The 125275-nt window shown below is 35.3% G+C and overlaps 1 protein-coding gene, 1 non-coding gene and 1 pseudogene across 5 annotated transcripts; 2 read left to right on the top strand and 1 right to left on the bottom strand.

The window, feature by feature from the left end:
- Positions 1 to 12414: 12414 nt before the first annotated feature.
- LOC111758338 (U6 spliceosomal RNA) lies at positions 12415 to 12521 on the bottom strand. Its single transcript, XR_002792528.1, has one exon. It is a non-coding gene; the product is annotated as a U6 spliceosomal RNA (small nuclear RNA).
- A 14447-nt stretch (positions 12522 to 26968) lies between these two features.
- Suco (SUN domain containing ossification factor) lies at positions 26969 to 104625 on the top strand. Of its 4 annotated transcripts, none has more exons than XM_063240047.1 (24): positions 26969 to 27261; positions 52198 to 52312; positions 53945 to 54055; positions 57430 to 57584; positions 58965 to 59102; positions 59323 to 59473; positions 62910 to 63033; positions 63604 to 63728; positions 64238 to 64305; positions 69521 to 69628; positions 71425 to 71530; positions 73207 to 73227; positions 73411 to 73466; positions 73949 to 74040; positions 74815 to 74880; positions 78912 to 78980; positions 79924 to 80014; positions 83834 to 84985; positions 86217 to 86304; positions 88962 to 89066; positions 90580 to 90734; positions 91366 to 91457; positions 101624 to 101676; positions 102625 to 104625. In XM_063240047.1, the coding sequence occupies exons 1-24, from the start codon at positions 27200 to 27202 to the stop codon at positions 103066 to 103068; spliced, it is 3747 nt and encodes a 1248-aa protein (XP_063096117.1). In that variant the 5' UTR covers positions 26969 to 27199; the 3' UTR covers positions 103069 to 104625. The 4 variants fall into 4 exon arrangements, with proteins under 4 accessions (XP_063096117.1, XP_063096119.1, XP_013013294.2 ...); XM_013157840.2 differs by having other exon boundaries at positions 26970 to 27261; positions 101621 to 101676; XM_063240049.1 differs by lacking the exons at positions 101624 to 101676; positions 102625 to 104625 and adding an exon at positions 91721 to 91757.
- A 175-nt stretch (positions 104626 to 104800) lies between these two features.
- Positions 104801 to 123751, top strand: LOC134473985 (elongation factor 1-beta-like; annotated as a pseudogene).
- The last annotated feature ends 1524 nt before the right edge of the window (positions 123752 to 125275 follow it).

Raw genomic sequence — 125275 nt, 5'->3', positions numbered from 1 at the left:
CACTGGAGTGTCAAGTAGACCTCTTACTATGTTAACGTCAAGAAAATCTGAAAGCTACTGAAGTAGACCATGTGCTTCTTCAAAACAGTGATAGCATTTATTTCCAAGGCTGTGTCCCTGGCCCCTATTTGGAGAATCTCAATAGATGTTTTTTGGTGGTGTATGCTGAATAAGGAGACAAAGTCATTCACATTGGAGGGAAAGCCAAGGTCACCCCTCAATACCAAGGTTAGACTTAGAGGAATGGAGAAGAAGGGAAAGAAGAAGCGCATTCAAGGGTGTACCACATGCAGAATCAAAGGCCGGGGCACTCAAGGTATGCTAGGCTAGATGGCTAGATTAGCTGAACATCTATCCACATAAATCAGTGAGGACTGTGGCTGGAAATTAACATCAAATGGCCAATACTATTTTCCAAGTATAATGTTTAATAGTGATAATGATGCCCTGCATTTACCCTGTACCTACACAGGCAACTTTCAAAGATCTCAAAGCATGTTAAAATACTACATTTTTAATCTCAGGTATTCTATGAAACAGGTACAAGGAAGCAATAGTGTGCTCTTTACACAGGAGATGTGGCTAATCCTACATCCCCTTAATAAGCCAGGGAGGCATTGTCTGAAGTGCAATTGCTCTGTGTAGGCTGCCTCTGCCAGAGCCAGTTCTCCTTGTGAAGGTGTAGGGAGGGTCCCAGTTCTCCTTCTGTGTAATCATGAGGGTTTATCTCTAAGTAACTCACAGTGACTGCATTTAAAGCTACTTCACCACCTCATCCCTGGGTAAAATGGACTGAATAGATATAGATATAGATATAGATATAGATATAGATATAGATATAGATATAAATATAGATACAGATATAGATTCAGATACAGATACAGATATATAACTTTTAATGTCATATTTTTGTCTTTAACACCTAAAATGAAATCTTTGTTTTAAAAACTAACAGAGCCAAATAATACATGGATCTTAAAATGAATATTTAATTTAATGTAGGTTCATTCTATTAATCTATTCAAGTCTTCTGACTTTAAATACCCCTAATTTCTTTCTATGTTGTTTCTACCTCATCCTCAGTACAAATATGATATGATACATAATCCCACATCTAGTAAAGCCAAAACTAAACAGCCCTAACACAAACCTCTTCAACTTCAGTACGTGACTTTGCTTCTTCGTAAACCACGTACCCCTTAGAGACCACTGTACTTTCACTACCAGTAGTCACGGTTTTTTCTGGTATACCCAGAATTGAGTTGAACAGCAGCCCAAACTTTGACCCCTTTAGATGCCTACAGAACTTACCAAGAATTTCCTGTTCATAGTACACTTCTTCATATTCTGCAAGGCCAAATCACTATCCTCCCATTCATTTGATGAAGACCTCCATGGTGTCTTATTTATGGTGAGTCAACAAGCTGTGTGATGGGATGATTGGCCATGCCTTGCACTTTTCTTCTTAGCTGTCTCTGAGCCAAACTGGTCATGCTTAACACTCAGAGGACATCATGATGCATCAGAAAGATCATGTACTCTAGACCCCTGGGTTTCCAGCTGATAATGGAAAGTACGCACTCCATTATCATATTTGCCAAATTTACTGTAACTGAAGTTGCGAGCTGGACACAGCCACAAGTTTAAAACTCCTTTCACACTGTCACTAGGTTAAAGCCATTACTGAACAAAAGAGACACGTTAAATAAGAATAGATCCTACAGTAATGATTCCTTTACTTTCCTTTCAGCTCCCCCAAGACCTAAAGACCTCCTTCTACCTGACAAGAGTATTTTCTGGAGTAGAGGGCAGATCACATTTGTTCAATACAATTCCTGAAGATCAGAGTACATTTCAGAGCCCTGCTCCTCTCTTAGGGCATCTATAGTGGATGAGATGAGAGGAAATATATTTCAAGATCCAGACATACTGAACTACTTGCAGGTTCCTCAAGTGCTTGTTTTTATTTTAATTAACCCTGGGTTTTTGTACAAACAATGATTCTGTCTTTCTCGAATGCCCTTTCCTTTGCTGACTCCCTGCTACTTATCCATCCAGGTGTGGCTTGATAACAATTTCCTTCCTGTTATGTCTTCTTCCTTATCTTATATGCTGCATTGCATATGCTAATTTACCGGCTGTCTTCAGGATGATGATGATAGTGATAACCAATGTCATCTGTATAATGCCTGCCATGTTCTAGGTGATGTTCCTGAAACATTAATTCTTATACCACCCTTGTGAAGTAGGATTACTACTATTATTGTTTCACAGATGTGGGAAATGAGGTTTAGCAGGCACTTGTACATGATTAGAAAGTTAAAAAAGAAGTAAATCAAGAGTAGAACACAAATTGGACTGTAAGTTTGTGATTCTTACCACCCCATGGAGTTTCCCACTAGGCTGTATATAGGTCAAAGGCAGGGACTCCACCTTCCATCACCATGTTCCCAGTGTCTAGCACAGTACCCGGATTATAGTAGCTGTTAGTAAGTGCCCAACAATGAGTTTGACAAGTGAATAAATGAATGGCAATGAGTTTATATAACTCAGTCTCAATAATCTCAATATGTATTTTTTGGCCAAACCTGAATATACATTTGGGAGGATTAATTAAGCCTAAAGTAAACAGACAAGTCAAGGGCAACTGCAAGAGAATATTCTATGACTTGGGTGCGAATATATTTGGCAGGCTCAGACTGGGCTACATTACTGGGCAAGATTTCTTATAAAACATGTTCAAGGATTCATAGAAAAATGAATATAGACAAATCGTATTAACTCCCAGGAACTCCCATAGAGGATTTAACAGTGTTTACTAGTCCAGCTAGGCTTGTTTGGACAAATAACTTGGCCTTGTTTTCACAATAAACAAGTGATCCTTGTGAATTAATCTTGACTGCCTGGCTGAAATGGCTTGAAAAGAAGGTCTGGACTCAGGACAAATGGGAAGAAGTTTCTCCGTTGAGGTAGGAGGAAAGATCAGGTGACTTTTGATGAAAATGATAACCTGAGGAGTGCCATACGCTTGTAGTGGTAGAATATGGACAGGACTCTGCACCTCAGTACTCTTTGCCGCTAAGCACTGTTTCTCATCCAAAGGAACCACAATCTCCTCTAAGTTCCTGTCGAGCAATAAGACATTATTGCCAACTGTTCCTCAGAGAAATCTTTCTTATTAAAAAGAAATATTTCTGTGTTGATTTTCATGGAATTTGAATTTCCCACCTTGGTCAATGCCCCAGCCTCAAATTTTAATCATGTTTTCATCCCTGTGAAAAAAATACCTGACACCTGCAAAGGTTTATTCTTAAAATTTTTATTTGTATTAATACCTGATTGCGGCATATAATGATTACATTCATCATGAAAATTTGGTACATGTACATCACTTTAATAATCTTTTTTTCATCCTGTTCCCTTCCTCTCCCTTAATCTCTTGGTCTCTTTCAAAAGATCTATCTCTGTGTTTTCCATTATTTATCTTTCACATTTTGGCTCCTGTTTTAGTCCGTAGTCACAGACTCCAAGACAAGGTGTTGTGACAGAGAGACATAGCAGAAGAAAAGCTGCTCACATTGTCACAGCCAAAAAAGGGAGGAGCCAGGAAGAGATATGTAAAGTCCCAGGTCATGCCCACAGTGACCTACCTCTTCCAACTAGGCCTCCTAATACAGCATCAACTATAGTGCCCCTTTAATCCAACCACCTCCCAAAGGTTCTTATAGTCTCATGAAGCTTTAGGTGGACACCTAAATACAAACCATCACACATCCTTTTTTTTTTCCTTTTATTTGCCCTTTCTTTTTTTTGAAAGTAGTAAAATACAACAGAACAAGACAGAATAAAGCCAACTGAGACCATGTAGTGAAACTGGAACAGAACTTCCTAGCAGGTTACCAGAATAACAGTTATAGGTATCACAGTATATTTCATTATCTTTACAATAGTTGTTCTTTCAATCATGTATATCAAAATAAAATGAAATACAGAACATTATAGAACTTATCAAAACAGAATATTGAATAGAACAGTACCATTAATCAGAATAAAGCAAAACAATAATAAAAATATTTGCCTTCAAAGAGATGGTAGAAGGAAGTCCCCCTTATTTGCTATGGTCAACCTCCCAAGAGAAGCTAAGATTTCTGGTTCCCATTTGCTAACTGGGGACAGGGGAAAGGGTAAGGGAAGTGGGATGTTTGACTGTAGGCCGTGCACTAGTAGGTTCACTATTGCTTAGCAGAGAGGCAGGCTGGTTGCTTGGTTTCCCAGCTTCCTAAGTTCCAGCATGGTGTGCATCTCAGGAGACACTGGTGGTTCTCTCCCTGGAGGGGCCGTAGTCTGCCACACCTCAGCCACTTACCAGGGAGGTGAGCTGCTTGGTTTCCTAGGGTCCTAAGTTCCAACATGGCGCAGCTCTCAGGAGACACTGGTGGTTCTCCCCCTGAAAGAGCCGCAGTCTGCCACACCTCAGCCACTTACCATGTGCTTCCACACATGCTTTTTACTACTGACTTTTACAGAGAATGAGCCTTAACGACTCATAAAAATGCTATCTTGCTCTCAAAACAAGTGAATGACATACCAAATACAAATGACTAATTCTTCTCACACAGAAAATGCACCATAATCTAAGAGCATACCAAACGCTGAAGTTGTTGCCTTCTTTTCCATTTTTCCTTACCAATAGGCTACTTCTCACAATTACCTGTGGCTTCAGATAAATTACATATTTTGCACTCAGAGCTTTTCCTAAGTTTATTTGTGGCATGATCTTCATGAAAGATTAAACTTCTACTGGTGTTCTATACATCTTTTTTTTTTTTTTTTTTTTTTTGTCTTTTTCGTTTTTATCGGTACCGGGGATCGAACTCATGACTGCCTGCTTGCAAGGCAGGCGCTTATGCCGCTGAGCTAAATCCCCAGCCCCATCTACTGGTGTTCTAAACTAATACTCCCAAGTTTCCCACTGAATTTCTTTTGGATTTTTTGTATTAAGTTGTAATTATATTATATTTTGGCTCCAGGATTACAGGCAATGTTAAAACCTTAAGGTTGAAGTTGCTTAGATTTTTGACTATTGGTACTGTGGAGAGTGGATCTCTGTAGCTGATTAAAATCCATTTATTTGACATTTATTAAATAGGTATTATGTGCTTGGAAGGGCACTAGGGAGCTAACACATTTCTTTACCCTCAAAGTAAGGGAGGGTTACAATTTCCTGGAGATGTCTACTGGATTATTATAAAGTGGGAACTCTAGGTTGGAAAATATCCAATCACCAAGGTTGCCTACATGGATGTTCAAACTGATGCTGTGAGGTATGGACACAAATACTTTTATCTTAATTAACCAAATTCACCTAAAATTTTAGAAGAATTACAGAGCAATTACTGAGATATAGAATGAATACATGAGATAAGCACTTCCATTTAGTAGAAAAATTGCTTTCTGAGTGATAACAGTTGGTGGTTTAGACTACTAGTTATTTCTGTATTGAAAATAGGTAACATACACAGAAGTACCTTTACATTTGTAAAATTAAAATATTACTGCTGTTATAGTTGCAAATGGACTTGTACAGTGGTACCCTAAAAATCTATGCCAGTGATAATCTCAAGTGATTAGGTGTAATCCCAGACATCTAATTACAAATCATTTTTCATCCACTGTCAGAATAATTTTATGGAATTCTCTTGACTTTTAGAAGCTTTAGATCTATTGGTTTATTAAATGGGATTTATTTCATCTATTTCACTGGGAATTATAAATTAAGTAATAGAAGTGACAGCATAGACACTGTCTTTTTCTCTTACTCCAACATTGCTAGTCCATTTCCGGAATCCCAGTGTGCAGAGTGCATGTTCAGAGGGAGAGGGCAAGCAGCAGCAGGAAAGAAGGCGCGTTTCTTTGTTCTGGTAAGTTGCTGTGAAGAAAGAGGAATAGGAAATAGCTCATGTGGTTTTATTGGCTCATGATACTCATGAGTCTGAGCTCAATGGATCACAAGCTTTTGTAACAACAGAAGTGGGTTTTTAAAACAATGTTTTCCTTAATCTCTATAGCATATTTTCCTGGTTCTGTTTAGAATATTAAACATTTACTAAATGTCTACTTCATGAAAGACATTGGACTTCAAAGATGAAAAGGACATAGTTCCTGCTCTCAAAAATGATAATGGAAAGGAGATGACTGGTCCTTTACTATTTTTTTCACAAGATAAATTGTGGGGGAGAGGAGATCATATTGGAGAGAGGAGATCATATTAGTTAATTGTATGACAATCAGTATCAACCCAAAACATATAAGACACGCTTAAACAAAGGCTGGATACTTATTCTGATCATCTGAAAAGATGCATCTGGCACCATTTCCTACAGAGTGAAACAAGCGACAACCCAGAAGTAATTAAGAACCTTGTCTGCTTTGGCGATATGTTGGATTTCATCTCTAGAGTTTTTCAATTGTGAAGATTTCAAAGCATTTTAGAGAGAAAATAATCAAGGTTTCAATAAGATACAGAGAAAAATAAAATTATGGAGATAACTCTGGAAAACAACAGAAATGTATACACAAATAAGGGGAATTTGTATTGGAAGAGAAATAGCAGATCATGGCATAAACTCAAAAAATAAGCTGTGTATTCACTGTGCAGCAATTATGTCACTAATTAACATAGTACAAATAACCTAAATAAAACACTGTAAAAACTAACACTTCATGCATATCAAATTTTGACCAGTGCACTATCAAATTTGAATCTTCTTTTAGTGTCTAATTTGGCTCAAGCCTAAGTCTGACAATGTTGAATATTAAATGGATGAAGACTTATCTTTGTCATTCTTTTACATCATTTATCCCTTTGTTTTACATCATTGTTGGCCAGCAAACAAAAGCTGGTTCTCTTGGTGAGAACTTTGTGGTCCAAACTTCATGCTGCCTAATTCACCATCCATGCTTGGATTCTGATTCAGTTCTATGGGTTGCTGTCCACTGAGGAAGAGAACCAGTGAATCAGCTGCACTGGGTCCCTCACTCACCCCACTAAGAAGAAAAGAGCACTGGTTAAGTAAGACACAGAAAAAGGCGCAGAAATCTCGGCAGCCAAAAGAAGAGTGCAAGTCAAAAAAGAAGATAATGAACTAGAAGACCAAATGCTGAGCTCTCAGGGAACTGAGAAGAGTTGGATTTAGCGGTTAGAGTTGGTAAACCGGGGAGGACAAAATGAGAAAAGACAGAATTCAGTATATGAAAGGAAAAAAAGCAGCTAGACAAGAAATGAAGATGGGATTACAATTATAATGATGACAGCTAATGTTTATTGACGAGGTTAATTGTGTGTCTAGCATTCCACTAAATATTTGGCGTATGTAATCTCCTTACAGGGACCTCAGTGAGTAGATATTGTCATTTTACAGATAAAGAAATTGCAATACATACTGGACAGCACTTTACATGTTTATTTACTACATTACAGCACAGAAACTGAAAAAGTTCAGATTTAAACTCAGATCCTCTCAACTCTTGATCTCTGGGTCATTGTTTTTCGCCCTTTTAAGAGGTTTGTTTGAGTGAGAGGAAACAAACCGTTTCATCTTTATTTCATGAGCAAAAGGAAGTTAGAGGGACCTTTCTATTCTTATTTTTTTCTGCTAAGACAAGGAATTTAAAAGCATAAATGTGAGCAGATGGGAAACAGCAGTGGAGATAGGGGTTGAAAATGAGTTCTAATTGATGGGAACTCCCAATTGGTAAGATAAAATTTTCCAGGGAACAGAAGGGGTTTTCATTAAAAATACAGCTGGGTAAACCAACCTGAAATATAAGAGAAGGAAAAAACTCAGCTTGATGATTAGGAAATAACTGTTTGAAATAGCGTTAGAACTTAGATTTCACAGAGGAAGTCACTTGTTAGCTAATATTCAGTTACTCCTCTCATGTGTTACACACCTTACCACTAGACAGTACTGCTTGTCATTTCTAATTATCCTCAAAACAGATTAAATAATGAAAAACAATTTTTTATGTTCTATTAGGTAAAATATTTATGCTACTCACTTCATACGAGGACATTTGTCATTCTGGGATATTTGGTTATATAAATCGCAGCTCCTAATTTCAGGATCAGAAAGTCAGGATAAACGTGGACAAAAGTAAACTGTTTTCTTACATAGCCATTCCCCAGGAAGGATAAGAGGTAGACAGTCTTGGGAAAACTGGTGACAGCCAGAAAAAAAATACAAATTTATTTTACACAAGTAGTCACTTCAGATTCAGAATGTGAGGCGTAGAGGCATTTGAAAACTGACCCACAGATCTGTGAGTCGGAACTGATAATAGACATGGATACTTTCACCAACTTTAGTGCTAAATTGTTCCAGCTATTTTGTCAAAATTTCATTTGATTTTAGTTGTAATCATTGTTGCTTCATTCCTTGCAAACCAATAGAAGAATATGATTAGGAGTTTGTACTTTTAAGGATAACCTCAGGAGAACTCAGAGTAATTCTGGGTATGTCTTCAAGATCCAGGCTCCTTCTTATTCACACAAAGTAGTAGAGAAATGCTCATAAAAAATTTGCCTTGGGCCAACAAGACTCTGCTTGCTACTTCCTCTGGATTATTCACGGGTCTCAGTGCGAACCCCACCTACAGTTATAACATGCGGAGGCACAGCAAACTTCAGTTCCACCTCGCTGGCTGAGTACTGAGTACTACAAGCCTTAGTACTATCATTTTCTCTTTCATGGTTGATTTAAATTGAGGACTTGCTTCCTCTCTACCTCTGAGGAAGAATAAAGACATTTAGATATTTTGAGATACAGACATCCTATGTTTCACTTACATCTCTCATCTTTGATTTTTTTAAAAGGTAATGGAGTAATTCATACAGTTCAAACATTTTTCTCCACATTAATGGGATTTGAAAAAGTAACTACTGGGTGCTTAGAAGGAAAGCAGGATGTAAAAATTGTCACTAGAGTGAGGAGTCTTGGAAATATGCATATGTGGGAGAAGGAAATCTGAATTTTAAGAACAATATAATATCTAATTTATTATATGCAGATCTTAGCCTGGAATACAGAAAAGAACTGTTATTAAGAAAGACTGATAAAAGGGAATTTATTATTAATCTCCAAGTAAATAGGTACTACACACCAAACTAGTTCCTCAACTAGTAGAGCCATTTTTAAATAGTCCTAATGGATAGGTGAATCTATTTGTTCATTTATTTGTTTGTTTATTTATAATACGTTTGTTTATTTATTGGCTTGGACTGGGAATTGAACCCAGGGCTTTTGCAATTAGCTACATCCCTGGTTCATTTTTTTATTTTTTATCTTGAGATAGGGTCTTGTTAAATTACTAAATTTCCCAGATTGAGCTCCACTAAGGATCTTCTCCTTGGCTGCTCAGAGTGCTGGGATTACAGATGTTGTGCTTCCACATCTACCTCCTATTAGGTATTTTTCAAGTATTTTGTGTTCTCTTCCGCCTCGTGATTCAGATTCAGATTCAACTCATATACACTGCTTTGTGCTGAGCCCTCTGCTAGATGCTGCTATGCCTTCATTTATCTCTCACTTCAACTCCAGAGTATCTCACCATTCTTGTTTTACAGCCTTAGAGAACTCAAGGGCCTTACCCAAGGTCCCATGCAAGGTGAGAAGGAAGCTAGAGCTCTGGAATTCTAGTCCAGATGCTTTTTGATGCCCTGGTCCATGTTCCTTCCCGTGACTCTGCAGTCTTCTTTTTCTCAGTCAATGAGCAGCATCAATATTTAGAAGTAAATGGCAACAGGGTTGGAGGTAGGAAAGAAAATTCTTTCTTTGTCAATTTCAACGTTGTGAACAAAAAATTAAATACTTCACAAAGGAGTAATAGAGAACAGAACAGCCCACAATTCACAAGGCATGGTAAAAGCCATCTGTTCTTTCCCATGCTCTTGTGTTTGCACACGTGTGTTTGATCTTTGTTGTATAAGACAGCTTACTGCATTGCAGAAAGTATGAAATGTGAAGCATATCAAGTTTGAATCGCAGAGTGTAATGGGTATGGTCTGCTTGCTGCCCCTGAAATTTACTTTACTTATCGAAATCTCTATGTAGCACGTGTTTGAAGCCAGCTATGTTTTGAAGGAAATACTGTCATTCTAATATATCAGAAGGCCACAGAGCCATCTGGGAGCTAAAGATAAGGGTTCCTTCCCCAAAGCCTATTCTAATCAATATGCTATTTGCTAATCTCACATGAAAAGACCTTTTGGCAAATACAGAGGTTTTTTAAGGAAAACATAGGGAGGAAACCTACTGTTATTTTTAACCTAGGGCAAAAATAGAAATATCAAGTGAATTATTAAAAAGCAAAAATCAATTATCCCTGAGCACACTGCCCTAATAATGAAACTAATTTCACTTTTGTATATTCCTTTTCTGGGGACATCACTGTCTTTGGAATGTATCGTTTACATTTCTCCTGGTAAAGAAATTTATGAGAGTTGGAGCATCTGATCTTCCTCTTTATTTTGCAAGACTGTGACCTTCAGCAACATGGTGGCGTGGTGTTTGTCCTTGTATGATTTCTCTGATGATATTTGGAGTGTTCAGACATACTGAGTCTTCTCAGTATGTCTGAAGTACGTTAAGGAAGAACGTTTCTGTCTAGCCTTGGCTTTCCCCAGTCATTTCTAGCGCGAAAGGAAGAACCCAGAGTCTACTTCCTGATTGCTCATTTTCAGTTTCTTAAGCAATTGCAACAGGAAGAAATCCAACTAAGCTTTATTTTCTGAGTTACTTTTATCAGTACGTTACTTGTGCCACATTTCAACTTCTACCTTTTACACTTGAAATAAATTCCTCTTTTCTTTTAAAAAAGAGCAAAAGGTTACACCAAAAGTTGTACATCCACTGTTGCCAATAAAGGTAATGAAAATGGAAGATACACCATATATACAGAGATGGAGACAGAGATACACCACACCTTCTACCATAGGTCAACATTTCAAATATTGTTTTTCTTAGAACATGCAAGAAGAAAGAAATGGCTTCCTGAGGACTCATGATAAACATAAACTGGAGGACCACCACATTCCTTATTCACTCTTTTTCTGATTCCTGGCTCCCAATGTGACTTCTGTTTTTGTTTCCCTTCATTCTTTGCTCATATTCTCTTTCCTTCCTTCTCTCCCTATACCTTGTTATCTGGGTAGCTTTCTAATGTTGTGAGAAAACTTAGAGTAAAGAAATAATGTCTATGCATTCTGATCATCTCAGAGGAAAGATAGTTTCCTGGTTCTCTGATGACTAATTTTTTCTTCAAGAGTGAACTGTTTATCTGCCAAACAAATTAGCTCTTTTCTAACACAGTAATTAACTGTCAGGCTGCAGGAGGTGAGAAGTTCATAAGGTGATTTTTCAACATTAAAATGAGATTGGCTGCTTGCTGGAGCACAGGAAGTACCATCCCAGAGCAAGAAAAAGAGCAGTACTAGTGGGGGGGCTGGGGGGAGAGAGCATGCGGAGAGCTTCCCAGCACTTTCAAGGCCTCTGTAAACCTGCCACAAGCTGTTTTTCCAGACTTGTCTCATATAACTCTTTCAAATATGTGCAACCTTTTCTCAAGGCAAATTGATTTTCTTTCTTTTCTCATAGCAAATGAAGCTTTGCCTCCATGTCTTGCTTTGTGTGTCTTTCCTCTGCCCTAAACCCAACACACACACACACACACACACACACACACACACACACACAAACACACACACACACATTCCTTCTGCCCGAGACGATGTAGTCACCTGTTAAAGTCAAGTCCTTAGCTCATCCCTTCTTTTACCTTCCTTCACCAGCTCATCTTGCTTCATTCCTCCTTTTGTACTCTGAATACTTGTAGAATTTTCCCTGTGTCAGACCAGGTTGCTTTCCATAATAAAAACATGCTGGTCCTGAAACCAAGTATGATGTTCTTAGTGGCTTTGAAAAAAAATATAACATACATTCTGAAAGTGATCCTCAACTTTCCTAAAAAAACTAATAATCACCTCTGTGATCCCACAACATCTCTATGCCTGCTCTAGCCCTCAACACATGACATTCATTTCTGTATTTGCACCTCCAGGACTGCCAGGGCAAGAAACATGTATGTCTTTTCCTAATATCTAGTAGTTTCCAGAATATCCTTAAGAATTCTGTACATTTTTTGCTGCTGCTGTTGTTAAAGAACTGATCATTTTAGCCTGAAAAAAAAATCATATGTATGTGTGTCTTGTTAAAGAAGCTGAAGAAAGGCAGTGAACATGGCTGAGTAGCTTGTAAGTGATAGAGGTTTTTTGGGGGGGAGATGCTAGGAATCAAACTCATGACCTCTTACTTGCCAGGCAAGCACTGCACCTCTGAAGTGTATCCCTGGCCTCTGAAAAATATGGAACACGTCACAAATTTGCACATCATCCTTGTGCAGGAACCATGCTAATCTTCTCTGTATTATTCCAATTTTAGTACATGTGCTGTGAAAGTGAGCATATAACCTGTAGTTTAGAGAGGAAAGTACTTTGAAATAGACATTGAAAGTATTATAAGTTAAACCTTCCTTTACATCCCTCTTTCCTTTTCTCCTTCACAATTTTCCTTTCTTTTAACAAATATTTGGTATCCACTACATATGTATTTGACACTATCAGCCCTAATGACCCATAGCCTTTTGGGGCCCAAGCTATTTTACATGACAAAAAAAGCTTCTTCCTTCAATGACACCAACTATTTGTTTCAAGTTCCTTGCCTACTAGAGAAAGAAATGCTTCATTATTTACTGAAATGGTTTAGCTTATAGCTTGACATCAGAGGTTTATTTTATTTTCTGGCCAAGACTGAAAAGCTCTACTAAGGCAGTCCATGCTCAAAATATTTACATTTTAGGTTACATATTTTTGAAGACAGATATGAAGCCCTCACTTGAAGGTGGAACAATAAAAATGAAGGAGCGTGGATAAAAGAGCAGAGCACATAAAAGGCAGGGGATTGGTAAAAAGAGCTTCTCTAATACCTTCCATTTATCTGTGCAAAGTCAGAGATCTTGAGGAAAGTAATTGTATCTTGGTAGTTTAAAAATAGGATGATTTCCAAGCAATAACAATAAAAAGACTGTGCCAGTGTAATCATCATTAGCTTTCTGCTTTGTCAATAATTCAGTTTGATTTATTTCAACTTAATAAATACGGATACTACACATATTGTATGTCTGTTTTAGGTTTGTGAGAAGAATAGGTAAAATAAAAGATGGTACTTTGGCCTCAAGTGACTTTATTTGTTGTGGGAAAGGAGTCACAGCAGAGTAGCTAGATACTACTGTTGTTACAGTGAATACAGTGATAACATCTGATATACATTCATGACATCTACATTAGATAAATAGATATTATCATTGTTGTAATATATTGATTTTAATTCCAAGAATGATGTACATGATATATTTTATCATTCTAGAATGGGCATGAGCACCATCAATTAAAGTGGTGATAGAACTTCAACATTAAATGAAATTAGAATTTTTTTTAAAGTTTATCAATTTTTTTTGGAGCCACATAATGGAAACGCTTTATTTTCTCTTGTAAAAATAATAGCTTCAAGACCTAGAAAAGAATGTATCAGAAGGGTTTCCAAACCTATCTAAGAATAAAAGCCACTAATAAATTCAGAGTTCAGAGCTTTTCTTTTGGAGATGTTGATTCTGTGACAGATTTAGCAAACTATATTGTGGGAGTTTCTATTTTTAGTAAAACTTGGGAAAGCACTATTTAAGAGAAATCGTAGTTGATCAAAAAAGAGTAAAAATACAACAATCTCACGCAAGTAAAAGGAAAAAACATAGAGGCACAAATTGAATGTATGCTGGTAACATTGCAAATAAATGCAATAAAAATGTAAATTAATTCAAAGTATTTTGTCCATTATGAATATATTTTCAGCAAATATGATATTCTGAGAAGTAGACATACTAATAATTATGCATATGCATGCATCATATTAAATTTTCAGCTTATAAGTGAACCCTGGAAAAAGATAAAATTAAAAACACTCAATGCTTGAAGTTTACCAAAACTTTATTTAAAGGTAATCTAGGATTCAAAATTTAAATTCTGCTTAGAGTTATCAAAAGTCTCCTTCTTTCCCATCTGTATTCTTCAGTAAAGCCCAAATTTCTCTTAAAAGTCAGATTTTAATGTTCCATGTCACAAATATAATGAGAGCCAAATTGCTTACTTGTAGGATTTTTTTTTTTAGTTTTAAATGAAGAAATGCACATAAAAGTTCTACCTTTGTGGTAAACAAGATGCTTCCTGCTGGGCATAGTGTTGCATACCTGTAATCTCAGCACTGCAGGCTGAGACAGGTGGATTATCATGAGTCTGGACTACATGGTGAGATCCTGTCTCAAAAATAAAAAAAGTTGTTCTAAGTATGTTGATATGTTATTCATAAATTGTAGGGAGCCACGCAACAGTCCCATTGCTGCCTCCCTGCCTCTCTCTCTCTCTCTCCTATGGGCACTGCGTCTGCCTACATTAACCATAATCCTCTCCTGCTTACGTCACACACCCAGACGTGATGATGACCCTGTTGTATTCATTCCCATAGCTTCTTCCTGTCCCACCAGCCCGTCCTTTCCCTATAAAAGATGTAATCACTTCCGGAATAAACGAGGGCTTGATTGGACTCTCTCAACTTGCCTCAGTCTCTCTCTGTCTCCCCCATATTTTTATTTTAATCCCCGTTCCTCTTCCAGGTACACCCCACAGATTGATCTGCAGGCCGGATCAATAAATCACTGTTGTCATTACTCACTTCATTTACATAGTTAGTCTTGATTGAAATGCTCCTTTTGCACCAGGGATAAAGCCAAGTGTTGTGGAGGATATGGAGATGAAATAACACACATTTCCCATTCTTCTGGTGAAGGTCACAGTTACAAAGGTGTTAAAATATGGTAACACATATTATGGAAGCTGACAAGTGGTGGGATTGTAAAGCAGGGCTCTGCCAGAGGGACTTTATGGAGAAAGTGGCTTTTGATCTCATCTGTGAGACCTTTGTACAAAAATGCTCTATTCCCAATAGCTATTGCTTTCCCCAGGACCATTACTATTAATCTTCATTAATTATTTGATTATGTGAGATGATTAGTGTTTAATGATTTCCTATGGAGCATACTTTCCCAAAGAGTTCAGTTAAATTGCCTGAGTCATGTAAGTGTAACCAAATGAAAGTTGTGTAGTGTGAGGAACCTGCAAAGGTCCTCTATACCAGATGCCCCTGACTATCATTTAAATACAGGCCTTTAAATGTTTACGTACTGACATACTTTAATATGGTATTACATCCCCCTGCAATAGATAGAGAAGTCATTCCTTGATCAAAACAATGATCTTCACAACTCAGGCCTCAAGCCAGGGTAATGATGGAACAACTGACACATAGATAAGTTTTCCTCAATCATCCAGGTACATGCTTAACTTTATGAAACCACTAGATGTTTCTAAAATTGGCATAAATGACAGAGGGAAGGACAAAATTTAAACCAAGGGGGAAAATTATCTTACACATTAAATAGATGGTTATGAAAGTAGGTACTGCAGGCAGAGTTTTAATGAATCTTTTGCATTCTAAAATAGAAAATAATCCTTAAGAAAGTGTTCATTTGCTGCACATCTCTACTGTTTCAAAAAGCAATACATTATTCTTTGACATTCTCTTCAGATTTTGAAGGCTAATGATTCAATAGAAGACTTGTAAAATCAATACATCACGGCAGATAATTCCTATCACTTCATGTATTCAGTATAAAGGTACAGAATGAAACAGGATAAAAACATTAAAAATATGAGCTTACTTTGCCACCAAACACAGTACCTTGATAATTAATATTCTAATTTTTCATACTGAAAGTTATATGAATAAGAGTCAAATACTTGTAACGAGGATATGAAAAATAATATTCCCTAGCATTCTTTTTCTAGTTCTCTCTGTGAAAGAAAAGGACTACTTTAACCCCTTGTAGCCAAATATTTTGATATTTACCTCTAAGTCTTAAATGCCACTTGTTTTTATTTCATACAATATTCCTCTCCATAATGGAATCTGAGCACATTGTGCTTTTTCATCTCTTCTGTCAAATAAACCCTATTAGAAACCTATAATCCTTTATTCTCCTATCTGCTTGATGTAGTTATGTCATGATGTTGACCAATTTTTAGCTAGGGAGGGATGACATGCCTGGAAGGGTGTATTCTTCTCTCCTCTCTCTCTGATTCTTGTCTTTCACCGGATGATCAGCTTTGTCTGCCATGCCTTTCCAAAATGCCATTTCTGCCTTGGAGCTAGCCAATCATGGACTAACTCTGAGGTAAACATTTCCTCCTTGTACGTGGTGGGTATTGGTTCCAGCAGCGGGAAAATTGACTAAAACAAATGCTGTCTTTCTGAAGAAGTCTCTCCCAGTGCCTTCTGAATGCTCGCATCTGCAGTGCCTGCCTGCTATAAACCTTGTACTCAGCTGCCAGGCAAAATTCTTCCTTCACTACCACACTGGGGATTCTCTTCACCACTTTTCTCTGTGTTGGACTTCATTTTTTTCTGCATCATGTGTCTTCCTCTTTTTATTTTCCTTCGTTTCACTAAGGATAAAATTGTCTTTCACGAGAACTGGCATACAGCAGGTTAAGTTTTCTGAGGTCTCTCATGAAAATGTCTTTATTCCCCCTGATACTTGATGGATGCTTGGTCAAGAATCAAGTTCGTAGCTGAAAATAATCCTTCCTGTTTGGCAGACAGTGCCCCACTACAGCTTCCTGTGCAGAGATCAACAAGTTGGAAACCATTTGATTCCTTATCTTTGGGTACAGTCACTTTTTTTCCCTCCTAACTCTAAAATTTCTATGATCTCTTTGGTTCCAGTATTCACAGATTCCTTGATGAGTTGCCTTTCTGTCAGTCCTTTTTTATCCATGTTAGTGGGCATTTAGACTAAGACACGCTCAATTTGGAAATACATATCCTCCAACTCCACTAAGTCTTGAAACATTTATCTTCACATTCTGCTCTCTTTTCTCTCTAGGGTAGACCTCTTTTATCTTTTTTGTCTACTTTCTGAAAGATTTCTTCTTTATATTCTAAATATTTTACTGAGTTTATTTCTCCTTCTATAGCTTCACAAGGGCACTTTTAAAAATTCTTTGCCATTGTAATTGTGTTTTACAGGTTTCTTTTTTATAGTATTCTGCTTCAAATTTATGGTAGCATCTGTTAGATTTTTGAGGTTTTTTTTTAAGTTTTCTTTTTGCTGTGTAATCTTCATCTCATACTGGTTTTTTTGTTGTTTTGTTTTGTTTGTTTTGTTTTGGTTTGTTTCCTCTTTCATTTTGTCTCTTTCATGTTAGAACATTTTCTTATGATAATCACAAGTTACCTGCTCCTTTTTACGAATAGATACCAAAATGTTGATTAAATATTCAGAGTACATGGATGAGACTTGATTATAACCTTTTCCATATGGTCAATTGTTAGCAACATATTTTAATATTTCTTCTCTCTTGCAATGACCAGGTTTCCCAGAGAAGACTCTTCCAATCTCCTACCTAGACAAGAGGCTAGATGCCAATACAGGACGCTGGCTGGGTTCTAAACATCAAATATGTGTTCATTCATTTCCTCCCTCTACCTTGCTATTAAAATTGTCAAACACACAGAAAATTAGAAAGAGTAATTCAGTGGCTACCAGTATATGCTTCACTATATTTGTCCTTTTTCTTTTTTTCTCTGAAACTTTGATTATCTCTCTGAAAATAAGATAATACTAAATATTTTAGCATTCTTCTCATCAAATTAAGGACATTTCCTACATAACCATAAGTCATATTATCATATCTAAGAAACAATAATTTTTATCATTTAATATTGTCATTCAAGTTTCCTCAATTGTCACAAAAATGATATTTTCGGGATGGTATTTCTGCCTTAAACTAATATGCTTACTGTTCCTAAGTCCAGGCCTTGCCTTTACTTTCTCTTGACAATAAATTCATAAACCTTTGCTGGAGTAAAGACTTAGTCAGGTAGACTGGGGGAAGATACCTATTTCTTAATCTGCAATCCTCTTCCACCACTACTAGTACCATATATACTCTGACTGCAAGCTGTATTTGGTGCTGCTAGCTGCCGAATGAGACTTTTGGGGATTCCATGTGGTCAGTATTTGCCATTTCCCATTGCTAAATTAGGGCTAGTTTTTTCACGTCTGCTATATTGATGACCATGTTATTTACTGTGCAAACAGAACCCATTTGAGAGTAAAAGTTAACACTATTATTATGATAGAATCATTAACAGGGATAAACCAGGCTTGCCAGACCAACATAAGGTCATTTTAGGGGGTCATTTCTTACCTGATTTCAGCTTTGCAGCTTTGTTCTTCTGCTTACTTCACCTTGAAGAATTTTGTGTTAAGAAACAAAATCCTTTCCTATTGTTTTATGAGTTATGTATATGGAACAGCATGTGTTCAATGACTGTATTATCTTCACCTAAATTTATCTTTCACATTGATCACTTTGTACTTGGACATTTTGTTATTTTAATATTGAGTCCTGTGAACAGAAGATGGCATTTCTAAGATTCCCCATGACCTAAAGTGAAGACTTATGTATAAATGTTTGATAAATATATTTATTTGATTAAAGCTTACCATCTGTTTATTTTAAACATAGAATATCAAATAACTGTCAGCCAACTCAAAATCAGAAGCCATGTGATACAGATTGTTAAAGTAGTTTTGAATTAGATTCTGGAGCTAACTTTTTATATGCCTAATATAATTTTTCTTTAGATCTCATTGAATAACGTATTCTTTCAGAGTTCACCTCAGATATACCTTCATCTTTAAATCTTCCTTGACAATATTCTCAAAAGCTTCTTTCCTTTTTCTCTAAAATCTTGTGATAGCGACTAATTGTACATTTTGGCATTTATTTCATATTGTATCTCATTTCTCCTAGCATGTGTCTTTCTTATTATTTTGAGTACAACCCACATTGAGTGCAAGGGTTACATTGCAACCCATTTACAAGGACCTATATAACAAATCACACCTCTCCACACACAATAACCGAAATAAGAGTGCCATAAAAATACATCTCTTTACTGAAACACTCTCTAACTTTCACATTTGTTATATTTTACTTTTTAAAAATTGCTGTTGTACTCTCTCAGATCAAGAGATGGGCAGAGAGGGCAGGGAGGGAAGGGAAAGGGGATGAAAAAAGGAATTATGATGCTTTTGTATATATATGTACTAACTCCTCACAAGGAGTGTAAACATTACATACTACAAATATGTACTAATAAATAAATTTAAAAACTAATCTTTTGGTCCTCTAATAAATCATGACCCACAGTTCAAAAATGATCACTCTCTTGAAGAACTTCTTTATCTGAGATCTATGTATATAATTTACTGTCTCATGATTTGAATGAAAAATAATTATTATTTCACCTAATCTCTTACTGATGTTTAGAATTTCATTTTATTATGAATGTAGGCAAGAAACTGTGCTAGTACTAGAAATATCATATCTGTAGCTGTATCACTAATGGAACTGTCTCAGTAAGTATATTGTAGATATCCTGAAATACATTTTATACTCATCACTGCTTTGGAATATTAAGTTTACTAGACTTGCTGTTAGATTCTGTGATTTATTTTTCAAAAGCACGATGACTATATCACAAATGTACTTTGTAATATTTTTTGTGGTTGTTTTTTGAGACAAAGTCTCACTATATAGTTTAGGCTGGCCTTGAAGGACTATATAGCTTAGGCTGGGCTTGAACTCACAGCGGTCCTTTCTGCCTCAGCCTCTTGAGCGTTAGGGTTATAGCCATTGATCACCATGCCCGGCAACTTGTACTATTTTGATAACTATATTTTTATATACTTGGCTTCCTCTATAATCTATTTATTTTTGTTTTATTAACTTTATAAACATTCTGAGAAGGAGTCCTTGGCTTCACTACACTACCAACAGCATGCAGTTCAGGAGAAGGTTAAGACTGCTGGCTAGGATGCTGCAATATTCCCTGAGATACATTATTGTCTCAGTAACTTACTTACGAAAAAAGGTTCAGTAAATATTTGTTGGACACTTTATTTGTCCAGGTTACACAGGAGTAACTGGAACTCAGAAAAATCTAGTCAGTCACAAATCAAACAGTGTTAGGCTAAAAATTTAACTTGACAGTGTTTACGTAGAGCCAGAAGCTACTGGCTAGAAGCAACTCACTAGTGAAATGAGTAAAACCACCCTATGCCAATAGTTTGCTATTATTAGGAATTTAAATTACAGAGCAGATTACAAATCAGTATGAGCAAACATATGTCTTGGAACCCTGCAATGAAAATGTTTGTTATACATATAAAACACACCACCTCTCATAACGAATTCATACATTATCTGGCAAGACAAATATAAACAAATGAATATTAAGTAAAAACAATACCATGAGAACCCAGGTATTTCAGGATATGGCAAATGATGTGTCCTGGTGAAAGGAAAATATGGTGGACCAAGCCTGAACCATAAAGGGGGTACGTTATGGAAGGCTTTCAGTATCAGACCAGGGAAGCAGGAGTTAATCTAAAAAACTACTGAAGACTCATAGAAAATTTTTGCATCACAGCAAGGACATGATGAAAGTGATACTTTAGGAAATAGCACAGTATACAGGGGGTTGTGAGGGACCAACCAGCGAGAACTCCTAATACGCTATCTTCCATTGCTAGTTCTCCCTCCCTACTTGGAATCTTGTATTTGTGAATTCTTGCTAGGTACTTCCACCAAAAATTTAAACTCATTACTATGCTTTCAAAATCAACTAATCTTGCCTGCAAACATGGTACCGTGATTGGAATGTGTTCCAGAAAGTTCTTGCACTAGAAACTTAATCCACAGTGCAATAGTGCTAAAGTGTGGGATCTTTAAGAGGTGACCGCTATAGAGGCTCTTCCCACATGAATAGTTCGGTGTCATTGTGATAAACGTGACCCTCTCTCCCTCCCTCCTTCCCTCCCTCTCTTCTTTTCCTCCCTCTCCCTCATTTCCCTGTTAGACCTTCTACCACATGATGACACAGCAAGAAGAGACATTCCTCCATGCACCCCTTTGATCTTGGACTTCCCACAACTATAAAAAAAAACCTATTTAATTTATAAAAATATCTAGTCTTAGGTATTCTACAATAGCAATGCAGAATGAACTAAGACACTTGAGACTCCCAATCTTCCTAGGCATGTAATGACACGTATCGCCTGGAAGCTGGATTATTTTGGTTTCTCCATCTTCATCATCTACATGTAATCATGTCTTTTCTCTGGTGGCTTCTACTACAAGGTTACTAAAGTTGGATAGCATCAAAATGTTCATATGCTAACCCTGTGAAGGAAAGTGAAATTTGGGATCATAAAATAAAGGTAGTGGAGATTTTATATTTTATGATTTGCAATATGAAGAGAATTATATAAAGCCAGCACAGGACTTTGTGATTCTTCCATTCATCAGGGACTGTATTCTCAGGCTGCTTCAGAAAAGCAGTATCCTGTCTTACCTTCCTCTATGTTCCGCCTTACCTCTCAAAGTGGTCACATGCTCAGTGCTCTGATACTGTAGACTGGTAAAGTAATTTAGACTCCTTTCAGAAAGGGTGTGTCTAAATAAGAGATTTATGCTATTCTATACAAATATCTACATATACATGTGTTAAAAAGAAGAAAACGAAATAGGGACAAAATGTAAGAAAAGAGCTGTTGTAGAAAAAGTTTTAATTATTAATTGCCATATTCACTTTTTTTTTTTGTCTATTAGCTTCTTCTCAATTTCCTGGCATTTCTTTCACAGATTTCCAGGGAATTTTTGTTCTAATTGATTGTTACTTTGGAAGTATCTAATTTCATTTGGCAATAGCAGTTCCTCTCTAAGCTTTTTCTTAGACATACTATCTCAGCACTTTGTAATACTGAAATGAGTTTTTTTTTTTTTTCTGGTCTTTTTGAGACAAGGTTTCACTATGCAGTTCAGGATGTTCTTGAATTCACGTTGTAGTCCTTGCTTGCCTCAAACTCATAGCAATCCTCCTGCCTCAGCCTGCAAGTGCTCAAATCACAGGGGTACAGGCATCCACTACCATGCCCAGCGAGCAAATATTTTTCAACAGAATCAAAATATATCAAGGCTTGCTCATCAAATACCAACATCTTAAGTAGACAAATGAGTCTTCTTTTGGGCTTCTGAAATTTGATTTTTATATTTAAAAAAGGACAAAGGAGATGGTCAGGTGTTGAAATTGCTTATCCCTTTTCTCCATCTGCAAAAATAGTTTTTGATCTTTATTAGTTAGTATTTGAGTTGAAGTTTCCGTGTATTTAAACTTTTAGGAATGGGAGAACTCAGACTTGTGCAATGTAGTCCTTTGTGAGTTCCCTTATAATCTACTGATCTGCAGAGAACATGAGTTACCGTGTATGCAGTAAGTGTATTAGATTTCATTGAATTAGGGGGATTCTGTTGTTGAGAGTCTCTTAACCTTGGCACTTTTGACTGACTTTTTGTCATTGTTGTGGACAACTGGCTTATGTACCATAGAATGTAGAACAGCATCATTGGCCTCTGACCACCAGATGCCAAAGGTACTTCCCAAGTGTGACAACCTAAAATGTGTCCAGTTACTACCAATTAAGAGTTCAGAAGGAAAAACTGTCTCAGGTTGTGAACCATTGTAGAATAGCTAAGAGGTGGCAGATAGGGATTATGTAGACTATGTCTTAAAAGTATACGTTTTGAATTTCTATACTGTTTCTTGCCATTCTTTGGCATATGTTATACTTTTAAGTGTGGTGGCATTAATGTTTACTAAATTTATTATATAATTCTAATTTATATTTCTTTGAGTTATGGCACAATTTCCCCCTTATTTTTCCATATACTATGTAGAAAAATATCTATCAGTTTTTCAAGTCACCCCCATTAGAACTTTTATTATTCTCCTTATGTGAAGTCTTAGAACAAAACAGCAACATAAATAGAAAGTCAGGTGAATAAGTTTATAAGGAAGATAAGTTTTATCTTATGCCAGTACAGTTTCAAGTGACAATCTAAGTGGCATAGCTAACAGCATAAGAGGCAGACCTCGAAGAGAAATGCAATTACAATGTACTAGAATCCTCTACAAAACTCAAGAGCACTGAAGAATTAAGTTAATGTGGAACCATGGATATGAAGCTAGCAAAAAAAGACAGGGATATTTATGGAGTTAAATAATGAAAGCTCTTAATTGCATAATATATAAGTAAATGCTAACCCTACCACAGGGTTGTTAATAAAACCCCAAACAGAAAAAAGGAAGAAAAACTAAAGGGAGACATTTAAAAAAAAAAAAACGTACTTATTAGTTGTATATTCCAAGAGATCATTGAAGGGACTTGGTGGGAAAGAAAGGTGTGGGCCATTCACAGTGAGTCAAAGATTTGATTCTACTAGAAGAAAATGTAGGAGAACCACTTCAGGGCATTGGTATGGGTAACGGTCTCTTAGGATCTGGTCAGAAATGTGGTTAACTGGGAGCATGACCTGGAAAGGTATATCTGCCTTCCTGACTGTTCATTCTCTCTATGCTTCCTGCCATGATGTGAGCAGTTTTTTTTTCCACCAGGTCCCTCTGCCATGGCATTCTGCCTTGGAGCAAGTCAATTATGGATTAAAACTGTGAACCAAAATAAACCTCTTCTCCTTTAAGTTGTGGATGCCAGGTATTATATCTCAGTGATGAGAAAGTGTCCAAGACAGTTTTGATCCTACAAACAGGCAACATAAGCAAAAACAGACAAGTAGTATATCAAACTGAAAAGCATCTGTATAAAAAAGATAACAATCAAGGGCTAAGAGAAAATCTACAGAAGGGAGAAAATATTTGCAAATAATAAATCTGGCAAAGGATTAATTTCTAGAACACACAGAGAATTCAGCCAACTCTAAAAACTAGTAATTTAAAGACAGAGAAAAGACTTGGGCAGCCATTTCTCAAACGAGGATATATAAATATTCCCCAAGAATATAAAAAAATGCTCAGTGTTACTTATCATTAAGGAAATGCATATCAAAACCACAGTGATATATAACTTCTCTCTAATTAGACAGTCAAAAAGAAAAAAATAACAAATGCTGGTGAGGATGCAGAGAAAGGGGAACTGGTACATTGTTGGTGGAAATAAAAATTAGTAAAGTTACTATAGAAAACAACAAGGAACTTCCTCAAAAGACTAAAAATAGAAGTGTGATATGATCTAGAAAATTCACTACTGAATACATATCCAATGAAATTGAAATCAGTATGTCAAAGAGATACCTAACTTGCATGTTTATGGTAGAAGTATTCACAGTAGCCAAGATACGGAATCAGCCTACGCATCCACTGAAGGATGAATAAAGAAAATGAACATAAATACAATAGAGTGTCATTTGACCAGAAAAAGGAATGAAATTCTGTCATTTTTACTAACATGAATGGAAGTGGAAGGGACATAAGTCAGGCACAGATAGATTCCACCTGTTCTCACTTCTATACAAACATTAAAAGAATAATGTCAAAGAAGTAGAGAATAGAATAGTGGTTATCAAATCCCAGGAAAGGTGTTGGAAGGGTCTGGTTAATAGGTGCGTTGTAGGGATGCTCAGTAGGATGTTCTGAAATGTCATACTGTATCATACAAATACATACAATTACTATGTATCAATTAAGATATAAAAATATATTTAAAAAAGAAGTGGATAGACACTCAGGTTTGGAGTGAGAGGGATAAGAGACAGAAGACACTTGTTAACCTTCCAGACTTGAACTACACATAAACCCTAATGCATCATTTTTGGCTGTGATTTCTAAAAGCTGAATGAGGCACAACCATGCCCTATTCTTCACAGTATAGTTGCTGGATTAAGAAGAAACATGTGTCCAATATTATAGAAAGCGTCAATCCTCATCTTTCAACTCCTAAGGCAAAAATTTTCCTTCTGCAATGGGGAATAGAGATGAAAAGGTTTTACTGTGATTTACTTAGTGAGGATCAACAGGAAATGGCAACTGTTATCTAATTATTGACCAAAAATAAAGTAGTGAACTCCTCGCAAACCTAAATTACAAGAAGTAAAACAAACAAAAACTTAAATTACAATTCTTTGTAGAATTTCCCTAACATCCAGTTGACTTACATCCAAGAATTATAGAGAGGGTCAAATTATTCAGTTCCCTGGGAAAATAACAACTAATCCAATCTAGAGTGTTCATAAGGAAATCTCATGGCTCAAAATCATGCATTCGTTGGGGCTTTTACTCATTGCTATCACCGCACGAACCATATGCAACACTTCTTTAAACATTTTTCATGTTAAACGTTAACGCTGCATCTCAAGTCACAGGTAACTACAACTTCTGCCCCTTTTCTTTCAACCTTTGCCCTCTCCATTCTCAGCTGATTTATACTCTTCTCCCTAATTTCTCGGGAAATATCATGAGAGAGGCAATTACTAGTCTCCTGATAGGGAAAACATCATCGTGTTACAATTGTATATTCTCATCTAAAATACTCCTCTGAAACGTCTAACTTCTCTCTTAGTGTCAGTGTCTGCAACGAATATTATGAGAGATAAATGAAGAAACATAACTAAGGCCAACCGTCCTCTCCCACGAACAGGTGGAGCCTTTTCTTCTACAGTGGCTACCTTGCAAGAACAGAAGTTCTTGGGAAGACAACGGTCAAAGACCTCGGAGTTTCAAGCAGAAAGTCCCTCTACCAGCTTCTGAAGACTTTTCAGGGGATTTGGCCCCAAAAAACCTGAAGTGGCCACGCTGCACGTTGCTAAGGATTAGGAGCTCTCACGATTTTGCCCAGACCACAGCAGTAGGTAGATGGGGTAGGTAGATGCATGAGACCCGCCTCCCTGCTTTCCTGGAACCCTATGACTTGGAGCGTCTGTTGGCGCCTAGCTCCCCTAGAAGGAACCGCAGCTTCCCTTCTAGCTCCACTGCAGTGACCCCAAAGATGGAAGCCAAAGAGAATAAAAACCAATGAAGTGCAAGTTTTTTGAGGAATTCGTAGGGGCTCGAAATTCCCCCAGAGGTAGAGCTAAAGCGAAGACTCTTGGTTCCAACCAATCCTGAGAGGGGACTTCTTGACACGCCCTCCCTAACTTACCAATCAGCATTCAGCTCTCAGGACTGGCCCTACTAACTCCGGGAAATAGCCTTTTAAATTTCATTAGGACTGCTCTCTTCTGTTCTACCTACTCCGCCGTTATTCGAGGTCAAATTCACGAACTGTGTTCAAAAAGAAAAACTGAGTGTGACAGTTCCAAAGTTGGTCAGTCTTTCAATAAGAACCAAAAGTACAGAGTTCTGCATCAAACTGTGAGACAGGAACAGTAGCGTTCTAGAAGGTAAACTACAACTCCCAATGACCCTTGCGCGGACCCGGCACGCGCAGAGCGAGAGGGTAGGCCATCCGAGGGCGGAAAGCCATTTTGAACTGGGGCCAGTGAGTGGGCAGGACCAGAGTGGGCGGGGCTGTCCGCGCAAGCTCGGAAGCTTTGTGTGAGCCCTGGCTCCGGGCCGCGGGGCCCAAAACGTCGAAGGGGGCGTGGCTCGCGCGGAGGCTGGTGGGGGTGCGCGCGCTGTGGGACGTGGGTGACGCGGCTCCTTCCAGCTCAGCGGTGTGTGAGGTGTCGCGGCCCGGTCAGCGATTGGCTGACACTAGGAGAGAACGCGGCTGCCGTTGGTCGCCGGCAGCTCGGAGCGAGGGCCGGGGAGGGCTGAGAGGACATGGGGCGGCAGCGGCGGCGGCAGCTGGAGGAGGCGGGTGCGGGCGGGCCGGCGGCGGCGGCGGCGGCGGCGGCGGCGATCCCCGGAGTCTCCGTGTGAAGCTCCCGCGAGCCCGTCGGAGAGCGCGTGCGGTACGCAAGCTGCTGCAGAGCCGTTCCCCGAGCGCCACAGCCCGGCGGACGCTCGGTCCCATCCTCGCGCTCCCGTTCCGGCTCCTCCATCTTGGCGTCGGCAGTGTCGGCTGCCGGGAGGATGTGCCGCCTTCTGGCAGGGGCAAGAAGGAGGAGAAGATGAAGAAGTACCGGCGGGCCTTGGCCCTGGTCTCCTGCCTGTCTCTATGCTCTCTGGTCTGGTGAGTGGCCGCGAGGGCGCGGGAGTTTCCGTGCGGAGGTGCAGCGGGGCCCTAGGAAGCCGCTCGGGTCACACCCCCGAGTCTCCGGGCTTTCAGGTGGCGGGGACTGCAGGATTTCCCCGCGCGGTCCCCTCGGCAGTGCTGTGCGGTTCTCAGTTTGCAGTCTTAAGTGGGAGGAAGGCTGTCCAGGGGACCCCTCAAGTGCCTTTGGACACAGTTCCTCCCGCTCGGAGAGGGAGCCGTTTGGGGTGGCCGGGCTGGGGGTGGCGGTAGCCAAGTGCCCAGGTTCGCTCCCAGAGTGTGGGGAGGGTGTGGAGCACGTCAGGTGTGAGGTGCACCGGCCCTGCGGGGCTGAAACGTAAGTCGTCACGGGGTAAGATCAATGTATAAGCAGTTGTTTTCTTGGACATTTCTTGCACAATGTTTGGCCACAAGTACACTTGGGACTGTTAGTTTGGAACTTTGGAAACATTTTTTCAGTTGGCCTGTTGGAGAGGATGTCATAGATATAGTCGGTACAGTACTACATTTTTATTAGTGACACCGGATAAAAGGAACGTAAATACTGTCTTTTGCGAGCGTGAAGGGTGCTTTGTTTGCGAAGCTGCATGAGCGAAGTTTCTGTTAACCCGAAACATACTTGGGACTTTTTGAGGAGGAGAGAGCACTTTAGTCTAGGAATTCCTGTATATGTAATTAGAGAGTCCTACTGTCTTTTTCTGAAGGAATTCTCCCAGGGAATTTCTTCCAAGTGTGTGACATTTGCTGATTGAAAAGATCTTTATTCAGTCAAAGAAATCCTGTTTCTTACATTAAAATCCGAACTAGATAACTCTGTTTCTGCAGTGCACCAACGATATTTTCGTTTTTATGGGTGCGTGCCTAATGGGGTACAAAGGCACTGAAGTTGTGGAGTTGTTGCCCATAGACAATAATATATTAAAAAGGGAAAAGCACTTTTATTTGCCTGAGGAATTTTGATTGGAAGGATGATAAAACTTTGAGAAAACAAAATGTGATCACTTGTCTTAATTTTGTATCCCTTAAATAAAACCAATGTCGTTTTCCTGTTTTTCTAATTGTTAATATTATGTTGAATATCAGGAAATGCCTATAGGAGATGAGTCCCCTCACACCATTTTTAGCTTTAAATTTGTAGGTCAGAAACTGAAATCTTATATTCATTTCCATCTTTCTGGTTGTACATTAAGTATTTTCTCTCTCTCTGTTCTTGCCCATCTTTAGACTGCGTTATTCTTTAGCACTTTCTGAAAAGATAGATAAAACTTTATAATTTTTATTCACATCTAAAATGTACCAGCTTCTGATTTTTTAAAAAAATTAGATAGTGGAAATGAAATCAAGCATTAAAGATGTTTCCTAAAATTATTTGTAAATTTAAATTGACTACATTTATTATTTTGGGAGAATCTGTCTAACTTCAGTATGTTTTCTCAGCTTTATTCATTAACAGTTATAAGATTATGGGCGTACCTGTTAGGTAAAAATATCACCCAGGTACTGAAATAATATTCATAAAGTTCTTAAGTTTTTGACTCCTGAAGTGAAAAACATTTATCAAGAGTTTAATAAGTTGAAAAGTTGAAGAATCTTTAGCATAAGAGGGTTAGTACATTTTCAGATTTGTTTGGACTGCCACACTTCTTAAAACAAAGGTGTTTAAAAGGTGTTATAATAGGGTACTATTAGCAAAGGGTGATGATGAATGAAGTTGGGGAAAGTTTAAATTACAATTCTGTACTGGTATAACTTGAAGTCTAACTTTTGTTATAGTCTAGTCTGGTCTGTAATTTCCCAACATCCCTATCCCCCTTATCAGAAACTGGTAGCATTGTAAGCCACTGTAGGGTTAGGCGTAAGATTTACAAAAGACTTATCCTTTTACTAGTCTTTTTTGTTGTTGTTACTCGGAAATTGTCCCAAATTTTGTGATCCATTTTTATCTTGTAGATTGAGTGCTGCATATATTCACACTATGATATTCTAGCTTCCAAAATTTCTCCCATTATCTAGTATTACTGAATTTTGTTATCATTTTATTTATACTGTTGGAATTTTACATACTTTATGTCTACCCTTTGCTTTTATCTTTTTGACCTAGAGTACTAACCTTGGGTTATCTTCACAGACTATCATCATATCCATCTCATTATTAATTTTGGTTACTATTTTTTCTTTCTTATCATTTGTGATTTTTAATTTAGTAGTACAGAGTATATTATTTGTAATACTTATCTCTAAGTCAAGCTTGTGGTGTTTCACTTACATATTGTAGTATCTTTTACCTTAATATTGTAAGATAGGTATTATTAACTTCATTTTGCACTTTACAAATAAGTAGAGAGGTTAAGTAACTTGACTAAAGTTAAACATCTATTTGGTTTTACAGTTTAGATTTGAACTTAAGTAGCCTGTTTCATAATATACGTTCCTGTCTACCATGATCTTTTGACTGTAACATCAGAAACCCTGCGTTATACATAAGATACTTGCTAGATAGGTGTCCCTGGACGTGTTACAAAACTTTTTTAAACTTTAGTTCTTATATTCTGCAAATGGTAAATCTGATACATTCCTACCAAAGAATAATTAAAAGAGAATGAGATAACCTATATGACAGATCTTGGTAAACAGATTTATTCTTTGTAAAAAGATTTTTTCAATTTTTTTTATGCTTACTGTGTAACAGATGTTTGAGTATTGAAAACCTAAAGCTAAGTTGAACAAGTCCTGTTTTAGTGCTGAAAGTTCCATATTCCAGGAATACTCTGTGTTAGTTTTTCTATTACTGCTGTAACAAAATACCAGAAGTTTAGTAGCTTAAAACACAGGTTTATTTTCTCATAGTTTTTTCATGTCAGAATTTCAGAATCAGTCTCACCAAGCTAAAGTGAAGATGTCAGCAAGGTACACAGTAGTTCATTCTGAGGCTCTGGGAGAGAATTCATTACTTTGACTTTTTTCAGCTTTGGAGGACTGCCTGCATTCTGTGTCACTTTCTGCACATTAACCCCTTGATTCAGTTTTTACATTTAATAATTGATTTCTGCCTTTCCCTCCCTCTTATAAGGACTATTGTGGTTATATTGGGTTTACCTAGACCATCTAGGGTAAATTTTTTCCTCCAGACTCTTTATTTAATAACATCTGCAGAATTTCTTTTGCCATCTCAAGTAGTATATTCAGGAACCAGAATGCAGTGTCCTTTGTAGTGTTACTCAGTTTACATGAACTATCAGTCCTGGGCAACCCGAAAATGTTGATCATGCCCCTAAATAGGAAAATGATTTAATCAGTTGGTATTCTCAGTGTTTCCATTGTTATGGCTTGTGTCTAGATGTGCCCCCCCAAAGCCTCATGTAGTCATATGTGGGACCTTTTCAGAAGTGGCTAAATCTAGAGTGTGTGATTGATTCATGGTGCAATGCTAAGATTAAGGGTATTGGGATCAAGGATGGGTGTTTACTAAATCAATACACTGATTAGTTTGTCATCACCCTAATCTGGGTAGCCTGGGTAAGATAAAAGGGCAGAAAGACACTGTTAAGGTTCCCCTTGTTGTTTTGTTACCTTTTGCCCACCTTTGTGAGGCCCCTTTGCCCTGCCACCCTGCCTTGGAACCAGTTATGGACTGACACCTCTACACTGTAGAAGCCAAATAAACCTTTTCCCTTTTAACTTGAGGTATTAGGTATTTTGTCTCAGCAGTGAGAGAAAAGTAACTAAAACACTTATAATTAGGAAATCACAAATGTTCTTATATTAATCTCAATAACAATTTATTTTTAGGTTAAGCAAATCTTTTCTTCTACCCCATCTTTGAAAAGCTCATGTTTAGACTAATGAATGGAAAGAAACTCACATTTAAAGAATTCTCACACATTGGATGTGTATAATAGATGCACTAACAACGCTTTAGAAATACTAATGCAAGAATTTGTATTCTAGCTATGATTCTATTACAAATTGTATGCCCTTGGACAAGTTATTTCTGTGAGCCTTGACTCTCAATCATAGTTTTCAGGATGGATAATTTAAAATAGGAGAATTTTGTTTTGAACGGAGGAATATTCCTGTTACTAGGTTCTATGAAGTGTGAAATAGATGTGTGGAAGTTAAAGTTAGGTTTCAAAGGATTTGCTTATGCAGAAGAACTCTGATTTTAACCTGGCAGAGAATGTGCAAGTGAAGTACAATAGGTAGCTTAATGTAGGAGATCAAGAGAGTGAGGTGCATTGGTTCTTTGGATCACTATGGAGGATAAAAATAGATTGGAAGGAGCAGATTTTGGAGGTAAAGGTGGTGGTAACATGAGGAAAGATTTAACAAGTCTGAATCAAGGTGTTAATCTTAAAAGTATGTCATCCCAATTTTCAATGACCGAAGAGGTTTATTTCTTAACTTATGATTCTATTTTTGTACACTTTATTTTGCTTTCTCTGAATGATTGTTTCTTGTTTTTTTTCTTAATATGTGTAAGCTGAAAAACTAGAAGTATATTTTTTGAGATGATAAATATAAAAATGTAAAACTCCTGTCATGGAGAATTTTTTGCTATTTTTCTGCTCTGTCTCACTTTTTAAAGATTAAACCTCTTTCCTGAATAAAATGATACAATAAAAATGATAGTAAAATGTACTCTTTCCAGTATATCTCTTGCCTTTTTTGAAAATAGCCTGTCTTTCTTTTTCTTTCTTGTTCTTTTTTTCTTTGGTTTTTGTTGTTGTAGTTGATGGTGGTGGTGAACTTCATGTGAAAGATCTTAGGAAAAGTTTAGTATTGTTACATTCTAAAGAAAGCATGTTATATTTATAAGAGGCTTTGGATTGTTATATTGGATCCCTTCAGATAAGTTAGATTAATGCGGGTCACCTTAATAGGAAAAAGATCTATAAAAGAAATGTGACATTTTTATGTAAAATTTGAGGACTTGGATAAAGGAAATGTGACAAATGATTTTTTATACTGTCCTTTAAATTATTTTTAAAAGAGCTGGATGTACTTTATATTTCCCCTGTTAGATTATTAATCATTTAAAGATTATGTATGATGGAATGAGAACAGGTTATGGAGTTGGCAGATAACAGAAAAAAGATATCAGCACATAACTTATATTTGATACTGTTCATTTCGTGTTTCAGTTGTTGATGACTTACTGTTTCACTTTTCTCAATCTAGAGAAAGAAGTTGGTATTCATAACCAATATTCTCATGCTTACAATGAAAAGATAAAGAAACTTATAAAAATGTATTTTAGTCTCTTCAACTGTTCAGTAGAATCATTTCTGCGTATGTTGTACTCTTGTTTGATAATTTCTATGTAACTAGAAAGAAACAAAGTACTTGAAAGTTAATTATGCACATATTTTATATTGTTCTTTAGTGCCAGTTGTATGTTACCTGTTATATTTCTCAAGATTATATTTTAAAGTAATTTCCAGAAGTAAAATTATACATGTCACAGGGAATAGGAAATTGCTTTTGCATATTCGCAGTATAAGAATGTTCATCCTTGGTATATACTTGCTTTATAAGTGCAGAAGCATTTTCCTGAAAGAAGTATTTTTTTTTTTCCCCTGTGGTATTGGGCATTGAATTGGAGCCTTAGTATTGAGTGATCAACTCCTGGCACTTTTTCACCTTTTGTTTTGAGGTAAAGTCTTGCTAAATTGCCTAGGGTGAACTTGAATTTGGAATTTTCTTGCCTCAGCTTCCCAGAGTGCTGGGAGTACAGGCCTGAACCTCCACACCTGCTGGTTTTCATTTCTTTTAGGCTGCCTGACCTAGTTCTTTCTTCCCTCTCTCCCTTGTTTTCCTCCCTTCACTCCTTCCCTTTCTGGCTTCTTCCCTATGGATTTTGTTTTATAATGAATTGTGAGTTAAAATGATTTTATATAAAAGTGACACCTAACTTTGTTAAAAAATGTTCATAGGTACCTTGTAGTTCCTAGCTAATTTGGTTCTGTTATATAGTATTTAATCTACTGGGAGAAAATACAGAAAGTGTTTATAATGTTTCATCATTTATAGTAAGTACTACAGTGTAAATTCTTATTCATTCACTCTAGGTACTTTGGTAGTTTGTTGAGAAGGAGTTTAGAAATAAGGATTCATTAAATATATTATTTGGTGCCCAACAACCAAGGAATGGATAAAAAAGATGTAATCTTTTTATACAGTGGAGTACTACTCAGCCATAAAGAAGGGTACACTAAGGACTTTTATAGGGAAATGGATGCAACTCAGCTCATGAGTGAAATAAGTCAGACTCACATGTGTAAACATTGTATTGTGCCCCTAGTGTGAGAATTTGAAAAAGTAATATGATATTATAAATGTGTATTAATTTTGAAAATAATGTTAGCCTGCCAAGGTTTTTCTTCGTTTTCAAAATCGTTTTTAATGGTTTCAAGTCTTTTGGCTCTTCCTATCAATTTTAGAAAAGCCTTCCAATTAAAAACAAAGGAATTTTCTTTAGAATGAGATCATTAGATTGGTTTTTGGAAAATTGTTACCTGCCCTACTTGTCATCACTACTCTTATGTGTGGTGACTGCTCTGAAGGCAGGTAAGGCAAGGATAGGCTGACTGGAGCTGGCATTTTTGATCTCTAGTTTTTGAGGCTGATTATTTTTCCCCTAGGTCTTGTTTTCTGGGGAGCACAGAAGAAATACACAGTCTTCCTGGTTGTGATCACCTAGGCCTGTAATCCTGCACCCTGGGAGGCTAAGGCAGAAGCATCCCAACTTCAAGCCCAGCTTGGACAGCTTAGCACTGTAGAGAGACTGTGTCTCAGAACAGAGAAAGGCTGGGAATACAGCTCAAAAGGACTGAGGATGTAGCTTAGTGTAAAGGCTTTAGGTTCAGTCTCCAGTGCAACAAGACAAACCACAATACAGTACCACAACAGTAAAAACACATTCCTAGGATTTTTACCTTGGAAATTCTATCTCAGTTTGTAGGCTTTGTTTTTGGTTTCTAAGTTTTTTTGATGCATTTTTTAACATTACTGGATTTGATGACCCCAGACATTTTCCATATAACTAAAATTCTAAGAGATCTGATTGGGATGCTAGTGAATAATACAAAAAACTGAATTTTATACTAGCTGTTTAAAGGAGAAATTAGGACTGAATTTGCTTAGGAAAGTTCGACTTGGATGTTTGGGAAATTATAGGCATGATTCATAGATTGTTTCCATGGAAGCAGCTTTTTCACGTGCTGAAATAAGATAAAATGTTACTGCTTGTATAAATAATGGCTAGTTCTCTGTAATGCTTGTATGTCTGCCTACAGTGAGTAAATAGCACTTAATAGTCAAAGGGAAAGAAACTTGAATGGTAAAGATACTGCACTAGATATGAATGGAAGTGGTAGTCACCAGAGGAGAAAGTAGATGTACTTTGCGAACTATGAAGAATTTTGCACACTAAGCCAAAAGGGTAGATGATAAAGATTTTGTTAAGAGAAGTGTTTGGAGAATATTTTAACATCATTATGCTAGATACACTTCAGAGGAGATAGATTTGTAGGGATGAATGCCAAAAAGGAGTTGGAGGAGATGAGATTTGTTATAACAAGGATCCAGCAGTAGGAATGAAGAAGAGGGTTTGTGGAGCAGATGTTTTGATGATAGATTGACAAGTTGGCAATGTAGTGCAGTAAATATAGCATTGTTATAGTTTATACCTAAATGTCCTCCCAAAGCCACAGTTGCTCATAAGTGGGGCTTTTGGTATGTTACGGAATCTTGGGGTTTGATACTCAGTATATTAGTCCATTCATGTTTATAGTTAAAAGGGATGTTTAGAGGAGGAGCCTTATTGTAGGAAGCAGGTCAGTTGGAAGCGGGGTCCAGAAAGGTTTAACTCCCTTCCCCACTTCCCTTTTCACTCTCTGCTGCTCCTCCTCTATGCTGTGATCCATACCCTTGTGAAATGCCATTACACCTTGGAACCAGCCAACTACGGACTGAAACCTGTACAAACTGTGATCCAAAATAAACCTTTCCTCCTTTAAGTTGTGAATGTTGGGTCTCAGTGATAAGGAAGTGACTAAGACAGCTAGAATTCAGAAGACCTGGGTTTTGGGTTTCTTATAACCAACTCTTGTCCAGTGCCTCCTTTCTGTCATCCATCTCATTGTCAAGAAGATTCATCTAGTTTGTCTGTGCTGTATCCTGTGCGGGATCTTGATGGATAAAAGACAAAGCTGCTTTCTTGGAACATACTGTAGTTGAGAGGATAAATCCCAGCACCTAAAATTATGAATTTGTAAAATAAATTCAAAGTGAGAAAAAGTATATATGTGTTTCCAGCTTACACAGCTATAAGACTTAAGGTTCAAAAAGAAATAAAAGAGCAGGCAAAGGAAGTCAAAGGATTGGAGGCAAGGAGCCAGTGTGTATATATGTACTTAAAAATGCAGACTTGAGTACAGATTTGACCCAGAATTGTCTTTATAAAGGGCATTATTTTTGGAACAGAAGTGTGGCTTTTGTTGTTGTTGTTGTTGTTTTGGGTTTTTTTTTGGGGGGGGGGTACCAAGGATCAAACTCACAACCTTGTGCTTGCCAAGCAGGCACTTATATCCACTGGGCTAAATCCCCAGCCCCAAAGAATATGTAACTTTTGAAACAGAGCATTAAGCTTCTATAGATAATTAGAATAAAGATGCCAAGCAAAGGAAAGAAGAAGCTGGAAACAAAGATGGAAAGAGGTTTAAAGAGCTTATTTAAATAGGAATATAAAATGTTTTGGATGAGACTGAAGAGCTTGAAAAGTAAGAGAAAAAAAAAAGACCTTGTTTTCAAAAGAGGGAAGTGATTTGAAAACTTTAGGGAGTGTAAATAAACATTTGGAGAGCTGGTACGCCTGAATCCTCACATACTTGTTTGGCAGTCAGGAGAGAGAAAAAAATATTTTAAAAAGTCAGTGGCCAGCATAGCCTCATATTTTATGCTTTGACCCATTTCCCCCTGTTCCTCCATGTGCTGAACCACCGATAAACACCACAACCCTTTTTGTAGACCAATTTAGAGATCAGTCTTGTAGAATGGTTCCATGTGGTATAACTCTGGACTGCCGAGGTTTTCTAACAGAATAAAAACTGAAAGGTAAAGGGGCGCAGTGTGCTCTCTTACTGCTAATAGACAGATCAAATAGAAGTGAAGCAACTTTAAAAGAGCCCCAAACAAATGCTAGATTAAGAACATCTTCATTTAATAAAACGGGACTGCAAGAAAAAAGGGTTCCTTAAGCAAAACCACTGGAGGCCTAGTCATCTTTTGAACTTGTTTTATTACTAATGTTGGACCAAAATGGCTTTCATGATTTTCACCTGTTTCTCACGCATCCCTCAGTACTTCATAGTTACTGTAATTTTTATTTCAATTTTTTTGTTAGTAATCTGAAAAAAACTATCAATTTTCACTTATACTATAACACATACTTTCCTAATTGAATAGCTGGCTCTTAGTCTAATCTTAGGTTTAAGAAACAACTTTTCATTGCCCAATTCAGTTCTTAAGGTCTTCTTAATCACTGGACTTTTGCATTTTTAACCTGTCATCAAAAGCAATTCCAGTTTGTAGTCAAAAGCAATAAGTCACTGTGCTGAGAGCAGAGCAGTAAGTTTGTCCTGAAATTGCTTAGTCTTGTGTGAAAAACAGCAGTTAATTTCAGTGCAGAGTCTGTGTTAAGTGCTCACATAGAGATAGCTAGAGGATTATGAAGATTTTTAGAGCGGGCCCCCAAGCTACCAGTGTGTTTAAATCAGGAAGGTCTCTTCATCCCTAGCCAGTTTTAGCCCACAGAGCAAAGAAAAAATGGTGAAGATTTGGTCAGGTTTTAGATAGTAGGTAGGGGGAATAGAGGCAGAACATTACTGGAAGAAGGAACAGCCAGGGACAGAGACTTGGAAGTATGGAAAAACAAGGTCTGTGTTCAGGGAACAACTACAGGTAGTTTTGCATCAGGAAGTGGCAGGAATACAAAGCTGAACACATAAATAATAGCAAATTTTAGAGATTTTTAAATGTGTAGGATGACTTTAGGCATGAAATAATGGAGACTATAAAAGGTATTAAGCAGAGAGATGTTAGTGTTAGACTTTTGGTGTGAAGGACTGATTTGTAGGTCAAAATTAGGGAGATTTGTTGCAGGTAAGCAAAAGGGTTGAGTGAAAGGTAGTCATACTGGTGTTTAAGAAATGCGTTAAAGAAATTTGAAGTAAAATAATAAGAGCAAAGGATAAAGGTTTTTGGTAGTCATGAGCTAAAAACTATGAGAATAGAGAAAAATTTTTCTGTGGATTATAATGGCAAGACTCAGAACAGCACCTCAGGGACATCAGAATTTAAATAGTAAGCAGAAAAAGCGTATCAAAAGAGACTTGGAGGGAAGAGAGATAAACAGCAAAAGTGTTTGGATAAGCCAAAACTGTAGGAAAGTCAAAAAAAGTAAGTTTTGTCATACTGTACCAGTTTGTGTTACAATGAGGATAGCTACTGGATTTCAGCAAATCAAGCCCTAAATAAAAGGTAAAGAAGTTGAAATTACAAGAATATACATACTGTTTCAGAACCAGTATGTTTGGTTAAGTGTAAGTATATAAAATGGGTAGTATCCTAGACTGAGCATAGCACATGCCTTAATATTATTTCATCATACTAACTTCATTTTATTGTGCATTGAGACACGGTGGTTTTGTAAGTTGTCCAATATTGTATTACTAGTTCAAGATCATATACCTAATAAATGGGACTGAGATAAAAATTCGAGTCTTTGGCTCTGAAGTCTATGCCCTGAGCCACTGCACTGCCGTCCTGTGATCACTTTCACTACTATAATAAAGTACTACTTTATGGTAGTTCCTGTATTTTTGTTTTACAGTATAACTGGCCTTGACTAGCATTACCAGTTAGTGAACATATCAGTATTAGTTTCTCAGCTGTCTTTTCACTTATCTGTTGACAAGAAGTTGCTAAATAGGAAATATAACAATATGAAAAGATCATAGACTTTGGAGGGAAATCAAAGTGGACAGTTACAAATAGAGTGATTTTGGGCAAGTTCTTTAATTTCAAGCTTGTCCTGTTTGTAAAAGTAATTTGCGCTGCATTTTGTCTGGGTTTCTTTGTTACTGTGTTTTGCACTATTACTTTTTTTCCTTTTTATCTTCAACCTCACTCTTCACCTCTCATTTAGACATTCAGTCTAGTTGATAGTTGGTGCATGTTTCTGAGTCAAACTGTCATGTGTTTATTTATATACATATTTTTGTTCAAAACAGTATTGGTTTATGTTTTAAATTTTAGGGAAATTTATGGAGGTTCTAAGATACCTGGTACTGAAACCCTATAATTCCTTGCTTTGTATTTTACCTATAGTTTTTACAGCTTAAAAATACAGCAGCAAAACTAGCATGACATTTCTTATTCCTTCACAATTTCATGGTTAGGTTTGTTAATACTGTAGATCTTAGCAACCTCAGCATGCATTTTTTTCTATCTTTACTGAGAACTTTTTTCACTTTTAAAATAGCTTTTCTTTGGCATAGCGGAATTGTCAGCATTACTACTGCTCTTGCATTATGGGGCTATTTTTAAGTAAAATAAGTTATTTGAATATTGACACTCAGATTCTGCTCTGTGGATATAACTCAGATGACTGACAGCTGAGTAGAGTATATGGCATGGATGTGCTACACAAAGGAATGTTCATGTCCATTCAGGACAGAGAAGACACCACATGTGATTTCATCATACTACTCTGAATGATGTGCAGTTTAAAATTTATGAATTGTTTTTTCTGGGATTGTCCATTTAATATTTTCAGATGGTTGACCTTGGGTACTGTGGAAAAGAAAACTGTGTGTAAATGGAGACTGGTGTAAGCTATCAATATCATTTTACTTTAGTTAGTAAATAGTTACATAATTATCAAAGTGAGTTCCAAGCAGTTAATGAAGTTTCAGATGCCTTGAGGAAGGCTTGACACTCATTCATTTATTCCACAGGCATTGACGGAGCGTTTTGTGTGTAGGCTGCCTTTAAAAAAGAACTTCATGCTGGTTGCAGGGGAGAAAGTATTCTGATGCCAATGTGCAGTTGGGAGTCTTCTGTTCCAGTTGCCTGTCTTTTGATAGCCTCATACTGTGAAGGCAAACCTCTCAGAGCTTTCACTGATAACAGCCGGCTGCAGCATGAATTCACTAGGCTTGCCACCACCACCCTAGTAGAATAGTCTAGAGTGATTTTTGGTTTTTAATTATCTAGCATGGTGAATTGCAGGTGGTTGTTGTTGTTCCTTAGTTATTCTTGGTGCATTTTTCTTTTGTACAATTAGATAAATAAGGTGGTGCAGCTATTTTGATAATTTAAATGATTAAATACAATACTTTGGGAGGATTTGATAATTTTACCTTTTTTTTTTACCATCTTTTCACTATATATATATAGTCTATATTTTATCTCCTTTTATGATTTCTAATAGTGTATCTTTCTCTATAAATGGTTATATATATAATTTTCTTTACTTAATTTCTTAAGTTAATTATGGCCCTTGTTTCATATTTCCTATATTGTAAATTTGAGTGGTTTATATACAGTGAAACACAAATTTTTACTGTATAGTTGAATTCATTTTGTAAGTGTATTCATATGTGTTACCTACATCTTCTTCAGATACGGAACATTTTCATTGCCCAAAATATTCTCTCATGTCACATTTCTAGCAGATCTCCTGAAGAAAACCAGTAATATGATTTTTATCACCTAGTATTGATCACCTAGGACTAGTATTGATAATTCTGGAACCTCATGTTATTAATGGAAGTATCTGAGTTCTTTGCCCTCAGTGTAATGTTTATGAGGTTTATCCGTCTTCTCTTGACATTAGTTCTTTTGCTATGGAGCTCCTTTTTATTGTCTGTTGCCCACTAGTGGTGTATTCTAGACTGCACTACAGTTTATTCTCTTGATGTTCATCTGGGTGGGCTCCTTGAAGGTTTTAGCTGTTAGACTTAAAAGCCCCTGCTAAGTCTTCTACAGGCTTTTTTGGACATAATTTTCATTTCTCGTGAGAACTACCTAAAAGTAAAACTATAACTGTTGAAATGACTGTCATATGCTCTAGATCAGTTATCCTGAGAAAGACACATCAGTTATGAACAATTCTGACTAGGCATGTATAATTTAAATCTGGTCATATTGAAACATCAGACAATCATATTAGAACCATACTATTTAACAAGAAAAGAGGCCATATCTTTTAAAAATGCCAGGATTGCATAAAATAAAATCCAAAATTATTCTGAGTTAAAAGAGGTTGAAGAGATAGCAAATGCAGGGATATGATCCTATGCTTTAATTCTGTAGTGTGGAAAGAAGAATTTCTATAAAGGACATGATTGGCTTACTTGATAGAAGTGTACTGTGGATGGTAAATTAAATTACAGTATTATATCAGTGTGACATTTACTGAAGTGATAAACTGTACAGTGGCTACCAAGGGACTATCCTGATCCTGTGGAAATGCATGCGGAAGTAATTTAGAGAGAAGTGAGGAGAGGGAAAGGTGATTGAACACACCTTTGAACAAATAGAATAAATGGGTCAAAATGATGACAGGTTGGTAGATATATAAAGGATTTGTGGATAATCTTGTTACCACTTGTCAACTGCTTTTAAAAGTTTGAAATTATTTCAAAAATTAAAAAAAAAGAAAAATCTAGCTGGAGTTTCTGTGTGTGAAATGTTGATAATCCATTCAAATTTCTTTGTTAGTTTATTTAAATTTTCTTCCCCGTGCCAGTTATACTATTTTTCTAATTTGTCCATTTTCATAATGTTTTCAAATACATTTGTATGTATAGAGTTTGTGATATTTCATAATTTAATCAGTCTACTTTGTCTTTGATTATGGCACTTTTTTATTCCATTATTTTGTTAGTTGACAGTTTTGCCAGATGTTTGTCATTTTATTTTTATTTTAGGTTTTGTTTTTTTTTTGTTTTTTGTTTTTTTTTTTTTGAGACAGGATCGTGATTTGAAATGTGAACTGGCTTTGAATTCACTTTGTAGCCCAGGCCTCCTGAGTCTGTGCCACCAGGCCTGTCATTTTAATATTTCCTTCAAAGACCCAATTTCTTCTTGATTTTCTTTGCTGTTTTTCTTTTCTTCTATATTGATGTTTGTCCTACAAATATCCTTCCTTATTCTCTTGGACTTGTGCCGTGTCATGTATGTTTTGGGATTTAAGGATTACCCTTTCTGTTTTTAGTTTTCTCCTAACATGTTTAAATGAATAGTTTTTTTAATGTTGTCTCATCAGCATTCCACCAATTTTGACCTGAAATCTTCTGTTACAGTACTTTCATATAGTAGAAGAATTGTATTTCTTGCTTCTAGGTTTTGGATATTCTTAGCTTTTTTTTTTTTTTTTTTTTTTTGTCATTTCTAATTTGGTTACATTGTAGTTGAATATAGTCTGGTTGAGTATGATTCTTTCTGGCTTTCATTTCTGGTCAGTATTTGGGAGCTACTTCATGTGTGCTTGAGAATAATATTTGTAATTTCTATTTTATACAAAATTTTGTCTACTTGAATGAGCTTCCTTATAATATAAATAAGCTTCCAAGTATGTTTCATTTATTTAATGTTACTTCCTAATAATTCAGAATAGACAACATAATGTCTGATTATTTTATTTCCACCTGTAGCTTTATTAGTGTTTGGAGTATGTATTTTATACATGGAGTATGTATTTTATACAATGTAAGATGCATTTAATTTCAATCATTGTGTCTTTTTGCTAATAGATAACAAATCTCGTAGTAAGTTTTTCTTCTCAAATTTGATTTTTCTCTTAATTAAAATTGGTACTGTTTTCCTCATATTTTCTTAATATATATCTACTAAAATTTTTAATGAGCTAACAGTTATGATTAACATTTCTTGATAGTGCTCTGTATATTTTTAACATAACATCTAGAACTTTCTGCTTAGCACTAGAGCTTGTAAAGTTTCTTCATTATAACTCAAAAGAATACATTAATTCATTTGAAAGTTTGATACTCCAGTTTTTTGTTCCCTCCTCTGCAGTTACTACATTTGACTCATTTGTATACTAGTGTATTTTTTTGTTGCATATTACTGTGGCTTTCTGGAAAATCATTTTTGTCTTATGCTGTTTATTTGATAAGACTGTAAAAAGTAATTGTTAAAGATAGCTAAGTTTCTCAGTGATATGCACACCTAAAAAGGGTGTTGTGAAAAGTCAGCGATACTTTTAAAAGATGTTTCTTCAGTCACTTTCACATTAAACAGTGCTTTTTGCCTCTGCCTTCCCAATGAAATTCTTGGAAAAAACTGAATCTGTAATGTATGTCTCCCTACCTCAAGGGGTTGAACTCAGGACTTTCAAACTAAGCTATATCCCTACCATGTTATCTCTGTCTCTCTGTCTTTGTCTGTCTGTCTCTAAAAGGGCACAGTCTCCTTAAAGTGCCAGGCTGGCCTTGAATTTGTAGTCCTTCTGCCTTAGCTTCCCAGAATGGAATTAGGCATATTTTTAAAAATACCTTTTATTTTTGAATACTATACAATTCACAAAAGCAGTAAAGAGAGTTTCAATATGCACTTCACCCACATTCCTTGTGATGTGAACATTTCACATACTCATGGGATACATTTGCCAAAACCAAGAAATTACATTAGTTTAAAGCATGGATCATGTACTTTGGTATTGTATATGGTATAACTTGGTGGTGGCAAACCTATGGACATGCACAGCAGTGGGCTCTTTGTGTCAGTGAAAGCTCTGAAAGTTCACCTTTCTTGCAGTGCTTGATGGTTATGATCTTAAAATCTTCCCCCTCATGCCGTATCCCCTTCACCTTCACTGCTGTGGATTGAACCAAGGGATGGAATATTTTAAGCAAAGATAAAAGTTCAGTAAAAGTGAACACATTTTTGAAGGCAGTTCTACATAAAAGGATACATCCTAGCTACCCAACTGATTTAAATTCCTCAGTATAATTTTATTCATGTTAAGGCTAGAACCGAACATTTATGTGATCTGGTAAAATGACCTATAGAAACCATATTCAAATAGGTAAAAATTTACAAAACGGGATTTTAAATTAATCATTTAATATTGTAGACATTTTGAAGAGATAAAACCTGAGCATCAAATACTTTTATGCAGATGAAACATGAATGCTTCAGGAATAGTTCAGAAATAAAATTTAACTTGAAACACATCTAGATAATGGAATGGCTAAATAGATTGAGCCATCAGGTCATGAAAATACATGGAGGAAATTAAATGCATATTTCTAAGTGAAAGAAACCTACCTCAGAAAGCTTGTACTATATATGATTCCAATTTTATGGCATTCTGGGAAGGGTAAAACCATGGAAACAGTAAAAAGATCAGTGATACTGTTAGCAGTTTGGTGAGAAAAACAGAAGTATAGGTTGAACATAGGATTTTTAGGGCAGTAGAACCACTATATATGATGCTATTATGTAACACACATGCTATTAAGGCTTTATTTAGATGTCCTCCAAAGCTTCTGTGATTATAAGTGGAGCTTTTCAAAGGTGGCTATATTTAATTATGTGCTGCTAGGATTAAGGATATGTTGCTGAGATTGATTCATGGTACTATACTTGAATTATGGCTCCTCCACCCTAGCTGTGGGTGCTACACCTCCAAAGGGTGGGTAGCCTGGATAAGATATAAGGAACAGAAGGATTGCTGCTGCTCCTCCCTTGTCACTTGCTTGCTGCTTGCTGCTCTCTGCCATGCTACCCTGCCTTAGAGCTACCTACTATGAACTGAAGCCTCTATGAACTGTGAGTCAAATAAACCTTTCCTCAATATCTTTGAGAGATAAGACTAATTTTGTAATCAAGGTGCGTATAGACCCATGTTTATTCCAAAGGGTATTTTTATTGATGAATTATTACTTTTAATTTTATGAATTTTGTATATTAAGCAATGAATACTTAATAAGGAAAAAATAACAAAAAAAAGGTGTTGAGTTTTTAATATTTATTGAGTGTTTAGAAAAAAGTATCAAAATTTTCAATATTGACTGGTTTTTGCTGTACTAAGACTAAAAAAGTACATCAGAAATAAATCCCCATATGAATGACAATGAAAACACAAATAATACTGTGCAAAAAAATCTTTAATTATCATACCTAAGGCAGTCTGCGCACATGGCAACAGCACCTTCCATGTACATGTATCACATATACTGACAACATGCGTCTTTTGCTTTCTTGGCCTTTTTGTAGAACATACTTAACATCTTGGTGGGTTTGCTGTTTTATCCAGAAGTTTTTATTGTATTATACAGTGTGTAGTTAACAGAAACATAAAATACCAATAAAATAAATTATGAAATTCTGAATATGTATTGTGTATTTAGAATAAACATAAACATTTTTATATCATCTATGTACTTCCTTACAAAACCTAAAAAGTAACATCAGAAATAAATTCCTATATGACTTAAAATGAAAAACTAATAAAACTATCGCTTTGCTTCAATTTGCTTTGCTTCAATTATCACACCCAAGGCAATCTTCACATGACAACTGCCTTTTCCTTTCACACGTCTCACACTGACAGACAGCATGTATGCTTAGCTTTCCTATGTGGCAGTCATGTCAGGTATCTTCTCTTTCTGTTTTGTCAGGAGCTTTACATTGTACAACATGCACTTAGTGGGGAAATAAGGTGTCAGTAAAATAAAATATCAAATATATAATGAGTACTTAGACTTCAGCATTTTCACATCAGCTGTTTACTTGGTTATAAAACCTAAAGCATAACATCAAAAATAAACACCTATGTGGGCTACAATATAAATACAAACAGAAGTCTACCATAGAAATACGGTTTGCTTCAACTGTCACACCTAAGGCAGTCTTCAGACATGGCAACTGCATGTTCCATATACAAGTATTACACTTATAATGTGTGTTTTGTTTTCCTGCTTTTTCTTGTAGGGCATAGTTGACATCTGTTTTGTTTTCCTTTTGTCCTAGTAGGTCTTTGTCATGCTGTGCCTGCCTGTTCATCTGTTACCATTGCTCATCAGTGTGCTCCACAATCTTTTTGCATAGTTCCCTGGCAGAAAATTAGTTTTTCCTTTGCTGTAAATGATCTCTTAAGAGCTCCAGCCCCAGTCCTTGAAGAAAATTGCTCTGTGATAGTTTGCACTTGTTATTTTGTTTATAAACTATCAATGTCACACATAGTTTGATAGGTTAGGATCAAGTGAAATACAGCCATTGGTCAATGATTTGTGTTTCGAGTGACATCATAGATGCTGCATAACTCATGAACCAAATCTGTTCCATATTGAGTTCTGTTGCAGAAAGTGTCCATCTCAGGCTTCCTTGACAAAAAGTTTCTCTATCAGTATTTTCCATCATGGTGAAATGTTGATATCAGCAGTAACAGTTTTTTATGTTTCTGAAATTCAAAGATTGAACTATACAGTTATCCTGTTTTGAAACTGCAACATTTCATTTGCAATTTCTGCTTTGTTCCTACAGTTCCTGTGCTGGTCAGCTTATGCTTTGTTAGCAAATACAACATCAAATGGAAACTGATAAACCAATTGTTAAATGTCACATTCTGATTAGTTGATGAGATAGGAGCAACAAGTCTGTTCGTGTCATCGTTTGATTTATTATTATACAAATAAAGATCATGACTAAGTTCCAGTATAAATAATCAAACAGAAAGCATAGTAAGTCTTTGTATCTGCAAGGGCCTGAATTTTTATGTAATATTTCGATTCAGTGCTTTTCGATAAGTCTTTACATACCTGTGTTTACCATAAGAAATCTGTGCTAAGTACAGCAGACTTGGAAATGCTTTCAATTCCACTAGTTGGGTATCATAATAAATGCATTTTTGAATATGGCTACTAGTGCATGCATTTTACTTGCATTTCAGTCTTTGTGTATTTCACAGCATCTTGTGCCATGTTGTCTGTTACACTTTCCAATATTCATTGGCAGTGCTGACATTCTGTCCAATAAGTTTCACCCCTGCCAAAACCTTCACTGTATTGTCAGGCATAGTTGTAACTTTGGACCTTATTTTTAACACTGCTTTTTTCCATGTGGTTGCATGGCCATTTTGCAATATATTGACTAGTGTAATATGTACTTATATTGCTGATTTTTTGTTCCTATGAAACTAGAAGGTCTGCATTTCCTATGTATCAGTCCACTCTTGTTCCATTTCCTTGTTCTAGGAACTTTGGCTTACATGGTCAGTGTCAGAATTGATGTTGACGTTGTCATCTTTATCATCATCGTCATCATCATCATCATCGTCATCGTCATCCAGCCATACCACTCTTCTGAGAGCATTTTATTTTATCATAATAGACCATTTTCATTATCCATGCACATGTAATCTGATTATTCACTTTTGACCTCCTCCAGAATTTGGAAATCTATTTTTTCATATGTTGTTTATTGATTAGCCTACTTCTACCAGAAAAATCAAAAGACACCTTTTTAAAAAAAAAAAACAAATCCTAAAGTGGTGTGGGTCTGTTGGACCATATGTGATTCTTGAATAAACATGCACATAAAGTGTTCCATGGATTATAAAACTGGGTCCAAATCCCGTTTTGCCACTTTTGCACATGTGTGTGCTCCTGTTCATCATAACAAGTGGGTAAGCACATAGGTTACTTCCTGTACATCTCATGTAAAAATACTGAGACACGTAGCTAGCTAATGTAGCACTGAAGTACAGTGTTACGGTAGAAAAGTAAGAGATGAGTCTGCTGGACCCAGGGTTAGTCAAGGGTTGGATGTAGGGTGTTTGTCTCAGCAATGAGAAAAGTAACTAAGACACATGCTCTTATACATTTGCCAACCCATAGAACTTAAAAGGAAGCCCTAATATAAATTGTGGTCTGAGTGACAGTGTATCAGTGTAGTTTCACTACTTGGAACAACTGTAACACTATGGTGGGAAATATTGGTAGTGGGGAAGGATATCTTGTATGCATGAGCAGGAGTCACCTGGGAAATCTCTTTACTGGGGAATCTAGAACTGCTCCACAGAGTAGTCTGTATTAACTAAACCCATCTATGTTAAAATTTTTCTGAATCTAGAACTGCACCAGAAAATAGTCTGTTACTCAAAACCATCAATGTTAATTTAGTTTTTCTCTGAACCATGTTCTCAGGAAAAAAATGTACCACCTATTATTCTTTCTCAAAATCTGTAATGTTTTTCTTTATGAGCATTATAAATATTAATATTGTGTTTATGTGCTTCAAATTGTTAAACAACTTTAGTAACATGTATTTCACCAAGTCCTCAAATGAGTAACATGAAGTAGGTAATACTTCTGTTTTCTATGAAGAAACAGACACATAGAAATACTTAATGAATTTCTCCAAGATTGTACGACTGTGTGAATAAGGACTAGTCCTTATTCTTTTGTCAGGTTAAGCCAACTAGTAAATTGTCATGTATTTTCTTGTAATATGCACTTCTGCAGATCCTTACCTTACCTCTGTTATTGTGACCCTCTGATTGAATGGAAAGACACTTATCTCCAAAGTGTGTAAATGTTTGATATCTTAAATCAATGACAAATACATGGCATGCATGCCCTAGCGGGCTGTTTCTTATCATTGAAAGCACTAAAAGATCACTGACCTAAATGACACTCATGTGATTTTAAATAAGATATTTAGTTACACTCTATAAATATCTGTCTGATCAATGCCACATTGGTGGGGGAATAATTGGTAAAAAAGATAAATATCCTTATAGCTTCCAGAATCATATTCATAGTGTCTCTTTCCCTTTGTCCCCCATCCCCATTTTTTAAATTTGTGTGTACATTATGTTGCATGGGCAGAGTGATAATACTAGTGGTGGTACTGATTAGAGAGGACAAAATGGCTAAATTTTATTTCTGCTGTGTGCTATCTGACAATTTTTCACAGAGAACTCTTACATAGTTAGCAAATACTTATCAAGCACCTTGTATTTGAAGGATTGATTTGTAAGGTCAGATTACAGACTGTCAAATTCATTTTTAAGAAATTTATCATAAATACCAACTAAGTAACAGGAATTGTCAATTTTTTTGAAATGAGAAAGGATGAAAAGGTTTGCAAGGGGCATATATCTTTTACAGGTTTAGAAAGAAACTAATTTCATTAGGGTTTCGTTAGGGATTTTCATACAGTTGTAGGAAGTTGTTCAAATAACATAGAAGCTGGCCCATTTAGTCACATAACAAAGTACCAAATCATCCCAGTATGATCCACTGGTTCTTAATGGGAAGGAAAATATCTGGGTGACTTGTTGAAAGTAAAAGTTGCATTGAGAGATTCATTTTTGTTCAGCAAAGTTGAGAGTGAGTTTGAGATACTTTTGTTTACTTTGATGGCTTAAAATTTCTTTACTGATATTGGTGAAAATTCTTTATATGTTTTAGACATTTTTTCTTATGGTTCTATTAAAAATCCATCCTGTGATATTTCAGAAGCCTGACACTTAGCACAGACTGATATCCTGGTAGTGTATGTACGTGAACCTTAAGTGGTTAGAACCCAGACCTTGAGGACAAAGATTCTTATAGCTTTGAATTTTGTGCCTCCCCTTATTAAAACCAAAACCATATCACAGGGTTATCTACTTTAATCAACATCTATTCTTAAGTGGGAATTGTGCAGGAATGGTCAGTTTATATATACCATTATACTGACCATTATGAGGGAATATACTTCATTAATTCTTTAAGGTGGATAAGACTTTGTGAATATTTGAGCAAATAAATGTTTATTTCTAAAACTTAGAACTTAGGGTTATGTAATTTCATTATATGACAATTGAAAACAAGAATCATGAGATTTAATATCTTTTTATACTAACTAGTTAAAAGGGCTCACACACAAAAAGTTGTTGATTATAAAAGCAGTACATATTCATGGTAGAAATTTACAAAGACTAGAAATAGATAAAGAGAAGGAAGTGGCATAATCACAAAAATAATACCTTGAGTTTTAGTTGTTCAAACTTCTTGCTGTTCAATTGTATGTACAGTAATCCAGGTTTACCTGCAGGGGATATATTGCAGGACTGCAATGGATGTCTATAGATGGTTTTGAGTCTTATGATTTTTGCATACCTAGATGCGTTCCTGTGATGAATTTTAATTTATAAATTAGGCATAGTAGATTAACCACAACTCCTAGTAAAATAGAACAATTACAACAATATGTTATAATAAAAGCATTATTAATGTGGTCTAAAAATACTGTGTTTTTACCTTTTCAATTAAAGAAAGTACTTTAAAGCTTCGTTTTGTCACATCCAAATTGCCACCATCATTACTCTTGTCTATTGAGGCTGTTATTAAATAAAATAAGGGTAGGTGAATATAGGCACTGAGATCCTGCTGTAACCCACATGGTTAGTAAATCACTAATGGGTGGGTAGAGTGTAGGGTGTGGATATGATAGACAAAGGGATGACTCACGTCCTTGATAGGACAGTGCAAGATTTTATCATGCTGCAAGAAAGAATGTGTAGCTTAAAATGTAAATTATTTCGGGAATCTTCCATATGATATTTTTGGAATGCGATTGACTGTGGATAGCTGAAACTGCAGAAAGCAAAACCATAATAAGGGAGGACAACTAAGGATGCTAAGATGATATGTACAGATTTGTGTCTTGCTAATATAGCATAAAAATTTCCAATAAAAGTAAATATTTATTTTTATTTTTTTAGATTTCTTATAAAGTTTTGAATAGCAAATATAATCTTGAGTTTCAGAATTCAAAAGATATAAATGATTCAGTCAGTGGAAAATAACTTTCTGTTGTCCCTATCACACAGCTACCTAATTTTCCTTATGTATACAAGCAAGGTGATATTTTTTTCAAAAAGATTCTTTCAGAGAAATTGATATGCACATTAGCACACCACTATTATTATGTATCTTACTCTTTTCCTTTTTTAATTTTTGTTATAAAGCTTTGGTAATTTAAAAAGTCAAATAGTTTAAAAGGTCTGGTATACCTCCACCCCCACACACTTGTTCTTTTCCTCATTTCATTTTTGGAGGAAACTCTCTTAACTTTCATCTCTTAACTGACTAATTTGGTTTTACCTTTTTGTCTGTAAAATAATTGCCTTGTTACTTTACTATTATTTACTGCACATGATCAGGTTCTTCTAACTATATGCTGCTGATGTGTTTCTCTTGTAATTTGATTGAGATCAATCAGTATCCAGTGTTACACTGTTGTTAGTCTGTTAATCCTGTCAAAGCTAACCCATACAGGTAGAATCTAATCTCTTTACTATTTGGTAACATTTTTTTTTTTTATTTTCCTGGAATATTTAACTTGTTTTATTAAGTTTTCTTACTTTTCTATTTAATTATAACTATTTTATTCATTATGTGGTACTCCAAACTTTCCAATAACCATCAGTTGTGCTGTCAGTTTCATCCTTTGACTCATCTGGAGTTGTGATACTTTCCCATCTGGACTGGTCTCCCTTTTTTCCTTGTTTTACAGCTATCAAACTGGAATTTCTCTTTCTAGACGTGTTGGGGTTCCCTTTCTCTCTTTCTTCTCAGGACCAATTGCTATGGTTATTATAGTTTCATATAGTTCTGGTTTCCTCTTCTTAGAATCTTCTTGACTATTTCTGCCTTATTTTTTTTTACATAAAATGTTTGCCTTTATACATATTAACCATGGATTTCAAAACTGCTGAATGTTATCATTTTGAATTGTGTGAAACTGATATTTATTCTAGTAAAATGGATAAGCTCTTTTTAATAACATTACTGTGTTTCATAGTATTATACCTAGGAATATATTTTTACATACAGAAGTTTTTAAAATGTTGATTCTTTTGAATTTTACATTTATATAAACTTGTTATCTGTTGGGTTTTTTTTTTTTTTTTGATAGTACCAGAAATTGAACTCACGACCTCATGCTTGCAAGGCAGGTGCCGTTCAGCTATATCCTCGGTCCCTAAACTTATCTGAAACTAATATAGATAGACGCCTTTGTAAATTATTATTCTTTTTTAAATCTTTTTTACCCTATACTATGTGATACCAGTGATGATGGACCTATATAGGTTTGTATTTAGGTTTCTTCACTAGTGTATTATCTATTATCCATGTATTTTTCATGTTAGATACTTATTATTGATTAAAAGTCTTGGTAAGTGGTAAGTTCTTCAGTGGATATAATCATATTTTCAAATAGAAAACCAAATATTTTATTATGTCAAACCAGTTTTGAATGTCAAAGATAAACTACTTGATGCTAACAGTGATACATTCTTTGTTTGGTGTATTCTCAGGCTTTTTTGTTCTTTTTAAAAAATCTTTGTATCTTATTTATTTATACTAATAGCCTTTGTAATTCATTTGTGTATAATATTTCTGTTAATTTTTATATCATTTTCTATGTAAAAGTAATTTGAAAGTTTCTGTACTTCAGAAAAGTTAACTTTTAGAGTTTTTGCTGTTAAATATTTAGTAGAGCTTATAGTCTCATTGACATCTGGTACTTCTGTGTAGATTAGCTCCTTGACAGCATTTCTGTTCCTCTTTGGAATATAGTTACCAAATATTGCTTCTGTGAAATCTTTTGTTGTGTCTTCAAAGACTTTATAATGTCTTAGGATGCTGGTAATAATGTTTTTCTTAGGATTAAACACTTTTAAGTTATTTAGCTCTTAAGGGTATTAGGATGGGAACTTCACTTTATTGCCTCAAATTCTAGCCCATGTAGGAACTATAGTGACTTAATTATTTTTTTTTAATTCTTTTTTGTTTTATTTTGTTGTTTCTGGTTGTGGATATTTTACAGGCTTCCCAGTTGGCATGTGTGTTGTAAAGAGAGTTCTTCAGCTTCTGCAAAATCGTATTACTCTCAAGATGATAATTGTGCACTAGAAAATGAAGATGTACAATTCCAGAAAAAGGTACCTTAAATAGAGTTGACATTATTTTGTGTGTAGACTATCTTTAAAAATAGTGTTGCAGTTTTCAGTGGAGTTCTGTATTATCCTTGCTATACTCAAGGTGTATAGGAATAAAGAGTTAACTCAAATAATTTTGAAATTAAGGTAACTCAGAGACTGTGTGTTTATTATTGTTGTTTATATTTAGGATTTCATTAGCATCCTTAGACTCAGTTCTACAGTAAGAAAAAATAGTGCATGTTCAGAAAACTAGAAGTACATTCTCTCTTACTTATTCCCCGCCCCCGCGCCTCCCTCCCACTGGAAGTTGAATACTGAACTACATCCTCATTACCCTTTGAATTTTTTATTTTGATAAAGGATCTCACTATGTTGTCCATTTTGAGCTTGAACTTGTGATCCTCTTCTCAGCCTCCTACATGCTGGAATTAAGGGCATGCACCACTATTTACAGTTAATGGTGTCTTATTAATGCTGTGAGCACTTAGAGGATTTCTAAAGAAACCCCAATTTTATAAATACAAAACTATTTGAAATTGAGTATTACAGGGAGAATTTGTAGTTTTACATGATTAAATACAGTGAATAGAGAGAATCCAAAAAAATGTGATGTCTCTAACTCATGTATTTTTTATCATTTTAAATGGTAAAGATGAATATTAACTAGATTTACCTTTTGCCTCCAACTTCAATGTATTTTAAATCATAAAAGTAATTTATACTAACTGTAAAATGTTCATACTGATATACTACTCCCTTCCTAAAGAAACTACAGTTAACAATTTCTTATAAAAATGTTCAGGTCTTTTTCTGGGGCTATAGATATACAAACTAACATTATTTCTATTAAAATATCTTATAAATATTCTACAGATTTATTTATACCTTCCCAAATCATGTCTCACATGTTGCTGTGTTCTTTTGAATGACTGCATTTTCATATATCACAGATAAATCTAGTTTATTAATTATATCCTTCTTGATGGGCTTATGCATTGTTTCCCAGATGTGTCTGTGCATATGTATTCATGGATACAATGCGTTTATCGGTGCCCATTTTTGCAACACATTTACATGCTTTTTTTTAGCACAATATTTAGAAGAGATTTGTTGAGTTATGTAGAATATATTTCTAGGATAGAGCATTTAAAATTTTGAAGATTTGCTAGTTACTTACCTTCCAGAAAACTATAATTTTATGTTTTTCACCACAATCCATGAGGCTAATAAATCTAATTTCTTCTTTGAGATATTTGGAGACCAAATAAGCAAAGCTCTAGGGGGAAACATTCTTTTTAGCAAGCATTTATATATCTGAAATGTACAGATAGGCTCAAGAAAAATGAACATAGACTTTGTTTTTATCAAATTTGTATTCTAAGAAACATTTAAAGACATGCAGGATGAAACAAAATGCTGTATGTACATTCATTTTATCAAATATTGAAGTGCTAGGCATGTAGAATATTTACTATGATAAATATTGATAATATTGGAAAGTAGGAGGATGCAAGATAAGATAATATAGACCATAGTTGGTTTTAAAGTGTAGAAAGAGATGGTCTTTATTGTTGTTAGAGAACTCTTGAAATAATTGTATCAGTTATTCTTTTTTTCCTTATTGCCTTACAGAATGAAAGAAAGGTACCTGTAAATGCTGAATTATCAGGAAAACCAAGTTCAGACTTACCAATTCCTCCAGAAGAAAATAAATTAAAAGATGAGACTATTGTGGATGTACAAGTAAGTTGTGTTGCTTTTGTTTTTAACATGCTCCTCCATGAGATAGCATACCTGTTTGGCTTCCATATTTGTATATTGTTATTTTTTTATTTTTAATTACTGTGCAGTGGGACTTAATATTATTTACCTCCTTATAGTACTGCTTTTTAGAGTCATACATTTGTAATAAATTTGATTATTCTTTCTGAAGCAGAAGTATGAGTTAAACATAGAAGACAAAATAAAATAAAGAGAAAGTAAAGAATGACATGATGCAAAGGCCCCAGACTCCCAGACTACCTAAGACAGACCTGGAACTCAACAAGGTGGATAAATTTGGAAGTCAAACACTGGAACTTTCTGAAATGATAACTACAGAGGTGACCAAAAAAAAAAAAAAAAAAAGTGGAAAAGGCTATAGAAAAAAACGATCTCTCGGGTACAGAAAGAAATGATGCTTTAAGTCAAAGATAATAGAGAAGACACAAATAAAAGAATAGATGAGCTTAGAAAAAGATGGGAACAAAAAATGCCCAACGTAGAGAAATGGAATCCTTAAAACAGATCCAAACAGAGACCCAGGAGATTAAAACCTCCATTAAAAGTATATGTAACAGATTGACCAAAGAAAAGGATAGAATTTCAGATCTTGAAGACAGAATTGCAGCTAGTAAAGAAAGATATCTCTAAACTAGCAAGAGACCATGAGAAATTAACCCAGCAGCTACAAGATGAAGCAAAGAGGAACAACACAAGATTGAGTGGGGTCAATGCGGTATCTGGAGATGGCACGAAAGCCATAACAATCATAAAGAGACCATGAGAAATTAACCCAGCAGCTACAAGATGAAGCAAAGAGGAACAACACAAGATTGAGTGGGGTCAATGAGGTATCTGGAGACGGCATGAAAGCCATAACAATCATAAGTATATGTGCAACTAATACAGGAGCACCCAACTGTGTAAGACAGTGGTGGACATGGAAAATTAGATGAGCAATAGCACAGTTGTAATGGGAGACCACATTGTACCCATTGTTACAGAGAGACAAATGAACTTGACAGAAACTCAACAAAGAGATATCAAAGCCGAACCAAACCTGTCAACAGATAGAGTTAATAGGAAGAAGCCAATTCCCAAGACCACACACCAGTGGCCTGGAAAGATCTGGTGAGCCCAGCACTAGCCTGGAGAAGAAGCCACACCCCAAAGCCCTGCTGCTATCGGGATCATCAATAAGCCATTGCCCTGTGACTACCACTCTAGGAACACCAAATCAGGGGAGCTCAGGTGCCTAGTCCAATTCATTAGACTGAGGGATAGGCAGCCAATGCAGAAAGCTCTTGGGATGCAGCAGTGGACTGATTGAGAGGAACACAGGAAAACATAATGAAGCTGTGAAACACAATTTCAGACCTCAGCCCACACAGAATTAAGTTGAGGAGACACAGCCACAGCAGAAATTAGAAGTCACACCTGAAATTTCTGAAAAGATACCAAAGTAAAGAAGCAAGTTCTTCTAGTGTTTGGTTAATTTTACATGCCTACATCTGTTGGTGTGGACAGCAGTACTGATGATAATGAGGCCTTATGGTAGCCATTATTAATTTCCTGTTATCTTGTTTTGAAGTCCTATATTGTTAATCATTGTTGTGTTTTGTTTGGTTTTATTCTGTTTTGTTTACTTTTTATTATGTCTGATGGTTTGGGCAACTGTTTTGAAGATAACAAGATATATTATGGTAGCCACTGTTGATTTCCTATTATCTTGTTTTGAAGTCCCTAATAGCCTTCATTGTTTTGTTTGATTGACTTTATTCTGTTTTGCTTGATTTTATTCTTTTTAAAATAAAAAACAATTTGGCTCATAGTATGTCTTCTCTCTTCATATTTTCAGATAAATGTTTTGTAAACTGTCTCCTGTACAACAAAAAGTATTTTATGTAGAGAACAGTAGTTTAATATGAGTGTTTTCACATGCATGAAATATGAATTAATAGGTAATAAGTAGAATGTTATTCCATGTTGTGCACCAGTGTTTGTGAAAGATATTAAAAACTAAAATAAATACACTGTAAACTCAGAATGTTGAAACATCTGGAAACAGTTTAATATCAGCAATAGCTGTAGGAACTGGATATTTGATATAGAGGTAGAAACATTAAGGCAAATCTTAGTGTCTCATATTAAAAAAAATGTTAAAGTCAGAATGAGAGAAAATTATGTTTCTTTGTTAATACAGTTAGTGCTCTTCTATGACTTGCTGGGCTAAGGATGTAAAGTGAGTTTCATTTCATTGGGTTTTGGAAGACATTTGTTGAAGATACGTACATAGGAGTAAGAGAAAAGTGTTACCTGTTGTCCTTCAAGTTATGTGATTGTCCTGAACGTTCCTCCCATATGTTTTCTTGATTCTTTATCTTGATACACTCATGCTCAGTGAGGTGTTTGATGCAGCTGGTATATTTATGTTGTTTAGTACAATAATCACATGTGGCTATTGAGCACTTGAAGTATGGCTAGTCTGTGCTGAGAGTTACTGTTAAGCATGATTTTTGAAGACTTGGGTAGAAAAAACAATGTAAAATGGCTCATTTAAAATTTTTTGAATATAGTATTGAAGTGATACTATCTGGTGATATGGTAGGCCTTTTTCAAAGCCTCCATCATAAACATGCAGTGTATATTTATGAATTTTTCAGTGGAAGTAGTCCACATGATCGTGCTTTGTATTCTTTTTACCATATGGTCTGTTTTGTGTTGTCCTTTACTAGCCCTTTGAGTTGAAAGAAGTACATAGAGTGATACCCTGTATCAGAAAAAACAAAAAATTAAGAAATTCTATTTCTCATTGACTGTGGGGGAGGATGTGCTTCCTGTAAGAGGTTTTGATTGTGAAAAAGTATAAGGTAGATTTTAGTGTTTGGAAGGATGTCCCAAGGCATTATTAAAGACTCAAGGAATACAAAGAATCATTATTTTATAATGTCACTCAGGTGTATCTTATATTGTTATTTCTGGATACACACCATTTCCTAAACTGCTTAGGGGCAAGGACTATGTGTTGTACTGTCTTATATATTTATATAGGACTTGTTAGTTGGTATTAAGGCTTTTATGTACATTTAGAGGAAATATTTGTAGGTTCTGATAATATAGTAAAAAGTAGGAAAGGAGAAAGGCAAGCTCTTTATGCTACTTTTAAGTACTATGAAAAATGTATACATACTTTTTTTTTAATGTGAACTATATGCCCTTAGTGGTAGTTAGAAGAAAGGATTTTATAAAAGTATGTTTTAGTGAATATTCTTATTTATGGTCATTTTTCAGCTTTTTGTAAATTTTGTTCAGCAAAAGAGATGATTTATTCTCACTAGTTAACTTTATTTTAACAGAATATAGAGTCACAAAAGTTAAGACCACCTGTGACTGAGACACTGCCTGCAGTTGATTTACATGAAGACTCTTCCAGTGTAGTCATGAGCAATGAAAATGTAGAAAATACTTCCAGCTTATCTACCTCAGAAATCACTCCAACTGAAAAGCTTGAGTAAGTCATTACAAAGGGAGAAAAAAAAATCCCTAATGATGAAAACTTCCTTTATAGGATATGGCAGCTGTGATAGTCAATGTTGAAGTCTAGACTAGACAGTAGACTTAATAGTATCTGTGTGTTATGTGTTCTGAATGGACTTTAAGAGGTCTTTTGTTTATTTGTTTTTTAGCTGTTTAACTCAGTGAAATTGATTACGTCCTACTCAGGAAGCCTCTACATAGTATAGGCAAAGTGAGGCTCTGCGTAGGTGTTTGACAATCTTTTTCATATTTATCTAAAATTTAAATGTCAGATTATTCATCTCCATTAAGGCTCATGGGAATTCCATTCATAGTTATATCTTTATGCAAATAGCTGCTTTTTCAAATTTAATTATAGTATTTAAGTCATCACTGCTTTAGAAAATCAGTTGTTTACTCCTCTGAGCTCCTTTCAGCAGTAATCTAAAGAGCAAAACAAAATGCCTTTCTCTTACTACTACATTAAGATTTTCCTTTATCAAAGGAGTGAATATAGATACATAGAATAATATCTCACATGTGTCACTTAATATCACTATTATAATCATATTACCTTTTTTTACAAGCTGTTTCCAGTGCCTGTCTTCCTTGGGAATGTGAGGGCCTAGGCCAGCGGTGGTAAACTGATGGCATGTGTGTCATAGCTGTTGTTACCGAAAGCTCTAGAAGGTTTGCCATCTGTAGTGTTTGCTAAAGGAGATATACATAGAGGTATTACACTTACCTTTTAACGACTTCCCAGAAAGGGAAAGGAAAACAGAATGTGTATTTAGAAATAATAATTTTTCAAATTTATTAAATTCTTAAATTTCTTAAGAAATAATACTTCAGAAACAGCTTTAGCCTAGATACTGAATATGTGAATAATGCCTCCTGTTCTCCCATTATATTAAATAGAATTGATAAGAAAAGGGAGATGAGACAAGGACTCATGTCAGTATATTTTTTAAAATGAAATTCTAAAAGTGCCTTGGAACTTCAATGATATGTTTAGAGATAAGAGTTTTGATAACTATAGACTGTAACTGTCACGTTGGTGAAATTAATATGCTAACATTTAACTTTAGATAGTCTACATATACAATAATTTTTAAAATCTTACTTTTTATAAGACCAAATACTAATTTATAAGATGTGATTTCAAAATTTGGTCATTACTTTTTCTAGAAGCAGGGACTGAGCAGTAGTTACTACATGATTTAAAATGACGAATTCTTGAAAACATTGCAGAACTGGAAAGCATTCTTCTTTCTTTGGCTTAGATTATGTTTTGGAAATCATTAATAGAATTTATAAATTGCCTTACATTAGGCGCATTAGATTACCAGGTTGTCATTTTTGTTTCTTCTTTTAGTGAAATAGAAAAATCTGGTACTGTCCCTATTACCAAGCCAAGTGAAACTGAACACTCTGAAACCAACTGTGATGTTGGTGAGGCCCTTGACCCAGATGCTCCAGTTCAACAGCCTTCCTTTGTCAGTCCGCCTGAGAGGTGGGTATGAGCAGACAGTGATTTCTCCTCGATAGGACTTTGTGATGACAGTAGTACCATGTTTGAATGGACTTTGCTGTATACTTGAACTCTACTGACATAAAAAAGTCTGATCTCTGTTCTTTTCTTGATTTACTCTGTATAATGATAATTACAACACTTTAGATTGTATAAAACTTGTTAGCAAGCTAAAATTTATTTATCTTTTGGTTTCAAATAGCCTTGTTGGCCAGCATATAGAAAATGTGTCATCTTCACATGGCAAAGGGAAGATAACAAAATCAGAATTTGAATCAAAAGCTTCAGCAAGTGAACAAGGTGGTGACAATCCAAAATCTGCATTGAATGCTTCAGATAATGTAAAAAATGAGGTTGGTATATAATTGGCACCATCTCCTACTTTATTATACAGTGCTTTTTTTTTGCTTTTAGCCGATTTTATAATTTGCTGCCTATAAAATTAGAACGTTTAAGTAACTATGTGTGGAACTGATATAAACTGTGATTCTTGGGAGCAAGTAGTCACTTCATGATACAGTATAATATTCCACTGTAATATTTACATGTCAGGTTGTTTCACTGCAGTATTTACATGTAAAGTATGAATGCTCTTCGATTATTGATAATTAAATGATTTTCAGCCAGTACCAGTTATTTGACACTACATACTTGATGTCCTTATTTAAGCTGTGTCTTAGAGAACAGTATAGAAGCTGTAACTTAGTAACACCAAATTAAACTTACCCCTCAGAGTTATTCTCAAGAGACATTCTATCTTTTGTTATGTATGTGCAGAATAAAATTAGACTAACTTACATGTCAGAATATTTTTCTTAAAATAAAGACAAGGTTTATCATAGTGGAACAGTTTTATATTCTTTTTCTAAGATCTTCATTGTGTTCAGGTACAGGCTGATACAAAATTTCCTGAAGAAACTGTTAAGTTAAAGCTCACTTCAGGTTAGAAACAACTAAATAAAAGATAAGACTTCTTCATGAACTTAAAAACAAAACATGTGGAATTAAAGAGTTGTTCGATATATTGCACACCCCATCCACATTTATTCCTTTTAAATTTGGGGTATTCTTTTCTCCACTTTGTCTTCTCACCAGTTCTCAGTGTGTTTACACTTAAAACTAACTGCACTTTATTCTGGAAACAGCGTCACTGGAAAGCTATATTTATGAGGCTTCTTGTAGGTGCTCAACATTTCACAGATCAGCAGCTTGAACTAATTTTAATCTTCTCAGTGAAACCAAGTCAAACATATGTTAAAGTGTAGTTCACAGATTTCACTACTATAAGTAAAGTTAGAGAAACATTAAGACATGTCTCCCGTGGAGCTATTTAAAGCATAGTGACCAGCTCAGTCCTAATGTCCTTAACTAGTAGCAGACAGAAACTACTCTTCATTACCCTAAGAGACATATAGTGTTTGTCAATCTGTGCTAGTAGGCAAATGAGTGGAATTTTAATTTGTTAATTACCTTCTAAATCGTGTCCCTGAAAAATGTCACAGATGATAAGCAATGAGTAATACAATATTCAGTAATTTTATGTGACCTCCAATGCAAGATAACTCTTCCTGGTTAAGTTTGTTATGAATAACAGAGTTTGCTTCCATATGCAGGTAGATCTTCCAGCTGTCTTTGTTAGTTCAGAGATCTATAGGATACCATTTGCCAAGGTTATACACAGTACATTACAATGTGAATTTATTGTATTGTTTGTAGTCTGTGTCACAAAGTTTTACTGTATTGTTTAGTTCTTTTATTGTTGTTAAGAGGAAATAGTGGTTTCTTTGCTTGGAACTTAATGGGCATATATATTCCCTCCCTGCACTGTGGCAATTTTGTATTTAGGTTTTACTTTTTAGTATCTTAGGTTCATTTTTATAATTGCCTTTATTTTTCAATGCATTCAAATTAGATTTAAACAATTTAATTTTTAAATCAAATGCTAGTTCTGTAATCTGTATTTTATCCTCTACCCTCACCTCCATCCTTAGCAGGCACATATTTCCTTAAGGTGCCTAGGTGGTTCTGCAGAAACACTCCAAGATAAAAAAAGGAGAAAGTTGTGTGGCAGCAAGATTTCTTTTTTGTGTGTGTGTTTTTCCTTTTTATCGGTACCGGGGATCGAACCCACGACTGCCTGCTTGCAAGGCAGGCGCTTATGCCGCTGAGCTAAATCCCCAGCCCCAATATATAAACTGCAACTCTTGTTTTTTTTTATTTTTTTTTATTGGTACTAGGGATTGAACTCAAGACCATGCACTTGCAAGGCAGGCACTAATGCCACTGAACTAAATCCCCAGCCGGCAGCAAGATTTCTAAGTCTTCCTAAAGGCAGGGTTGGGAATGATTCTATTTCTAAGACCAGAAAATATGTAATTCTAGAAATAATTTTTATTTTATATTAGTATTCAAATATTCAAAAGCATGCCCTAATATAGCAAACCTGTATAAAATGAAATTTGTACTGTTTACCAAAATTAGTCCTCTAAACAGACTTTACACACTTTAAAGACATTGTTAATAAGCACAGTAAGCATTGACTTAGGAATACAGAAATGATTGCATAATGAACATGTGTTGTACATTATTTAGCTTAAGAAAAAAATACACTGTATGCTCTTCTTCATTTACTGTATCATCTTCCTCCTCTCTTTTATAACCATTGTCTTCAGTGTGTTGATTTAAAAAATTTTAATTTAGCACTTTCCAAATAACCATAAATAGTACCGACACATATTGTTATTAAGCAGTATAGACTGTACTGCAGCCTTTTGCATTTTACTCAACATTGTTTTTGAGGTTCAGTCATTCATTATTCATGATACCAGTCTTCAGTAATGAGCAGTCTTATGCATGTTTGCTTGGATATATGTGCATTTTCACTGATACTTATAGATACATATAGAATTGATAATATATGCTCCTTGTTACTAAATTTTGAAATGTTTGAAACAGTCTGTATTTTCCATGATTGAACAGATACACTACACTTTGCCAGATTGCCAAACTTTATCCTCCATCAGATTGGCATAATTTATATCGTGTTTTCATTTGCGTTCCGTAATTATTACTGAGGATGTATTTTCTTTTTTGTTGAATTCATTATATATATTTATTCTGTTCCCTCTAACTGATTTGTAGGCATTGTTTAGGTTGCAGTAATTCCTCTATGGCTGAATATATTGCAGATAGATTCTAGTTGTCTATTGTTTCATGTAGTTTTTGATATTTTGATTTTTAATTAATTTCTGATACTTTGATTTTTCATTTTAATGTTAGCATTTTGCTTTAATTTTTTTCATTTTAATGTCAAATTTATCAGAGTTATGCATTTTGCATCTTGTTAAATCCTTCTACTGTGTTAATATGGATCACAAAAATGTCTTTCTTAGTAATAAACAGTATATAGTACTTGTACTGCATCTACTTCAAATCTAAGTTAAAATAATGTACTTATTAAAGGAAACTTTTTAGATGTATATAATATTTCTATAAAACCTTAAGTACCATGATACAAAAAATTGTAAGATAGATTTAAAAAACTAAATATTATATTAATTTGTATTGTTTGTAATTGCTTGCTTAGTATATAATGCAATTTCTTTTTCGTTTTTGAACGTCTCTAATGTGAAGGAATGCAGCTTACAGTGCTTAGATAGAAATGGTTGCGGTTCTTTTAGTAGAAGTCTAACTTAAAACTTTTTAAAATATCATTTATTATAAAATTAAACTTAATTAGTCTGTATTCTTTGAAGTTTGAAGTCTGTTATTTTTTGGCATTTCTTTCAGAGTTCTGATCTTGTAAAACCAGGAGAAACTGATGCTACACCTGCGGTAAATCCCAAAGATCCAGAGGATATACCAACATTCGATGAATGGAAGAAGAAAGTTATGGAAGTGGAAAAAGAAAAAAGTAAAATTTACAATGTTGCTGCTGATTTTTTAATATATCATTTACCTTTATATAACTATATGCAATTTTAATCTTAATTAAAACTCATGTAAATTACTGAGGATAAAATGAGACAAAATAGCAGTGATTTTCATTTCACTATGTAAGAGGAAAATTGAAGTGGAAAAAATTCTGAGTCAGAATGCTTTAAACTGTATATGCAAAGTAAAATGTTTTTTGGTTTGTTTTGGTGATCTTTTTTTCCTTTTGTAGAATAAATGTCAGAATTAAGAATTCTTAGTATTGGGGTAACAAAGACCCAAAATTATTTCCATAGACAGAATTCATTTTCTGTTACAGTACTTAGACTAAATGAATCATTTTTGTGGGTAGTTTATTTTCATTAGGGATGTTTTAAGGTATTAGAATGAAGCATCTTGAAATTCTCATGACTTTTTAAGATATCCTGTTAATCATCCTCTTAATTATTATTTGGAAGATAGTTTGTTTCTTTTAGAATCATTTTATTTCTGGGATTATTTTTCAATCATAATCATTATATGTATACTTAATAATGAGGTTTGTCTATAGGTCAGTCATTGCATCCATCTTCTAATGGAGGACCACATGCCACCAAAAAGGTCCAAAAAAATCGAAATAATTATGCCTCAGTAGAATGTGGAGCCAAAATTTTGGCAGCTAATCCAGAAGCCAAGGTACTTCAGTGTAAATTATTTTTATTTAAATATCACATGCTGGTGATTGGTATGCTGGGAGGTACATTTTAATGTGAGCTATTTGTCTGATTCACTAAGTGCAGAATTATGCCTTTCAAAATATTTTATTGTATTAATTCTCATTATATTAGTTTACATATTTATTATATCCTGTTATTTTACTTTTAAAACCTTTTGAAAATTTAAAAATAGGTAATAGAAAATTATTTTATAATTTATAGTTCATATTTTATATAGTATATAATATATTTTATAATTTATAGCAGTAGACATTGAATTTTAAATGGATTGTTATAGGAATAATTTAATGTCATAGTCTTAACTGATACATTTTATTATTACATTTTATGCCTTCCTTCCCCCTACATGTGATTCAGGCTTAGGTATATTTTAAAATCTAAAAGAAATCTGAAGATATTTAGAACTGAAATAATTTCTTTTTATAATTTTTCTGTAAGTGATACATTCATTTTCTCATTTTGAAATAGAGCACATCTGCTATTCTTATAGAAAATATGGACCTTTATATGTTGAATCCATGCAGCACTAAAATTTGGTAAGTAATACAAATTTTTTAAAAGTACATTCTATATGTACATATTATGTTATGCTTTTTATTAGATTGATTATTCATATAATCATTTAATAAATGTTTGTGATTGATTAGTGCTAGAACTTTACAAATTGAGCACAAAATACCTTTCTTCCCAAGAGATGACAAGAAATCAAACAATAACAATAACAATAACTGATTAAACAGTCATGAAATATTATAAAAGATACTATGGCAAGTGTGTTTTAGATGGAGCTGAATAACATGAGGGCTTCTTGAGGGGAGGTAGTGCTATAGCTGAATCTTGTAAGAGTCTTAACAAATGGCAAATGGGGGGTCCTAATGCTTTTAAAAGGAGCATATTTCTGTTGTTGTTGTTGTTGTTTGGTTTTTTTGAGACAAAGTCTCCCTGTGCGCATTGGGCTGTCCTTGAACTCACTTGGTCCTCTTGTTTTAGCCTCCTGGGGGATTACAGGTGTGCGCCATCATGCCCAGCTAGGAGTGTATTTCTTCTGGGTTGTTGAGTGGGAGCAATGTGTAGAGGTTCTTTTAGCATGACAGAAGAAAAGTATATTTAGAGTGGAGATAAGATTATGCTGGAGTGTTAGTTTAGGTGTAAGTAGGCTCTTTAATGCTGCTTCTAATTTAACAATTTTTGAGCTTTATATTTATTTATTTATTTACGGGGGGTGTTGAGCAAGGTTTTACTATGTAATGCAGACTGGCCTTCAACTTGCTTATGTAACCCAGATTGGTCTCAATCTCATGGCAGTCTTCTTGCCTGGGCCTCCTGAGGTTACAGCCACGTGTCACACTCCCATTTGAATTTTATTTTAAAGACTATGGATGATAGATGCCATTTGTTTAAAGAAGTAACATCTCACTGATTTAATTTAAAGAGTTTGTTCTCACAGGTGAGTTTACAGAAGAATGCAGTTAAAAGCAGAGAAATCAAAGTCTGTTTTTATAGTCCAACTTTTAAAACAAGCATTGCCAGTTTGTATGCAGAGGAACTAGGATATATTTGAAAAAGGTTAGCAAATCGTTAATTCTTAATAATTGGGTGTGAAAAAGGGGAGAAGTATTTAGGAGAAATCTCTTAGGATTTTGGCTTCATTGCTTATATTTGTGATTTTTCCACTAAGAATATAAGAAAAGGAACACATTTATGGGGTAAATAATATATGACATACCTAGGTTTATTACATGATTTCATTACGTAAATGCTTCTGATTAATAATGGGGAAAATCCCCAGTATTATGCTAATTTACTAGAATGAATAAATAGTATGTAATAGTTAAGGCACTTTTCAAACCTTGAAGATAACATTTATTCTTTTCTGCCACTCTTGGATTCACTTCTTTCAGAAACATGTACCTTTAGATTCAACTAGAAAATGAACCAAACTGTTGTTGGCAATAAGAGATGATCACTGGTCAATTTATCGTTACCCATAGTAACTCCATACTGTTAAACTTACTTTTTCCTTAAGTCATTTTTTCCGTAAGTGGAATTTGAGGAAATGATTATCTGAGATCATAAAGTGTTTATTAGGAGATTGTATTTTTATTCGTAAAAATCTTGTAATCAGAGAGAGTTGAAAGTTTTACGCTCTTAATATTTTGTATGTCAAGCAAAAACATGCTAGGGTGAAGTTATATGAAGCATTCATTTTGCATTATTATGGTTTGCAGAATAAGTGTCATAACTACTGACACTAATGTTTCAGAGCATGTATTTGTGTAATGTGTTTATTATTATATGTTTATGTGTGCATTTCAATAGAAGCCTCAGAACATCTTTAACTGATTTTGATTAAGTAGTTTGACCACCTGTTACAGTAAAACTACACTAACTTAGTTTTCTAAGTCTTAGTATCTTATAGAGTAAGTTTATATATCTCCTTCATAAATGTCCTCACTCTTGATGTCTCTTCATTTTTTTTTTCTTTTAAATTTCACAATGATCTTATTAAGTTCCCTAAAAACTCATACTGGCATTTTCATTGGACTTGTATCAACTCTAAATGAATTTTGGAATATTTGATATTTTAGGACATTGAATCTTCCTATCCTTTTATTGATAAGATGTTTATTGAGTTCTTATATGATGCTGCTAATTCTAGAAAAACATTTGTTTTTTTTTTCTTACTGCCTAGTAAAAAGTCTAGACATGACTTAGTTTAAATTGTAAAATGAAATATAAGCACCCTAGATAAAATGTTAATGTATATTGTACGTATATTCATTGCTTTATGGATTGTCTTTTCAATTTCTTTATAGTTTCTTTCAATGAATAAAAGCTTAATGTAGTTGTATTTGTCTGTCTGACAATATTAATTTTTTAAAAATCAGATCTTTCCCTGATTTTGGATCATATAGATTTTGCACTTCACATTTAGATTTTTAATCTCTCTGGATTTTTTTCTTTGTGGATTGTCTTTAGGAGGTATCCATTCCCCTTCTCCTGATTTTTCTTTTAAATAGTTGTTTATTTAGTAATTCATACTTTACCCTCTGATTTATAGTGCTCCCTTTATCATAGAGTTCCCTAACCATAAGTACTGGTTTGTATCTGTGCTCTCTTTTTTGTCTCATCAGTTTCTTAATTCCCTCCAATGACAGAATACTTTAGCCTTAAGCTGTAAATTAATTCAATGTAAAAAACAGTGTGTATAGTATATTTATAAAGATACAAATATACATTCTTATTTTTATCCCACTTTTCACAGATGTAAACATCATACTCTTTTTACAATGATCTATTTTACAATTTAGAAATATCTTGTCCATCTCTATATTCCGATGGTAGAGACCTTCCTCAGTCTTTTTGATCATTACATTAAATTCCTTCTTGCGAGTGTAGTAGACGTAGTCTACACTTGGTAGATATTTGGGTTGTTTGTAACTTTTTGTTTTGGCAAAGCAGTATTTATGTTAGAAAGCTTGTGCATACACTGTCTTATGCTTGTGTGGATAATTAGGAAGAACTAGTTGTGGTTTTCTTTTTCTTCAGTTAGTTTTGATAAATTGTTCTAGGAATTGGTCTTTCAAAGTTTTATAGTAATTGTTTTTTACATTGTTCTCTTTGTTTAAGTTCCTTTCAGCTTTAGAAATTTTCTTTTTTTTTTAAAAAAAAAAATCTGTTATTTGATCATTCTCCTTAAAAGTCCATGGAAATTTATCCATTTTGCTTTTATCGATTCCCTCACCATGTCTTTGTCTTCTCTTTCACTAATTTCTGCTTAAAACTTAAGTTTTCTATGTTCTTTAGGCCTAGTCTGTTGAACTTTAATTTTTTAAAAAAATTGTCTATTGGGGCTGGGGGTTTAGCTCAGCGGCATAAGCGCCTGCCTTGAAAGCAGGCAGTCGTGGGTTCGATCCCCGGTACCGATAAAAAGGTAAAAGACCAAAAAAAAAAAAAATTATCTGTTATACACATTTAAATTTATAAATTTCCTTTTTTACTATATCTTTTAAATTTTGATTTTTTAAATCAAACTCCTGTTACATTTGAATCTGTTACTTTATTGATTCATTGATTTTTTTTTTTTTTTGAGATATTGAGGATTTAACCCAGAGCCTTTACACTGAGTTTATATCCTCAAGCCCTTTTTACTTCTTATTTTGAGAGAAGATCTCTAAGTTACCAAGTTGTCCGGGCTGGTCTTGAACATGTAATGCTCCTGCCTCAGCTTCCCAGGGTACTAGGAATACATATGGGTGCCACCATACCTGGCGATTGAGCCTTTAAAATTTCTGACCCAAGCTAAGGATTATAGTACATGCTTTTAGTTTAGGAGGCTGAGGCAGAAGGATCACCTCAAGGTTTAAGCCATCTTAGGCTACATAGTGAGCTTGAGGTCTGCCTACATAGTAAGGGTCTGTCTCAAAAAGCAAGGGAAATATTTCTGATACATAAGTGGTTGCACAGTATATCAAAACTGAAATTGAATTTAACTTATTCAAATCAAAGTCTGACTTTCTTAGTTCTTATTCTAACACTAGAATGTTGTAGTACTGTGGAAAATACTTAGGCTTTGGAGAGAGATAGATACATATTCTGACTTCCACTTGAGCATTTTTATTTTCCACCTTCTGAAACTTAGTTCTCTTGCTTGCCAAGATTAAGCACTGTGTTAATTTTAATGCTTTTGATTTGCTCAGCATTTGTCAATATGTAAAATCTCATTTGATACTTTATTAAAGGAATATTAGATGTCAGAATATTTTTTCCTTCCCCAAATTCCTTTACATATGGACTTTTATGTATGTAGAATGCTTTTGTTTCTTAAGCAGCAACTTTTGTGGTATCTTTGCACATTACTTATAGTTAACTAATATTTTTTGTTATAGTGTTTTGATAGTGGAGATTGAATCTAGGTCCTTAAGTATATGCTCTGTAGCTGAAATACAACCTGTCTTCCACCACCATTTTACAAACAGCTTCATTAAGGTTGATATAAACTGCAACTATATAATTTGATAAATTTGACATTTTTATACATCACCACAATGAAGATTATAAGGATATCCATCACTCCTAAAGTTTCTTCACACTCCTTATAATTTCTCCTAAAACCGTCTTTCCCCACAATTACAGGTTAGGCTTCTATTACTCTAAATTACTTGACATATATAGATCTTAATATCAATGAAGTATATAATTTCTACCAGTTTTAATGGGTGATTATTTCATTGTCCATGGAGGTACTGATGATTTCATTGTCCATTGGTTAATTACTTCTGTGGTAACTATTTAACCTTTTCCTTCTGCTTTTGTACACTGTGCTTCAGTGTAACAAACTAAACACAAAGGTGAACATTGGAGCCATGTTATCCTTAAGAGTACATTGCTAAATCATAGGCTTTGATACCTTTAAGATAATATGCAAGTAAATTCCAAACTGTCCAGTAGACTAGTCAGATTCCATTATCACTGGCTGTTCTTAGTAATTTCTTCTCGTAGAATATGCTTTGTTATTAAAAATAAAAAGAATCTTAAAACTATGATAGAACAAAATCGGTATCTTGTTGATATACTCGATAAATACTTATATGGATTCCCTTATGAATAACTCAGGTTACAAGTCCTCCTTCATTACATTTTAATAACTTTTAATGGATGTCTAGTGTATGCATATTGTTATGTCCTATTTAATATGAACTGTTATTTTGAATGGTTTATCTAAATGATTGTCTTGTGTTCTTTTTGAAGGTTTGTTATTGAACTTTGTGAACCAATTCAAGTAAAACAACTTGATATTGCAAATTATGAATTATTTTCTTCTACTCCTAAAGACTTTCTGGTTTCTATCAGTGACAGGTAAATTGAACAACTGGTTTCAGTAGGCCTACGTTACACCTTTAGAATAAAATTTAAAAATGGGTCACTTGAGACTTGTGTATTTTTTTAATAGTAGTTTTTAATAACAGATATAAGCTCTTGTTAATCCCTTTTTTTATTTGCTTATATGATGCCTAAACATTATAACCACATACTATTTTTTTAAAGGAGAAAAAAGAAAAACAATTTATTAGAAAATAACATTAAAATATGTAGATGGATAGACGGTCCATATGAGAAAACTATTAATAGAGTAATCAGATGTTTGCATCTATTTGTACTGAATGAGTTTGCTTTTGTAGAGTATAAAATAATATTCAGTTGAAAGTGATCACTTAATTTTTGATATTTCAAAAAGAAGGCAAAACATAAAATATGCCATGCACAAATAAATATCATAAATGCATATGTAAAATAATACACATATGTAAAATGTATACATACAAACCACGAGTAACCAGCTCACATAGGGACTAGTAAAAATATATTGTATTATATCATGTATTAAAAATTTTGTCATTATTTTTTTAGTAGTAGATACTGATATTATTCCTTTATAAATTGAAGAAACAAGTTGGGATTAATAGCTTGCCCAGGGTATGTAACGTATTAAAGGATCGAAACTCAAATCTACAGCTGTGTCACTTTAAGGTCTTTTCTTTAATTCTTATTCTCTATTCTATCCTAACATTTCTTTGAAAGTTATTAAAAACACAAGTGTTTCATTTTATATTATGAGGTATATTTTTAGAAAATGACATTTTCAAACATTTTTGGTACTTTTATAATTGTAAAAGAAGTAAACATTGTAAGGACCTTGGAAAAGAACTGCATTCCTGTCAAAGATAATCACCTTAGCACTTTAATGCATTCCTTTCAGCCTTTCCTATGCATTTATTTATTCTAGTAATATATATTTACCTTTTATTTCTTACAGCCTGAGACTTTTATTTTATAAACAGACCATTTTTAATGAGCACTTAATATTTTCCTCTTGATGGATGTTTGTTCATTCCATGAATACATTTGCATGCCATGATATTCCATGTAGGAAATTATTATTTGTTTTATTATCCTTGAATCATTAAGGTTTTGCTATGATGTTTCTCCCATCACCGCACACTCAGCAATGTATGTGTACAGTTTTTGAAATCGGTTCTCAAAATCTTTTGAAAATTCCATCTACTATTCTGCTACTAACCTTTTTCTCTGAACGTCTTTGTCTCTAAGCCAGAATTTTCTAATATGCTATATGGACATAGCCAGAATGACACATTATTTTTTTTTAAATGTGAGAGAACTCTTTTGAAGCATTCTTTACATACCTCAAACAATAATAATACTATTGGATTTTTATGTTAGGTTACCTTTTAAACCCATCAGCTACCAATGTAAAATTCATCAAGTTCTATTATGATGGTAAAGTTTTTTCCTACTTGACACCAGTATTTGTATTTATACTTCACATCATTATATACTTGTTAGAATGTGAAGAATCATTCTTCTCATTCCAAAACAATCTCTTGGCTATATTGTAAAATTTCTAGGGAGGCTTCTCAAACTTCAGCAGAATTCTTGTCTTGCGTTTCTTTTCCTTATCTTGTTATTTCTTAAGAGTGACTTTTCAAGTTACGTTTTCCTACTGTGGAGGAACTTGTCAGTTTAATGTGAAAATAAAATTATTTAACCAAAGGGATTGTTAAGACATATTGAATCAGTGTGCTCACCTGCAGAGGAAAAGTGTACAGAATATATTTATTTTTTGTATTTTCTAGATATCCCACAAATAAATGGATTAAACTGGGTACTTTCCATGGTAGAGATGAACGAAATGTCCAGAGTTTCCCTTTAGATGAGCAAATGTATGCAAAATATGTGAAGGTAATGTTTCTTTAAGTAATATATCATCTTCATAGTATGTATTTCTCCCTACTTTGAATCTCAAATATTTACTATCACTGAAGTTTTTAAAGCAGGCAGTTTCTTAGTTTACTGAAATTCTTAAATGATTCTAGTTTTAATATACAGTTGTTTCACATTATTATGGCTCTTGCCTTTTGTGTATTCAAGAGCAGTTTTATGTCCAACTACCAGTTTTGAATAGAGAAAAGTTTTTAACACTATTTTGGGTGCTGCTTCCACCAACTAATCCAGTAGAATTCTCAATCTTGATTTGGATTTAAACAAAATAGAGAAATGTTCTGCTCTCTTTCTTCCTCTTTTATTTTAAAGTAATTACTACATTTTAAAATACCATTGTTTTAATAATATAACCTCTTGGAATGGCAGTGATTCTAATTTCTGTCCTTTTTTAAATGTGAGAACTTAATAGCTACTTAATTTTGTCTTCTGGGGTAGTACTGTCTCTTTTTAATGCATGTATCAAATTGACTTCTATCAGTGGATAAACTTGTAGTATTCCTACTTTCAATATAAAAATGTTAAAATTTTTTTAAACTACATTTGATATTTTCAATTAATGACTTTTAAGAGTTCTGAAAATATGCAATCTTTTAATTTATTCTAAATAAGTACAGAAATAATTGTTGAATGACCATATACATACCTAGATATCATACTTTCTACACTGTGAGAAAGAAAAAAATGTTAAAAATCATTTTCCAGGTAATACATTTCAATTTGAAACTAAAAATGTCATTAGATAGTTCTGAGGATCATTTTTATACCACGTACTTTGTTAATAATAGAAGAGTATTTTATTGATGGTATAAAAATGTCATGTAAAACTTTCTGCCTTGTTCTATGATAGGAGACTCTAGAACATTTTGATGATCCGTTTCCAGCAAAACCCTTTGGTGGAAATAAGTTAAAAAGCAAATAGCATTTACTTCCGAGTTTCATTTTAAAGTGTCAAGTACTATAGGTTTTCCTTGTCCTATAAGAATTATATTCATAACTACAAATTAATTTTTAATAGCTTATATTTAATAAATGAATTGATATGTATAATATGTACTTTTTAGTAGTTACAGTTAAGTAACTTGATCAATACCTTTTATAAGTTATCCTTAAAATAATAACATAGAATATTAAAACTTCATGTTTTCCATATATACTATTACACAAGTATGTATAACACTTCATTGTATAGTAGTTTATCTTTTATCAATATATATAATATATAGTTATGTACATCCACATATATCAATATACAAAATGAGCTGCAAATATATACATGATACATAGCTATAATACAGTAATAAAAGGCACAGATTTTTTCTAAAGGTAATGGTTTAGGAATGCTTTTGTAACTAAGATACAAAATAACAGCAGTGGATTTTAGGTTGCTTAACTTTTTGTAAGCCTAAAGTTTTATTTTATTACAGTTGTTAAGATTACACTTCCTAGTTGTGATGGTAAAAATTTAAACCATTTATTTGATTTCTGCAAAAAATTAAGAGTACTACAATGTTATCCATCGCAGTACATTGCTTTCTATAATTATGCAGTATGATTTACAAATTGATGAAGTGCTTGTAGCATGTTATCCAGACTTTGGAACTGATCTCTTTCTCTTTTCATTTCTCTTGCTTCAGATGTTCATCAAGTACATAAAGGTTAGCAACCTTCTACTTTCGCAATATTGAGTAAAGAGCATGGCTTATTGATGCAATATTTAAAAAAGAAAAATGTTACAAGTATTAGTTTTGGGGGAAATGAGGACTATTTTTAGAAAGATGACTATGTTGACCTTATAGGCACTCTGCTGGCTTCCCACTTCATGTGCTTCTGTTTTTTAGGTGGAGCTGATATCACATTTTGGATCAGAGCATTTCTGTCCATTGAGCCTTATAAGGTAAAACAGAACAAAATAAGTTTACTAGAATTTTTCTTATGGCATTATATTGGTTGATACATATCTATAATTCCAGCATGCTGTGAGGCTGATGCAAGAGATTTGCAAGTTTTGAGTGCAGCCTGGGCAATTTAGTGAAATTTCTCAAAATAAAAAAAAAGGGAGGGCCATTAAGATAGCTTAGTGCAAAGGCCCTGGGTTCAGTTGCTGGTATAACAAACAAAAAAACACTTGGTGATTCTTTTAGCTATTTTGCAGTGATAATATATGGAGACATTTTAAACTGATTAAAAAAGGAACTTGATCATTATATTTGTACAGTTGGTGACTAAAATGGAAGACACAGCCATTATTTTGGAGTACAAAAACCTGACATTCATTGTAACATTCAGAACTAATGTTTGTCATGGATGTTTAATAAATGAGTCTGAGTAACTTTGTTTTGTTTTATTAAAAGTCTTTCATTAAATTGATGTTATTAGAGTATTTGGTACTAGCATGGTGGAAGAATATGAAGAAATTGCTGATTCACAGTACCAGTCAGAACGTCAAGAACTGTTTGATGAGGACTATGGTAAGTGATTTTAAATGGGTGACTATTAGAAACTTCTTTGCTTTTATAATTTAATTGTAATGGGTGATTTCTTAAGTCAATGATTGTTGTCACTTTGTTTTGTTTTAGCCCTTATAACCAATCTTATCCTAAATATATCATTTAATGTGATTACCCTATATACATTGTTCCAAGCTTATCAATCAGTTATTTGTAACTAGAACTCCCTTTGAGAACATAAGTGTTATAAGTCATAATCATAATACTATGCCTTGTCCAAGAACCTGTTCAACTTCTAATGAACTGAAATAGTACAAATAAACATTAATTCCTTTGATTTGCCCTGAGCCTAAGGACATTCACATTTGGGCTTGAGCTTTTGAGAAACTCTTATGAGTGAGTGGGATAGGGGAAAGTTTTCTGGACTTATTCATTCATTTTGCTCTATCAAATCCTTATTTTAAATTGCCTTAAATCTTAACTTGAACAGTGTTAAGGGTTTTCTTTTGTCATTTTCACATAAAGGAAGACATTGACTAAGGGTTGCTATATGGAAAGCTTGAATAAAAATCTTACAAATGTGATTAAAATTTTGGTAAACATTATAATCAGTTTTTTTGTTTATTTAGTTAAATCGCTCATGACTCTCTTTCTTTTTGTGAACACGTTTTAGATGTATTGGTAATATTTATGTATAGTTAATATTTAAATGTCAGCTGACTATGAGAGATCATAAGTTTATAAATTTATTGTTTAAACTAGTTCCCAGCATAATTACTTATTTTTCCTCACCAGATTATCCATTGGATTATAATACAGTGGAGGATAAATCTTCAAAAAATCTTCTTGGCTCTGCTACAAGTTAGTATTTTGGAGTTTTTGGAGTTTCTCATTCACACTATTCCTGTATTTCTCATTTTTTAAATTTTGACATAGGTATATTGCTTTTACTGCCAGAGCTGAGTTTAATTCAAAGATACTGGCTTTAAAAACATTTCTGTGGAAGCCAAACAGGAAGAATGGATGAAAAGAAAAAAGAGGTTAAAAATGCAAAATTAATAAAAGTATTTCTTTTTCTCTAATCATTTGAGGATGGTTTCTTTGTCATAAAGAAAGAGCTATGAACTTACTTGAAGGGAAAAAAATTATTAAAAAGATAGTACATCAGTGAAATTCCTAGTGAAAGGAATTTGTTAATTTATAGACATGGATAGTTTCCTGTTTAACTGTAAAATATAAAGGCTGCTCCTTACAGTAATTCAACAATAATAATTGTAAATTAATATATTCTTTGTAAACTAAGAAAATGACTGAAATAACTAGTGTTTTGTGTGCTGTTTCCTGAAAGTGGTATATGAACCTAATGGTAGGCTGACTAAGGAGATTACTAGAAAAGGCTGTACCCAGTCAGCTCATGATTTTTCTGTTAAAATGTGCATGGGTATATTTTCATATTGTTCTTGAATATAAAACTAAGTGGACAGAGTTTTCTTCCTATTTGGAGATTAATAGCAGAATTTAATAAAAATAAATTTTAATAAAGTAGAGGACTAGCTCCTTGTTCTTTTCAAGTTAATGAACTAAATGGTTTGAATACCAGTCTCAGTGTGAACAGTGTCTGTAGTTTTTTAAAATATTCAACCAGTGGTGCCTATACTTGGAAAGATATTTTTATAGGTATATGTGTGAAGAATCATTTCAACTTTTTTCATCTTTGTATCTGTCTTTTCTTCCTGTGTATCCATCTTTCATGTGTTAGAACTTCAGTGAGTGTTTTTAGGGATGGGTAGAATAGTGTTAAAAATACCCAAGAAGAGAATCCCTCTATGCAACATGTAACTTTGCTTTATATCAGTACCTCTTTCACTGCTATAGATGTAGTTTTTTAGGAGTGAAAAAAAATGACATATTATCTGCCTGAGTATTAATATTGTATTTTATTCTTTAAAATTATAATAGTCATTATTCTGTCTTGTGTGTAGCTTAAATGATGCTGAACTAACTCTGAGGAATCACTTATTTTATGAGAGTCAGAAAATAGGCTAAAAAGTCTCTTTCTGGTGGTTACTAGAGAAGTCATTTTAGGGAACATAGTGGTAAGGCATTAAATACTTCCCTTGAGTAGACTTTGTCTTATTCTAAAAATATATTAATACTCTGAGTTGTCTTTTTTTCTTTTTATGGGAGTGACTCATGGATGTCATTAAAACCTAACTCTGGAGGACATTTTCCTATTTGTAGTCACATTTCCAGCCAGTATATTTATTATCTTAATTAGACACGGAATCTTACTTAGATCTAAACTTTTTGGTTCTGTCTCCTTGAAAGTGTTTGTTTGTTTGTTGTTGTTTACACCTTTCAGCATTGCAGGTATCAGAATTGTCTTATAATGAGGCAAGACAGGTGGGAGGATGTTAGATGAACCTAGATATAGGGCTTTAAAATGAGCTCTGCCTCTTGAAATGTCTCAAGAGAGGCAATGTGAGATAAAATATTAAGACTGTTGTCATGAAACTTTCAAAGCTAATCTGATACCGTCACCTCCTCTAATATTGTCCTTGTCATCTTCTCAGAAGAACTTGGCTCTATTTTTAAGAGCCTGACTTACTTATAACCTCCAAAGTGGCATAAGGAGGAAATAATAGGAATAGAGCTGATCCTTGACACTAGATAATCTGTTCAACTTTTGACATTTGTGCCTTAACTTAAAATGGCCTGATTTTGAGGCAAATTTGTTTTTCCTTGTTTTTAAAATGGCTTTATATCAAGAAAAGTTAGGGGCAGTTATGCTGTTGGATACTATATTTGAAGTTATAACTTTATCCTATTATAAACGCATTTTAGTAACCCGATTATGGTAACAAGCTATCACGCATTTGGCTGCAAGTTGATAAAGGTCAGAATATCATATTCACAGTGCTGTTTTTACTCAAAAGACTAAACATAAACTATACTAGGTAATGTTTTGTGAACATATGGAAATTATTTCTTTAGGTGAGATAGATTGAGAAAGTAAATGGGGCCCTAAAGTGATAATAATAAGTAATATTGTTAAAGGATGGATCTTCCTTATAATAGCGCTATCATTTAAAAAATTTAAATTTAGAAATAATATTAAAAAACTATTTTCTGTATACATATTAATAACCTGTTCTTTTATTGAAGTATCTAATAGTAAATGCCCCAAAATTTGAAATCTAAGGTAAGGTATTACTTAGAAGCACAGGAAAGTATGGACCATGGTGGCCCTGTGTGTGGCACATTGAAAGCTCCAAAAAGTTTGCCCTCACTGGTACGGATTGTTGATTCCAAAACTTTGAGTTTAGGCAGTGGTATAAGTAAAAGAACATATCTAATAGTTTAGCATCAGTTGGCATTAGAAGTGAATTTATAGGAACGTAAGTTTCCATTTCTGACTTACCTTGGTTTGTGAAAAGATAATGAGTTTCTGTTGCTGTCATTATCATGCTGAGGCCTCTCTTTAGCCAAAGAAAGAATCAGGGCTACTGTTCTGGTGACTTACTTTACAGGTTGAAGGGCAAGACATTTAAATTCCATCTAAACATATTTAAATGGGCTATATTCAACCTTTTGTATTATACTAATAATCAGAAATACAGCACTACTGTTCTGTTCTTTCAGATTATATAATCATAATTATGTGAAGATCAAAATTGTAACTTGTCAGTTATCACCTTTACTACCTTAGATTTACTACTTTTCTCCTATCGTACAGCATGCGTCTATATCAGGTTCATGTGACCATGCTAAGCAGGCTCCAAGCCTTTCTGATTAGCACGATTCTTTACATTTTTTTTCGACTTTTCACATCTTTGGATTTCATTGAAAGTCTGATGAAACCATGTACATATTTTTTGGAAAGGAGACTAGGATGAAAATAATTTATGAGGTTTGATGTATAGCCGCTGTCACTTGTTAGTATTTTAGTAAGAGAAGAATACCTGATCCTGAAAAAGTTTTGAAATTTGAAGATTTGATTGGAATATATACTAATATCCCTTGAAACTGTATCATATTACCGAGGGGAATCTTCTCTGTTCCCAACACCAGCTTTTATGCAGTACATGTGTGACCTTCATGTATAAGTATGTCTGTCCGTACATATGGAGGTTTGTGCTGCCTTTGTCATCTAACTATTCTCCCAGGAAAGAGGAGAATTGCCAAGTATGCAAATTGCTGTATGTACGCATTCAGAATTTTATGACTTTGACTTTTAGTTAATCTGTCCTATCCATCTCCACATCTCTACCCCAAACACAAAAAGAATTGGTGTGTTTTATGATCCATAAAACATTAATTTGGTTGTTTTTAAGACCTAGTAGAGAAATTTGCTTCTATGCAGTGTCAGTTTGGAATTTGTATTACCAAGAGATACTATGTGTTAAGTGAAAATAATACAAATTTTTGTGCTTTGAATAATAATCTCATTTTTATCATTTTATTTATACTCGTTTTTATCATTCATTAAGGGAAAAATCTGACTTTTAAGCTTCTTTTGGTTTTGTTTTAAAACTATAATACCTTTTAAGGGAAATTTGAATTTTAAAATACAAGTTTTGATTATTACATTTCCTCCCTGTCATGGTACAGGCTATACATTGAATTAGAATTGAATTTTGTGATGTGTAAGTGTTTTGGTAAAAGGCTAGGGACTCTTTACAACAAAAAGTACACTTAAAGCTAAAATTCTTCTTAAACAATTTATGCATTATACTTTTGGGTCCTGTATTTGGCTTCAGTAGTAAAGTAAATAAAAAATGAAATTTTCCAGAAAAAAGGCAAAATAAATAAATCCCATTATGTATGTTTTTAACTAATATTAACTTATGTGAGAATATTTAGGTATATTGGTATTTTGAATTTTGTTTTAGATGCCATTCTAAATATGGTGAATATTGCTGCTAATATTCTGGGAGCAAAAACTGAAGACTTGACAGAAGGTACCTAATTGTTTTATGAATTTTTGAAAAGCTAGTATTCTCTGGGACTTCTTGTTAGGAAAATCAAGTAAATAAGCTAAAAAGAAAATTGCAGTTTATGTTTAGAAATACAGAGATGATCCAAAGGAACTTAGTCTTCTATTACCCATTCTTGGTTACATTCTACCTGTTTTCTTATTGTAAGTGGGTTTTGACTTACCTACAGTAATAACAATTAGTTGTCTGTTATCTATTGAGACTTTATGCTGTAATATTTCAGTGTTGCTTTTTTTATGTATCAGATTGCTACATAGAAAGTTTTTCCTTACTGAAAAGTGAATAAAAATAACTATTATTTAGCAAAGAGAAACAATCATGCTTTTTTTGTTTTTGATAAATGTTTAGTTTTATGCTGGATGTGGTGGCGCACCCCTGTAATCTCAGTACTCTTGGAGGCTGAGGCAGGAGAATCAAAAGTTTGAGTTCAACCTGGGCAAATTAGTTAGTGAATCTTTGTCTCAAAATGAAAAACAAAAAAAGGGTTGTGGACATAGCTAAATGTGAAAGCCCTCAATTAAATCCAGTACCCACTCAAAAAAAAACAAAAACAAAAACAAAAACAACCCTTAGTTTCAAATGAGAACTTAAAAATGATCCATTTATTTCCTCTCATTTTCTTTAATAGCTTTTTAGGGATCTAGAAGGCATATTAATCATCTAAGATAATATAGTGTTCATAGTCATCTATGATTTATCTGAAAAGTTAAATGATATGCATTATTTAACAGTTGTAGTCTTATATGATCCTCTCCATAAGAACTTTGTTTATAAAAAACAATCCAAGGTGGCAAACATATTTCATATTTTTTTTCTTTTCCCCAGTAAAACTAAAGTTCTTTATTTGTTTTATTCATGGTATAGCTTTTAAAAACTGAACTCAACATGGGCATCTTTCTTAAAATAGGCAATAAAAGTTTATCTGAGAATGCCACTGCCACAACTGCACCTAAAATGCCTGAATCAACTCCTGTTTCAACTCCTGTTCCATCACCTGAGTAAGTTATATTAAATAGAGTTCTTCTATTTTTTAAATTAAGTTTATTGGTACAACTTAGATATACATAATGATCACATTCATCCGAGGGAGTTTGCACCTGTACACAATATATTTTGATTCTTTTTTTCCCATTTCCCTTCCCTCCCTTCAGTTCCCTTCCCCTCCTTATTTATAAAACTTTGTTTCCATTTTATCCTTCTTTTATTTTTTTCCTTTTCCCTCTCTTTTCTCCTCCCCTCCTCTAGTTCCTCTTTCTTTTTGAAAATTTTTTTCATGTTTCCCAGTTACACGTTTTGGTTCTTATTTACACTTTCAGTTTCTCATACCAGGGAGACAATGCAATATTTAAACATGTGTGTTCAATTTATTTCATTTAAGAGTATGGTCTCAAGGTCAATCCACTTAGCCATAAATGTCTCAAGTTTATCCTTTTTTATGGCCAGTAGTACTCCATTGTATTAAAAAAAATCTTTTTTTATCCATTCATCAGTTGATGAGCATTTGAGTTATTTCCAAGAATTGGCTATTACAAACTACAACCATGAATACACATACATTGCTACAGTATGATGCTTTTAATTCTTTGGAGAAATTACCCAGAATGGGAATAGCTGACTCAAATAGGACTTCTAGTCCTAGTTTTTGAAGAATCTTCCCCAATGATTTCCACAGTGGTTGCACTACACTCCCACCAGCAGTGGAGAAAGGGTTCCTTTTTCCTCATAGCTGTTCCAGCATTTGTTATTGGTTGATTTTTTTGATTATAGCCATTCTTTCTGGAGTAAGATGAGATAAATCTCTGGGATGACCAATGATGTTGAACATTTTTTCATATATTTATCTGCTATTTGTACGTCTTCATCTGAAAAGTGTGTATTTGTCTCAGATGCCCATTTTTGGATTGGGTCTTCAAATTTGGGGTGTGTGAATGTTTTCAATTCTTTCAATGTTCTAAATACTAGTCTTTTGTCCGAGGAACAACTGGCTAAAATTTGTTCCCACTCTGCGGCTTGTCTTTGGTGATTTCTTTTGCTATGCAAAAGCTTTTTAATAAGATGAGACCCGGTTTTTGATTCTTCATTTTGTTTTCCATGCAAACATGATTTTGTTCATGGAGTCTTTTAAAGTGGAGCACTAAATATGCCAGTATGAAGAACAGAACTTGTGATTTGTGTGTAAAGCATCTATAGAGAACTTTGAATCATAGACCATCCTATGGCTGCTGAGAGCCAGTGAATTACTTCTCATTAGTGTGTATGTGTGCTAAGAATACTCTTCTTTCTAGACCAAGCATTTGTTGTTTTGATTATGCATTATTTTCATTATTTCCTCTTAGTCTTGCCCTTATTGAATATTATTTCCTTATTACAAATAATTGTAATAACCTGTACAGTTATTAACAAAAGGAAATTTGCAATTAAGAACATTTTTTAAAGTTCAAATTTAAAAGCATTGATAACATGTATGTGTGTGTGATGTCCTTAGAGAACTGCAGTACCTAGACTGTTGTACTATACTTGAATTATGTTTTTGTCACAGAACAAAGTGTTTCCTTCCTCAGAATGAATCATATAGTATTTTTTTTTTGGCAGGAATATATCTAAATAAATATAGTTAAAATACTCTCATTTTTCAATACTTTGTACAAAAGATTATTGTTTTTGTTTTTGCTGCCTTATTGTCTATAACAGAAAATAAGCTTATAATGCTTTGGATAACTTGGATTGATGTATATCTCTTTAAATTTACTCCTTGTAAAGTCCTCTGAGAAACTCTACTTACGAGAATAAGATATTTGAATTTGAAATAGTTCCTGGTAGTAGGTAATGATAACTGCAGGGGGTAAACTGTTAATTCTTAATTACCTAATAATTCAAAAATGACTTGTGCTTTAAAGAGCATAGTTTTCAGTGTTAATCCTGAAAGTGACTGGAGATGCTTTTTGGATAATTAGAAAATCTAGCATACATGTTCTGCATTCCTCGAAGAGCCTAAGAAATTTATCCACATATTTGATGTTTCTAATTATGTGGAATTGTGATTACTACCTTTGATTTTATAACTGGGCTTCTTTAGTTAATAACTTATGCTATGTCTTATTTTTCAAAACTGATGTTTTTTATATAAACATATACATATATAGATGTGAATATTTGGTGAAATACTATTTATATAATAACTAATCACATTAGGCATATGTGGCAGTTTTTACTTCTTTCTGTTAAATTTTTTAGTAAACGGCAGAAGATTTATAATGATCTGAAGAAAAATCAGCATGTGTTAGATATTTTTAATATTCTTTTGCATAATTTTTATGTAATGTTTCCTCCTGTGTTTATTTTAAATTGCTTTTAATGATAGCAGTCCTTTGAAGAAAATAAAATAGATTAATGATAGAATGTTGCTATTGAAGTTACTATGAAAAGCTGTCTTACTTTCTTTTCTAGGTTTTAAGTATTAAGTGGCTCTGATTAGTTTGTATAGGCTGTGTGTGACTTAAGGTTCAGTTTAGTTTTCTTTTTCTTCATTATTCTTTAACTGTCAGTTTATTTTGTAGATAATAGATGATATGCCACTTGCATGTGTAAGAAATGTTATTAGTACCTCTATCTGTCTATGGCTATACATTTCTAGCACAGTCTAGAATTCTATTTTGATTTATTTACTACTTCACTCTTAAAGAAATAGTCTACCTTTTAGATATTGTCAGTTGTACTTTTGCTTGTATTACATTAGTCTTTATTTGGAGACATTTCCTAGTGGTGATTTTTAAAAATAGGAAAATTTGTTTTGAAAATAATTCTGTTTTAGTATTACTGTTACTTTATTTTTTCAGATTGTACTATTTATGCTATAAGGCTACATGCAGAAATTTTCTATATATCTTTATATTGGTAGGAACAACCGTAATTCATGTTTCCACCAACTCCACCCTACCCCTAAAATAGTCTTTATGCTATGTTAGCATAAGTGGTACTATTGATTTATGATAAGCCAGGATTTCTGTTAACTTGGTTAAGTATTTGCCATTTAATAATAGAAAATTAACTAGGTCTGGTGGTACACGCCTCTAATCCTAGCACTTGGGAGGCAGAGAGGCAGGAGACTGTAGCAAGTTCGAGACCAGCCTTGAACTACATAGTAAAACCCTGTTTCAAAAAAGACCAAAAACAAACAAACAAAACAACAATAACAACAACAACAACAAACGAAGAAAAAAAGAAAATTAGACCAGATGATATTTCTCATGCAGATAATTCTGTGTGTGTGTAATTGTGTGTGTGTGTGTGTGTGTGTGTGTGTGTGTGTGTGTGTGTGTGTGTATGTTTTGGAATTCCTCACATTATCTACAGAAAGATGATCTTTGAGAAATCTGGCTACCTTTTGAAGACAGAATATTGAAGCACAAAGTATATTCTTAAGTATTAAGAATCCTGGATTCTAGTTCTGGTTCTTGGGTAGCTTCATTTCTAATCTGTCAAGAGTGATGAGGTTTGTAAAGATTTGGTGAATGTTTATGGATAGAAAGGTGTACTACCTTCGGAAAACTGAATTGTTCACTTATAAGTAGTTCTTAACTAGATATCAAAAAAAGGAAATTTTGATAAGGTAAATGTAGTAGACTAAGTCACCTTGACTGGTCACTTAATAAATGAACTTTCTGTTGCCATTTCTAAGTAGTATTTTAATAAAGAAACTGTTTTGAAAGAGAAAAATTCATCCCACATTTGAGTTTCTTCTCCATTTTCAATCTTTTATGTCTATTAACTTTAGATTTTTAAGTAATGTTATTTGTAACTATGATATATATTTCTAGGTATGTAACTGCTGAAATACGTGACACAGAGCTGTCAACACCAGATACTCCAAAAGAAAGTCCCATTGTACAACTAGTTCAAGAGGAAGAGGAAGAAGCAAGTCCATCCACAGTGACCCTTCTGGGAAGTGATGAACAAGAGGATGAATCATCACCTTGGTTTGAGTCAGAGACACAAATATTTTGCAGTGAACTTAGCACAACCTGTTGTATTTCTAGTTTTTCGGAATATGTATATCAGTGGTGTTCAGTTAGAATTGCTTCTTTCCGGCAGCGTAGCAGAACTGCTGTGAGTGAAGGAAAAGATGACCATGTGTCAACTCGGCCGTCAGTGCTCCTTCCTGCAGAATCAGTTGATGTCTCAATATTGCAACCTCCAAGTAGAGAATTGGACAGTAAGAATGTAGAAAGGGAAACGGAAACTGTTACCCTTGATGACTTGAGTAGGGCACACCAAGGTGATTTGGCAAATCATACGGTAGAGCTAATTGAACTTGAACCAAGTCAGACTCCAACTCTTTCTCAGTCATTTCTCTTAGATATTACCCCAGAAATCAGTTTGTTACCTAAAACAGAAGGAACTGAGTCTGTTAAGCATGAGACACAGCATACACCATCACAAGTAATTACACAAGAAAGTTCTGTTGATCTTGATAATGAAACAGAAAAAAAGTCTGAGAGCTTTAGTTCTACAGAGAAGCTGACTATGATCTATGAAACAAACAAAGTTGATGAGGCAACAGATACTACTGTAAAAGAAGATGTGATCTCCATGCAGATTATCACTAAGGTATCAGAAACAATAGTATCACCTATAAACACAGCCACTGTCTCAGACAGTGAAGAAGGGGATGCCAAAATGACCATAACTGACACTGCAAAGCAAATTTTAACTCCTCTGGATTCTTCATTAACTGAAGTAAAAGAGGAAGAACAGTCTCCAGAAGATGCTCTTTTGCGAGGGTTACAGAGGACAGCTACAGATTTCTATGCTGAATTGCAAAATTCTACAGATCTGGGATATACTAATGGAAATCTTGTACATGGATCAAACCAAAAGGAGTCTGTATTTATGAGACTTAATAATCGTATTAAAGCCTTAGAAGTTAATATGTCTCTCAGTGGTCGCTATCTAGAAGAGCTTAGCCAAAGGTAAGCTTTATTGTGAATTAGCATAATCCGTTCCACATGGTAAGTTTACTAGCAGGGTATAATCTGTGATTATAGAGGGAGAAGATACACTATCTCATGATGTATTAATAGTGTAACTAGCTGAAGAGAGAAAGCTACTTGGATAGTGATCCATGACAGAATTTTCATTCTTTTTCTGTGTAAGAAGTACTATAGAAGGATACAAAACCCTTATTATTAGGCTGGTAACAAATCTGTATTCCTTTCTTCTTTGTGTGTGTGTGTGCGTGCGTGTGTGTGTGTGCGCGCGTACGCGTGTGCGTATACACATGCACACGCACCTATACTGAAGTCTCCATGTGTTCCACAGACAGTTCTTAAACTCGTGTGCTCAAGTAAGACTGCCACCTCTACCTCCCAAATGGCCTGGACTACAAACATGGACAACTTGCAACCCAACCTCACTTTCTCCTGTGGCCTAACTTTAGTGACTTTTACTATTTGATTCCCAGAGGATATATGGAAATATATACCTTAACCTGTTAGGGGAAATTGAGCAGGTATCATTTAAGAGCTTAGATAAGTAAAGATGAGAGTAAACTAAACTGGGTGCTTAAGATTTCAAACTTGCACTTTCTTATACAGGTCATACAATCCCAGTTGTAATTGTGATCATTTATGCCCTTGTGTTTTGTAAGTGTCAGAGGCAGTACCAGTACACTTACGCAGTGATTAAGATTCTAAACATAATTTTCCAATTTTTAGACTTAGTTTCTCTTTTAATTCTTCAAGTACTGTACCTAGTATCTGTCCTCCTAACTGTGCAATCACCTAAACCTCAGATGCTAGAGTTCTTGAAAACCCTATATTTTCTCACTCATCTGATTCTGAAATACTACTGCTGAGATGTCTGTATACTAAAGAAAATTTCTTCCTAATTTATACATGTATTTATGATTTATTGGCAAATTGTGTGTTATGTGTACATGCCCCATTAACTACCTCATACCTGTTCTTGCCTTCCTGGTGTACACCCCATGGGAAATATAGAAATCATTAAATTTTACAAAGCAATGAGATGCATTGGTAGCTAATACTTCAAGAGCCTCTTTATTATACCTTTGTAAGTGTTCCTGTATTGTACAAGCCTTATAAGATTTAGTTTAAGAAAAGTCTCTCATATCACAAATTCAGAAGTGTTTCCAGTACTAAATGAATAAAAAATTAATTTAAATCAATTCCTACTCTGTAGGTACCGAAAACAAATGGAAGAAATGCAAAAGGCTTTTAATAAAACGATAGTGAAACTTCAGAATACTTCAAGAATAGCAGAAGAACAGGTTGGTTTTTTTTTCTAATCCTGTTTATACTTCATGTTATATTTTTTAGGACTTAATTGGTATAAGAGATAAGTAAGATGCTTTTCCTGATAGCTGATGATTAAGCTTGAATAGGATGTCATGTTTAGAAAGTTGTCTAGCTATTAGCCTTTTCTTCAGAAACAATTTTCTTGAATATTGCATATATTTATATTTTGCATATGCAATGAACTTTTCTGCAACTTTTTTAGACTTTAAATATTTTGTTGTTTTCTCTGTGAATAATCTCACTACAGACAAGAACTATTTTTTTTTTTTTTTTTTTTATGTCTTAGAGTTAAAAAGTGATGCAGTAGGACTGAGGATAGTGGTGACTTCCCAATCTTGTTGATTTTTTAGAGAACAGTTTCAGTGTTGTAATCTTATGATGTGTGCTTATCACAATAAAGAAATTTTATATCTTTCTCAGAAGTTAATTGGAATTATAAGATGTTGAAGTAAGTAGATCTTATATTGCTGAGTTTAGTTAGTTGCCTCTTAGGGTCTGTGCCTGGTATATTTAATTAATTGTGATCTTTCCCTTATTGGTCCCCTCCCCCACTGTGGGATTTGAGTGTTCTTTACATCTTCTGAATACATGTGCTTTATCAGAGATTTGCTTTGCCAAAAGTATTTCTTCCCAGTCTTACTGGTTTTTTCATCTCTTTATAGTGTAATTTTAACAGTGGAAATTGTTGATTTGTTGAAGCCTCATTTACCAGTTTTCCTTTTGCTATTTGAAATATTTACCTAACGCAGAGTTGCAAAGATTCTTTTCCTATGGTTTTCTTTGAGAAGTTTTTTTTTTTTAATCAGTACATCTTTGCAGCACATAATTTCTTTTGTGAAGTTAGTACATAACATATTTTGTTTTATATGAGGTTTATGTTCCAGTTTGAGTTAATCATGTGCTACAAGGTATAGATCAAAGTTCTTTTGGGGAAGGGTTGATGTAAAGGGAAAGGCACACAAATACCTGTTTTCACATCATTTGTTGAGAAGACTGTCCTTTCTTCACTGAATTTTCTTTGCATTTTTGATAAAAATTAATTTACCATATATATTTGAGTCTCTGGGCTTCCTACCTATTCCACTGGTCTGTTGTCTGTTTTTATGCTTAACATAAAGTTGCAGTAGTATTATAATACTCTTGACATCAAGCAATGTTAGGTCTTGAAACTTTACTCTCTTTCAGGATTGTTTTGGCTATATTAGTTTTGTTTGTTTGTTTTTCCACTTGTATATTTTATAATCATGTCAGTTTTTAAAAAATTAAATCAAACCAAAACAAAACAAAAAAAACCTTGTTTGAATCTTGACTGGAATTTTGTTGAATTTAGTCAGCCTGGAGAGTTAGTATCTTGAATTTTTTGATCCATGAGCACAATACTTTTGTCAATTTTTATACAGTGAATTCTCCTTTGTATTTTCTTTATGCTTAATATGTAAAATGTTTTGTACCATGCCTCAAAGATTTATGTAGGTATTTTTCATTGATCTTGTGTATTGTTACCACTGTTGGAATTGTCAGCATTTCTTTATTGAAAGTGTCATCCACCTTATAAATGTTTACAACTGTCTAGAATTTATGAACTCAAAGGTGAGTCAGAATTGAAAAGATGCAATTTACTGAATCACTGTCACATTTTTAAAAGATAAAGTTGAATAGAAAGTTCCATCAGAGACCACAGCAAAGAAAAAAAAAAAAATGAAACCTTTTGTTAAAGTTTTATGTATCCCTCCCCCACACTTAAGTAAGACAATACATTTTTGAATCTAAATTTGTAAAACTTAGTGTAGAATAATAAATATGTAACTGTTTTATATCAGGTGCCAAATAAGAGTTTTAGAATTCTCTGCCTTCCTGCCCTCTTTTCCTCCTCAGCTAACCTTCTACCAACTGCATTAGGCCTGTGTGTTTGGTACAATCTGCCTAAATATAGTTTTATAACTATTAATGTGATGTATAATTTTCTAATATACACATGCAAATGATGTTTTAAAGATATGTTTGTTGATTTTTTTTAGTTTCTAAAATTTAGTGTTTCTTAAAAGATGGAATGACAGGCAGCTTTTATTAATTTCTTTTCATTGATGGGATTTTGTAATTGATGAAATGACCAGTTTTGGGTTGTTGATTGTGACATCCTAAGTACCATTATAATACGCCATGAAAGAGAAATTTTTAAACCTTCTTAGTATTAAAAATCTACTTTGTGTTCAGAAACATTTTTCAATAAGGTTTCAACATGTCTATCAACTTCCTTAAAAATACTTGTTCAATAGTGACAACTTTTGCATATATTTGGTTACCTGCTGGGTTATAGATATGAAAACCCTATTGGTTTAAAAACTAGTATGTTTATTAACTTCTATGTTAATATAGTATTCTGCATTGTAGCAGTGAGTGCCAAGAAAACATGTAAAAGAGAAGGTTTGAACAGAGTTTCAGATTCTTTAAAGAATTTTTTTTTAATTTCAGACCAAAGCTTGTTATATTTAATTCATAAAGTTCTTATGAATACATGTTTAGAAATAATTTAGTGACTACTCCAGATTATTTATTCTAATTCAATTTGTAATATAGTTGATATACATATAAAATACAGAGAAAAGTAATATTTAGTATTTTGTTATAGGACCAGAGACAAACTGAAGCCATCCAGTTGCTACAGGCACAACTGACAAACATGACACAGCTTGTTTCAAACTTATCAACAACAGTAGCAGAGTTAAAACGAGAGGTAACTTTTGCTTCTCTTGTAAGACAGTATATGTGGGAGCATTGTCATTAGGCATCAACACAATGAAATTTTAGCCAAGTGTGACTCATTTTTAGAGAACTTTTTTGGAAGAACAAAATTGGTGTTTTAAAGTTTTGGAAAGATTACTATTATCATCTTTTGCATGACATGACTTTCATAATTTAGGTCTTAACTATAATACATGTATACAGCTTTTCTATAGGCATTTTACAGAAATTAATGGTAGCAAATAGACTTCCTTTTCAATTCCAGAGGACTTATAAAGTTACTCGATAAAGGCTGGGAATTTAGCTTAGTGGCTGTAGTGGCTCAAGTGCCTGCCTGGTAAGCATGAGGTTGTGAGTTTGATCATGGTACCCCCCCCAAAAAAAAAAGTTGTTCAATAGAGCATAATTTTAATTGATTTAAAAGTATTTCTTGAGTAACCAATACGTGTAAATCATAGACTATATGGTTCTGGGTTGGGACATATAACACTGCAAAATTTTCATTCTGGGAGGAATAGCATACATAGCAAATACATGTTTAGAGGATAATGTCTCTATGGTTAGTGGTATGAAAGGAATGCAGTGTTGTTGTACAGTGTAATTGTTAATACTGAGGGATACTGCTTTCTCTAGGACCCAAGGTTTAAACAAAGTGATATTTTGAAGGGCAGAAAGAAAGCTAGGGGGGTCTGAGCAGAGTGAATGAGAAAAATCAGACTGAAAATGGCTTTTGGGTATTGGCAGGCACCTGCCTGATCATGCAGAATTTTGTAACCAATTTAAAGTTTGAATTTTATTCTCATCACTACTTGTTGCTGGGAAGTATTAAGTAAGGACATGATATGAGTTATCTCTCTGATGCTTAAGGAGTTGCACAAGAGATTGCCTGTTGGGGGAAAGCAAGAGCAGACATAGGGAGGAAAGCAATTAGGAGGCAGTTGCCGTAACCTGGGTGAAGTGATGTTGGCTTGGACTAGGGCTTCAGAAGCAGAGATTAGGGCAAGGTTATTGAATTCAGGGTATATTAAAGAGGTAGAAAAACAAGCTGTGCTGAAATACTAGGAATACAGGTAAGAATTAAGGATTTACGAGTCCTTGGCTTATATATCTAGATGATTAGTGGTTCAGTTTTGTGTGACAGGAAAGACTAAAGGAGTGCACTTTTTCTCCCAAATGAAAGTAAGTACAAATGGAAAGACAAACCAAATGTGACAAAAAAATGATTGATGAAGATAGGTGAAAAGCATAAATATGTCCACTGTATTGTTTTGAAAACTTTTCCGTAGGTTTGAAAATTTTTTAAACAAAGAAATAGGGTAAGGAGAAAGGAAAACAAAACACTGTATTAATAGTTAATTTTCGGAGAACACGCGCTGCATTTTGTGATTTTGAAGCACATTTAAAAATATTTAAAATGATTTGTTCTTTGAAGTTTACATTCACTGTATTTCCCTAGGATGATTCATTATTATAGTTACTATTGTCTAACTCTCTTCTCATCTCAGGTTTCAGATCGACAAACCTATCTTGTTATATCTTTAGTTCTCTGTGTTATCTTGGGACTGATGCTTTGTATGCAGCGTTGTCGCAGTACCTCTCAATTTGATGGAGATTATATTTCAAAACTTCCCAAAAGCAATCAATATCCAAGCCCTAAAAGGTAATACTAGCATTCTGTGACACAATTTTCTTTATTTCACGATACTTTGTAATATGTTTGAGAAACATTGAACACATAACAAAAATAAAAAGTGAAGTAATTCCTTTTCTCCCATGATTATCTTGAAATCTTTTGGTAAAACACTGATAGTAAGTACATAAAGCCCTTGAAATTGGTTGAGAAAGATGCTCAAATGTAAAAATCACAGGAAGAGAAGAAGTATTTTAGATGAATTGTTTTAGATGAATTGTTGTGTGCATCGGGAATCAAACTCAGGACTTTGTCCTTACCAGGTAGGCACTGCACCACTGAGCTGTATCCCCCACACTAACTAGATGGTAACTTTTTGCATCTTTAACAATAATAGTTATAAAGTTACTTAATAAAATAAATTTTCATTGATTTAACAAGTATTTATTGAGCAGTCAGTGTATATAACATATAAGCTATACAGTCTGAGGTTGGGTAACATGCCAACCTCACAAGGGCTTACATTCTGGAGGAAGGATAATTAATTTGGACTTAGTCTCCTGTGGTATGTACAATTCTCAGTATCCTGCATTTAACCTCAATTACAGAGTAATGGTAGTGTATGTATTGTGCACAGTATTAATTTTTCTTAATGCATTAGGTGTTTCTCTTCCTATGATGATACGAATTTGAAAAGAAGAATTTCATTTCCACTCATCAGATCTAAGTCTCTACAGTTCACTGGCAATGAAGGTATTTTTTGTGCTTATGCAGTATATAAATATTACTTCAGGCATAAATGTAAAGTCACTGTTGTGTTCATGATCATCTTCAACTAAGATGAATGAATACAAGAACTGATGTGTTTGTGCTGTGTCACAGCCTCTTTATTGTTCTCACATTTATTTCTCTGTTCCTTTAAAAGCCCAAAGGGTAGGGAGGGGGGCTTAGTTCGTTTAATTAGCAGGTGGTAGTTTTGTTTACACATGCTCCTGTTTAGAAGTATTTCTTTTTAGAAAGGGATGTTTGAGAAAGTTCAACAGATATGGAAAACCTGAATGTGCTCCCATAGCATCCTGTGCTTATCTGCCTCCTCTTCCTGTACAGGTAGGATTCCTTTTGTGTCAAGTTTAGGACTGTGAGGTACTTTCTAACTGAAAATCTGATCTTTCTGTCTTCTATAATTCTAGTCTATAATTGAGTTCCATTGTCTAATGTTCATTATGTACTTACGTTTAAATGAATGATTGTGTACTGAGTGGGAATTTTCCTACTTTAGTGTTTTTGTAAATAGTGCTTATTAAGAAACTTAGAAATTTATCTTCATAGTGATACTAAAATAACCTATTAATTCTATATTTCAGTTATGAGTGCTCTTTTAATAATCATTGGCTGTTCTTTTCTTTTTTTTGGATTTAGTAACTGAGCAGCATGTTTCAGTTGATTAAATTATTCAAGTAATGAGCTTTACTAGTATATTGCTATCACAAAGCTTTCCAAACATAACAGTTAACATAGTATTTACTTAAGTTGGGTAAATCTTTTTGTCCTTTGTACTTTATTTTTCTTTTGGTTGCCATTTTTCTGTAAAGTGAAATTTCTTGTTGAAGTATTATATACAGTACAAGAAGATAAAGCAATCATATGTAAAGCTTAAGAATTTTAGACTTAACATGGACCACGTAACTACATCCAGATTAAGAAGCAGAATATTACATAAGTATTATCAGCACCTCAAAAACTGTGCTTTTTCAGTCACTACCATATCCTAATGGGTAGACTGTTAACTTTTTTTTCTTGGTCTTATGACTATATTTTTTTAAGCCATTTTATTTCCAGGAGAAAAACAGAAAAGGAAAGAAAAAAAAACTGAAACATAATTTTAAAACATGTCAATTAGGGGGTAACAATGGTACGTACATTGCACATTGTCATCCCGACATTATTGTCAGAGCACAAGACATCTGCATTCAATTGTCCGAACAGTATCAGCACAAATCTTTCTTTTCAGTGAACTCAGAAAAATCAATAATGTGTTACCTTAACTAGTTTTTTTATATACGTATATCTACATACACGTTGCTTATATTCTTTCATTCAGCTTCTCACACCAATAAGACAATACAATGGTTTACACCTGTATGTCTCATTTCACTTACGAGTATAGTCTCAAGTTGCATCCATTTACCTATAAGAGTCTCTGGTTTATCCTTCTTTATGGCTGTACTCCATTATACATTATATGTAGTATTCCATTATATTAAAATACCACATCTTCTTTATCCATTCCTTAGTCAATGGGCATTTATGTTGTTTCCAAAATCTGGGTATTACTAATTGTGCTACTATAAACATGGTGCACATATATCACTGTGGTATGATGTTTTTAATTCTTTTGGGAAGCTATCTAGAAGGAGAGTAGTTGGGTCAAATGGAACCTGTAGTCCTAGTTTTTTGAGAAATCTCCACACTGATTTTCACAGTGGTTGTACCAATCTGCATTCCTACCAACAATGGAGAAGGGTTCCTTTTCCCCCACAGCCTGTCTAGCATTTATTATTGCTTGATTTCTTGATAGTAACCATTCTTGGTGGGGTGAGGAAGAATCTTAGTGTTGTTTTAATTTGCATCTCTTGAATGACCAGTGATGTTGAACATTTTTTCATACATGTTTTTGCTGTTCATATTACTTCATCTGAGAAGTATATATTCATTTCAGATGCCCATTTTTGGATTGGGTATTTAAATCTGGGAAGACTGGATTTTTTCAATTCTGTATGTTCTCTCTAGTAATCTTTCGGCTGAGATATGGCTGGCAAACATTTTTCTCCCACATTGGTTGTCTCTTCACACTATTGGTGGTTTTTTCTTGCTGTGCAAAGCTTTTCAATAGGGTGAGATCCAAGTTGTTGATTCTTTGTGGTAATTCCTGTGCAACTGGGATTTTCTTCATTAAGTCTTTGCCCACATAATGTCTTCAAGAGTTTTGCATACTCTGTCTTTCAGGAGATTTAATGTTTCTGTTTTAATACTGATCTTTGATCCATTCTGATTTTAGTTTAGTGCACGGTAAAAGATAAGGGTTCAGTTTGAATCTTTGGAGTGTGTAAAACCATTTATTAAAAGGCTGTCTTTTTTTTAGTGAATGTGTTTGGCACCTTTGTCAAAAATAAGGTAGCTTAATGTGTCTGGAGTTGATTTTGCAGCTTAATCTGTTCCATTGGTGTTAGAGTGTGGTTTTTTGCCAGTATCATGCTGTTTTTATCACAGTACCTTTGTAGTACAATTTCAAGTCAGGGATTGTAATGCCTCCATCCGGTCTTTGTTGCCCGGGATTGCCTTTGCTACTCTAGGTTTTTTCTGGTTTCAGATGAATTTCAGGATGTTTTCTTTTAATTCAGTCAGGTATGCTATTAGAATTTTGATTGGGATTGAATTGAACCTGTATAACAGTTTTGGAAATATGGCCATTTTCAACATATTGGTTCTTCCTACCAAAGAGCATGCGATATCTCTCCATTTTCTAATATCCTCTTCATTCGTGTCTCGTGCCTGATTTTAGAGTAAAAACTTTGAATTTTTGTCCATTTAGCATGATGTTGACTGTTGTTTTGTCATAGATGGCTTTTGTCAGATCTCAATCTCAATCTAAAAGGCCATCTATTCCAATTTTCTTTAGGGTTTTTCTCAAGAATAGCTGGACTTTGTCAGAACCTTTTTCTGCATCTATAGAGGTGATCATATGATTTTTGTCCTTAGCTCTGTTAATATAATGTCTTATATTTATGGATTTACATATATTGAACCATCTCTGTATCAATGGGATGAATCCGATTTAACCAGGGTGTATAATTTGATGACTTGTTGCAATTTGTTTGCCAGTATCTTATTGAGGATTTTTGCATCAATATTCCTTAAGGAAGTTGGCCTATAATTCTCTTTCTTAGTTGGTCCTTCTTGGATTTCAGTATCAGGATAATACTTGCTTCCAGGAATGAATTTGGAGTATTACTTCCAATTTCATTAAAGATTTTGAGAAGTAGTGGTGTTAGGTCTTCTCTCAATTTCTTGTAGAATTCAGAAGTGAATCTGTCAGGGTCTGGGCTTTTGTTTGTTGGTAGGTTTTAAATTATATCTTCCATTTCATTGATTGATACTGGTTTATTTTGAATTTTTTATATCTTGATTCAGCTTTGGTAATTCGTGTGTATCTAGGAATTTATCCATTTCTTCTGTATTTTCCTTATTAGAAAACAAGTTTTCAAAGTATAAAAAGTATACTTTTTAAAAGTATAAAAGATAATCTGAGTTTCTTCAGAGTCTTTTGTGATTTCATCCTTTTCATTCCTAGTTGCATGGATTTGAGTCTTTTCTTTCCTTTTTTGATAAGGTTGGCTAAGTGTTTGGCAATTTGATTTAATCTTTCTTAATCAGTCTTGGTTTGAAATTCACTTTGCCTGCAAATAGAATAGCTATCCCTGCTTTTTTCTGGGTTCTTGTTGCATCCTTTGACTTTCAATTTGTGAATTTCTTTTTGAATTAAATGTGTTTCATGTATGCAGCCTATTGTTGGATCTTGCTTCTTGATCCATTCTGCCAGTTTATGCCTTTTGACTGGTGAATTGAGACCATTAACATTGATGTTTATAACTGATATGTATTGACTTATCCTTGTCATGTTATTTTCCTGTCGTTGGCTCCCTCACTACCCCAGTTATTTGCCTTTCCTGGTGGATTCCTTCTGTTGAGGTTCATGGAGCTGCAATCCTTATCATTTCTTTCTAGAGTGTCGTTCAAAACATTTTGGAGTGCTGATTTGATGGTCATAAATTTCCTCAGAAGTCCTTTATCATTGAAGTATCTTATTTCTCTGTCAATTTTGAAAGATAGTTTTGTGGGATGCATCAATCTCTGAGTTGAAAGTTGTTTTCCATTAGAACTTGGAATACTACTCTCCAAGTTCTCCTTCATTTCAGAGTTTGTCCTGAGAAGTCAGCTATAATTCTGATAGGCTTTCCTTTGTAGGTGATTTGTTTCTTTTCTCTAATAACTTTTAGGACTCTATTCTTGTTTTCAATTTCTGGAATCTTAACTGTGATCTGCCTGGCCATAGATTTTTTTTTTTTTTTAATCACTGCTAATTGGAGTTCTATATGCCTCATTTATCTGTATATCAAATTCTTTTTCTGTACCAGGAAGTTTTCTGTCATGATGTCTGTGAACATTTTTTTTGATGTCATTTATAGCATCTCCTGCTTTTTCATTGGCTCCAACCAGTGGTAAGTTACTCTTCTTGGTCTAGCAGCTGCTGGATGAATTTCTCATGGTTCCTTGCTATTTTTCAGAGATCTTTATTTTCCTGGTTGCTAACTACAAGCCTGTCTTCAGTAGCTGAGATCCTGTCCTCATATTGGCCTTATCTACTTGGAACACTTTCCGTTGAGTTTTCTCCTGGATGTCTGCTTGAATCTGCATTATGGATTCCATTTCTTTGCTGCGCTTCCATAATTTTCTTAAGCTGGTCTATTTTTTTTGTCAGTATCTGCTCTAACGTCTCTAAGCATGGTGTATATTTTGGTGGTCTCTTAGTTATCTGAGATTATTTCTGATTTCATTTTTTTCCAGAACCTCATTCAATTGCTTTGTTGTTACCATTTCAGAGAGGCCCAGTGGGGAGCTCTTGGATTATCCCACCTCGTTGCCACCCGGGTTTGCCTTTGGAGAACTCTTTTTTTTTTTTTTTTTAAGTTTAATTCCTGGGGTAATGCTTGTAAGTTGCCTATAGTAGATTGCTTTATTGCTAATATTTAAGACCATTAAATGATGATTGCTTCTCTGAGGTATTTTCCAGGTGTAGATGGTTTTTGGGTTTTGTGTCTGTTGGAACATTTTACTTCTTCAGTTTGTTGGAGATGTGAAGTTGTTGCTTGTTTGACTGAGTCCCTGGTTCTTTGACACCATGCCACAGTATTTTCTGTCTCAGTCATGGAGTACTAGGATCAACAACTATTTAGAACAGTTAAGGTTTTTTGGCTATAGTGGTACCAGTAGCCTCAAATACAACCTAGAAATTGACAAACTGAGCTAACCCTTAATTTACAACTTTTAACTGTATGAAGATTGTGGTTATATATGTAGATTGTGGTTATATAACAAAATGTAAGACAAACCAGAGAATTATATGCAATATAAGTCCTTAATACATCAATTTTGCTCTGGGGGTTAAAACTTAAAATGGATTAAGGAGAAAATAGAGAAGTAAAAGAGAAAGAATTTAGAAGTAATATTGGAGAACAAAAGGGGATCATGCCAGCTTTGGGAAAACTGGTATGGAAGACTGAAGGAAAAGAGTGATGGAAGAGATAAAAGGAAAAATAGAACCACACCGACAAGGAGGTTAGGAACCACTTTCACACTCATATAAAAGGCATGAAGGAGAAAAAGGAAAACTGTGCACATCCGGATTCTTTGTGGATTCACTAGCAGACAACCCGTGGAGATGCAGTCTCAAATCATGCTGATCTACTCCATATTCTAGCAAGCCAGCAGTAGCTTTTTGGCAGGGTAGTGGATAATCTTAGCAGGCCTGCCCTGAGATCAGACTCATCAGGCTTGCTGCAGTCTAAGCAGTTTCCATGGTCTGAGCCCAGGTGGGAGCTGCTAAACGAAGCTGGCAGCAGTTCTTGGTTCTGTGCTCAGCTGGCCAGTCTCCAAAATGGCTCCCAGCTCATCACTTTCTTCCACAGGAGGACTAGGTCCTCTGCACTCACCAGCAGCCAGTGCAGTCCTCGACATCTGCTGCTCCCCTCCACTGCCACATCTCTCTGCAGAGGCCTCTGAGGTCACCAGCCATCGCCATTACTGCAACTCTGTGTCTGCAGGTTCAGATACCTTCTTTCATGCAGTGAGTCATCTCCAGGAGAAGGTACCCTGGCTATCACTTTCTTCTTCTCAGTAAAGTTTTTCTTTTCACTCTCCGTGGGCTTCAGTTCACACTTTAGATTCTTCCTGGATCCAGGAGGCCCACTTTCCTACTCCTTGTCTTCCAGCATCTGGATGGTGACTCTTAAAGAGGCTGTTTTCTCTGCTCCTTATCATTTTCCTGAAACTCTGAAACTATTATTTTGAATTTTAACTGCTGTGTGAGATTCACCATGCAGTTGAGTGTAATTGTTTATATTTTTTCCACACTGAACCTTCAACAGTTCATCCATTATAGTTTAGGCCTCTCTACACCTAAAATGGTTCTCAGAGATTCTCTGTAGTTGTGATTCTCTGTATTTACCTGTGGGTCTTCAGTTTGGCGTTAATGACTAGCCATCAACCTTGAGACTTCTCTCTTTGATAGATCTAAGAAAAGTTACTAGCTTTTTGGATTGTTCAGCTTTTTATGTACTGAGGCAGAATGGCAACATTCAAACTTTTTAAGTGCTAAATGAGAAATGCCAATACTTTTTCCAGTACTGAGTATTGAACTCACGGTCTCTGCACTAAGCTGCATACCCAGTCTTTTTTTTTTTTTTTTTAGGACAGAATCTTGCTAAAGTTTCCCTGTCAGTGTTCAGACTCCTGCCTTAGCCTCCCAGAATGTCAGAATTAAAGGCACATACCACCGTAGCCAACCTTAAATTTTTAATGTGATTTTTATATACAGCAAGCCAACACCCTCATTCATAGTTGGCTAATAATTCTCTTTCCCCATGATCTATTTTAATTTTGCCAAGTAACATTTTTTAGCAGTCTTTAAAATGATCCTTTTGTATGCTCTGAAAATGGCATTACCTTGATCACATTAACTGTTTCCTAATGTTTTAGGCTTTTATCTCATCTGTATTTGACTTGATTGCTAAACACCAGTTAGTCATGATGTGTATGTGATTTTTGGTACATGTTATTAATTTAATTTTGATAAATATCAATTTTGTACCTATTCATCAATAATAAAATGACTGAGGTAATATTTTAATTTCTTATGTCAGGTTTTGGTATGTAAAGCTTAAAAAAATTAGATGAGTAATGTTCTTTCCCTTTTTTCTTTTCTCTCAGGAGGCCTTAGAGATAATAAAGATCAGTTTTTGAATCAGTAAAGTTATTTTAGACATGTCTAGAAGTTTGAAGTACAGGTTATAGGAAAAGGGTTTTCTGGTCACTTTGGGGTTTTTGTTTGCTTTTTTAACTTTTATTTTATTGGTAGATTTTGGATATACATAATGATAACATTTATCGTAGAGAATTTGTACCTGTATGTGATAAATCATTTTTCTTCTTTCTCGTCACTTTGAATTACAAACTCCAGGAATCTGTACATTTATTCTGAATGTTAAAATGCATTAGCATAAAGACATTCCCATATCTTTTGCTTGTTAACTGTTCTTTTGGCTCTACTTCCTTGCTTTCTTTAGACTTTTTGGTGAATTGTTTTTATTTATTTTATTTATTTATGTATTTTGGAGGCAGGGTCTCACTGTGTAGTTCAGGCTGCACTTGAACTTTGTAGCCCAGGCTGGCCTCAAACTCACAGCAGTCCTCCCACCTCAGCCTCCCAAGTCCTGGGATTACAGGCATGCACCATGTGCATGGCTCAGTAAACATTGTTTCAACAAGCTAAGATACGCTATTTGTAGAAATGAAATTACTGTGTATATTGAAATAGTTTTAACAATACGGAATATGTAATTTGGGGAAATACTTGAACTTCTTCCTACTTCCTATGTATCTCCTGTTTTTCTCTGTGTGTGTTACATATTATTATATATTTTATTTTTTGCTTAATTTCAACTTCATGATATTGTTACATTTTATATTTAATGCTTATTTACCTTTGTATACATTTTGCTAACTTGTTTATGCATAAATCTTTAAAACCTTTCATATATTATGATCTTGTAAATGTCTGAAATATTCTTTTTGTTTTTTCTTTAATCTTGTTTGAGATTTAGATTGTTTTGCTTCACTGGACTTTTTTTTAACTAGTATTAGAGAATTCTAACATTTTTTTTCCCTTCAAATACTATCTCTAGCCCATTCTTTTCTAGAGTCTCAAATTTAATTATAAATGTGTAAGTCCTTTTTCCTGTATGCTCTTTAGTCTTGCAAGCTTTCTATCTTTTTGCATTTTTTGCCCTATAATTAGGATTTTTTTTTCCCTCCAATTTCATTTCCAGGTCACACAGTTTTCAACTTATATAATCTGTTATTAAGTTAACCCACTGGATTCTTAATTTCAGTTATTACATACTCCCTTTTTAGAAGTTTTTATATTTTGTAATGAAAAAATTGGGCCTTTTTTTCTTTTTATGTGTCCTACAGATAATTTTCAAGCACCTTTTTTATTTAAATGTAATAAACGTAATTGTTTTAATGACTTTTGGTTTTTTAATAAAGTAATTCTAATATCTTAAATCTTTGTGAATCTGTTTCTATCCTTTTAATTTCTTAAGATATGTTACATCTTTTTTAGGTATACTATCTTTGTGTGCTATTCAGCTTTGAAAATTACTTGTAGGGATAAGGGATACTTGTAGGAATGACTAAAGTGTAGGTCCCTTTTCAAGACGGAATTTTTGTTTGCTTTGCATTCATACAGCACTTTATGCTTGTGACTTGAAGTTTGTTGGACCACTGGGTGTTGGAAATTCAAACTACCAATTCGTTCTTTACTTCAAAATAATAGTCCTTTGAATTCCTAGTTTATGTGTAGAGGGAGAAGATATCTTAGAATTACTACTTTGAGTGGGTCCTGGGATCTGATTTCTGATTCAGACTTCTCTGATACCATTCAAACCAAAGCTCATTATGTCCTTGCATTGACGGATGTCCTGACTACTTAGGTTGTTACTTTTCCTTCATTGACCCAGGGATTATGGTTTTGAAGTTTTTTGGTTTTTTTCTATCATAATTTAGTTGCTTTCAGTGCAGAGGTTTACCTAAATAACAATAACTGTTCCCAGAAGTAGACATAGGATTTAAAAAGAAAAAAACACTTGAGATCAGTGATCTATAGAAATGACTATGTAGAGGAATGCTTCAGTAATTTCATCAGTGACTTTTAACGGAATTTCTTGACCTATGTAAGAATTATAATAGTTTCAATCATATCAATGATAAATTTCTGGTATGTGAAAGTTTATTGTGGATTTACTACTTATAAAGTTCTCTGTCAAACTTTATTTTGTTTCTTTTATTCAAGAAGACTTAAGTCTCATAGGCCTCGTAGGCCTCATATATGTGTGTGTGTGTGTGTGTGTGTCTTGTCAGTCTAAAAGTAGATTAGGAATAGTTTGAATGTGCTTTGAGTAATGAAATTTTAGAAACTTTAAGCTAAAATTACAGGTCTAATTGATTTACTATGCCAGAGTGTTTACTCACTATTGCTCAATCATATATATTGCATGTTCAAGCTGCTTTTAGATTTTGGAGCTTTTAATCTTAGAAATAAACAACAACAAAAATTCTTTCATCTTTTCATGTGTGTACATACTCTTTACATGGTCACAACTGCTTGCTGTGCATTTTTAATCCACCTTTATGACACATGGATATTTTAGTCTCAGGACAATATTCAAATGATCTGTAGGTTTGGTGTTAGCTTTTATTCTTGTAAGAGGGTGGGGCTGGCCTCAGAAGTATCCTTCTTGTGTTAGTTGATACCCAACTGTTAATTTAAAATGTAACAAAGAAATACAGTGACTTGAAGGTGATCAACCTTCAAATAATGACCAGCTCCAAATTAAGAAAGCTACTGTCTCCTGCCTTACCTTTTTGGTTTACTAGTATAAAATACAAAAGTATATAGCCTAATGTAAACATGCATTCATTGGTTCTATTAATAAAAATGATCACTAAGAGATGATACATACACATGTTTAATCATAGTGTAATCCAATTTTCATTTTATATCTGCTTTTTTCTTATAGTAGACCCAAATGATTTGTACATCGTAGAACCTCTCAAGTTTTCTCCAGAAAAAAAGGTAATAGCTCTTTCGAAGTTTATTGATATGTTAAATGATAGTAAATGAAGATGTAAATTGAAAGATATGACATAACCTTTACTTACCATTTATTTTCAGAAATGTTTATAGTGGTCAACAAAATATGAGCCGTACACTATTGTGGCCTATTTTGTATGAGGAAGGAGCCAAGAAACATTTCTTAATTTTTAAAGGATTAAAAAGTGAAACAAAAAAAGATCATAAGAGACCTGCAAAGCAGATCCCTTTAAAGAAAATGCTTACAGATCTTCAGGAAATAGTTATTATTTCCTGAGAACCTAGTGCATGTTAGGGGTTATGCGTGCACTCAGTGTTTCTGTTATCCTCACAACCTGCAGAGATGGTAATATCCCAATCTTTTAAATGAGAGAAGTATTTGAAATGACCTACCAAATAGGTGACTAAATTTAGCATGTATTTAGGATCTTTTGCTATAAATCTGATTTTCCGTTTTGACTCTCAAATTATACTCGTTTTGATTAGTGGAAATTAGGTTAAAAAAAAAACTTAGGCTTTACAGTCACATAGCTTAAGGTTCAGTTCCTACTTTTCCATTTGTTGCTTTGTAATTTGGGCAAGAAACTAATCTTCTGAACCTCAGTTTTCTGTTTTAGTAATCAAGCATCAACCTTTCAGGGTTTATAAGATATATATGGAAGTAGCCAGTATAATATCTGACACATAGTAAGTAAATATTGTGTTAGTTATCAACCCACAGTTGGCAGGTAAGCAATTAAAACCTTTGATTAACATTTACAAAACGGAAAGGTGATGATATACCTTAATAGTATGTGCATGTGTGTTTAAAACATTGTTTTACTTTTCACCAGGTGGTGGCACTTTGCTCCTGTTTTCGCTCAGCTCTTATGGGTATTTAATGAGGTAGCTTTTAGACATCTAATTCCTTCCCTTTTATTTGTGTTACAGAAGAAACGCTGCAAGTACAAAACTGAAAAAATTGAGACCATAAAGCCTGCAGATCCATTGCACCCTATAGCCAATGGAGACATAAAAGGGAGAAAACCCTTTACGAACCAGAGAGATTTTTCTAACATGGGGGAAGTTTACCATTCTTCTTATAAAGGCCCTCCATCTGAAGGAAGCTCAGAAACTTCATCACAATCAGAAGAGTCCTATTTTTGTGGCATTTCAGCTTGCACAAGTCTGTGCAATGGACAGTCCCAAAAGACAAAGACTGAAAAGAGGGCTTTAAAACGAAGGCGATCTAAAGTCCAAGATCAAGGAAAATTGATAAAAACTCTAATACAGACTAAGTCGGGATCATTGCCAAGCCTGCATGACATAATCAGAGGAAACAAAGAGATCACCGTGGGAACATTTGGTGTTACAGCAGTCTCGGGACATATCTAATATTAATTGAACTTTTCATACTGGGGGCTTTTTTGTTGTTCCTTGAAGAACAGTCTGTGGTATTTGAAGGAATTGGGGGAGGGAGAAAATATTACTGGGAGAAGTAGTCAGAAATTACGGTTTCGCCTTTTTTAAAAGTAGATGCTGTTTTGTCAATCTTGGTTAATGAGCTACAGTTTTACAAGGCTGATCACTTCCTGTGAGAACAACAGTAGACTTTTTATAAAGATGTTTTTTTCACAGATAAATTACTGGGACAAAAGTAATTTGAGAGCCCAGTTCCTTGAGTGGGATAGGAATGAAAGCCTAACCGTCTTCCTTTAGCTTTGTTCCTATTTCTTGCACCTTTCCCATATTTATGTGCCTTTTGTCTATTTATAATGCCACTGGAAGAGGAGGGAAAACTTTTTCTGTCATTTGATTTCTTTTATAAATTTGTTAATTTTTTGAAGCCGCAAACACTACAAGGTTTAAGGCAGTCTGTGCCAGATGCTCAGTAGTGTGGGTTAGTGGTGTAAAGACCCCAGAGGACTTGCCAAACAAGTTTCTGTTTAACAAACTCACTGGAAGCACACATTTGCTGGAACATTTCAGTGTGTTCTTTTAGGTAGATGGTGATTCTCTGAATGTTATTTTCATTTAATTTATTTGGACAGGATTACTTTTTCCTTAGTTACTGACTCAATGAGAAAAAGCTGTAAGATTTTTTTCTTGCCCATGACTGCTATTTGCAAACAGATTTTTTTTATAAATTCACCTTTAAACACAACCAATTGTGAAGGTTTCTGTAGCTATGTTACATTTTAAACATTATACCATAAACACTAATCCTCCAAACTTTCACATCACTATTTTATAGAACAAATATAAAGAAGGTGAAGGCGTGACAGCTGAGTTAAGGTCTAATGTGGTGTAATCACTGCCTATATACATACGCTCAGAACCAGCTAGTGAGTTTGTCAAGCCTTGTCTAACTGGTCAAGTCTAAAGGGATTGTTGGTGTTTGCTTTGTATTGGCTACAATGTGCAGAGATACATATGTGTGGTGTCAATATGTTAGCCTTTGTTTTATTTTTCCTTTAAAAATTTTTGACAGTGACTGTATTTGAACACAGTGATTTCTTAGTGTGAGATTGTACAGTAATGAGTGAAAGTGGAACATGTTTCTTTTTGAAAGGAAGAGAATTGACTATTTTATGTTGTGAGATTTAAGTTATAACTTATTGAGCACTTTTAGTAATTTTTTGTGTAATACCTTTCTGGGGTATTATTTGTAATGTGACTTATTTAAAGCTCTTTTTGTTTAAGTTGCTGCTTTAGATTAACAGTATGTTTTAGGAGACTAATTTTTTTTTTCTAGTCTGCACAGTTAGCCATTCAGAGCAAGAGGGTTTGATTTTATGGAAGCCCCTTGAAAAAAGGTCCAGATGAGAACAGAGTCGGAAGTCACACCATCTGTGTGTTGGAGAGAGAAGACTTTCAATATGTAACTACAGAGCTGTAGTGCCATTAGAAACTGTGAATTTCCAAATAAATCTGAACACTTGTCTTTATTAATTACTGGCTCTTCCATCCTTTGAAAGAAAATGCACAAATTTTATTAATTTCTAAACATAGGCTTTATTTGCCACTTCGAAATGTCACATTTCTTTAAATATTAATCATAGTCAACAGCAAACTAATGTATCTTGAAATGAACATGTTTTTTCTTTATTTAAAAGATGTACATGCAGGCTGGGCATTTAGCTCAGTGGCATAAGCAACTGCCTGGCAAGCGCGAGGTCATGGGTTCGATCCCTGTTACCAAAAAAAAAAAAGATACGTATGTCATTTTTCTCTTTTATTAGGTGCCATCTTTCTCTCTCTCTCTCTTTTTTTTGTTTGTTTTTATTTTTGTCTTTGGGGGTTTTTTGTTGTTTTTATTGTTTGGTTTTTGGTTTTTCTTGAGACAAGATTTCACTCTGCAGTTCAGGCTGTCCTTAAACGCACTTTGTTGTCCAGGCTGGCCTTAAACTCACAGTGGTCCTCCTGCTTCAGCCTCCCAAGTGCTGGGATTACAGGGGTACTCCACCACATGTGGCTAGATGCCATCTTTAAAACTAGTAATTTTTAACTTTTCCATACTAAATAGCCCAATAACATTTAGTAATTTGAGTTTTATTTTTTCTCTCAGAGTATAACTACATTAAGGGAAAAAAATAGCACTTAAAGAATGAAAACTCTTGCCAGTAGATCTGTATCTGGTTAAGAAGCAAACTACACACAAGTTGACCATCCCTAAATTGATGTTCAGAATGTTCTCAGATCCAAACCTTTTTTTAGTATTACTCATTTGTGATCTTTTTGGAGGATTTGGAGCATTCTGGTTTTCAGATGAGGTGCCTCTCCAGCAAATACACAAATATTCCAGATCTGGTTCCAAGCATTTTGATAAGGGATATTCAATTTGTATGTATCCTAAGTGGATTTTCAGTGCTTTCTAATGACCAACCTCATTTTATTTGTTCTATTGTCAAATAATACATTAAAATGATATGAAATAAATTTGCCAGACAAGAATTAGTAAAGGCGAGAATGCAAAGTTAAATTTCATTTAATTGGAGTTTTAATATGTACTGAGGGTGTACAAAATTTGAAAAATTAAGTGGTTATACCAGCTTGTATACACTTATTTGCTCCATTGTTCCATGCTGTTACCCACTCATATCACCCAACATCATCTACTTTTCTCCACCAAGAATTTTTTGCTTCGCAGTGACCATTTTCACCTCTCCAACTACTGTCTTCTGCTGTTCAGCCAAGTATATAGCTCAGTGACACAAGTTCCTGCCTGGCAAGCACAAGGTCTTGAGTTTGATTCCTGGTACAAAAATAGAAGATGCTTGTCTTGTGTAGTTTATTGATTTTTCCAGTTTTCGATACATGCCCAATTTGAATATATGAACTCATTGGAACACACATGAAACATATTAAACTTGTATTTCTTAGCTTAGTTGAATAATTAAAAAATCATAGTATGTTAAGTTACATAACTTAGAAATACTGCTTTATAACAACATTTTATAGAGTAAACATTCACACACTTTCCTCCAACTTCATAATTTGAAAACTTTTGAATTCATAAAAAAGTTGAATGCGTCCCTGATTCATCAGCATTTTTAACTTTCTATACCTGTTGGCATGTTTTCACATTGTATGAAATATATATATTTAGGGAGTGAACCATTTGAAAAATTTGAGTTGACCCTTCACCCTAAATACTTTGACATATACTTTCCTAGGATAAGACATTCTCATGAGCTACATGACCAAATACTACTGTCATACCTAAGAAACAGAAATTTTCATATCTGATACATAGTATATAGTCAAATTTTTTCAGTTATCCCCTCATCCATTTATTTTCTTCATTTCTCTATTTGTACTCCAGCTAAGTTTCATTTACACTGCTTTATGACTGTACATCCATATATATTTTACCTGAATCATTTACTTTGTTCTGAATGAACTACCAAAGTGAATATCAAGAGCCTTTTTGAGGGAGGTGGGGGTACCTGGGATTGAACTTGCAACCTTGTGCATACCAGGCAGGCGCTTATGCCACTGAGCTAAATCCTTAGCATGAAGAGCCTTTTTGAGAAAGGTATTGATGTTATACAACACACCAAGTATTCATTTATATAACAAGACATTTTAAACTATCCTGCTGGGGTATGTCTCCATTATTTTAAACCATTTTAAACTATCCTGCTGGGGTACCTCTCCATTATTTTCCCCTTATTTTTAAAATTAATCTTTGGAATATTTATTTATAACAGTGTACAACTGTAAAGACTTCACTTGCACTTGTGAAGCCAGATACTCAGAAGCAAAAAAATTTTTTATGAGTATGTCAAATCTTAAATCCTAAGCAAATGCCTTCTAACATTTAAAGTGAAGGAGATACAAAGCAAGTTTTGGCCCTAGAAGGGTTCCAAAGGGCTAAGACTGGTTTAAGAGCAGATTTTCCTACTTGCTTTTTGCATTTTAAAACTGAATTTAGCATTGGAAAATCGCAAGATCACTGAGCATCAAGTTTCTCAAAGGATTGTTCCAAGTATGAAGTATGCTAGTAAGCAAGCATCATACTCCTGGTATGTAGTGCACACTCAGTGCAAAGCACTAATGTCTGGATGCTGAGGGTCCTCATCCCTGGCTTCCATGTATTTACCAGCAGGGGTCAACAAAGCAGATCATTGTGGTTGGTGCAAGAGTGCACCATCTATAGCCTCAGTGCACACTGTCATGTGAAAGGTCTACACAGAGTTTTAAACCCAATTTCTTTTACCTTTCCCATCTCTATGCCCCCCTATACCCGCAGTACTGTGGATTGAAACTATGGCTTTTTTTTTTTTTTTTTTTTTTTTTTTGGATACAAGATCTCACTGTCCAGGCCAGCATAGGTTCAAACTGTTGATCCTCCTGACAGCCTCCCAAAATCTTGGAATTACTGACATGTGCCACCACACCCTGCTTTTACCCACATTCTTGAGATTTCTCATTTCAGGACTATTGTATCATTCTTGATGATTTCAATGTCTAACATTCTTACTAATCTCTTAGCTTGTTTTCCAGACTATAATTAGCTACCTAGTCCAATGAATAAATTGTGGTTATCAACATACATAATCCTTTAATGCTAATTTCAGCCATCCAACTCTGATCACCATTGTCTATGTTTTCCAGTTCCTATGTCCTTACCTCACTCCCTAACTCTACAAATTCCTTTGTCTCATCCAAACCTACAATCTACTGGTCATACCATGTCTGCAGTATCCTTTATTTCCTTAAAGTCCTTACTCTTTGTAGCAAACTTGAATTCCTTAACTAGTCCTTGAAATTCTTCCCCTTCTTATACCTTTAACTTCCTTGTCTGACTCTTGCCTTGATGGACTTGCTCAGAAAAAAAATTCCCTGATGAAATCCAGTTTCTGCACATCTGTCTCCACAAAGCTAAGGTGGGCCAGGGAGAATCATGGTGACTATCCTCATGCCATTTCATGACTATCGATCTCAAAGATGTCTTTAAAACTGCTGATAGTCACACTACATTTTCTTAATCCATTGTCCCGCACTACTTTAAGCTTAGCCATTTCCGTGTCCTTAAGTCAGCTCATGACCTGTTTCACTGAGAAAAGATGAAAGTTACCAAGACTTCACACGCTCCTTCTTCCAGCCTTTGTCTTTATGATCTACTTCTGCTCTTGCTACTTAGAATGAACTGTCTCCTCAAAACCCAGGGCTCTGTTTCATTTCAGCTTCATGTTTTCCCCTCTCTCTCCTGTATTGTTTTACCTGTTAATATTGGTCACTTCTGCCAGCATATTAGAGTACCACGTTTTGCTTCCCAGTTCTGTTGAGCCTATGTTTCCCTCTAACTATTGCCTATTTTTCTGTTCCATTTTATAGGAAAACACTGACAGATACCTACCATCATCATCATTTCTCACCATTCTTTCTTGAACTCAGGTAAGCCATTAGAAAATTCAGGGCCAGGGATTTAGCTCAGTGGCATGAGCACTTGCCTGGCAAGGGCGAGGTCATGAGTTTGATTTCCAGTACAAAAAAGAAAATCCAGTCCCAGATAACAGGCAAAACTTGCCATTTCATTCTCACATAGGTCTACTCTGCTCCCAGGTAAACCCCGATGCAGGTTAGCAGCCTGAGCCACAGGGAGCATAGCTGACTTTTCTTGCTCCTTTGTCCACGGTTTGTCCCCTCTCTAAAGTTCAGACACTAGCAGGGTTATAGTAAGGAACAGAGACATTAAGGGAGCAAGCAAGTTTTCATCTGCCCAAGGCTGAGTAAAATGACTTTAAACTTTGAGTCTGGCAGACATTTAAAGATTACTTTTAAGAAAAAGATTGATGATTAAAGATTACTCATGATCACCAGTATTATTTCTTTTTTTTTTTTTTTTTTTTTTTTTTTTGAGGAAGCTCTTACTGGATTTTTCTGACCTGTGTTCCCTGGATATGGATGATACTCTAGTCTCTGGCTAATCATTTGTTCCTTCCCACCTCCCAGGCCAAGGAGCAGTCAGAACCCAGCAGAAAAGCCACAGCTGTTGAAGCTACACTTACCAGAGAGTGCAGAATCCAACTCCTGTTAGAAGCCTACCGTATGTTGTCCGTACTTTGTCTACAGAAAAACTTGAAATGCTGCCCAATCCAAACTGGATGCAAAACTCTTGGTTCACAATATTGAAGCAGCCAAAAAGCCTTTGTTTAAATGTTTACATTTTCTGGGTAGTAGACTGTTTTTGATTCTGAATTTCTTAGTTCCTTCCAAGGCTGGGGACCATTTGCAAAAGAACTGATTTCAGGCGTTAGACCAGTGAAATTTGCCCCATAAAGGTCTGTATTTTGCAATCACAGCTGGGTGAGACCTAGGCCTTGGAAATACACTGAATTCACATTCTGGATACTTACATGGGACAGTATGTTGCATTTAGTATCTGTCCTCTATTATTGTTTAAATAGTATCAAAAGTTTATAAAATAAGAGTTTCTAATAGGCTTTAGAGGAAAGAAACATAATACTTTTTAAAAGATTATAGGAAACAAATTTCTTAATGGAAAACTCCGAGCACTTTTGGAAGCTTAGCAAGAGGATCTCAAGTTCAAGCAAAACCTGGGCAGTCTTCTGACTTAGCAAACCTTGTCTCAGAATCAAACATAAAAGGAGCCTGGAGAACTAATTCAGTGTAAAGGCCCTGACTCCATTACCAAGAAGTGAATTATTTTTCCTTTCTTTTATTGGGGGGGGAGGGGTGCAGGGTGATTGGGGCTTAATACAAAGAACTGGAAATTTGAAGAGAATTAAGAGAAACTATTTGATTGCTAACAGTATGTATAGAATATAGTTATAAGAATATAAGTACTTTTAAAGAGGTGTTTTGTTCAGTGAAGCAAAATAAACAATTTTATGAACACAATTGATTAGTCAGAGTCTGCCATATCTCTTTAAAGAGTCAGAAAGTCTACAGTGTCAAATTCCAAGAGCCAGGCAATGATCAGGAGAAATGAACAGGATTAATATCAATAGGAAAGATAAGCCTCCTTTTCCCAGGAGCAGGCAATCAGAATTCTTATATATTGGGCTTTATGGAACTTTAAAACAAAGAGTACAAAAATGACTCAAAATCCCCACATGAAAAAGAATATTGATTTGAGGGAAACTGAAATGCTAATATAAGACAGATCAAAGAGGCTCTTCTTTAAAATAACAATGTTACAACCGAGAATGGAAATTGTGGCTCTTCTTTTCCCCCAAGAGTCTCTAGTCTCCCCCAAAACCTCCAGAAAATTTGTTTGCATGAGCCCCGCTCCTGCTGCATTAGATCTGACCTGCATTCCTCTGTGTCTGAGAGCAGTGGAACTTGTCAAGTTGCTCAGAATAACTGAAATTTTTACCACAAGCCACATTTCCTAATATCAGGCTGGTTCTAGCACAACATTGTCTGCTATGGGTTTGTATTTCCATTCTGCGGTATTTATGGAAAAGGAGCAGTGTAACTAAGAGACAGTATGTAGAATGAAGTTTAGGGAATGATTACCTCTGGTATTTTTGCTGAGGAACACTAATAAATTGCTTATCCATTTCATACCTCCTTTACTGGTGTACAGAACTCTACTGATGATTAAGGTGAGTTACTTTCCCTCAAATTTGTGATTTAGTGACTTTCACCCTATGTCTTACAGATACAGGGCTCTTTCTCTAATGAAATTATCTTTTGAGCTATGTCATAAAGACTCAGAAGTTTGCCAAGAAGTGAAAGCAATGGTGACGGACATTGTCAGGGAAGGATATGATTTGGAGTGGGCACAGGAGGGCATTTCATCTAGAAAGAGCCCAAGGAAGCCCAGAAGTGCAGAGTGAAAGGAACTTCAGAGTGACAACTAGTCATTGACCTCATGGATTTTAAATTTATTTTCCAGCTTGAAGGAAATTAGATTTTTCTCTCTCCTTATTGTAAGAAGAAGCAATTACAGAATTGTCACGGAGTGGTTTTGCTCACAAAGATTGGTAGGTGTGAGATCTCCAAGGTACTGTCTAGCCCCTTTGTAGTGGATCTGTGTTTGAGATGACAGCTACCTAGAATTCAGGAAGTAGTTCTTGCCTATGTTCCTGATCTTTGTGTTGTTCTGGGCTAATTAACAGAGGCTCAGATTTCTACTCTAGCTCAAATACAAATAGAACCTGCACAGGGGCAGAACATTTTATGCCAAAATACACAAGACTGGCGCAGACAAATGGGACTATAAAGAAAAAAGGACAAAAGAAAGTAAACTATGTGGCAAACTTGCCAAAATGTGATGTCTAACTACAAGGGCCTCTTTTTCTCTGGAGGAAGTTAAACAAATGAGAGGTACGGACTTTGGGAAGAGTGACAGTTCACTGATGACAAAGAACAAGAAGAATAACAATATCCCATCTCAGCCTGGGAAGGTAAGAATATCATGACAAAGTGTAGAATAATTGCTCTCCACCTGGCTCAGTGAGTAAACTACCTGGACAATAGTATCAGCAGGAATGTTCAAAATAATCTTGGTCACGATTTCTTATTTGAATCTGTAAGGCCACATGTATTAAAACGTTTTCAGCTCCATCCATGTAGGAAAGAAGACCTGGAACGGCATCCCTCTCCCCAGCATGGGCAAGCAGATCTGTGATGGAGGAGTGGTACCCCAACCCCAGGGGAGCACAACAGAGGGCAGTGGAAGCAAAGACTAACCAACCAACAGATCCTGAATAAAGAGAGCACTGGGGGGCAGAGAGGAGAGCAACCAGACCCCATGACTGTCGACATTAAGTTCAACAGCCCATTTGAAACCCGCTGCCTTGCGGCCTATATCCCGCACAGAGTAGACGGCTGTCTCATTCAGCGAGACCAAGAACGTACCTTGGCTGGAACCATAACCACAGTCTGGAGGAAAAAGAACAGAGGGTCCCCCAGTCCAAGGAGAGCACCTCAGAGATGCACAGACTCTGAAAGTAGGCATAGAAAATCCTTTCTGACTGGATCCCAAGACCACGAATTGTGGAACAAAAGTACTCATTCATTACTGGATGATTTTTTTCTTTGACTCAATATTTTTTTGCTTTTCTTATTTTATATTATTTTTATCTTTTCTTCATTGAGTTTTTTTCAGGATTAGGGGTTTTCTCCCACTTTATTTTCTCTCTTCTTTTAGTTTCTTTTTTTCACTTTTGTTTTCCCTTCCAAGGTTTTTTCTCTTTATTTCCTGTTTTTGCTGTTTATCTTCTTTCTTCTTTTCCTCATTCTTTCCAACAACTGTTCCCCATTACTATTAGTTTTCTCTTACTTCTTAACAGGATTCATCTTACTTTTATTTCCTTCATCTCATTTCACACTGATGAACTTTTAAAATTTTGCTTTTTGTTTCATTCTCCAGTCCTCCACCTTTACTAGTATAACTACTAAACTTTACAAATCTGTAGATAGTTGATTTTATGCACCACTGCTATTAGAGGCAAAGTTGTTCCATTTAATAAATATCTAAAGATCAGCAGTAGGTCAATATTTGATTTGTCTTAATGTTCACAGTACAATTATAGGTCTGTTTTCTGTGAACACGATGGTACTTTATTAATCCTTAAGATTTGTCAATATTCAGTTTGTATTTAATGCTATCGTTGATGCTGATTTTATAGCAAAGGTATCATAGATGTTGCTATTAATTGGTTTTCTTGAGTTGCCAATATCTCAATTGCCTAGGGGCATTAATAATACTGTGGGCCATTCGCGGAAGACTGGGTAATGTGACAAACACACTGCAACCTCCAATCTCAAGTGAGCAGAAGTGACTGAATCCTGGACAAAGCCACGGGCCAGTGGTAGCCATGCCCAGAAAGTATCACTGAAAAATACGCATTAACTGAAGATGTCTGCATACTAGGAACAAAACTTCCCACTACAATAAACCTACAAGACTCAACACAAAGCAAATAAACAAAAGTAGAAACATGAACAGATAGGCATCAAAATGCTTCCAAAAGCTCCCAAAGCTCCCAAACCTGATCCATGGGGAGGAAACGAAGTCTTAGATTATTCAAGATGGTATTGGAGAAGATAGCAAAACAGTACAACAAGGCAATTGACTGGATCACAGAACATGTAAGTGACAAAATATTGGGCCAATTGAACAAAATCATTAATAGAAGAACTAAACAAAATAGTGCAAAACATGCATGACCAGCACTAAAAAAATTGGAAACTTTAAGCAGGTTCCAAATAGAAATTCAGAAGATGAAAAATTCTATTCAAAGTATTGACGGTCTCAGAACTAGAAGACAAGACTATTGTCAGAGACCAACTAATAAGAGACATCTTAAAAGCAAAAGAACAAGATTCAGCAGCTCTTGGATGATACAAAGAAGACTAATATTAATTGAAATCAGTGAATAATCAAAAGACAGCACAATTGGCCTAAACAACTTTACTGAAATAATAGCTGAAAACTTTTCGAATAGGTAAAAGAATTTAATACACAGATAAGTGAGACATATTAACTCCAAGTAGTTGTGACCAGATAAGAACTTCCTCATGATACATCCCACAAGTCCAACATAAGAACAGAATTTTGAAAGAATTAGAAAAGTGAAATAAATTGCTTATAAAGGAAAACCTATTTGAATTATAGCAGACTCCTTAATGCAATCCTTAAAAGTCAGGAGAAGTTGATGTAAAGTGTTTCAAGCTCTAAAAGAAAATAATTTTCAACTGGAATTGACATATTCTGCAAAACTATCTTTTAAATTTGATAGAGAAATATGATACTTTCATACAAAGAGTACCTAAAAAAATACATAACCACCAAACGAGCATTCCAAAAATTACTCAAGCATACCTTAGAAAGAGACAATGAAGTTAACAATGAAAAAATGTCTAGTAGAAAGAATAAATCATGCAGGGTGAGCAGTTAAGTAGAAGTGAAAGACAAGGAATCAACAACAGGAAAAAAAAGTAATGACAATAATAACTCATTACCTACCAGTGTAAATGGTCTCAATTCTCCAGTCAAAAGACACAGACTGGCAGAATGGATAAAGGTACAAAATCCAGGAGTATGTTGTACATAAGAAACACGTTTAACCCAAAAGAAACTCAAAGACTAAAATCAAAGGATGGGGGAACAATGTATATGTATGTAACAGGAACCCCACAAAAGTAAATATAATTATCTTACATTAAAACAAAGTGGACTTCAATCAAAAATGATCAAATGAAGCAAAGATCATTACATATTGGTTAAGAGAGCAACCACACAGGAAGTGGTAACAATTATTAACATATGTGCACTGAACAACAGGGCACCAAACTTCATAAAACAAGTACTACTGGACATAAAAGATCAGATAAACATTAGTGCTTTTGTAGTGTGAGTCCTCAATACTTCACTCTCACAAATAGATTGACTAGATAAAAACTCAACAGAGAAGTATCAAAGTTGATCCCAAGTCATTTCTTGTGCTTCAGAAGGTGGTGCCTGTAGTTTTCCTGAGCAGTGGAGTGCTTGGTGTCAACCTTTTGTGCTCTTTTGCTCTGTCGCTACCCAGCTCCCAGGAGCCTAGGCCATGGGTTTCCCAAAAGTCTAGGCCATGGGTCCCACTGGTCTGGGTTCCACTGGTCTACAAGTTCTCAACAATTACCTGTGGACAAGAGCTTCATTGAGGGAGATACACCCTCACAAGCAGATCCGTGATAGTATTTGAAGCAGTCTTCAGCCTACAACCTGTTGGCTTGTGTTATATCCTACATTGATATAATCACATGAAGTCTCATGAAAAGGAAAAGGCCAGCCTGCCAAGAGTGAAGAAAGCTTTAGGCAAGTATGGTTCTGCCAATGTGGAAGACAGCACAGGAAGTAAAGCTACTAAGAGTAAAGATGATGGTATATCGATCTCTTTGGATCAGGGAGGAGGAGGAAACACAGAAGGTAAGAGAGGAATGACTTGCACAGTGTGAATCCAAGAAAGTCATAAGTCCTACACTTGGCAAGTCTTCTGTCTTGCTAGATGTGAAATCTTGGGATGATGAGACACATATGGCAAGATTAGGGGAGTGTATCTGAAGCATTCAAGCACATGGCTTAGTCCAGGCTCTTCTGACTGGTTCCAGTCAGATATAAAATTTAAAAGCTTCAAATATGTAGCTGAAGATGATAAAGTTAGAACACACAGGCTGGAGGAGCAGATCACTGCTTTTGAGGATTATGGGCAGTTCATGGATGTGGCTGCTTTTAAGAAAACCTAAAATTTATCATGGATTGTTGCATTTCAATAAAAGCTTGAAAGATTTTTTAAAAATAGCAAAAAGATATCTCAGAGTTGAATAAATCTTTGAACAAATAGACTTAACAGATATCTACATAATATTCCACCCAACCCCAGAATATATTCTTTCAGCAGCACATGAAACTTTCTCTAAAATATAGCACATTCTAGCCAATAAATCAGACTTAAATAAATATAAAAGAACTGAAATTATGCCATGATATTATCAGGCCATACCACAATGAAATTAGACATCAATCACAAAAGAAAAAGCAGAAATTATGCAAATGTATGGGAATTAAACAGTATACGCTGAACTTCAGAATGGGTTAAAGGAGAAATCAAGGAAACATTAAGATAATTTCTAGAACTAAATGCAAATGCCAGTACAACATATTAGAACTTGTGAAACAAAATGAAATGAAAGCAGTCCTAAAAGGGAATTTTATAGCTGTGAATGCAAACCAGATTGCAAAACAGAGCAAGCCCATATAAACAACCTAACAATGCACCTTAATGTCCTAGAAAACAAAAACAAAAACAAACAAAAATCCCCAAGAAAAATCCAAACTCAAAGCTTGTACAAGGAAAGAAATTAGAAAGATCAGCGCAAAAATCAATGAAATTGAGGCAAAAAAATTAAAAAGAATTAATAAATTTAAGGTTGGTTCTCTAAAAGAAATGAGATGGACAGATTCTTAGCCAACCTAATGAGAAAGGAGAGAGAGAGAGAGACCCAAATCAATGCAATTAGAAATGAAAAAATTGAAATCACAATGGGCACTGCCATAATATGAAGATTACTAAGAGTTCGCAGGGACATCCAATTGCCAGCTTTTACAATATCCCATTCCAGATACCTGAAGTGATGCCTAGAACTCTCCAAACTATAATCACCTCAATTCCAGGAAGAGCAGAGCCTTACACCCCATCTCATGAAGAACTTTTCCCTCCCAAGCAAGTAATGAACCTATAGGAACTGAATTTCCCCTCAAGCTTTTTAAGGACTCCTTCAAAGCTAGGAAACCAGAATTAAAATAATGATCCACCAGACTATAGCCCATCTCATCTAATCCAGAAAAGCTGGCCTCATTCTTTTGTGAGCAGGTCAATCTGAACTCCCTTTAGTTGCTGACGCTGAGTTGTTTTCCTCGTCTCCCTTTCTTTTTAATTCTGCCTAAATAATCTGCCTATGCCTCACACCTTCTTCCTGCCCTTACATTGTATGCTGGCTCCACCGCTAGGTGGGTATAGGACTCACACCACCAATCCAAGCGCTAGACAATGAACCAATCACAGATGATAGCCCATAATTGCAGAAGGCTTGAGGGCCACTACCATAAACCATGACAGATACTCTGCAATAAAATTAGTCTGGATATGACATTTTAAAAAAAAGGAAACAAACCAAACTGATCTTTAATTGGTTCTTTGCCAATAGCTCCTAAAACCCATGGAATCTCCAAAGTGGAAAGAGTAGTTTTTGCATTCCAGTGAGATGAGCGGTGACTGGGATACTAAATCCGTTAAGGATACAGGCTGAATGCCTGATAGACTAATGCAGGTCAGAAGGTTGAAGCTAAGCTTTGCTCCCTGGCCTCTGAAGAAGGGAATGGTACTAAAAATGCATTAAGTTGCCAATGATGCAACCAATCTTGTCTAAACAATGAAGCATCTTTAAAATCCTTAGGTAACTGGGGCCAGAGAGCTCCTGGGATGGCAAAAGTATCCATGTGCCTAGAGGGTAACACACTCTAACTCCAAGGGGAAAGAAGCATCTGCACAAGAGACTCTTTCAGTGCTTGCTCTAAGAGCCACTTCGTGTGCCTCTACACCTACATTGTTTATGATATTATGACCCATAAATTGATAAATAAAAGCACAGTCATCCTCCCTTCTTGATCTTCAGAGGATTGATTCCTGGACTCGCAAAAATCCACAGATGCTGAATTGCCTTGTATATAAAATGGCACAGTAGGGGTTGGGGGTTTAGCTCAGCGGCATAAGTGCCTGCCTTGAAAGCAGGCAGTCGTGAGTTCGATCCCCGGTATCGATAAAAAGGAAAAAGACAAAAAAAAAAAAGGCACAGTATTTGTGTTTAACCTTTTGCATACTTTAAGTCATCTCTTAGTTTGTAAGCCTCAGAGTAATCAGCTGTCTTCTGTGATGACCGCCTTCTTACAAGATAGCCTTGTCACACACACCCCACCCCCCATCCTGCAGTCTTTTACACAGGAATAGCTCAGATTCATATGGGAGACATTAATATATATTGGAAGGCATGGCTCACTTGAAAGTTGTTCTAGAGACTCACTTTTGTGGAAGGATTTTTTCAAACCACATCACTCTTTTTTTTTTTCTTTTATTTTTTAGAGGCAGAGTCTTGCTGTATAGCCCAGGCTGTTCTCAAACTTGTGGCAATCTTCCTGTCTCAGTCATCTATCTCACCGTGTGCCACCACACACAGCTCAGATCACACATTCTAGACCCAGACCAAGTTGCAAAGTCATTTATCCACATAGACCAAGCAGATGATATGTGAGTAAAGAAGGAAGGCCTGATGCAAGGTGATGGAGACTGAGAGAGGCTGAGGAGCCCTAGAAAGTGAAGACCCTAATAAAGGACAACTGACTTTACCTTTAAAGATATGGGCCCCATGTTACTGTATCCTCTGAATTTCCACAAAGGTTTTATATAAAATGTCCTAATTCCAGAAACATGGTATTAGGGAAGTAAAATACTTCTGGCCTATCAGTTTGTGAACACTGTTTTAGATCTCCAAGATAATGTCCATGCTTTAGCACAGCATACAAGGCCCTCATGATCTGTGGGGTCTGTGTTGCCTGACCATCCAATCTCACTTCCCAATCCTCTGCACCATGCATACATTTGCCAAGTGTTTATCAATGCTGCCTATGTGCCAAGTATGCTGTAGGTGCTGGAGATGTAGCAGAGAACAAAACAGCTTTTAATTTCCTTATATTTTAGTTGGAAAAGACCATCAACAAATAAATGTCTAAAATGTCAGATGGCACTAAGAACCATAGAGGAAAAGAAGGTAAACTGAGCCCCAACATGGCAGGTGGCAGATCCATTCTTGTAACACTCTTCTATCACTTTAAATGATGCTTCTCTTACCTGGGACTTAGCTTGAGTATCTCAACCTGTGAAGTATTTTCTCTTATCCCCCACCCAGCCTGCCAGTGTGTGGTGACCCTGCTTCTTGATTTTCAAGTGCTTGTGCCTACTTTTGCCATGTGGCTGTAACTAGTTTTTAAGTTTATGTTTACCTTGGGTATCCCCTACCAGATAGTAATTTGAGGGCTTCTCCATTGCCTGAAATTTTCTAAACATCTTTGTTAATCAAAGGAGCATCCTTTTTGGGAAAATCTTCAGGTAGGGAGGTGTTTATTGGAGAAACACTTTCCTATGCTCTGTTTTTCTCTTTCTCTATAAGAAAGGTTCTTAAGCCTGCTACCAAAATATGGAACTGTGCATGTTGTTATTTGAAGAGCCAATTTAAGGGACTTTGTGTACATTCTTCAACTTGGGAACAGGTTCTTAATGAGTGTGAAATATTGTCTTATATTTTCAATGAGTCAAGGAGGCCCAGCTACTTTTACCTGGTGTGAGACCCTGATGTACTCATTCTAGATACATACTCATACAGGTATCATGCACATGAAAACATGTATGATGTTCCGTTAGTCTACAGGTGGGGACCTAACTGTGCATTTACGCTCAGTAATTTAGGTAAACAGGATGCATATCTCTAATTGACAGGCATCAAACATAAAAGCTGCCTCTGGCACAGCTCTATCTCTGCTCTGCATCTAACTTTCTGGGTAGTGTGGTTCTGCCTGATTCCTGCTGCCTGAGTTTGCAGTGGTTTAAGCCTCGTTATCTAACATTGTGAGAACCTCACTGAGTATATTTGGAGGCCTAATGGGTTTTCTAGAAGACCCAGAGCTGGGGTTCGTGGCTCTGTACATTGCCGTCCCATGGAACAAAATGAGGCTGAATTTCTGTTGCTCTGCGGAGCACACATGTTCCACTGCATGCTGGAACGCTTGAGCTTTTGAGCCTAACCACAGGGTGCTGTGGGCAGATCAGCCTCTGATCTGTCTCATCTCTGGAAACCCTGACTTTCAGGCTGTGTCAGAAGCTCCCCCTAAAAGAAAGTGACCAATGAAGAATACTGGGAGGAGAGGTGACACTCAGGTTGGCTGGGAAGCCTGTGCCTTACTTGGACAATTGCTGAGAAAATGGGATCAACAACAGGTGTCAGGTGTGTTTACCCCACTGGATAAATGGGACCAGGGTAGGGAAGAGGACAATCAGTGAGTGAGCTGCCAGGCATGTCCATAGGTGCAGTGAGGATTCAGGTCACTTATGATTTATGATTTCTGTTGAATTAGTTATTTTCTTCATATAATCTTTTTGAGGGGATGGGCCCTAGGTTGGTTTGTTTGTTTAAACATAAAAGGTAAAGTGGAAATCATGATCTTAAAGCCTATATCAAATTCAATCACCTCCGTGAACTCTTTTCTCAGAGTTCTGTCCAATTCTTCCCATTTTTCCAACTTTAGTCCAAATATGCTTTCTCTGCTCTTTAACCCAGTACCAATTTGGAGGCTTCTTTGGGTGTTTTTCATGGTTGTCACAGGACTTCTCAGCCCTGATGTAAGTTTTCAGTTTGCCCAACCAAAGTTTGAGGACTGGCTCTGCTTCTCTTTACCCCACTTACATAGTTAAGTGTAGAGCTTATCTCCAAGGAGTTCAGTGATCAGTGGTAGAACCAATGGTAGAACTTTTAACCTCCCACCATCCCTTTGCCCAACCTGGAAACTGATGTCTGGCATTGGATAGATGCTGAAAAGGTTATTTTCAGGCAAATCTTTTAATCGTGTTGTAAACAGATTAGGGCAGGGTCCAACAGCAATACAGTATAGCATCAGTTTCAGAAATATGTTTGCCATGACTGGTCACAATCCTTATAGTTGTTTTATAATCTGTTGATGGTTTGCTCTGTAAATTCCTTGAAGATGGGGACATCTGCATTCAATTATATTTCCACAGTGGAACCTGGGCACAGTGCTTAGGACTAGTTAGTAGAAGGATTTATTAGACTGGCTGGCTTTGCAGGAACTTATCAGTGTATGATTTGAGCCACCCCCAACTCTGATTGTGGAGGAAGGACTGATGTTTAGCAGAAAATCATCCAGGAAAGGCAAGAAAATTAAAAGCATCTATTCACAAAGGATTCACGGTAGCACAAGAAGGTCTAATGATGTGCCTTTGTTCAAGGACTGAAGTCTGCCCAGCATGGGCTAGGTGAACATAGAGGGGTAGGCAATCCCCGGGGAAGAGACTGAGCCTGAGATGTCCAGTATGAATGGAGGAAAGTCATGTTTTGGTAGAGAAAATGTAGCTGATGATGAACTCCAATTTTGGGCATTTTGATGTGCCTCTGAATCAAAAATTGTATTCTGGGGACCTGGAAAGCATTGTGGGAGGCAGAGGCGAAACCTCATCAAAAGCAGTTTCATGTTCTCACACTGAACCTCAGTGGAATGTTCGGTGGGTGAGAGACTGATGTCAGCCTGGGATAGGTTTGCTATCCCAGGAAGCACTGCTCAGGGCCAAGATCCCATCTGGGTGGAGTTGACCTTTCGTCTTCTCAGGAGCCAGCAGCACTCCTACCTGCTACCCAAAATATGATCATTGCCCTTTCACTGAAACTCTGCTTCTCTTTAATCAACCTTTTGGTGTCCAAGTTGTGGGTGTATATTAGGTCTGTTTTGTCTTGCAAATAACAGATCCCTGTGCCAAATAGGCTCACACTGAACAAAAGGAAAACTATGACTTCCACAATTTACACAGTTTAGGAATGTATTTCCCAGACTGGAATCAGATACTCAGATGAAATCCACGAGAGTCTGTTTTTGCCTATCAGTTAACTCTGCTCTCTTGCAAGTAATTCAACAAGCAGTGCTAGGCTTTCTGTGTTATTAACAAGCCCAGCAGAACAACAGCATTTCTTTTGCAATGGTTCCTGCAGCAGTCCCAGCTGCTTGTCCTTCTATCATCCAATAACTGAGACTAGCAAGATTCGTGGTGGTAATGGAACATGCTGAGTTCCATCCCCATGCCGGAAGTAGGATGGGTCCAGATAGTGTCAGTTACAAGCATGGCTGGGGAAAGGATAGGTGATTCTTCAGAGAAAACTCTACTGTCCATATCAAAATGGGGTGATGGTTTCAGACAAGTATAAGTGTGTTTCTATAGAAACATGAATTTCACTCCATCTAAACTTTAAGACTGGGTTCCTAAAATTGGGTTTCCCCTTTCCCATATCATATAGTAGCAAGTTTTAAAGCACAAGTTGGATATTTTTTTGTGAAGGACAATCTTCAAGAGGACAAATGCCATTTAATAGTCTCCCAATCCACACAATCAAGAAGCACAATTTCTGCTTCTCAGCTAAGGTCAAACATAAAGTTTCTAAAACCAATTGCTTGGTAACAAAAAATCATAGGTGTATCTGAATGAAAGCAAAATATCATGTTTGAGATCTGTCTTCAAGGGACTCAGGGTGCTCAGAGCTGCTGTGGAGAGCACTTGGCCTGGACTGCTCTTGTGAGACGGGGATGTTTTGACTCTGCCTTGCTTCTCACAGTGGGATGAGTCTGAGTAATCCACTTCTTTCCTTAGTCTCAGCTTCCTCAGATTTGGTATTAAGTTTTGGACTGGATACTTTCTCTCCAGTGTAGTCCATTTCTTTTCTAAATAGTTTGATTCTTAGTTGACAATCCAAATCTGTAATGGAACGTTGTGCTTGTCTTTAGATCCAATGCAGACTGACCCTAGATTTGGAGACACTGTTAACTGTCACATGTCATGTGACTTTGTGACAGGAAGCTGGTGAGCCAATCCAATAACGCCCTGGATTCCCTGAGCATGAAGAACATGAAATAAGGCAGGAGAGGCATCTGTGCATAGAAACCTCTAAGTCTAACAATTCAATCCTTTTCTATTTGCTTTGAGACAGTCTGTCATTGGAAATGACAGGCTGCCTACCACCATGGTGCTCAGCATAGTTTGGGAAGGTCTTTCTATCCCAGGGTTTCACTTGGGCAATAAAAAAAGATTATGTTGTACTGAGACCAAAGGAAAGGTCCATGTCCAGAGCAAGGGATAAGGGAATGAATGAATGAACCTATGACTGAGGGCTTAAGATTACTTCTAGTTCTGATTCCATGACTGAACTGAGGAGAAAAAATAGTACATAATTATAAGAAGGTGAGGGGGAAAAAAAAGAACGTGGAAAGTGGGTGAACTGGAGAAAGAGACTGTGGTGCCAAAGAGATATTTTGAAACAAAGAGCTCATGACATTGAGCTTCTGCCCCTAAAGCCTTCTGCAAAAGGATGTTCCTCCTGTCACCCCTCTGACCACTTCCTCAGTGCCCCCACTCCACCCCCACCCCAGAGACCTAGGGCCGAAACAAAAAAGTAAGAGTGCCTGGAAAATGAACTGGATCCCGCCTGTGTCTTTGTTCTCTGCCTCCTGATCCTCTCCAGCCCCTCCTCTGCCCAGCACATGGTGCTGATTGACCCAGGAACAGGGAGATTGAGCGGAAATCTTTGCAGCAGGGACACACAATTTACTTGTGCCAGGGTCTGGGTGTGAGACAAGTGTTTGCCATGCTAGACAAAGGAAGGCACAGAGCTTCAAAGGAGGACTGCAGAGGCACAGGAAACCTCAGCACTTTTATTCCCTCTGCTGAAATTCACCCCACCTCTAAACTCCCTCTTTTTATAGTCACAAGTAAGACATGAGAGGGGCAAAGAGAGTGGGCCAGGTGGCATGATGAGATTCAAATACTCGCTTTTGTGGTGGCAATGAGGATGGTTTTTAATGCTGGCAATGAAAGGAAGGAATTTGGCCTCCACAGTGGCTAGGCAGGATGACAAGGGACAGCAGGGAGGTACCTTGGGAGGCTATGGGGACTTTGTCAGGGGCTGCTTCAGGGAACTCAGGGAGCAGGCTGCAGGGAGGTAGCACACAAAGGACAACGGGGACTCGAGATCAAGAAGACTGAAGGCAAAGACAGAGGCCTGGTCTCAGATGAGCCACAGGTGATCTGTGACTCCTGGTAGGCATAGATGATGAAGGGGTCTCCAGAAAAGGAAAGAACATAACATGGAAATCAAACTTCAATACCTGGAAGTCTAGAAGGACCCCAAGCGTGGAGAGATGGCTTTATTCTCGATTTCCTGTTGCAGGACACAGAGTTTCAGGGCCAGTTTCCTCTTTTGGGAACATTGGAATAGACTGTCTGTATCTGGGCTGCCTATCTGTTTGTTAAGAAAGGGAGGCTGGGGAGGGTTGGACTGAGTGTGAGAAGGTTCAGTGTGCCCAGACTACAGCAAATTTAGGGAACATAAGTAGCTAATGACTGAGAGGTTGTGATGCCTTAAAAAGTTGTTTTACAAAATGAAGTAAGAGACACAGAAAAATGGTAGGCATGGAAATATAGAAGGGGTCAGAGGCAAGAAAATTTAGTGCAGAATTTGAATTCTCTGCAATTACAGGTATGGATTTTGATGTGTTACATGTCGGGGGAATCTTACTTGAGAAAGAGATTACAAAGGCCCAGTTGAGTCAGCAAGGAGAAGAGGGCAGCTATGAGAAGAAGAAAAAGCTAAAGAGCAGCAGTGTGGGCTGAAGGAAAGACCTAAATTCATATCCAAGCTCAACTAATGCCTGGGTTCCTTTACTTCTCTGGATCATTTGCAAAGTGGAAATAGCAGCATATCTGGGAGAACTGATAGCCAAATATGGTAATGTATATAATGTTTCTAGCACAGCTCTTTTTCCTTTCCACAGTATTTCCAAAAGAATATTGAGCTAGCATTAGATTTTGATGGGCAGATAAATCCAAGTGAATTGGAGGGAATGTGAAGCAGACATCAGGAACATGGCCCACTGTGAGCTCCTTCAGGAGCTGTGCTATGGCTCCTGCTGTTTCCCTGTGTCCTCCATGGTCTCTTGTGCAGAGTAGGAGCCAAACCATATATGGATGGACTTGGCCAGAGACAAGTGCTTATTGGTTTTCTTTCTGAAACATTTAGGATGTTATAGGGAAGCACTTTGATGTAGGTCAGACTGTTTTTCTAACTCTTCCACACCCTGGGTCTTAGAAGGACTTTCTCAACTCTTTTGAAGCTTAGGGTTTGTATCTATGAAATAAATGACAGGACAGGATGCTTTCAGGGTGTGATCTCCACACCAACCCCTATTCTAGTATCCAAATTCCACAGCTGTGTAAAGTTTGGGGTTGGTAAAGACAGTGGTTTTATATTGGATTCTGTCCCTCTCTCAAATTCATGTGTGGAAGCCCTAACATTTTGTGTGATTGTATTTGAAGAGCTTTTAGGAGATGATAAAGACTAAGTGAGGTCATAAATGTGGGTCTGAACTTGATAGGCCATGGCCTTACAAGAAGAACCCAAGCATGAGAGCAAGAGAGAGATCTACCAGACGATCTTGACACCCTGATCTTGGACTTTCGGCCTCCAGAAAGTAAGTTTTTGTTGTTTAAGGCACCAGTCTTTACTATGGCAATGTGACAGAACAAGACAGCAGCAGTACAGATGATCTGCAAGGAAGACTTTAGGGAAAGCTCTTACTTGTAAAATAACAAACTAGTAAGAGAGTTTGGGCTGAGGCTATGCTTTTCCTGTTGTTCCCACAGCCTATGACCAACAGCAAACCATTCTCCAACTCGCAAGGTGTGTACTTAAAATAGGCTTCTCATGAGATCCCAGGGATGGAAGGCTGTCGAGGCATCCAGCTGCATGCCCC

The sequence above is a fragment of the Cavia porcellus genome, unplaced genomic scaffold, assembly GCF_034190915.1.
Source record: "Cavia porcellus strain 051 isolate PalLab524CR breed Dunkin Hartley unplaced genomic scaffold, mCavPor4.1 scaffold_29, whole genome shotgun sequence".
Lineage (NCBI taxonomy): Eukaryota > Metazoa > Chordata > Mammalia > Rodentia > Caviidae > Cavia > Cavia porcellus.
This window is presented reverse-complemented; position numbering and strand designations above follow the sequence as displayed.

Coding starts and splice junctions, on each gene's coding strand:
- Suco (XM_013157840.2), top strand. CDS start 27,200: ATGAAGAAGTACCGGCGGGCCTTGGCCCTGGTCTCCTGCCTGTCTCTA. Junction 86,305..88,961: donor CAAGAATAGCAGAAGAACAG/GTTGGTTTTTTT, acceptor ATTTTGTTATAG/GACCAGAGACAAACTGAAGC. Junction 91,458..101,620: donor ACAGTTCACTGGCAATGAAG/GTATTTTTTGTG, acceptor TTTTTCTTATAG/TAGACCCAAATGATTTGTAC.